This window comes from Vanellus vanellus (genome assembly GCF_965231255.1).
Source record: "Vanellus vanellus genome assembly, chromosome: Z".
Classification (NCBI taxonomy): domain Eukaryota; kingdom Metazoa; phylum Chordata; class Aves; order Charadriiformes; family Charadriidae; genus Vanellus; species Vanellus vanellus.
In genome coordinates, this window is record NC_138908.1 from 41,660,218 (window position 1) to 41,788,362 (window position 128,145).

General features: G+C 39.3%; 1 protein-coding gene across 3 annotated transcripts; it reads right to left on the reverse strand.

Annotated features, from left to right (window-relative positions):
- Positions 1 to 49,983: 49,983 nt before the first annotated feature.
- LRRC2 (leucine rich repeat containing 2) lies at positions 49,984 to 121,688 on the reverse strand. 3 transcript variants are annotated; one of them, XM_082497462.1, is made up of 11 exons: positions 121,576 to 121,636; positions 121,188 to 121,298; positions 114,738 to 114,808; positions 111,593 to 111,676; positions 100,660 to 100,870; positions 92,980 to 93,136; positions 81,235 to 81,371; positions 59,570 to 59,715; positions 57,272 to 57,427; positions 55,694 to 55,830; positions 49,984 to 54,228 (listed from the first exon to the last, which is right to left on the reverse strand). In XM_082497462.1, exons 2-11 carry the CDS (start codon positions 121,215 to 121,217, stop codon positions 54,179 to 54,181), a joined length of 1,179 nt encoding a protein of 392 aa, XP_082353588.1. In that variant the 5' UTR covers positions 121,218 to 121,298; positions 121,576 to 121,636; the 3' UTR covers positions 49,984 to 54,178. The 3 variants fall into 3 exon arrangements, with proteins under 3 accessions (XP_082353588.1, XP_082353589.1, XP_082353590.1); XM_082497463.1 differs by lacking the exon at positions 114,738 to 114,808 and having other exon boundaries at positions 111,593 to 111,738; XM_082497464.1 differs by lacking the exons at positions 114,738 to 114,808; positions 121,188 to 121,298 and having other exon boundaries at positions 111,593 to 111,738; positions 121,576 to 121,688.
- Positions 121,689 to 128,145: the final 6,457 nt, after the last annotated feature.

The window sequence follows — 128,145 nt, forward strand, 5'->3', positions numbered from 1 at the left end:
CTCCCATCTACACTCTTGTTTTTCTGCCTGCATGTAACCCCTGACCTGTTGTGATAAAAATCACTTCTGTCTCAAAAAATAACAGTCTTTCATTATTACTGTATTTTTAAACTTCATCTTAACACCTCTTCTCCTCTTCGCTTTCACTGTGGATATCTTTCCTATTCTGGCCTTGTGGGTGAAAGATTTCATTTATCCACTGAACAGTGTTTTTCTGCCATTTACTTGCAATTCATACCATGTTATCAACTCGATTGTTTCAGGTATTAAGAAGTATTAAGTAGTTTGTGATGATTTTTCTGCTACCAAAAAAAAAAAAAAACCCAACAACCACCACCAAAAAACCTTCTTTAATTTAGCTTCTGTCTCTCTTTTTTAAGTTACATTTGACAGATGACTGATATAAGTTCTGGGACAGTATTAAAACAAAGCAACTTTACCAAGTGGGTTCCCCAGCAGTTCAACGGTGTCAGCAAGCTGATGCAAGAGAAACTGGGAAATCACCATTAGTCTCTGAGTTACCGTTCATATGGACAGAAGTATCATAAATAGTACTTTTCTTAACCTGTCAGAAACAAGACCAAACTGTCTTTCACACGTGATTCCAGCTGTATCACAAAGCTCATGGAGGTGCCATATTATTACCAGAGACTCATACCCACACTGAAGGGAATGATGTAAACACAAGCTTTTAAAGAAACGTCTCTCAACCTTTCCCTTGGATCTTTTGCAATTATTAACAGATGTTAACACAAACAAGGGCAGGTCAACAAACTGTTAAGATTTCAGAAGGATCTCTGGTGCCAATTTCCACACAAGATGTATGAAAAACATACAGCCTCTTGATTGCAAGATGCAATATTTTGTTATCATGGATCAAACAAGAAGACAAAAGAAGCAAAACAAAATGTCAATTTTTTGAATGGTAGAAGGTTAACAGTGCACTGCCCTCATGGCTTATATGAAATCCTATGATTTTGGGGGGTCTGGAAACAGAGACACATGAGACTTCTTTGAAACTGCAGGTGAAAAAAAGAAATTTAGATTCATCACAAAGGGATGCCGTGGAAAACTTCAGGGACAACCTTACCCAATTTAGGTGAATGGGCAAAAGGATGACAATGGAAATTCACTATTGACATATACAAATTATGAAAACTAGAGGGGAAAAACAAAACTGTTCATATACCTTATCAACTCATAAAAAGCACCTCACCATCTCTGTGGGCAGCATAATGAAAACTTTTAAAAAAAAAAAAAAGGGCTAAATGCAATATTAGTCAACATGGAGTGACACTATGCTAAAGCATATTATGTTCTTATATTGAAATCAATGGCTCACAAAGCCAGTTAAAATAAACACTTTTAAAAAATGACCTGTAATTAACTGTTGAATGTTATTGACACAGCAGGTTGCAAAGGACAAGAATTTAAAAGCTAATGAAATGAATGAAAAGGGCTTAGATAGTCATTTGAACATCACAAATAATGAGTGCTCTAAATGTAGGCCTTCTGCCAAGCACTGACTGGCAGCAAGAAGGATTAGAGTCAGCTTTGAGGGGTCCTTATTAAATTATGTAAGTAACAGTGGGTAAAGCCAACACCACGGAAAATGGGATGTTTCTCAGTGTGCAAATTACACCACAGACAGTGTAATGTGGGGGGTAGCACTTCCCCACTCAATGACAGAGTTAAGGAGGCTCCCACATAAAAGGAAAAAAATAAGAATTTCAATTTTAAGAGGAAGAGAATGAATGCAATATATTGATTTGAACAAACCAATTTGTCCACAGAGGGAAAAACTCCCATCCCAGAACATATCTTCCAGTCCTACAAACATGCCTGACTATGGGTAGGCAAGACAAGGTTGCTTTTTTTGCCTGGTTGCCTAGCCACATCATTTCAACCCTTCTATCCTCCCTGCTCCAGATGTTGCGCCTCTACTGGGCCACCTTTCACAGAAACCCTATTAGTGTTTCCATTCAGGAGTGCAACAGCCTTGAGTACTCCCAAGCATTTTCTTTATCGCAAAAGAAGGAATCCTAATTTATGACTCTCTTTCCTAAAATATATACAGACATACACACTCAAGAGCATACATTAAAATAATCTCTCAAAACCTGCCTTTTCACACATTTTCTTTCTCCCAAGACTTCTGAGTTAAGGAGACTGGGTAGAAAAGACAGCTTTCCATAATAAAATTAAAAAAAAAAAAAAAAAAAACCCAAAACTTAATTGTTGCCACAAAACCCGCTTTTGCTATATTTAACAGCAAAATCCTCCCCAAGATCTCAAATGATAAGAGTAAATTATGCCTGCAAAGTTCACTGGTTTGTTCTGGTGCTGCCACTTGCTTGCCGTCAGGGGCCCTTTGTCTTAATGGGCCTTCATTTCTCTTCTCACAAAGCAACTGATATCTTCCTTTGGACTGGTTAACAACTAATCAGATTTTGGAAAGAATATTAATATCGTTTACTCTTTAAAACCTAAGCCATTCTCTAACCAAAGTGTATGTCTGGGTTTTGGCTGAGGCAGGTGCAGGAGCAATGTTTCGGAAGACGCACAGCAGCAGCCAGCCGCCTCTGTGCTAAGATGCAAAGAAATGACCATGACGCATCTAAAAAAATCTCAGTGCAGGGAAAGCAAAGCAGTTGCACCTACATGAAGCATTTAGAAACTGCAGCAAACAATAGCAAGAGGTTACAGCAACAAAATTTTTACCTTATGCTTATGCTCCACATAAGAAAGGAAATAACTTGTATTCCTGTTAAATATCATCGGGAGGAAATCTAGCATAACATCTCACTTGTGTCTGCATTCTTCCCGGCTCCTGACTTCTCAGCATGGCTGCTGGCACTCCAAGAATCAAGGCAGCACATCACATATACCTGCAAGGTGAGGGCTGTAAGGAGGGGATGACCTTTGCCACATGACGGACCACAAACTAATTTCTGTTTGCAGATGTTTCCAAAGCACAGCCCCACACACATCACCTTTGTAACAAAAGTCACAGAAGTGATCAAGCCTTTCCTGCAAGAGGTATTTGACAGGATCTCTGCATGAATACGCTTATCCAGCTAATTTCAAAAAATCTCTCGTATATCCATGCCTCTCCACATTTTTCAGGTAAGAGGATAGCTTACAGCAAAATTTACCTCGTATTGTATGTTTTCCACTGGGATACTATTTATTGCAAAACAGCTTCTACTTTGTTAGTCTTTAACAGAACAAAATTTACTCAAATTCAAATATTTCATTTATGATATAAAGAAAGTTTAAGCCCAACAGGTACAAAACAAAAGCAAACCTGTTTTTGTAAAATACTGACAATGCATTGAAATGCTAAAGTACAGGTCAGGCATTGGGTATAGATTATGCATTCCTAGCGTTCCTGAAAACATGTGAAATGCTTTTCTGTAAAATGATACACCCAGAGAAGCACAGGCATGAAAACTGGCTCCAGGCACAAGCATTGCAGCCACAAGTTGCAGAAAAAAAAAAAGCCAAGTGCAGCATGAACAGAAATGAGGATTCATGGGAAAACCAGATGCTGCAAGAAAAACAATCAGAAAATAAGAAAAATACAGAACTCAGAAAATACATGTCTATGTATAAACAGATAAAATTACACATATACATATGTATCTTTAATGTTGACATAAAAAGTAATACATAGTTCTCCCGTTTGTTTCAGTATTTATTTGACGATGGTTGTAAATTAGGGTATGAAATTTGCCTCCCTGTAATGCTTGCCAAGAGTTACATATAGCATGAAAACAGAAATTAACATATATCACAACTACTACAGTATTAAGTGGTTAGGTTTTCTATCACAACTGCAAATATTTATTGGTCAAAGTTCATGTTAGATATGTTTGGGAAAAAAATGGGAAGAAGTTGGACAGATGTTTCTGTTTCTTAAGGAGTGATACCTTAGTGGGAGTCAGCACTTGGGAGAGGGGGAGAGAGCGAGGGAGACAGAAACAGAGAAATTGATGAGTGAAAAAATTGATAAGAGGGAGGAAGAAAGAAACAAAAAAGATACTGAGGTCCTAATCCAGACAAACATGAATTCCTCTGCTGGCATCTCATTTAAAAGCTGTATTGGTTCAAGTGATTTTCTTGAATCAGTTTTCCTGAATCTTGAATCATACTACAGAATTTGGATAAAAGTTAAAAAAAAAACCAACAAACTTTTACAGTCTTGATTTACACCACCCTAACAAAATTACAACTAGTCTTGAGATGGTTAGAAAACCAGTTTTCACATTCAGAGTTACACTTGAACTGTAACAAACAAAAGTTTAGAAGATAAATATTAGACATAGATCCAAGCTTAGTACTTCATAATTGCAACTATTTTGTCTCTTACCAGAAGGCATCATTATTAGAAAAATCTGTTTGAATGTAATTACTCATGAAGAGCTCATATAACGTGCATATCGAAGTTTTGATAAGTAAGCATGCAACACAATTAAAACCGATTTTGCAAACAGATTGTCAGAGACTAATTGTGTCCACAGAGACAATAGTAATCAAAAAAATCACCAGTATTTCATGGAATAAATATTTAATTGTATATGAAATATTTCTGCTTTAATTTCCTAGTTAAAGTTTAAAAAAAAAGAAACAAACTTCTTTTTGTTATTTTACAGTGTGACTGTGTGACTTATCCTCATATAAACTTCAAAACATGGCTGAAAAAGCATCTGGTCTGACAAACTAACATAGTTTGCAGTCTTTAACAGGTACACACAGCTTTGAGCATCAAAAGAACACACAAAAAAATCATTGACAACATGTATGCAGGTTTGTATTTCTAAAGTCAACTCATAGCTTTCTCCTAATTTTACATTATTTTCTTAAATTCCAACATAAATACAGATCTAGAAATTTAATTGGGTTATTTCAATAGTCAGTTTTATCTCTTCAGCAGTTTCAGTAGTTTCAATGATCTCGGACTTCGTCAGGAAGGAAATAATCTTTCAGGTGGTTCATAAAGTCCCACTCAAGATTATTTTTTTTTTCCATCAGATATTTTACAATTAATAGATACTTGCCACTGCTTCTTTGAACAAATTTCAAGTTTTTCTTTATGCAACCATGTTAGATTAAAGCCTGAGACACAGAAATTAGGCCATGGCACTGGAAAGCAGACTTCACAGGTGGATTCCTTTGCTTGGATAATACAGGTCATGATAATAGTTTGATAATATATGATAACATTCCTAGCAATCCACACATTTTTTTGAAAACAGATATTAAGCATATTATTTAAACAAGCCCATTTGTTGAAGGCCAAAATATAGCAAGAGCATTCTGTTCTTGTATAACACCATTTTTGCCCCAAATCCATTCATTGTTTAGGGATGTCCAGCTTAAAACCAAAATTAATGCCATGAACTTTAATGAAATTATGTCCTAAAAAAAAAAATCAAGGTTGCAGTTAGACAGGGGTCTCTAATTCCATTTTTCCCAGATAGTGTAACAAACTTGCCAACAAGAGAAATGCGCAACCTTACAGCAAGCTAACAGAGAAAAACACAAAAATGTTCAAAAACAGGATAGGTTTAGGATCTGCATGTCAAAATGCACCCACTAACCCTTTTCACATGATGTTAAGGAGTTCAGAAAACATTTTTCAATCCATTTCTGCCTCTAAAAATTTGTTTTACTGAGTTTTGCACTACTAAAGTGACGGTGCCAACAAAAACCTCAACTGGTTTCAGTATTCTTTTCAAGTTTGCAACAATAATAGGTTCTTGTTCCCAGCAAACGAGGAAAAATGGGTTAGTACTCTGACATGAGAACAAGGCCAAATGCTATTCTAAGCATACCAACGGACTGCTCAGGAGTTGCTCATTCCCTTGATCAGCGAGTGACCTCCCAACCAGTTTAACTGTGTTAGATCATTTTAGCAGCACTTGTTACTCAAAAGGTTTGGTTGTCTCCAAGGTACATTTTTGTCCTTCTCCAAATGCTTAATAGCTTTATCAATTGGAGTGCTGCAACATCAAAATATTGGGGGGAGAATATTACTCAAGAGGGAAAAATAGCAGCAATCTCCACAGAAGAAACAGGTAAACAATTCAGAAGAGAACACGATTTTACCAAATATTTTAATAAAAGGTTAATTTTTCTTGAAAATGGCTGAGAACTTTTCCCATGGCTTTCAAACTGCTGTTTCTAACCATTTGTATTTAGAAATCTGTGTATGCACCCATTTGTCTCATTTGAAGACACATTGAAGTGTAACATTATGAGGCAAAGTCTCAGGAAACCATGCCTAGCATGCTCCCGTCTCTGCTGGAAGAGTTGCTTTTGAATTCTGCAGGTTTCCCCTACAGGGTCAGACAGGCATCTACACAGGTTTTGAGGATGTGAGGATGCTTCCTAACAAACCACGGTACAGTGTCATATGCCAACCGATCGATTAATTCTGATGCACAGAAAAGAAAAGATGATTTGCTGAGATGGGAGTACCATATCTTCTGATACCTCAAGTGCCTCTATAAACCATGGCACTGTTCCATAGGGATCAACCAGCGCATTCAGAGGCAGCTCAAATATCCCCAGCCTGTGCAGACTAGAATAACGCCACTCTTGTCAATGCCTTACCGTGCTACAAATGCAGTATCTGTAGTACTCACAAAATCTGTTTTCATTTAAATACATATATTTCCTTTCTTTCTTTCAAATACAAAGAAAAAGAACCACAGAAATTATCATTCGCCTCACACTGCTCTCAATGAAGACAGTGTTAGTTCTCCCGCTAACCTCAACAGTAACAGAGCTTTGCCAACATCAAGTACTCTTAAAAATCCCAGCCTTCATCTCTAGTGTCTTGAGAACACACACAAGAAGGACCAAGTTCTTACCTTATGTGTGTCATAACATTTTCCGCAAGAGGTGTTACTCTAATGGGCTGTGGCATCTGGTGGTGAAATCAAACTTGTTGCTCTAAAGGTTCCTACTATGCAAGCTCCAATGGAGCAAGTGTGAAGCAAAAGGAAAAAAAAAAAACAAACCTAAATGACATTCTCTTGTTTGCAAAGTTATGTTTACTGAAACAAAGCCTCTCACACCCTCGGCTTCCCTTAGTGTCTTACTCTCCTCAAACCTCAGGCGTATGCCAGAGAAATGTGCCAGCATTTTGAAACCCCACAAGGCATTTTTGCTGGGACAGGGGGCAGAGTATAAAGCGGGGCTTAAAATACTCCAGCTGATGCTTTCATCCACAGGTCTTTCCTTGCTCCTCCACCATGGTATGGCTATTAACCTCCCTTTCTGTGACTGGAGAGGTGGACAGCAGGCTTGGTGGATGGGTACATGGCTGGTTGCCCGTGCTGGGTCCCCCAGTTCAAACTCTCCGAGCAACCTGCTCTCTCCGCCCCCTCACTGTGCTTACATTCACTGAGCAAGGAAGAGGACTATTGTCACTAGGAGGTGGTTGTCCACAGCAGCCTTGGTGTTTCTTGAGCTTGATTTTGAGGGCAGAGGCTAGCTGGTATAAGTGGGAAGCAAGGGTGGAGGATAGGGAGGAGGCAGACTTCAAAAGCTTTGAGAAATATCAGTTCAGCTTAAAAATGACTCAGAAATCAAACCAGTCGGGAGAAAAATAGAAATCACCAAGGGCACAAAAAATAGGATTAGTTTAGCCTGTTAATCTATAATAAGTGTTATGGACAGAGTTATTCAGGGAAATTCTCAGTAGGAAGCCTTAAGAATTCATAATTGAAGCAAAAAGACAGCTGTGCCATTTGGAGTGTTTCCTAGCTCAAAAATGACAAAATCCAGAAAGCACTGACACTTGACAGTCAATGCAGAACTTCCTGAAGCATACAAAAAAAAAAAAAAAGAATCACAATTTCATATTGGCAATAAAATTTTTAATCTCTGCAGGAAGGGAAAAAAATTCTTTCACCAAAGTGTTAAAAAGACACTATGCACCTTCCTCCACCTCTTTACCACAAGTTTGTTAACTTGGTGAACTACAAATCAATAGTAACTACAATGTAACTCGCTCACATGCTTTGAATGAGAAGACACTAAGGGACCGCAGGTTGGCAGGGAAGGGTTTTCATCTCTGTCTGGTTTTGACTGGGAGAGAGTTAATTTTTTCCATAGTAGTTTGTATGGAGCTATGTTTTGGATTTGTGCTGGAAACAGTGTTGATAATACAGGGATGTTTCAGTTATTGCTCAGCAGTGCTTACACAGAGTCAAGGCCTTTTCTGCTCCTCATACCACCCCACCAGGGAGTAGGCTGGGGGGGGGCACAAAAAACTGGGAGGGGACACAGCCGGGACAGCTGATGCCAATTGACCAAAGGGATATTCCATACCATATGATGTCATGCTCAGCAATAAAAATCCGGGGAAGAAGAAGGGACGGAACATTCAGAGTTATGGCATTTGTTTTCCCAAGTAACTGTTACACGTGGCAGAGCCCTGCTTTCCTGGAGATGGCTGAACACCTGCCTGCCCATGGGAAATATTGAATGAAATCCTTGTTTTGCTCTGTTTGTGTGCAAGCTTTTCTGTACCTATTCATCTGTCTTATCTTAACCCGAGAGTTTTCTCGCTTTTACTTTTCTGATTCTCTCCCCCATCCCACCCAGGGAGGAGTGAGAGAGTGGCTGTGTGGTTCTTAGTTGCCAGCTGGAGTGCTTAATGTATTGACCGATGGGCTGAAGTCTTCAATCACAATGTGAAAACTAAAACCAAAGATAATACATTCTCCAAACCAATTTCTGTATCATTTCAAAACTTGTATTTCTGTATTGACATATACTCTTCCCAAGACTGATAATTTCTAGTGATGCTAGAAGCCAACAGTAACTTTCGGAGATCATTCTTTACAGTAAATTTTCTATGTTAGAAAGACAAAAAAGGAAAAATAAACAACAGCTAAAAAGGAAATCAGAGGTTTTCTTCTTTGTGTCTACAAAAATAACTCCAGCAACCTGCAGGAAGGCAGAGAAAGGGACAACATGAACTTAACTGGTTGCATGGTTTTACAAATTATACTTTAAGTACAAATAAGGCTTTCCCAGAGCAACATATAAATCGGATTCTTTCTAAATTTCCAGAGTGGCTCAGGGAAAAAGCGATCTGTATTATGCAACTCTCAGAGTTCAACCAACCTACATAATCCAGCAAAAAAGCTTTTAAAGAATTTACAATAAACTGGGAGGCATCCTACATTTATGGAGGGAAGAAAACATAATAAGCAGAAAAATGTTCGGTGTGAATACTGACCATTTCCAGGTGGTACATGCTCTCAACATGGACATTAGGCAACCTATTACCGGCATATGTTTTGTGTGTTGACGTACATATGACTGTATGTATCAACTGATAATTCAATATGGGGAATAAAGCTATTAATAGGCAATGACAACTTACAGAAGCAGACAAATGTGCAGACTAGATTCACAATTAAAAAAATAACATTTATGTATGAAGTGCCATACCGTGTAGTACTGGTGATTCCAGAAGAATATTAATTTGCAAAGGGGCTAAGCCTTTACCATAATTAGAGATAGAAGCAGACATAATTGGCTGAGGCATCACAGAAACAGAAGAAAAATCACTGTGAAGTGGAAACCACAGATATAAATGAAAAATTTATTCAAAAATAAGAGATCCAAACCAAATCTTCTTAAATAAGTCTTGCACGGAGGAGCTTTAAAGCATATTTTAGTAGGAGTTTTAGGAATGTTAATCAGAAAAAAATATTTTTGCTCAACAGCCAAAAAACCTCACTGCACCCACACATATTATAGGCCTTTTATTGTTTAAAATTACATGAAGTGTTTTTTTCACTTGTTTATAATCTACACAGAAAATATAGAAACTTCTTTTTTGAACTGAGCCAAAATACATGTAAGAATGTAAGAACACAAGAATCCTTTTTAAAATTCTATCAAAAAGTAGTTCTCTTTCTATCATCCTAACACTAAGACTCGTCACACTTTGCCCCCAGTTATGAAAGACAGACTTAAATATATCTATCACCACCACCCCATCCCCATCCCCCGAAAAAAAAAAAAAAAACACCCACTGGTAGTGTTGTTAATAGTTCCCACGCAGCTTTCTCCAGGGTGTGGCTCTAGGTTGAATTTCCCTTTAAAAAAGTTAAAAATAATTTCAAGGTCAGAGACATGAATCCCACCATTTATTGGATTACAACAATCATATAATTCATAAACTTATCACAAATATTCCTCAGCGAGACCATCACTTCTTAAGGTTCATTTATATCATAATACTCCTCTCAGAAAATAAGATCTCTTCAGATGACCGCCCCTCACTGAAAACAACAGGTTCAATTAAATAACTTGTCTGAGCAGCTAAAGACATTACCCAGAACACCACGCTTGCTGAAACCAGTTGTGACATTCCCATTTCCAAGACTGTGGATTAGAAGATTCTTGTATTACTTTTACACCTTCCCCCAGAAAGACAACTACTTATGCTGTCAGAACTTTTAAAATAATTTCTTCTAGATCTAAGAGCAGCTGCTGTCTTTAAAATCCTACAGATTTGGGTGTTTAAACAGTTTCTGAAGCAGACAATATACTGATGACTGCCTGCAGGCCAGCAAGGCTGCAGACAGTTTGAAACTGACCAGGAAGAATCAGACCTGGGATAGGTCACATGAGACTTATTAGGTAAAAGAACTTCAACAAATTCTAAGAACTTGAAAGAACTTGAAAGAATCGTAATTGTTCAAGTTATTTGAACAAATGAGATCTATACAGAGCAACATATCAAAAACTTTATCCAAACTGATGTTTTGGCTAAAGCGTAATACTTTCTAACTTGGGATACAGCCACTCACAGTGTTAGACACAGAAAAAATCAGAAAAAAAAAAAGCCTGTCGGCCTCACTGGTGACAGTCACAAACTCCTGAGGATAATTGTTTCAAAAATATTGCTCTGGAACATCAAATGAGAGATCCACAGAGGACCTTACACAAATTATGCTTCCCTTACATTCAGAAACACAAGCCTAAAAATTCTTGCCCAAGCTCATGAGTATTTCATTTTAGAAGACAGATTCCACAGACACCATAAGATCTGCTCAGATGCATTATTAGAATATCTTCTGTTTTGTTAGTGAGGAATAGATCCTCTGAGATTGACAGAACAGAACCTACCCATCAACAGCAGATATACTTAAAGCTGGCCAAACGCACATTTGCATTAACATAAGTCACAACAGGTGGTTTTGTGATTATACTTCAGGGTGAAGTGGCTTTTCTCCCTTTTACACAAAGTTTAACATTAGGAACGTCAATTTTAAATGTAAATCACAAAGCTTTCTACTCAACCACAAGCATTTGAGCCCACTGTTTCCAGAAGTATCATCCCACGCTCTAAAATCCAGGGAATGAAAAAATGAGGCCTTGATCATCCCATTGTTTTTATTTTTGTTCAAAAGAGTTTAAATGTCCTGTGGCGGGGTAATAAAGAGGTCTTTGTACGCTCCCAACATTGATTTCAATGCCAGTTAAAGTATTAAAAGAATGACACTTGTGACTGCGCTGCATTGAGCTATTTCAAGTGATATAACAGTGTAATTAATCCAACTTAATTTATAGTTTGCATTTGATTTACACCTAATACTTGTTACTGACAAAAACTCAATTTGTACTGCAAGTTCTTTAGGTTAGAGCCTATCTTTCCCACTACGTATTTTTAAAGGGCAGCACAAAAAGCTCAAGCTTCAGAACAGAAACAACTGTAACAGCAGCAGACAGAGCCCACTTGTGAATCAGCTTGACATTTGCTCTAGACAGCTATTTCAGAGCACTGCTGTTTAACTTTGGGCCACATGATTAGACTCATAATAAGTATTTACAGAGAGAACCTCTGGTAGCTTTACATCACGTCCAGAGCAGATAAATGACAGATATTTCTGCATTAAATTTACAATGAAATATTTTTGCAGTCTTTGGAATAATGGAGACAAGAAGAAAGAATTAAAATGCCGTTTTGTGACCAGTTTCTCCAGTCTTGCTTTCAATCATTTTTGAGAGTTCGACATTTCATTATCAAATGTGCCGGCTACGATTTTATTAGTCAGCAAAGGCTCAGTCAGCAAAGCTAGTCTTTTAAGTTCAGCATTATAAAGAGTTAGATAGTGCTTCACCTCATCGAGCTGTAAATATCAGTGTTACTCTTGCCAGTCTTTCCTAAAGTGAATATGACAGCTTTGATTTTTTTATATGAAGTATAATACAATGTCAGGTTGAATAGCTGGATAGGCTAGAGCTTTAACTGCTTACAAGATCCTCTGAAATAATACACCAGAAACTTATTTACAATATAGGTTACTTGTTTTCCAGCTGTACTGAAAAATGTCAAAACTTGAATAGATTTAATTTTTAAAAATAAATATATACTTGTGCAAGTGAAGGCTGTATGTATGTGTGTACACACATTTATAACATATATGGGGGAGGGGTTTTTTCATGTGTCCATATATATACATGTGTCTGTGTGTGTGTGTATACAGCCTCTCACACACACATGCACAGAAATAACTGAAATTAGGTGTTTGGGGTTGGGGTTTTTTTAAACTTCAATGAGGATTTGAGATGTCTGTCACCTTCCTGACTCAGCACCCCTCCACAACTTCCTATAAATTATTCTCAGGTTTCATCCTGTCTGAAATCAAACATAGAATGAATGGAATGGAATGGAACGGAATGGAACAGAACAGAACAGTTGAAAGTGACTTACAACAATCATCTAGTCCAACTGCCTGACCACCCCAGGGTTGACCAAAGGTTAAAGCATATTATGAAGGGTATTGTCCAAATGCCTCTTTTTAAGGCACTGACAGGCATGGGGCATTGACCACCTCTCTAGGGAGCCTGTTCCAGTCTTTGGCCACCCTCTCAGTAAAGAATTTTTTCCTAATGTCAACTCTGAACCTCTCCTGATGTAGCTTTGAACTATTTTCATGCATCTTGTCACTGGATCCCAGGGAGAAGGGATCAACATCTCCCTCTCCTCTTCCCCTCCTCAGGAAGCTGTAGAGAGCAAGGAGGTCACCCCTCAGTCTTCTCCTCTGCAGATAGACAAACCCAATGTCCTGAGCTGCTCCTCACAGGACATGCCTTCCAGCCCTTCCACCAGCTTTGTTGCCCTCCTCTGGATGCATTCAAGGACCTTCACATCTTTCTTAAATTGTGGGGCCCAAAACTGGGTGTGGTACTCAAGGTGATGCTGCACCAAGGCTAAATACAGTGGGATAATCACCTCTTTTGATCAGTTGGTTATGCTGTCTGTGATGCAGCCCAGGATGCTGTTTGCCCTCTTGGCTGCTGCCGCGATTGAGAGACGGGACGAAGCTTGATGCAAGCAGAAAGTCGTTTACTCTAAAACTTTCAGGGGTTATATAGAGATCGCATCACAATCTGGTTGGTTCTTTCAAACATGTACAACTAACCCTACTACTTCTAATTGGCTAAAGATAACATCAGAAGGCCGTTGTTAGGGGCTTTCCTGGCACTTCTCAGAGCCCATTGTTATCACCTCCGTAGGTGCGTGCCCCACTTAAGACCTATTCATCAGGTGGCGCCTTCCTGCAACCTCTCAACCTTTTAGCAAGGTCTATGGCCTACAAGCTCCAGCAGGTCTCTGATTATCAGATGTGTAGAGCTTGGGGTTTTGTTCTTTAACCCTTCTCTTTCCGAATCACCTCGCAATCCTTGTGCCACAGGCTGCCAGGGCACACTGCTGACTCACATTGAGCCTTCTGCCAACTAGCACCCCCAGATTCCTTTCTGCAGGGCTGAACTTCATGTGTACCGGTAAATGGCAAGTTAGAAACAGAAATGCTGTCAGAGATTGCTCTCTGGATAAGGCTGATTTACCTCTATAAATACCTGCAGTAGCAGTAGATGGAAACTTTTACAGAAAAACCCAGAACTGAAATACAGATCCTTCTTCCAACAGTACACTAACTCAATTTCCAATCTTCTTTTCCCTCTCAGTCTACATTAATACAGGACAGAATTTTTTATCTTCAGTTTTGAGCATTAGGAAACACTCGAGGGAAGGGATGTCATCTAGGGAGACCTTGGCAGACTTGAGGAGTGGGACCATGAGAACTTTATGAATTTCAGCAAGATCAAGTGCAAGGTCCTGCACCTGGGTTGGGGTAATCCCCAATATCAGTACAGACTGGGGATGAATGGATTGAGAGCAGCCCTGCATAGAAGGACTTAGGAATATTTGTAGATGAAAAAATAGATATGAGCTCGCAACATGCACTCGTGGCCCAGAAGGCCAACCATATCTTGGGCTACATCAAAAGGGATTTCATTCTTGCCTTCTACTCCGCTCTTATGAGACCCTCATCTGGAGTACTGCATCCAGCTCTGGTGTCTCCAGCACAACACAGACATGGACCTGTTAGAGTGGGACCAAAGGAGAGTCATGAAAATTATCAGAGGGCTGGAATCCCTCTCCAATGAAGAAAGACTGAGAGATTTAGGGTTGTTCAGCACAGAGAAGAGGAGGCTCTGTGAAGACCTTATTGCAGCCTTATAAAAAAGATGGAGAGGGACTTTTTACCAGGGCCAGTAGTGACAGGACAGGGGGCAAAGTTTTTAAACTGAAAGAGGATAGATTTAGTTTGGCTATGAGGAAGTTGGGTTTTTTTTACAATTAATGTGGTGAGACACTGGGACGGTTTGGCCAGAGAAGTTGTGGATGCCCCATCACCGAAAGTGTTCAAGGTCAAACTGGATGGGACTTTGGGCAATCTGATGTAGTGAAAGATGTCACTGCCTGTGGCAAGGGGTTTGGAATAGATGACCTTTGAAAGTTCCTTCCAACTCCAACCATTCTGTGATTCTGGAAAAGCAGACCCTTGAGAAAGAGATTTGAAGTTCAAAAACTCCAACATAAATAATTTGCCAGTGAGGGAACCTGCAAAATTCCACACTATTCCAAGTTCTCTGTTCCTTTTCCTCTTCTCTCCAATATGAAATTTTTCAGCTTAAAGAAAAATATTCAAAGTGTAACTCTGTCCCAAACAGGTCAAGGCTACTTATACGGCATATTCTGGCCAGTGCCCAAAGCATGAGCGCATTTTGCCTAGATCTCCTAAGCTTGCAAAACTCCTCCACATCTTTCAAGAAATATATTTCTTTTCATTCCTTCAGGGCTTGGAGGACCTGCTGCCTCAGCTGTGTAGGCACCACATGGCATTTGTGCCACTTGAAGGAGTGGCGGTTTCCCACTGAGCTGAGTTCTATACAGGCTACCCAAAAAATTCATCATGCTACAGGAAACAAACATAGGTGACTTGGTCAGCCTACTTTTAAGGACATTTTGGTTGAAGTGGTGAGGTTAAGGAAAAGAAAGGGACTGACTAAAGCTCTAGATGGCTTTGGCACATCTTTATCCCAATATTACATCATGGAAAGTCTGTATGTACCACAAGAGGCAAGCATTACATGATTCCACCTTCAATAAACATATAAAAGATGTCTGCAGGGAAATTAAAATCTGCAGTCCTCTAGTTTCATGAAAAATTTCACTGCTGATAGAAAATCTTACACAGAAGCAGAATCTTTTACTGAACATCTGCACCCCCTGCTAGCCTTGGCCACGTTTACCAAGGATGATCGTCATACTCGCCTCATAAATATTTACATGACCTATAAAAATGTTTATAGACTCACTCTCAATTCCAGTAGATCTTAGAATATGTTCCACAAAACATCTTAACCCATTTAGTGCCCTGTAGTTTAATGGCTAGCAGTACAAATACTTGCCAGATATAAAAAATACCGATAAAAGATAATTGAGCAGTACAGCTGTGCCTGTCATCAGAAGAGCATAAAGAGTTTTATCCAGATGATGTCTCTGGAGACATTTTGACAGGCATGTTCCCACTTACAAAATGCCCAGACTCCTATGCTACACTTTAGTTTCATCAGTGGAGAAACTGACCAGTTATAACATGAAAATCCTTAAAAAAAAGAACAGAAGTGAAACAATATTCATTTAAGTTTTCTAAATATACAGTTAACTGGTGCAACTCCTAGAGTGCCTGTGCAAAGCTGACCAACTTCCCTGGCTTCAGAGTTGCAGTCTGTTTGTTTGACCTGAAAATCGCTTTTCTAATGCTAGAATATCAATAAGTATGGGTCATCATACAGAGCATACTTGTTGCTATTCAAGTTAAACATAAGTAAACTGAAAGCTAATAGTTCATCTACCACCTACCTGTAATTTCTTTTTTTTAAAAAATTCATAGCCATAAATTACACCAAACTAAAAAGTATTGATTTTAATAGCCACAAAGTGCCTATTCATGCCTCATCAGTAGGATGGAAAGATTAAGGGTAGCCAGTCCTATAATTAACAAGCACAGCAATCACCCTGCTTTTCACATTTGTTAGAAGACATATTCCAGATGGGCTCAAAATTAATGAAACACTAGTTAATAAGTGTACATCAATGTGCTCTTCTCATCTAGTTTTTTCATAATATCTCAGCCTATTGCTATATTTCTGCATCTTTCACTGAGCTACTGGGATGCATTTTCACTTCTGTACAACCTGTCAATATCATCTTAAGACTTTTTACTTTCTGCTGTGAATATCATACCCAGCTTCAGTTCAGTACCATCTGCTATACACCTTAGGACTCCCAAACAAAAGCCTTTTCCTTCAAAACAACAATCATTCGGAGGCATAAAATCCCCTACTGTGTTGGTATAATTTGGAAAGCATGACACAATCACAAATTTCATTTAATGTTCCTCCACTGACTATTTTACTTACATTTTTTTCCTTCATTTTTATTAGCATTTTGAGGCAAAGCATGCTAGATAGAATTGTTCTCTTTTTTCCTGCTGATTAGAAAGTGATAAAACATGAAGAAGAGACAGCATAAGGAGGAGGGAATGTTAAATTTTCAGTGCTGCTCATACTGTCATTCAGATGTTTATGAAGAATGGCCGCCTTTCTGGAAACCTTTGTCCTCGGTTCTCCAGTTTTTAAGGACAAGGAAAAAGATTAGGGTAAATTCTGGTGCTGAACTGGCAACTAGTTTGAAGACAACTGAGTGAAGACAAGGATAGGTAAATTATTTTTTATGTCCATTGAAACAATGTCTAGAAATATACTCAGGTTCAATCTGAAAGGAAATTATCTGTTTCAAAAATTTCCCTCGAGTTTGAAAAAAAAACTTTCACAGCCCTCTAAAATATTCTAAATTGGAGAAATTAAGTATCATCACATTTTCAAAAATGCTTCCAAGGCAGCCTTATCATGGCCTGGACTAAGAAAACACTAAGCCTTGTGGAGCCAGAGGCTCAGCACCTAAGATGTGTGTATTTCAGATAGGAGTACAAGTATACAAATCTTATCTAAACAAGTGAGTTTGCACCAGAAACATCTAGCAGTTGTTGCACAGAGCTTCATATGGAAAGCAGAGTAAACCAGCCTACAAAGGTAAACCAGAGTGAGAAAGGACTGATTCCAGTATCCAAGGTGGCTCTGCTAGTTTTTGTTTTTTCTTCAGTCTGCACTGTAACCCATCCACAGACAAACTGAGGACTTGGGAGCTTTGTTTAGTTTTCGTTAGTACCCAAAGCATATCTTAGTGTTGTATTTGTGTGCATACAGTTTTCGCTTGTTCCACAGTTCAGCATCACAGAGCACAAATACTCACTAGACTAGACTGCACTGCTGCTAAATTAGCAGTGTTGCCAGCACATGGCACTTGAGTGTGGCCAAATGTCCAACGCACCCACGCAATTTCATTTTTTTTCATTTGCTTATTTATGCAGTGAAGTACTAAAGGAAAAATGGAATGAAAATTCACTCCAGCTCTGCTGAAAACATAACTGGATGCCTGATTGTCTTGTCAATTCATGACTAAAAGTACACTGTACTTTTTGTATATTATAAAAAGAGAACAGCATAACATGATTATGAATTAATGCATTGTTTGAGTAGATGTGACTGGCTAAGCTGACCTTGTCTACTTGAAAATAACCAGAACTGTGGTTATGGTCCAGCAAACATACTTCCAAAAGCTGTCATGGTGTAGAAATAGCAAAGACATTCCTCATTGGTTTTTTATTCTTTTTTGGTTGGTTGATTGGTTGGCTTTTTGTTAGACAACAACTCTGCCACAATACAGAACTAAGAGTTTTGTACTTGATCTTGATCTGTGCCATGCCACATACTGGTTGGTAAGTCTGAATAAGAATCATAGAATTATAGCATGGTTTAGGTTGGAAGGGACTTAAAGATCACCTAGTTCCAAACCCCCTGCCATGGGCAGGGACACCTCCCACCAGACCAGGTTGCTCAAAGCCCCATCCAACCTGGCCTTGAACACTTCAAGGGACGGGGCATCCACAACCTTTCTGGGCAACATGTTCCAGTGTCTTACCACCCTGACCGTAAAGAATTTCTTCCTAATATCTAATCTAAATCTACACTTTTTCAACTTAAAACCGTTACCCCTTGCCCTTATTACTAGAGTTGCTGACTAATAGTCCCTTCCTTGTTCACCCCCTTTAAGTACTGGAAGGCCGCTATAAGGTCTAAATGGAGCCTTCTCTTCCCTTCTAAATGCCATAAATTTAAACACAAAGTGGACCTTGCCTGGGTTAGACATGGACACACAGAAATATATTACACATCTAGCTTTAAAAACAAGAAGTCCTTTTATTTGCAGCTTTGGTTTGCAGCAAAACAAAGATCCCTTTTATCAGTTGTTCAGTTTGTATCAGGCAATTTTTAGGCCTATGAAAAGTAATTTTATAGCAAATTAATGAATTTGACAATTTAGTCTTCATGAGAAACACGGCAAAAGTTTCCCTCTATCCTTTCCAAAGGAAGCAGAAGTACAAACAAGGAATCATTTTGTTATCTGCCTTTCATCTGCCTCCCTTATCCAAAAGATGTAGGGCACCTCTAACATACTTAACAGGAAGGGGAAAGATTTCAATGACAATTGAAACTTGATTTCCCTGAAACTGCCACGGGAGTCTGAGTGCCATAGTCCAGCTTTGTTTCTGTAGTCGTGTTCTAAAGTTGTTCTAGGTACACACATTGGCACTACTGTATCTTTCTCTTTTTGCTAAAGAGCCTACTACGTATCGTTAAACTCTGTTTTGTAGAACTTTTACTCATTTTTTTCCAAAATTTTTTTTTTCTTGTTGCAGTATCAGTATATATTCTAGCTTAATTTTTCCCATTAGATGTTTCATCTTTCTTTGGAGCTTTCAGCCTATAAAACAGGAACACATTGAGCTACAGACTTGCTTCATTATTTACAAAGCACCCTACTTCCAGATAGTGTCTGGAAATAGATTGCACAGTTACTTCAGGCTTTCCAGTTTGGCGTTGTTCTTTTTGCTGGCTTGCTTTTTTCCAGGAGATTCTTCCAATCTGTTCTGAAATGAAACTTTGGATTAATGGCAGGGAAATGGAAATATAAACTAATGCTGAAGTTTAGCGCTACTGGGGACTGAAAGCTTGGGGAATCAGCAATAGGAGATAAAGCACTTAGCTCCTAGATCATTTTTTAGCTCACAATATCCAAGTCAGCAGCTAGCTGCAAGAAAGTAATGTTTATATTAAAAGCACATGGGTTGCACGGGTCTTTTTCTGACAATCCAGTCAGTGCCTACTACAGAATATCCCTATTGTACCCGTTGTGTGAAATGTGTACCCTTGCTGCAACTTGAGACAGATCGCTGGGAAAAGAGTTATTTCAGATTTCATGTAGCCTTCAATAGAAGAGGGGAAATCAAACACTGTTACATTATTATTAATTGCCTTTGAATTGAATTTGATAATTAAGTCAGTATTAATGAAATAAAATTTCCAGAAGTATATGTGTATTTCATATTTGCCAGAAGTGCTGATCAACTAAATAAGTGTTTAGATATCATAAAGATATCATGACTTTTCGAAACTAGGTTCTTTTCAGCAATGAGTTTTTTAAAAAGCTTCAGGACTTAACAGTTCACCATTTAATTTGAAGACTTTTGGGAAAGCAAGTTGATGCCTCATGCTCTTGAAATAAGTTGCAGCCTTGTGCTCTTGGGCAATTTCATAGACATCTGTGGCCCTTAACATCACTTGCTCTTTATCTTTCACTTCTTGTTCCAGGGCAGTAATGTGCATTCTGTGTTGATCCAGTAGTTCTTTCTTTTCATGTCATGAGTAAAATTTTTTCTCTGCAGAGAACTACTTCTTGTTTAACCTTCCTATATTCCTATTAAATGAAGACACAGCAGGAGATAGTAGAGAAATGGCAAAACTGCATGTTAGAATCAACAACAAAACAAATTTTCTTTGATGACTGCAGTTGAAAGCATTAAGAAAAGGAGCAGGGAGGGAACTAAAGAGAAAACATTTTGGTCTTCTCTATGTAAAGAATGGACCTTTTTAAGTTTCTGTGTTACACTATTACCTAACTTGAATTTTTTCATAACCCATTAACCTTTGTCTGGTTTGGTGGAAACTATAAAATTGCATCTTACTTTCAGCCACAGTGTTAGTGCCAGGGGATGCTTCAGCTCTATGACTGTAACTGCATGTAAACCATAAGTTTTTTGTTACATGTATTACACCTCCTAAGTAGAGCCTATACAGGGACTATACAAGGTGTCAGTTTAAAACAGTAAACAAATTTATTACCTGTAAAGCTTCCCTGAAACATGAGGTTCTCATATTTATCATCTGAAAACCACTGTTTAAAGCAAAGAATATGCTAAAGTCAGTTTTCATTTATCTGAAATTGAATATGTGTTTATGTTTTAAACTCTTTATAAATTGAAACAGTTACATTTTAGGTGGTAATTCTACCTGACCTTGGAAGCCACAAGCACCCTTGCACAAACGCAAAACTGGTACACACAGAATCCTGTACACAGTAAGGCAAATCATCATGCTAATAAAACACCAGTCTCATCATTGCGTTCATGGAGAACATCAGAGCTGGCTACACAACAGAGAAAATAGCATAAAAGAATTTGAAGAACATTTGGAAAACAAAAAAAAAGAAAACCTAACAAAACACAAACATAAAGACGCCTAAATTAACATGTGACTATAGTTAATGTTTGAAAACATCCATTTATTTGTTTGGTTTCTTTTTTACCAAGTCAAAAGTATGGAAATCTTTTCTAAAAAGATGGCCACCAACAGACTACTAACCAATTCATTTTGTGGAAGAATTCTGCTAAGAGAGTAGTAATAAAATCAGGAAACATTTCTTTTGTGTCAGCTTCAGAATAAATATAGACTCTTCTGTCATGTGCCTTTGCTTAGTCTGGCTTCTAGTACAAATAAGCGCTTGTTGAAAACGGGAAGAAGAAGGAGAAAAAAAATCCTCTTGTTAATTGCAAACAAGTCTCTCTCTCTGCTCAATTAAAATTTAAACTAAGTGGAATAATTGTACATATGGCATGCATAATAACGACAGCGATAACATCCCGTTCAATTCACTGTAATGGAAATCTACTACTGCTGCTAATGGTATATAATAGCACAAAATTAAAAGAATTGAATGAAATAACAGGTAAAAAATACAGTCCCTCAAGAAACCTCATGCAAGCAGAGAATCAGTATCTGACAGGACCTCAGAAAACAAGTTTGGAACTGTAAGGTGGGAGAAGGTGTAGCAACTAAGGAAAAACTTCATTGCACAGGCCTTAGTTTCCTAGTCTTTGCAATATACTTCTCCCAACATATAGGACCCAAGACCCAACTGCAACAGCGCCGGATTTCTAAGCTTCGTGCATTCATGACTCCAACACTGCAGGAAAGAACCACAAATTTTGAATCAGATCAGAGTATCTCATACATCATGAGCTCTACAATTAAAGGCATGGGCTGGTTATGAGAAGCTGACTCCAAACTTTACTGCAATTCTTGCTGACTGGCTAGCAAAAATAGCTGTAATTCTGCCACAGATAACATAAGTGGTTTTTTTTATTATTTGGAACATAAGTACCTATATCAAAATTTTCAGCCTATTTTGCTGTCCTGGTTTGAGGTAAAACAGAACCAATTTTGTTCAGTAACTTCACTTCTTAGCTGGGCCTCTTCTAACAGCTGAAATTAACTGCATATTGTGCAGACAGTGTTCACTCTCTCAGAGTGATAAGACCAATGTTTATAGCTGATGCCCAGGCATGGTATGCAGAGAGGCTCCTGCTTATACTTATTGCCATAACAGCCAAGGCCAACCAACTTTGTTATTTGCCACGTTGGAGGGTCGGAAGCGGAAAAGCATAGTGGGGTCCCACCTGCAGGGAGGAGCGGACAGGACAGGTGACCCAAAACTGACCAACAGGGTATTCCATCCCATCTGCCTCATGCTCAGTATAAAAGCTGAGGGATCAAAGGGTCACTGGCTCTTCCTTCAATGGCCGACGTCTGAGGAGGACTCTGTTCGTCTGCCTGTGATCCCGATCCTGAATCCAGATCCGGAATCCAGTTCCCGTCCGTCACTGAGTCCAGCCTGGGACTGCCCCAGTGCCAGCCGGTGACGTGATTGTCATCTTGGGAGCTTGATATGGTTTGGTATATATTTCATTATTTCTTTTTATTTTATTATTAATATTTCATAAAAGTAGTTTAGTTCCTTCTAAACTCATAAGTCCCTTTTTCCTCCTCTGCCTCTCTCTTTGAAGAGGGGTAGAGGGGAGCATCTATCGGTCCCGTCTGGGGTCCCTCGGGTCCCCAGTGGTGGATTTGGCCTAAACCATGACAGAAATGAACAGGCAGTTCATTTCCCAGCAAAAGACCTCAGTTCCTTGTCAGTTAGAATGCTCTCAAATAATATCCATGACAAAATTAATGGACACCATCACTGGACATCTCATTCCTCAGTATCTGATTAGCTGACTAGTGTGATCATATATCCTATACTATTAGACTCAGGCATCTCAATATTTTCTTCCTTGATGTCCATTCTTTCTAATTTATTTAAGCCTGGTAATACAGGTTTTAGAAAAAGTTGGTGATCTTCAAGTCTTAAAACAGGTTTCAACTGATTTAAACCCTACATAAATTTGTTTTTTTAATAGAAAAAAAAAAAGTGTTCTAAGCTACCAAGACACACTCCCATCCACATGACAATTGACAAGCAACAAGAAGTTCCTGAGGAGGAACTTCTTTACGGTGAGGGTGGTAGAGCACTGGAACAGGCTGCCCAGGGAGGTGGTGGAGTCTCCATCTCTGGAGATATTCAAAACGCACCTGGACACATTCCTGTGCAACCTGCTCTAAGGTGTCCCTGCTCTGGCATGGGGTTGGACTAGATGATCTCCAGAGGTCCCTTCCAACCCTATGATTCTATGATCATAATTTGTTTTTAATCAGTGTTAGATGGGCTGTGAAAAAATATGGGTTTAACCATATTTAGATGTGTTGTGAAAAAGAACAAACCATTTATACAGCATTTTTCATTAGATTTTCCCATCAGTTTTCACAATGTGACCAAAACCTTTTTATCTGTTTCATGGTTTCTAATATTCAGATTTCTAATCATATCATAATTGAAGATTTCAAATTCCATAAAAGGATTTTATTGCAACTCGTAGCCAGCTGGCATCTAACCTGTAATTCATTGGTTTCACAGAATCTTCTTTTTCGTATTGATTATTTAAATCTAATTCTATATATAAAAAACTTGTTGCCCTAACTTTGACTAGATAACAATTTCTTTTTATTCTTATTACCTCTTATATTTTGTTCTGGAAAGGGTTTTTTGTTTTATTCGAGACTTTAGTTTGCAAACCAGTTGCATCTCTTCAGATGCACAACATGATCCTCTAGACTGGGGGGTCAAAGGGAGGGAGAGAGCAAAGGAACAGAAGAGAGAGAAAGAAGCACCAAGATGTCAGCCAGTCAGTCTTAATTGATTAGGTTACTGTCAAGTCTTTATTTCTTCTTCCTTTTCTGAGGTAGTAATTTCTTCCCGAAGACAAGTTGCATTTAAATTCCTGAGGCAAAGAAAGACACAGTAAGCATGGAAACAAAAAGTTCTGGCATGCCTTCAGGAGAGAGTCTGATGGCTGTAGCCAGTTAATGTGGAAATATCTGATAGACACTTTATGGTTATTCAGAAATAACTATCTAATAATTATGCAAATGAAACCTTCCTCAGTCAGAGTGCAGGAATTTGCATAATTGAGAAGTAAACATACAATTATAGGTCAGTAGTGGCACAGCATCAAGGTACTTGAGAGAAAATGTTTCAGTATCAACTGTATTTAAACCGAAAATGTGAAGTAATTGAAGGGAATAGATGCAGCGTGCTAAGCCTAAGTCTACAGAAATATGAATCCTATGAAAAATTTCATTTTACACATTAGAATAAACTACCAGTCCTCAGCTGTTGAAGGCCTGCACAGCTTCACTGATTGAAACGGAGCTACACCAATTTCTATAGCTAGACATAGAGCACTGATAGAATAAGTCAATGTGCTGTGCAACCAAGAATATAATGACATGGAACCAAGGAAAAAATTCTTCGAGAATTGCAAGATTTTTTTTTTTTTTCAGCTTCCCTGCAGCATGAAATATGGTCTGGAATTGACATTACTTCTGATGTTATTGAGAGCTGGTCAATTCCCTACCAGTATCGAAGCTGCAAATGCTAACAACGCCCTGGGCTCCTCAGTTCTCTGTTTGTGCTACACATCAGCATTCACAGGACTTGTATGGTTTGGGCTTACTGGAAGATGCTTGGGCAAAATATTTTGCCTTCAGAAGATGGGATTACATAATTTAGTAGTGCCTTCTGGTATAATCTTTCTCCAGCTACAACAGGTAAGTGCTTGGCCCATTTAATTTGATTTTAAGTTTCACAAATGCGTAAAAAGAACATTTGAAAGATAAATATTGTTTTTACTTGCATCACGGTATCCTTTCGTTAAAAGAAAAGAAAGTGGAAAAAACACAATAGACCAGCCACACTTGTCCCAACACTATTTATTTTTTTTTTTAAGAAAACTAGAGCACCCCTTGGTACAGGGCCCACAGCACTGTATGAGCTAATTTTTAACTACTAAAGGTTTGTATGATCTTCTATATATCTCTTCAGACCCTGAAAACTTGGACCTCAATTCCGGTTCATGACATTCAGGTTTGTCTTTTCTTTCAGCGACATCTTCATTAAGGTTTTCCAGCTCAAATATCCTACTTTCTAAATTATTTAGTTTCTTGCCAAAGATTGTTTCCATCTCTCTTTTGCTGTTTGTGCTGGAATTGATGCTGCCCTTGAATGTCAAGCCGGAAAAGGCAATTAATAAAATCACATAAACATGTCAGATTTTACAAATGCTTCTTAAACCATCTATTAAAAAGAAAGGAAAGCATGCCAGACTAAAAATAGAAACAAGATCTTAAAAACCACACATATACTCTGCATTTGTTCACTGGGGCAGGGAGCTGGCAGGACAGGGAAAGATTTCCCTAAGTGAAAGATGACATTTGTCGGTACCTCATACATTATATCACAGAAAATACAGGGATTCCCAGCATGAGAAAAATGCCTTTGTCTTTACCATTAATGTTTTCTACTTTTCTGTTGAATTTTCTTGAGTGTACTTAGCCAATAAAAACGTCTGCCCTTTTGTTCGTTTGTTTGCTTTCTCGCTTGCTTGCTTGTCTGTTTGTTTTGCAAAAGCCTAAATAAACCCACAGAATAATGTCTGTTTATGTAGCTGAAATACATCTAAGGGCAACTGAAATAACATTATCATGTCAATTAACAACCTACTATCAGGTTAATCTTGTTTATTTACTCTATTAAGGCTGGTTCCTACTTGTTGGGTTACAAGAAGTCTTTTTGAAAGTCTTTCTTTCACAGAGCACAGTCTACTCTGTGCAGTTTCTCCTCCAATACACTGTTATTCCACTAGCAGCTAAAAACACACAACACAAAAGCATCACAGAAACTACATTTGTTAAACATTTCAATTGAAATGTGTAAGTTCTCTCATTTGTCATGAAACGTAGATTTCACATTTATAGACTATTGGTTATGACACAAATCTACTATATCAAAATATATCTCTAAGGCAGGTGTAGAAAATATAGCAAATATAAAACAAAAGAATGGTAGGAGGTGCCACATTAAAATAGAGAATGTGGACCATACACCATACAACTTATACTTTATATCAGCACTGATTTTGAAAGGAATATTTTTTTTTTTAATTGAAGCAGAAGGAATAATTTAGTTAAAAGAAATATATTTTGAGCCCTGTTATTCAGTTCCATCACAGTATCTTCTTTCTCCACTGACCTCATACTAACATTTTCCAACTCAAGTTTCCATTATACCAATTAATCCTCCTAAGTGGAAAGTTGCTGCAGTAAATTTAACAGAAGCACTAAATCTACTTTCATGCTCATTTGAAAGCTGGTATCAAACACTGGGCCTTGTTTTCCTTTCATTCAAGTTGGTTTTAAAAAACAAAATAAAATCAAGAACTGAATCAAAAAAATCCCCTTTCTTCGGAGTCCTATGACTTGCATGCATTGGCATAGGAACACTGCAATTGACACATCCACTTACACTAACAATGGCAACATAACAACATGACTTAGCTGCTACGCTAATTAAAAGCTGTAAACATTCTTCTCTTGCTTTTGATACTGCAACAGATTTTGCACACCTCCTTAGTAAGTACATGGCATCAATGGCAGTACCAGGCTGCTGGACAAAAGGAAGGAGAAAACCTCTACAGCTCCAACATTAGTAGCAATCCAGACCTCAATGGTGATGTATGGCAGAGGCAGCACAAGTGTTGGGAATCAACCCTAACGACAAGACTTTAAATTGCACCTTTAAGTTTTTAAATGAAAAGGGCAAGCTACTTTCGGACTTTGCAGTGGCTTCCTGGCTAAAGGTTTAAAGATGAGCAAGGTGTGTGAGTGATTGTGTTTTACTATGTTTAAACATGCTTACATGTTATTCAAAACAGGCAGTGTTATAAACTGAATTAAGAACCCACAGCATAGCAATAAAAGGTAAGAAGAGCACGTTATTAAATGCACTTATAGGTATTAAGACAATCTCTGGAGACAGAATGTCACATTAACAGGTAAGCACGGATATCTGTACAATCAGTGTCTGAAGTCTCACACTCCACCTCTCAGTTTCCCACCTGCAAATATTCTGCAGTAGTTACTGTTTGTACAAATTCAGGGCTGTTTGCACAAGCGGCCAGATTGTAAGTGTCTATTGTTATCAGTGCAAAACTTTTTCCAGAAAGCGTTCTACTGAGGTTAGGCAGGCCAGTACTAAGTACACTTCTGTAAAGCAATTGGTTCAAAATGGGCCTGGCTATATGAACAATATTGAACTATATGAACAATAAATACTAAGAAAAAACCTAGCTGAAGACCTCTGAACTATCATTTGGCACTTGCAGTGCATTGGCTTAAAGTATAATTTTAAGTACGAATTTGCAGGCATTACTTCAGTAATTAGGAATGTTTCTTAAGGTTTAGAAAATACTAGACCATGTACAAACGAAGGCAAGGCAAACTACACCAAACTTCATAGTGTAATGTCATGTAGAGAGCCAGAGCCAGTCTCACAAGTGCAGCGCACAGCTCCACATGGGTCTGTTAGGGATGATTTGTGGGTCTTCAGCCTACAAAGAGTGTTACAGTAGTGGTTGAAATGCTGTACTGAGCATTTTAGTGGCGGCTGAAATAGGAGAAGCTTTTCCTTTGGTGAAAGCAGAGAGATATAAGATCCCTCAGATCTTTCCTAACTTGAGCTATTTTTATCAACAGTTAACTCAAGATCATTAGCACGTTTATAAGAGCTCTTCCCGAACATCATAATCATGATGGTCACCAACCATTTATTGTACATCTAGGACAGAAGCTTCTGTTTATTAAATTAATATAAATAGGACACCTGGATAGAACACAAATTCATCTCACAACTGAGGAAGAAGAGTTATGTAAAACTCCAGTGGTGGTAAAATAAAAGTAAAAGCCTCAGCCTTTGAACTTAAAGGAAAAGTATCTTTGTACTTCATTAGACAAAGAAGAACATGTAGTTGCAATGTACTGTAAAGCATTCTCTATACAGGCACAGACACTGCAGATAAGCAAAAAATGACCGCCCCTTGCCAAAAGGGCAGGAAGGAAGGATTTGAGAAGAGGTGTGTTAGCATATGGAAATAGAGAGAAGAAGGAAATAAAATCAGGTTTTTAGCACAGCACTGGTACAAGGACAGAGCAAACAAATGCTGTAAACCTGAATTACAAGAAAATGCAAAGGACAGAGGAAGACAAATGTGAGATTACAATAACAGATTGGCCTACAATAACTGAGATCTCTATACTACATGACCAACATTTAGATGTTGCATCTTCAAAGACAGAATTCCATTTCCTTTTTGCTAACAACTCCCAGCAAAATAATGAAACTTATCTTAACTATGCACTTGATTATCTTGTTCCAAAGTGCATCGCTGTAACAAACTGATGAGTTTCTGAGAAGTAGAAAACTGCACGGGGTGTCCTTCCTATTTTTTAGTTGGAAAGGAAAACAAAAATCTAATATTCAACTGACAAACAAAATTCATAGAACCATAAATGGTTTAGGTAAAGTCCTTCCCCAGCCCTCCTGTAGGCCCCCTTTAGGTACTGGAAGGCCGCACTAAGATCTCCCCAGAGCCTTCTCTTCTCCAGGCTGATCAGCCCCAACTCTCTCAGCCTCTCCTCATAGGAGAGGTGCTCCAGCCCTCTGATCATCCTCATGGCTCTCTTCTGAACACGCTCCAACAGGTCCATGTCCTTCTTATGTTGGGAGCTCCAGAGCTGGATGCACTACTCCAGGCGGTGTCTCATCAGAGCAGAGTAGAGGGGTGGAATGACCTCCTTTGACCTGTCGGCCACACTTCTTCTGATGCAGCCCAGGATACGGTTGGCCTTCTGGGCTGTGATTGCACATTGCTGGCTCATGTTGAGCTTCTCGTCAATCAGCACACCAAGGTCCTTCTCCTCAGAGTTGCTCTCCAGCCATTGCCCGCCAAGCCTGTATTTGTGCTTGGGATCGCCCAGACCCAGATGTAGGACCTTGCACTTGGCCTTGTTGAACTGCACGAGGTTGGCTTGGGCCCACCTCTCCAGCCTGTCCAGGTCCCTCTGGATGGCATCCCTCCCCTCCAGCGTGTCTACCTCACCAAACAGCTTGGTATCTTCGGCAAACTTGCTGAGGGTGCACTCAACCCCACTGTCCACATCTCCAACAAAGATGTTGAACAGTACAGGTACCAGTACCGACCCCTGAGGAATGCCACTGGTCACTGGTCTCCACTTGGACATCGAGCCACTGACCGCAACTGTTTGAGTGTGACCGTCCAGCCAGTTCTTTATCCACCGAGTGGTCCATTTGTCAAATCCATGTCTCTCCAATTTAGAGACCAGGATATCACATTGGACGATTCTAAATGGTATTTGTATTTATCATTGTACTGGTCCTGGCCAGGAAGAAATTAATTTTCTACATAACAGTCCTTAGGATTCTGTGTTCTGCATTCATGGCTAGAACAATGCTGGTAACACACCTGTGTTTTTGCTATTGCTGAAGAGTCTGGGGTTGCATGACGTTAAGGCTTTCTCTCTTCTCCCTTCTACCGCTGTGAGTAGGCTGGAGGTGGGAAAGAGGCTACGAGGGCACATAGCCAGCTGACCCAAACTGGCCAAACCATTACCTCATACCATATGACGTCTTGCTTGGCAATAAAACTTCAGGGAGAGGAGGAAGGAGGGATCTTTGTGGTTCTGGCATTTGTCTTCCCAAGTAACCATTGTGCTTGCTGAGGTCCTGCTTCCCAGGGAGTGGCATCTGCCAGTGGTGCATGAAATTCTCATTTTGCTTTCCTTGCACACTCAGCTTTTGATTTTCTTATTAAATTGCCATTGTCTCTATTTGCAAGTCTTCTCACCTTCCTTCTATTTTCTCCCCATCCTGCAAGAGTGAGTGAGATGCTGGTTGGGGTCAACCCACCACATTCATTCTATGATTTAACATGATTTTTTACAATGTCCATTTACTTTAATATCTCCTCTCTATTGTTTACTTTCTCTGACTAAAATATTCTCTAGAAAATCTTGAAAATACTTTTTGCCCTTCCTTCCCCTTTTTATTTCCCTGGGGGAAAGTGTGTTTGAAAATTTTAAAAATACAGGATAATTCAGTGAGACAAATGAAACAACTATGAATATGTTTGACCACACACAAAATAAAGATTCTTAAATAGAATTATAAGAAGTTTTCTTTTGACATTTTTCTGTTTGGAGTGTGCAAGAAGACATATGTTTAAGGTTTGAGAAACATTTAAAAGCATCCACATAGGCTCTTTACAGTATTATAAACAAGCACAAGACTTACCTTTGACAATAATGCAAAACATCTTAGCAATATCATCTGGTTTCAAGGTAGAATATTTCATGAAGAGAACATATCAAACATGAACATTATTTTAAGAGTCATTGCAATAGTGAGTCAGGGGTATGTGATAGAGACAATAACACATTGTGTACTGATTGACTAGTAGTGATTCATAACCTAAAGGACAGGCCTGATAAAAATGGACGAAGCAAGAAGTCTTGAGATTGCCAAGGACAGCTCCTGATAAGGAATAAGAGTATGCCTTGAAAAGCGGCTGAAACTAACCCTGCAGTATGGACAAAGACCAAAGAAGAACTGAGTCTGCGCAAGGACAAAAAGTTACTTGCATTGATGAAGAGGAATCATCAGCCTTCATGGTCACGACCCTCAGCCACCACCACCAGGAGGCATTGAGCAAGCACAGTTGGGAGGAGTTTATGAAAATGACTTCTTAGAGCTAATTTTAATATGAAGAGGGGACAGGTTATGCATATGTATAGGCGTATTGGGAAATCTTATGATTATGTAATTAAGTACTATATATATTTGAGAAGGCCGCTGCATTGGGCGCGCACGATTGTGGTGGGGCGACCCCCCGTGCTGCCCAACGCTGAATAAACCTATCTACTTTACAACCTTCTCAGTTGTGGAGTCTCTGGAGTTTCATTTCCGCACGTCAATAGTATCCCATATTTTTTGTAAAACTTTTCCTAAAGCAAAAAGAGATCCTTCAAAATGAAGCATGATCATTTTGCTTCATTGCAAATGTATGGATGAAGTACTTGCAGAAAGCTGAAATCAAGAAGACAGAGACTAGCACAAGTGCTGCAAGGTAAGGAATTGGTTAAAATGGGAGTTGTGGCTTCTCTTCGATCATTTCCAACACGATGAGAAGAATCCAGATTTGTCAGTAAGCATCAGCATGATGATAAGTCACTAGTGCAGAACAGCCATAGAAAAACAGCACATTTTTCTGGGCACCTGGCAAAACATTAATGTTGCTGCACACAGCAATGCTGAAACATAGTCCTGAAACATGCGTTTCCACATGCCGTGTTATTCACCAGTAAAAAAAAAAACAAACACCCACACCAAAAAAAAAAAAAGGTTATTCAAACCAGTCATACAGAGTAAAGCTCCTAGGATCAGTGCAAATACCATGGAAAGCAACAGATCTTATCAGAGAAAACAAGAATGGTTTAAGAAGGAACAAGTTTGCTGCCAGTATACATTAGAGAATTACATACAAGGACAGCAAAAACTCTATTTAAAGCCAACCTTACTACAAGACCAAACAAATATTGACAACAAAAATAAGCAGGAAGAAGGAAGTTTTAAATTGTCAGAATACAATGCTTGACAACAGCATTTGAGAGCACTGATAACACATGAACTTGGGAAAAAGGTAAGGAAAAAGACCTCCTGCAATTTTCAGCTGGAATATGCCAGTTTCCAAGACAGACTGTTATGAGCATTAGTCAAAAATGAAGTAGGCCTGTACTTGAAGGATATGCCTTCCAGTCCCACTTGTCAAAACACCACACTGCCTGTAGCACAAAAGCTATAAAGGTCTTCTGGAAATAACAAACGCGACAAGATGAGACGCACTTCACTCAATCTTTAAAACAGTTTGCTGTTTCTTGGAGAAAAGGAAAACAAATATTTTACTTCTGAAATCTTCCTTGTATTTACGAATGAATACAAAAATGATGGATATTCTTCAACTGAAATATGTACTTCAAGTTATTGTCAAAGTTAAATTCCATGCACCTGGCATTCTATAGAACAGCACAGTCTCAGTTATTTTAGAAAGTTAACATGTGCAGTGAAAAAGAAACCTTCAGTAGGAAAATACATTACAGCGTGACCACGAGATGCTTTAAATCACATATTGGTTCCAGCTGAAAGAAAAAACATGTCATTTTAGCAATAAGTAGTATAGTGTGTAAACATTAAAAGAATAATCCTGAAAACATTTGTCAAAGACGGCAGAAGAAGAGAGAAGAACATTAAAAACATACATTTTGTGTCTATTGAATTGTGTCAATGTACCAAGATCTTATGGTATTTCGCATTCTGTTTGGCAAAGGAAAAGATTCATTCACTGATTATCAAAAAGGCTATACCCACCAGAAAACAGGCTGATGAAGCAATTTTTACAATAAGACATATCAGTCTTCCCACAACAACAACAGCAAAAGGTTATTAATACGTGTACTGATATGTTAGCATAACATAATTATATAATATAAAGAAAAATATAAGGCTGGGCAATTTTATCAGTATTTCAAGTACAACTTGTAAAATGTTAAAGATGCCATGAATGGCAAATCTTTCAAAATGTTCAATGAGCAGTCAACTTACTCAAGACTCAGTTAAGAACAAGCAATCAAGTTTAGAAACACAACAAAGAATGTGGACAACCAAGTTCAAACTTCATCAGTACATTCTCTTAATGACTTGTAAGTTTGGGATGAAATCTCAGAGGATTTTTTTAAAGAAAAAAAAAAAACAAAAATAATTTGGCATTTGGCATTATCACCTATGCTGGTTTACAAAAACACTGAAAAGAAAAAGACTTCTAACAACCAGCCAAAGTATAAAACAGCAACTGCTGACTTCAGCTACATAAGGCACATTTCTGCCATTATCCACCCATCTAATTCTCTAACTGCTTTCTTTTGATATCTACAGAACTCTTCACCAAATACACTAATATATAGATTATATATTAATACCAATGTATAGGTTTTTTATGAGGAAGAACAGCATTTTCAACATTATAAATGGCAAGAAAAAATAACAGATTTCTAAACCAGCTAAAAATACTCTGAAAATGTCTGTAAACTTCACAAAAAAAAAAAAAAAAAAAAAAAAAAGAAATCTGCTCTTAAAGGCATGGTTGAAACAGAAAATACTATTTTAAAAAATTTTAAACTGTCAAGAAAAGCAATATGATAACCTTGTGAAATTTATGCAGCCATGCAGGCTACGTCTTATATTACATTAAAGCTATTTTAAGTAATTAGCGCAGTGTAGTTCCCTGCCTTTTTGCCATCATGCTATAATTTCTGCAAAACTTTCCATGTCACTGAGGTGGGGGGGGAAAGGGGGAGCAAGGGGTTGCTCACATTTTTAAAAATAAGTCTCAGCTTTGAAGTTAAACCACCAAGCTTCAAAAACCTCATGAAAGAAAGGTCATCAAGACTGGTACTTCCAGTATTCTAACAAGAGGTGGCTTCAACAGTGTGAGACACTCCACAGAAGCAAGGAAACACAGAGGAGACCCATTTATGGGGCAGTGGAATCTGTAAGATAATTTGGCTAGAAATCAGTCACAAGGTACTTACATCAGGAGTCACAATCACTATGAACCCAGGAAGAACCTAAAGTCTGCAGGATATTAATGTCATGAATCTAAAGACATTGCCCTGTAGACCTGAAGGAGACAGTAGTAGTAAATGGGCAAGCTAGAAGGAAAGTGAAATATTTGTCCAGCTCCAGAACAGTTCAAAACCATCTAATCAGTTGTATGTAATGTAACCATGATACTGTGAATTTACACTTACTTTTTAATTTTGTCATTTTATATAAAAATTCTGGGGGAAAAGAAAAGCCCTACTTATCCACCCACACAGTGCATTTGACAGTCTGTTCCACAGTAATGGACGTTTCATCTAGATACCTTAAACTTATTTATGTTGCCAAATAATCCTTTTCAATCAATTTCATTGCTACAGTGTACTCACTGCTGTAGTCTTCTTCTTTCAGCAGTTCTACTACAAACACCTGATTAAAAAAAAAGATATGTGAACATAAAATTCATGCTATTTTCTTTAACTAAACTAATCTGGGCAGACATTAAAATGCAGGCAAGTGTCTCGCCTAAGGCTTGTAAATGTAAAAGAAATTAATGTATATGAGCGTATGTGACTTCCTAAAAATTTCTACTATAACTTCAGAAGTCAAAGTAGATCTTGGGAACCCTTATCCATTGGCAAATTGCCACTGATTTCCAAGGCATGAATTATATGAAATCAGAGTAATCACCCCAATGCTGGATAGCATGCCTTCTAATAAGCCTTTCTACATCTAGAGTATGAAAAGGCTTTAAAATAAGTGCTAGATATTACAGTAATCTTCATTAGCAGTAATACTGGGCAGCAAAATCTCTGTGTTCTGCAGTGTACTTATTAAACGTGATTCTTAATAATTTGATCAAAGCCTCTCTCAAGCAGTTGTGAAATAAGGAATAATGAAAGTATGCAACACATATTTGTATACCTATAGGCCATAACACAAATCCCAATGATAAGGCAGACGGCGATACACCTAGCGTTTGTGCTTCACAAGCCACTTTCAGCAGCTGCATACCAGTCCTGGTCATACATCTTTTCTCCAGCCAGGAAAGGAAAGGACATGAAATACCAACAAACTGAGGTGCTGGCAATCTGCACTCCCCAGCTGGCATTAATAGCAGTGCATGTTGCAAAGCCACAACAAACAGGGTAAAATAAGAGATTTTAGGATTACCAGGTGGGCTGGAGCTCTGTTTTGTGAATGTGAGGAGGCATCTAGGGACAGGTAGCCAGCCTCACATCTCATGGAAGGAGACAGGGTAAGGTATAGAGTAGGAGTGGGGAAAAGGGTCTGGAAGCTGCTACCTGGCTCCTACACGTGGCAGTAGCTGTCAGATCCAGTTCCTTGAGCCTCTTCTTTGTTCATGTTGCTTGTGGTGCCTAAATATGTCACATTTAGGAATCTCTGACCCAGATCAAAAAGCAAGTCTCCCTACACTTAGCTGTTGTTTCCTCAGTGCTCCGCTGTCAGGCAGAAGACAGGAGTGCATCTAGTTTTCTTGTCATCACAGAAGTCATCCAGATGCACCACTTCTCTCACTAACTACCCTTACAGTCAGCCTCTATGGTCCCTCTGTGTCTCCTATAAATCAGGATCACCTTGCATCCGGATGAGCTGGAAATGGTCCTGCGCTTGCTCTTAGCACTCCTCACTCTGTGCCTGTGTGTGTGACATGGCTACAGTGGCAAGTGTCCTAATCACATTACAAAAGACAGAAGAACTGTACTAAGCCATGGAAATGTCTATCAACAAGCACAGTTGCCACACTTGTTATGTACAAGTATAGCCTGCTGTAAAATTGAAATGGAAACCTCTGTCCCACAAAGATGGGACCACAGAGATTCAGGAGAAATTTCCTTCCTGCTGCCCAGACTGTACCATTTCTTGCATAAAGAACTGTTGAAAGATAGCTGGCTAATTTGTATCTTGAAGTGACACAAATGAGAAGTAGCAGCTAAGTCTTCTGGGCTAAAAACCTGTTTGAAACCTCAGAAAACAACGCTTATACAAGTTTGGAGGCATGCTGGTTTTTTATACACCACTGGTAAATGGGAAGTTAATAAAAGCCGTTTGTGTCGAATGTAGAGTTTAAGCTACCATGCCTATGGCACATGGCAGACAGTCTTTTTTGCAAGAAAGAGACAACATATGTGACAACATATGTAAAAAGGAGAAAGGACCAATAGCCCAGCTGAAGTGCTTATACACTAATGCACGTAGCATGGGCAACAAACAGGAGGAGCTGGAAGCCATTGTACACCAGGGTAATTACGATGTAGTTGCCATCACAGAAACATGGTGGGATGACTCGCATAGCTATAGTGCTGCCATGGATGGCTATAGACTCTTCAGGAAGGATAGGCAAGCGAGGAGAGGCGGGGGGGTGGCCCTGTATGTCAGGGAGTGTTATGAATGTCTTGAACTAATTGATGGTGATAATGGGATTGAGTGTTTATGGGTAAGGATCAGAGGGAGGGCTAACAAGGCAGATATTGTAGTAGGAGTCTGTTATAGACCGCCCAACCAGGATGAGGAGGCAGATGAAATATTCTATAAACGGCTGGGAGAAGTCTCAAGATCGCGAGCTCTAGTCCTCGTGGGAGACTTCAATTTGCCGGACATCTGCTGGGAATACAATACAGCAGGGAGGGAACAGTCTAGAAAGTTCCTGGAAGGTACTGGGGATAACTTCTTAACACAACTAGTGAAAGAACCAACTAGGGAAGGTGCCCTGCTGGATCTGTTGTTTGTAAACAGGGAAGGTCTTGTGGGGGATGTGATGGTCGGAGGCCGTCTTGGCAACAGTGACCATGAAATGATAGAGTTCTCAATTCTGGGAGAAGCAAGGAAGGGGGTCAGCAGAACTGCCACCTTGGACTTCCGGAAAGCGGACTTTGGGCTCTTCAGGAGCCTCGTTGACAAAGTCCCCTGGGAGGCAGTCCTCCAGGGCAAAGGAGCCCAGGAAGCCTGGATGTCTTTCAAGACGGAAGTCCTAAAGGCGCAGGAGCAGGCTGTCCCCGTGTGCCGTAAGACAAGCCGTCGGGGAAAAAGACCGGCCTGGCTAAGCAGGGAGCTAGTGTTGCAGCTTAGGGAAAAAAAGAGGATATACGGCCTTTGGAAGGAAGGGCAGGCCACCCAGGAGGATTACAAAGAGGTAGTAAAGTGATGTAGGGAAAAAATCAGAAGGGCCAAAGCTCAGCTAGAGCTAAACCTGGCTTCTGTTGTCAAGGACAACAAAAAAAGTTTCTATAAATATATTAGCGATAAAAAGAGGACCAAGGATAATATCTGTCCTCTAGTAGATGGGGCTGGTAACGTAGTAACCAAGGATGAGGAAAAGGCTGAGGTACTTAATGCCGTCTTTGCCTCAGTCTTCAGCAGTAGGACCAGTTGTTCCTTGAATTCCCCGACCCCTGACCTAGAATACAGGGATGGGGAGCAGAGTGAAGCCCCTGTAGTCCAAAGGGAAATGGTGAGGGACCTGCTTCAGCACCTGGAGGTGCACAAATCTATGGGGCCGGATGGGATCCATCCAAGAGTGCTGAGGGAGCTGGCGGAAGTGCTCACCGGCCCACTGTGCATCATTTATGAACAGTCCTGGATAACCGGGGAGGTCCCAGCTGACTGGAGGTTGGCAAATGTGACGCCCATCCATAAGAAGGGCCAGAAGGAGGATCCAGGGAACTACAGGCCAGTCAGTCTGACATCGGTGCCTGGGAAGGTCATGGAGCAGGTCATCCTCAGTGCCATCACACGGCACATGCAAGAGAACAGGGTGATCAGGCCCAGTCAGCATGGGTTTGTGAAAGGCAGGTCATGCCTGTCAAACCTGATCTCCTTCTATGACAAGGTGACCCACTTGGTGGACGAGGGAAAAGCTGTGGATGTTATCTACCTGGATTTTTGCAAGGCTTTTGACACCGTTTCCCATAGCATTCTCCTGGAGAAACTGGCTGCTCATGGCCTGGACAAGTATACTCTTCGTTGGGTAAAAAACTGGCTGGATGGCCGTGTCCAGAGAGTGGTGGTAAATGGAGTTAAATCCAGTTGGTGTCCAGTCACGAGTGGTGTCCCCCAGGGATCGGTGCTGGGGCCCGTTCTCTTTAATATCTTTATCAACGATCTGGATGAGGGGATTGAGTGCACCCTCAGTAAGTTCGCAGACGACACTAAACTGGGGGGGCATGTTGATCTGCTTGAGGGTAGATTGGCTCTGCAGAGGGATCTGGACAGGCTGGACAGATGGGCTGAGGCCAAAGGTATGAGGTTCAACAAGGCCAAGTGTCGGGTCCTGCACTTGGGTCACAACAACCCCATGCAGCGCTACAGACTGGGGGCGGAGTGGCTCGAAAGCTGCCTGGCAGAAAAGGACCTGGGGGTGTTGGTGGACAGCTGGCTGAATATGAGCCAGCAGTGTGCCCAGGCAGCCAAGAAGGCCAACACCATCCTGGCCTGCATCAGGAATAGTGTGGTGAGCCGGACTAGGGAGGTAATCATCCCCCTGTACTCGGCACTGGTGAGGCCTCACCTCGAGTACTGTGTTCAGTTTTGGGCCCCTCACTACAAGAAGGACATTGAGGTGTTGGAGCGTTCATTGAGGTGTTCTTCCAGAGAAGAGCTACAAAGCTGGTGAAGGGTCTGGAGGACAAACCTTATGAGGAACGACTGAGGGATCTGGGGTTGTTTAGCCTGGAGAAGAGGAGGCTGAGGGGAGACCTTATCACCCTCTACAACTACCTGAAAGGAGGTTTTAGAGAGATGGGAGCTGACCTCTTCTCCCTGGCGACAAGTGATAGGACAAGAGGAAACGGGTTCAAGTTATGTCAGGGCAGGTTTAGATTGGATATTAGGAAGCATTTTTTCACTGAAAGGGTTATTAAACATTGGAATAGGCTGCCCAGAGAGGTGGTGGATTCACCATCCCTGGAGGTGTTTAAGAAAAGGGTAGATAAGGTGTTTAGGGACATGGTTTAGGAGTGGTGGTGTTTTTATCAGGGTAGGTTAATGGTTGGACTTGATGATCTTAAAGGTCCCTTCCAACCTCACTGATTCTATGATTCTATGATTCTATGACTGTGAAACTCCATCCAGCATCCTGCTCAAAACCGCACAGGTCCTACAGATCCTACTGTCCTACATTACAGCTAACTAGCTGGTCCTTGTTATTTGCCAACAGATGCTGAAATTCTACCTACAGAAACAGTCAGATAAAACCAAATTCTAATTGGGTGGTTGAACATTACATTTTGCCACAGTTGTTGCTGCATCTGGACACAGGTTTCCAGGATGCTCCTTTTGGTCAGAATGAACACAAAACATTTCTCCAGGGAGTTTTTTAACAAATAGTTTTATTTCAGATTTTGGTTTTGAAATGTAGCTAATGTTGCAGGTTAGAGATTAAGAACATTAAGCAACTCAAAAAAAAAAAAAAAAAGATTCTTTTTCTTAAATTCAGGTGTATTTTAAAGATATATAATACAGAGGAATAAAATACTAAGGGTGCAATGTAGGGTGAGGCACGCTGAAAAGGTAAAACAAGGAAAAACCATATCTGATAAAGGTGTTTGATAAGGACATGATACGGGCATAAGCAATACAGGTGGTGCCTGGAATGCGTTGACGATAACTTCCTTCTACAAGTGACAGAGGAACCAATAAGGAGAGGGGCTATGCTGGACCTTGTTCTCACCAACAAGTAGCGGCTGGTGGGGAATGTCACGCTCAAGGGAAGCCTGGGCTGCAGTGACCATGAAATGGTGGAGTTTGAGTTCTGTAGGGTGGCAAGCAGAGCACACAGTAAACTTGTTACCCTGGACTTCTGGAGACCAGACTTTGGCCTCTTCAGGGATCTGCTTGGGGGAGTACAGTGGGATAAAGCCCTGGAAGGAAGAGGGGCCCAAGAAAGCTGGCTAATATGACATAGAGAAGGCTGAGATACTCAGTGACTTCTTTACCTCAGTCTTCACTGGGAAGGGGTCTAACCACACCACCCAAGTTGCAGAAAGCAAAGGCAGGGACTAGGAGAATGAGGGACCGCCCATTGTAGAAGTTCAAGACCAGCTGAGGAACCTGAAGGTGCACAAATCCATGGAACCTGATGGGATTCATGCATGGGTCCTGAGGGAACTGGCAGATGAAGTTGCCAAGCCACTATCCATCATACTTGTGAAGTCATGGCAGTCTGGTGAAGTTCCTACTGACTGGAAAAGGGGAAACATAGCCACCATTTTCAAAAAGGGTAAAAAAGAAGACCCAGGGAACTACAGGCTAATCAGTCTCACCTCTGCAGACAGCAAGGTCATGGAGCAGATCCTCCTGGAAACACTGCTAAGGCACATGGAAAATAAGGAGGTGATTGGTGGCAGCCAACATGGCTTCACTAAGGGCAAATCGTGCCTGAAAAAATAAGTGGCTGCCTACAACGGTGTTACAGCGTTGGAGGATAAGGGGAGAGCAATAGATGTCATCTGCCTGGACTTCTGCAAAGTGTTTGACACTGTCCCACACAATATCCTGGTCTCTAATTTGGAAAGACATGGATTTGACTGATGGACCACTTGGTGGATAAGGAACTGGATGGACAGTCACACTCAGAGTTGCAGTCCACAGCTCCACGTCCAAGTGGAGAGCAGTGACAAGTGGTGTTCCTCGGGGGTCAGTACTGGGACCGGTGTTGTTTAACATCTTTGTTGGCGACAGGGATGTTAGAATGGAGTGCACTGTCAGCAAGTTTGCCGACAACACCAAGCTGTGTGGAGCAGTCGACATGCTGGAGGGAAGGGATGCCATCCAGAGGGACCTGGACAGGCTGGAGAAGTGGGCCTGCGCAAACCTCATGAAGATCAACAGGGCCAAGTGCAAGGTCCTACATCTGAGTCGGCGCAATCCCGAGCACAAATACTGGCTTGGCGGAGAACAGATCAAGAGCATCCCTGAGGAGAAGGACCTGGGGGTGTTGGATGATGAGAAACTCAACATGAGCCAGCAATGTGCGCTTGCAGCCCAGAAGGCCAACTGTATCCTGGGCTGCATCAGAAGAAGTGTGGCCAACAGGTCAAAGGAGGTCATTCCACCCCTCTACTCTGCTCTGATGAGACCCCACCTGGAGTACTGCATCCAGCTCTGGAGTCCCCAACATAAGAAGGACATGGACCTGTTGGAGGGGGTCCAGAGGAGGGCCACAAAGATGATCAGAGGGCTGGAGCACCTCTCCCATGAAGACAGGCTGATAGAGTTGGGTTTGTTCAGTCTAGAGAAGAGAAGGCTCCAGGGAGACCTTACAGTGGCCTCCCAGTATCTGAAGGGCACCTACAAGAAAGCTGGAGAGGGACTTTTTACAAGTGCATGTAGTGATAGGATGAGGGGGAATGGCTTCAAACTAGAAGAAGGTAAATTTTTAACAGATATTTGGAAAAAAATATCACTCTGAGGGTGGTGAGGCACTGGAACAGGTTGCCCAGGGAAGTTGTGGATGCCCCATCCCTGGACGTGTTCAAGGCCAGGCTGGATGGGGTTTTGAGCAACCTGGTCTGGTGGGAGGTGTCCCTTCCCATGGCAGGGGGGTTGGAACTGGATGATCTTTAACGTTCCTTCCAACCTAAACAATTCTAGGATTCTGTGACTAACCTTGACAGAAATAGCCAAAACAGCTTCAAAATGCAGTAGATCATCTAGCCTTCATTAAGATGTTGCTTTGATTCCATTGTTGTTTGCTTTAGTTTTCATAAAAACTACCTGTGTTAGTAGGGTAGAAATATAAAAATCGTGCTCACATTTGGAAAGACCTACATAAGACATGAAACTGGAGAACTGGAAAAGTAATTCATTTCTAAGTAGAAATTTGACAACTTAGCCAGAGCAATTACAGGGAGGAAAGAAGTACACAACTCACACCAAAGTTCCAGTGCATCTTTTAAATTAAAAAGCTTTTTGAGGTATTGCAGTATGGGCTGAGAACCCTTTGGACTTGGAAGAACACGCCCGTTTATGTATTGCAACATTAATAAGAACAGCAGCTCATAGGTTCAACAGCCCTCCAGCATTTGTCAAGGAACAGATCCCAGCAAAAACTTCCACTCTTGTATCAGAATAAAGAGTGGACCATTTTTCCCACTTGTCCAAGGAAATTATATCCATAGACTGAAAAAGGAACAGTTCCAACTACGGTTGCTAGAAATAGCAATACACTTTGAAATTAAATGGTAGTCCTGGGTAAAGGTGTAAATTCCTGATACTTTCCAAAACTCCTCTTCTGTGTATCACGCAGCACTTATTCCTCTAAGGTTTAGAGCCACCTAAAAGAAGTGCTGTCCAAAAAATGAGTTAAAACTTTGAATCCTCAGACTGATGTAATGTACCAACATAAATTAAAACCTTTCCAAAATACTCAGGTGTATGCTCATACCTTCCAGACAATAGAAGGCTATTCATTTCTTTCAGAAACACCAAGAGAAACACCTCAGTTTTGCAACCTTTTGGACTTTCCCTCTCCCAATGCCTCAAGCTTCCCCCTCCAATCATATAATTTGTCCTGCAAATACCTCATATTGCCCCCTAGAGATTTAAAAAATAAAACAGGAGAAAAATGCCATAAAACTGGAAGTTATTAAAAAAGTAACCCTTGCACTTTGGATTGCATTAACACACTGAACTGTGATTCGAAAGCACATAAATATCAGTGTTTCCTTCCAATCAGCTGACCCCTTGAATGCTGTACTCAAAATTAAAGCCTTGAGCTTATCAAAAACAATGTTAAGGACACAAGAATATTCACCAGTTTTCCCCACGTATAATCTATAAAATCAGTTTTGATTAGACTAAAAGTTCTGATGTATATGTGCTCCAGAAATGTTTATCTCCCTCCAAAATCAGTGTAGGAATGATGAGTGAATTCTGTTCAGAGCTCTCATTGCTCAGGCAGTGGTTAGTCTGGCTTGGGTTTTCTTCGTTTCTCATATTTTTATGTCTATATGGGTTTTAAATAAGTCATAAAGAACTCATTGTGAGCTTTCGAGGAAAGGAAGTAAAACAATAACCAAATATGAAAGCCCTTGAAATTAAGAACTGTACAGAGCATGAGGGATGGAGTACAATTCCCAGAAGACTGCATGTAAAATACAATACTTAAGTATCACAGATATGGCTGACATTTTGTTTTCCAAAGTTCATTCCTGTTCCTATATTACAGAGGTGCCAATTACAATTGTTATTCTGATAGTGCACAGTGGCACTTCCCATGCGTATCTGTTACATTAATTTTAAATAGACCACAGAACGTCAGGAGCTGGGTCTAACTACATGACTTACAACCCCTTCAGAACCTGGTTGCTAATGCATCTATTTCAGAGGTAATGCTGCAGTTTCTTTTCCAAGGAAATGTTTTCCTAAGCCCCTTCGTGATAGTAGATACAGTCAAACAAACCGAGGAACTGATCTGAATTAAAAATAACCCACCAAAAACTTGACCCACATCAGTTCCCTGAGGGGACAGAAAGCAATACGAAGAACTAATTATGCCAACGCCCCCACAAAATGAAATGACTGTCAAACTCTGATCAGGAAATCTTATTAGAGCCTTCAGAGATTTCCTCTGAAATTGTTATCCCCTTCACTTAGTCTTTTATATTTAAAATGACTTCACTTATTGACCTGAGCCTGTCAGTGCTCCTCATATTTCAGATTGGTTTTTAAACACAGCCAAGAGGCCGCTTTTTAATTTTTTTTTAACACCAAAAGAACAAGCTCTAACAAAAGCTGTAGCATCCGAGAACACCAAACCAATTGTCCACTTAGACTTTTTTTTCACTTCCTTTACCGGAAAGCCCTGTAGTACTAATGAGAAAGAAGGGAGTACTGTAAAATAGAGGGCATTTGGCCATTTACTGTGCAGTTTCCACCAGTCTAGGTTAATAGCAAATAAGATGTAGCCCAGAGGTCATGCATTAACAGGAAATCCAGGACTATATAGTCCTTCTTACCATGTAGTACCACAGTACACAATAGAGGCCTGAAACATTCCCACAAGGGTGCAAAACGACAGCATCATTGCAAATTTCTGCTGAATTTCCTTACAATACTCACACATATTAATTCAAAGATCTGATGCACAGTACAGCAATACTGGTTTCAGCAGATATAGAGGGAAGCAGTTCCAGTACGGAGAAAATTGCTCTGTTTATTGAAGTAGCTTGTAATATCTGCAAATGATGATAAATGTCAGGCAGTATTCACTCATGACTTAAGATATTGCTTCAGTCTAGTTCTCCTGAACACCACTGCATTATGGAAATAGTCAGTAAGGATTTATATTCATGGTATCAGAGTTGACAACACAGCAGATAACACTTTTCCATTAAATCTGCTATCCTGAATCTGCACCCAAGCCATACAAACAAACATTCAGTAGTGCTGAAACATTACAGCTGGAATTAACCACATGAAGCGAATCAGCTTTCAGGACACCCATCCCGTCCCTGGCTCACAGAATGGCTGAAGATAGAAGGGACCTCTTGGCATTACCTGGTACATCACCCATGCTCAAGCAGGGTCATCTAGAGTAGGTGGCCCTGGACTATGTCCAGAAACATTTTGAATATCTCCCAAGGATGGAGACTCCATGGTCTCCCTGGGCAATCTTTGCCAGTGCTCAGTAACCCTCACAGTAAAAAAGTATTTCCTGATGTTCAGAAAGAACCTCCTGTGTTTCAGTTTGTGCCCACTGCCTCTTTTCCTGCCACTGGGCACCATTGAAAATAGCCTGGCTCCATCTTCTTTGCACCCTCCCTTCAGGTATTTATGCACACTTATAAGACCCCCTTGAGCTTTCTCTGCTCCAGGGTGAACAGTCTCAGCTCTCTCAGCCTTTTCTCATAGCAGAGATAGTCCAGTCACGTAATCATTTTAGTGGCCCTTCATTGGACTCTTTGCAGTATGTCCATGTAATGGGAAGTCCAGACCTGAATACAGTACTCCAGGTGTGACTTCATCAGTGCTGAGGAGAGGGTAAGGCTCACCTCCCTCTACCTGCTGACAAGACTCCTCTTAATGCAGCCCAGGATACAATTAGCCTTGCCTTCTTGTGGCAAGGGCACATTGCTGACTTGTGTTCAACTTGGTGTCTACCAGTAACTCCAGGGCAGTTGCTGCAAAACTGTTTTCCAGCTTGGCAGGCACCAGCCTGTATTGGTGTATGGGGTTGTTCCTCCCCAGGTGCAGAACTTTACACTTCTCCTCGTTGAACTTCATGAGGTTCCTGTCAGCCCATTTCTCCAGCCTATTTCTCCAGCCCATTGAGGTCCCTTTGGATGGCAGCACAATCCTCCAGTGTATCAGCCACTTCCCCACTGTTTTGTGTCATCAGCAAACTTGCTGAGGGAACATTCTGCCCCATCACCCAGATCATTCATGAAGATGTTAAACAGGATCAAATCCATTGATCCCTGGGGTACATTGCTTGTTACTGGCCTCTAATTAGATTTTGCACCACTGATCACCACCCTCTGGGCCTGGCCATTCAGTCAATTTTCAGTCCACCTCACTGTCTTTTCATCCAGCCCGTATGTTAACATCTTGTCTATGAGGATCTTATGGGAGACAGTGTCAAAGACCTTACTGAAGTTCAGATAGACAACATCCACTCCTTTCCCATCATCTATCAGGATAGTCATTTCAATGTAGAGGTTTATCAAGTTGGTCAAGCATGACTTCCTCTTAGTGAAGCCATGCTGATGGCTCCTGATGATTTTCTTTTCCTTAATGTGTCTAGAAATCGTTTCCAGGATGATATGCTCAATCACATTTCCAGGGCTCAAGGTGAGGCTGACTGACCTGTAGTTCCCTGGGTTCTCCCTCTTGTCCTTCTTGAAGATTAAAATTACATTTGCTTTCTGCCATTCTTCAGGCACTTCTCCCAGCCACCATGACTGATAAAAAAATTATTGACAGTGGCTTTGCAACAACATCAGCCAGCTCCCTCAACACTTGTGGGTGCATCCCATCAGTGCCCATGGAGCTAGGTGTGCCCAGTTTGCTGAATTATTCCCTGAATTGATCTTCATCCACCAACGGTGCATTTTTCTTACTCCAGCCTTTCCCCCTGGTCTCTGGTACCTGGGATACCAAGGGACCTGGGAAGGCCAATCTTGCTAGTAAAGACTGAGGCAAAGGCATTCAGTATCTCAGCTTTTTCCATGTCCTGTGTAAAGGTCCCCACCCCATTCAGCAGTGGGCCCACATATTCTCTAATCTTTTCTTTGCCATTTACATATTTATAGAAGCCATTCCAGATATCCTTGAAATTCTCCACCAATTTCAGCTCCAGGTGGGCTTTGGCTATGCTACCCATGTTTTCTTCTACGTCCTTGGACAGTGTCTCTTTATTCATCCCAGGTTAGCTGCCCCTGCTTCCACCTCCTGTATACTTTTTTCTCTTCAGGTTTTGCCAGTTCATTGTTCATCCACATAGGCCTCCTGACATTTTCACTTGAATTTTTGCTCAATGGCATGAACTACTCTTGAGCTTAGAGGAGGTGATCCTTGGAGATCAATCAGCTTTCTTGGCCCCTTATCTCTTCTAAGGCCTTATCCTATGGGACACTGAAGCACATTCGTGAAGAGACCAAAGTCTCATCTCCTGAATTCCAAAGCTGTGATCTCACTTTTTACTCTGCTCCCTTCCCTCTCAGGATACCAAACGCCACATTCTCATATTCACTGCAGCAAGGCTGCCTTCAACTTTCACATCCCCAGCAAGCTCTTGCTTGTTTTTGAATATGAGGTCCAGCAGAATACTTCTCCTAGCTGGCTTCTCTATCGTTTTCATCAGGAAATTTTCACTGATTTTCTCCAGGAAACTCCTGGATTTCTTATGCCCTGATGTCTTGTCCATCCAGCAGAAACTGGGGTGGCTGAAGTCCTCCACCAGGACCAGGGCCTGTTAATGTGAGGTTACTTTTAGCTGCCTGTAGAAGGCCTCATCGACCTGTTCTTCCTGATCAGGTGGCCTATAGCAGACACCCACTAGTGTCATCCGTACTGGTCTACTTCTTAAGCCTTACCCACAAACTGTCTCTTGGTTCTTCATCCATCCCCAAGGAGATCTTCATGCATTTCAGCAATTCTCACACATAAGGAGGCAACTCCACTTCCTCATTTTTCCAGGCTGCTATTCCTGAAGAGCCTGAATTCTTCCTTTGTAGCACTCCAGTCACACAAGCCATCCCACCACATCCCATTGATCCCAACCTGGTCACAGCCCTGCAAATGCACACCGATGTCTAATTCCTTATATTTATTCCCCATGATGTGTGCATTAGCGTGCAGGCATTTCAAAAAGGCACCCCAACATGCTGATTTCTCAGAAGCAGTCTGGGAGATTTCCCCATAAATGTGCCTTGTAGGCACTTCCTTGTTTATATGCAAACGCTTGAGACCTGTCTTGTGGATTTTGTTCCCTTTCACTCACATTGCCCCAGTCCTTTGTACATTAATGTTGTCCATCACTTTTTCACAGCACTGCTGGTACCTGTCTCCTCCTCTCATTCCCAGTTTAAAGCTCTTCTTCCCAGGCCAATCAACCTGCTGGCAAAGATACTGTTGCCTCACTTAGGTGGATTCCATCTCTCCCAAGCAGAGGTTGATTCTCAAACAGGGTCCCATGGTCATAGAAACCAAACCCAGTTGGCAATGCTAACTCTGCAACCAATTGTTATCACGTAGCCTACTCTTTCCCTTCACCAGCAGGATTGAAAAGAACACCACCTGGGTCCCATAATCCTGAATGTCACCCCCAGAACTCTGCAGTTACTTCTGATACTCGTGAGGACATTCCTGGTAGTATCGCTCATGCCCAGATGGCATAAGAGTAGAGGGTAATAGAGGGTGAGATAAGCTTTAGCAGTCTCTCCACAACATCCGGGATCCATGCCCCCAGGAAGCAGCAAAATTCTTTGGACAGCAGGTCAGGTTGACAGCTGACTGCCTCTATCCTCTGCTGCAGAGAGCTGCCCACCGTTATCACTCCCCACTTCCTCCAGGTAATCCTGCATGGTTCAGAGTTAGTTGTCCTGGTTGTGCCGCTTGAAAGCACAGCCATATCCTCCTCAGCTTGGAGAGCAGCAAACCTGTCCCACAGCTGCAAGGCTTCAGGTGGAGCAGGGGACTTCCCAATAGTTTGTGATGGGCCCTGGGATGAAACATGCAACGTGTTTTTAACAAACCAAGGAATGGTTAAATAGCAAATATAAGAGTGTTAATTTAGTATCATACCTACAGCATTAAGTGACAGACAGGCATGAGAGGAAAGGGATAGAAATTAATCCCCTCAGCCAGGATATAGTATTTCTCTGTTAAGGACTTCTAACCAGCATGTCAACACCTGTTATACACATAACACGCATCAAATGCTAATTACTGCAACTCATTCAGGGACAACCCAGTTTAGCAGTGATGGTTGGTACTAGGCAGTCAACAAGCTCTTGAAAATTACATGTTGATTTTTTTTTATTATTTTGTAGGATAGATTTCTAATATGGATTTCTGTTTTTTAAAATATTAGATAAAAAGTGAGTGAAAGAACAAAAAAGAATAGGAAAGGAAAATACAGGTAAATCGGAGTCCTGAATTCTTTCACCATTTACCCTAAGCCCAAAAAGCTGCAGGTAGTTTGGCTTAACATAGTATAACCTTGCACTCCTCCAAAGAGGAAAAGGAACTACAGGACATCTTCTGGGCAGAAGCTTTCATATAGCAAGACCTTCTAACATATGCAAAGCCTACTTATAGCCTAAAAGCAGATATATCCTAAACATTTTCAGCCATATCACAGTATTGTAAATGGTCACTTTACTGCAACTAAAATACTACAACTTTCTTTAAACGCCCATTTCTGAAATCACGTGCTACCTTGAAACACCAACACGTGCATTGATGTATAGCTCCCATAGCTGTAGAGAAAGGAACTCTGGTGATACAGACCTTTTTAAGATGTAAAAACAAAACCAGGGAAAAAAAGTTCTATCTCCAGCTACCTGGTTGTATTGAGTGTTGCCACTCGTGGTTCCTGCAGTTGCCAATGTCTAACCACTGAACTCACCTTCTCTGAATGCATTCTGCACAGACAGTTGAACTGCTCTACCTCCCTGGGGCCAGGGCAGCACCACAACAAACTTGGGATCAACTCATTTTCAAATATTTATCTTGACAGAAAGTTATACTGATACCACAGGTGACGTACCATTACAGTTTTTAAACCAGCAAACACGGAAAAAGAATGAAACACTGAGTAACCTTTCATGCCATTCATAAACCTGTAGGGAGTCTGAAAGAAATATGTTGTGGTGTTCCTCTGTGCAAAACACTGCAACTAGCGTACACATGAAAAATCTCACACGTCCCAGGCACAGACTGCAGCTTCAGTAGCTCAGAGAAATACCACATGTATATATCAGCTTAAGGTCCCACAGCATAACACATTATATCATTACATGATACACAGGGCCAAAGTCTGACTCAGCCTCAACTTGCCTGGACCTGTCTAATCATTGAAAAGAAAATGTAGTGTTGTATATGTAAATCAGGATTCAAACGTTGCTCTTGTATAGCTTAAAACTGATTTTTAGTTCTCTAAGCTGATATCCTTCCTTACAGATCTATTCACTATGTTTTGACAGCTAATTTAATTACTTTATAAATGTCAGTGTTGATTTTAGGAAAAGACTGGAAGCATTAGTGGAAAACGGAAGCTCTGAACATAGCAGAAGCGATATGTTTAAGATGTAATTGCTTTTTAGATATAGAATGCATCTTTACTAAGATTTTGCTGAACCTCAAATAGTTGTGTTGGAGTTGGCAATAAGAAAACAGAAAGTTCCAGGAAGAGGTAAGAGAGAGTAAGGACCCTTTCATATTAATGCCAGTCAGCATGTAAGGAAAACACCATGCAGATCCCCTATTTTCACTAAGCAACACCTATAGGTGTTAATGGACTAGTGAAGTGAAGAAAAGACTGAGCTGTGGGATAGAATATAGTCACAGCTGCAATCAGACCAAAGAGCAGACTCAGCTACTGAAAAGAGAGGAGAATTTCCCGAACTGCCTAACATATAGAAGGGTTACCCAAGAAGTACATAACCAGAGTTATGCTGAGTTACACTTCTTCAGTTTATTAGAACTAGTTCAAACGAGGCCTCAAAATCGGAAAAAAAAGAAAACCAACCTGCTTTCCAGTTTGCTCCCATCCTTTATGAAACAGGACCTAATCTGTATGGAAATCCTCCGCAGCCAGGCCCTAGCAGCTACTGCAATCAAGTCACATCGTCAAGAAAAGAGCATTCCCCGTTTATCGTTTTGGTCATTGCTTCCTTTGCAGAAAATAAACACAGTAAAACAGTTCTGATGCTGTGTAAATGTTCAAGGTGAAAAGAAAGAATATATTCTCCAGCTTTAACCGTAAATTTTAAACCAATATCTAATACAACACTATGTTATTCCTAGGTACTTATTAATTAAATTTCAGGTTATTTGCTTTCATTATAAGTTTATCTTCCTAGCTTATACTTTTCTATCCTTAAAAACAAGGCCAAAACAATGCAGAACAAGGAAAAGGAACACAATGAAAAGTAATTATCTGGTTTAATTTTGCACATTGAGCCAGAGAGTATTCTATAACACATAGTTCAATTGCTCCCAGTCTTGATGCTTTTGAAGAGTGGCTACTTGCAAAGTAGAAGGAAACTGTTGAGTTTTAGGAAGTGTAGTATTCGGCAGCTTGTCACAGCCAATACAAATTCTGTACACAACACATGCATGTTCATTTTGCAGCTCAGAAGAAAAAACGCATTACTTTAAGTATCTAAGTGCCTGACATCAGAAGCTTGAAAACAGCATAAATTGCCATTAGTACACAAAATTCTTTTCATTCATAAAATTATTCACTTTCAAAAATTGAACAAAACTTATGCAACAGACCAATGACAGAATTCTCTTCTCTGGAAGTGTTGTTTTTTAGTAAAAGACAATAGTTTAAAGTAAAACTACTAGTAAACCAAGTTGGGTAGAAAAATAATAAAATTACACCAAATTCAAAATGAGGTATCTTTTGGCACACAGATTTTGTATTGCAATGGATGACACTAACAAAATTATATTTAACCTTACGTGTTAAGTATGTTCTCACACAATTTTTGCTGTACAGGACATCGAATTAGAACTCAAATGCAGTTATGCTGAAACTAGGAATTTCAGTTATAGCTGACATTACCCACTGGATGTCTTAGTTACAATGGAGATTATTGTACATGTATGTCATCTTCCCCTTAAACTGAGGTCCTTGACAAATTCTGTGACTATAATAAACCTTTCTTTCTGTGGATAAAATTTTAGGAAGTAATGTTCTATGAGAGCTAGGAATAAAAGCTTTCAGCCCTGCAGGGAAGTACCTGGGGATACCAGTGGATGAAAAGCTGGACGTGAGCCAGCAATGTGCACTCGCAGCCCAGAAAGCCAATCATATACTGCATCAAACGGAGTGAGACCAGCAGGCCGAAAGAAGTGATTCTCCCCCTCTGCTGTGTCCTGGTGAGACCCCCACCTGGAGTCCTGCATCCAGATCTGGGGTCCCCAGTACAAAACATGGACCTGTTACAGCAGGTCCAGAGCAGGACCACAAAAATGGTCAGAGGGCTGGAATACCTCCCCTGTAAGGAAAGTCTGAGAGAGCTGAGGTTGTTCAGCCTGGAGAAGAGAAGGCTCTTGGGAGACTGTATTGCAGCTTTTAATATATAAAGGGGGCTTATGAAAAAGATGGAGAAAGATTTTTTACCGGGCTCTGTAGTGACAGGACAAGGAGTAAGAGTTTTAAACTGAAATAGGGTAGATTTAGATTGGATTTTACAAAGAAGTTGTTTACGATGAGGGCGTTGAGACACTGGAAGCTTTCCTAGAGAAGCTGTGGATGCCCCATCCTGAGAATATTCAAGGTCAGGTTGGACAGGGCTTTGAAAAAGCTGATCTAGCGAAAGATGTGCCTGCATGTGGCACAGGGTGGGACTAAATGATCTTTGAAGGTCCCTTGCAACCAAAGCCACTGTATGATTCTATGAAAATTAGATTCACAGAGGTCCAAAGTCAAATTGGGGAACACTAGTTTGATCCTCTGTATACCATTGATTTTGTATTTTCCATGGCTTAATTGTTACAGTAATTTTTTAATTAAAATGTTAACCTGGATTTAAAGATCGCTAGTGACCGAGAATTTATTAGTGTGTTGTGAGCTGTCCCATGGTTACTCTTGCTGAAAAACAGGCCTTTTGTTTCTAGTTCAAATCTGTGAATTTAAGTTTTGGTCTTCTGCCTTACGTTTGTCTGCTGCAGTAAAAAATCTTGTCTCTAGACTGATTTTTAATTGATAAACATTGACGAGAAAATGGACCTGTTCAATGTTCAACAAACTTAAAAATGCATGTTTTCTATTTATGCTATTGGTTTTCTTCTGAATGTTCCCCAGTTTATCTGCATCACTCTTATCTGTGAACAGCAGAAATCTTTCAAGTAAGACTAACAGCAATGCTAAATAAGTACTAATATAACTTCTCTTCAAGTTCTTTTCTCTGTTCAAGTACCTTCTGTTTATATATCCAACAATTCTGACATTAGAATTTGCACTGGGAACTTTTATTAAATTATGTTTGCATCCCTAGGTTTTCTTAAAGATGCAAGTCCCTTAATAGACACCTTCATTCTATAAACACAACAGTTGTGATTTCTATTCCTACGATTTTCAGTGGATCATATTAGACTACAAGACAACTCTAGAAACAGAATTTCAAGCAATGCTAAATCAGGGGTCTTACAGAATTTTATTACATCAATACCAACACATCATAAACCAAATTCATAATTTCACTAAAAGAAAGTTTGGTAGGGTAGTTTCAGATAGCCTGATTTCTATAACCCCACTTTGATTGCCATTATTTTATCATATGTCAATATCTTCATAATAAAAAATAAATCACATCTTTCATTATTCCGTTTCAGAACAATGTCAAGGTTTTTTGGAGTTTTTTGAAACTTTCTCTTTGTTCCAAGACTGGAATAAATAACACACCTAGTATTTACAAATTCTCTTCTTTCAAAAGAATGAATGCCAAAAAGTTAAAAAGGGAAAGAAAACATCAAAAGCAGTATTTTTTATATGGAAGTCTTGAGGAGCGCATCCTTTGTTGCTTTTCTTTTTAAATATGACTGACTCTAGTGCCACTCTGCTGCACAAAACTGGACATAGCTTGCCTATAACAGAAAAGAAAGATATAAAGATAATTTCCCCTAACTGCACTCATAAGTTTAGGACTATTTAAATTTTCTACTTTGAGTCTAATTTGAGTCTAAATTCTCAAAGTCTCAAGTCTTTTTAGATTAAAAAGTATTGATTTATTAAACAAAAATTATATGTAAGACTAGATTTCTGAAACTCTACATTATATACACTTACACAATTATATATAAACAGGTTATAAATAGCAAGCAACATAACTTTTTGTCCAACAAACTCATTCCTGTACAACTTGGAAAATTCCAATAGATGTCCACAAAATCCTGTCATCTGAAACCATTAGTAGAAGACCTTTATAATAATTTTGCTGATAGTATTTGTTTACGCTGCTTAGTCCTTAAAATCTTATTTAATACACTGCTATATTATAAGACTGCTTAGCACAGAGTTTTCAGTCGCGTTGTTACCTGAATTTGGGAACAGGTAAAAGCTTATACTATGCTTGAAAAAAAAGCATCAGAATTGCTATAATTTCTATATATAAAGTTGTTGAAAATTATCTAAACTGAAAATCCCAAGGACTACAATTTCTTTGAAGAACAGAAAGTAAATGCAAACAACTATGTATGTGTTCACACTTTAAATATTGTAAAGAACTAAATGTGTTATTTGGTCTTAAGAATACAACCGATGACATTCATTTTCTAAATTAATCCTTCCCCTCTTGTAAAATCAAATCTCTTTTTAAGATGATGATTTATGTTCCACTGTTTCAACTACAACATACAATGTGTTCACCCTGAGGGCGTCTATGTCCGTGTATACTTTATTACAGTGAATATTTACTTTCAGCAAGACTATATGTAAATTAGTGGCTGTTGCTGTGGACTTGAAAATAAATATGTTGATTTAGAAGGTGAAATGGCATCTTAGGAAGGCTCTTCTGCTCTTTGTTTTATGTTTAGTTACTGGGAGCAACTACAGTAACAAATAAAAAAAAAATCATGATGATTTTGAAGTGCTTCTGGCCATCTATGTTTTCCAGTGTTTTCTATTCAGGTGGATAAAAATAGAGTTATTCTGATATCCACTTGTGATTTAGAGATTTTTGATCTTCAGAGCTGAAGACTGAGTAATACTTTTGTAGTGTAGGAAGGGGCAGTATCTGTGAAAAGAGAAAAAAGAAATACATCTCAGACTTCAGCTATGTAATGCAGCAGAAATAAATAGAGCCCTTAGCTAGAGACAGCCAGGTTTGTTTTTATTTCAAAGGTACTCCACGAGTGATCTCTGTGCTGTCTTTCAGAAAATCTGCTGGCCCATATTATACAGAAATTATTCCTTCTCCAGTCAGCTTTTCAAAAGTGGGTAATGGCATAATCTATACCACAGGACTTCAGAAGCAGGAAATACAAGAGTGATTCGTGATCCAACCTCATCATAAAAAACATGGAGATATGTTTTGTCTAGGAAGGCAGAAAAATGTATCCCTGAGCTGCTTTGCCCCAAAGGAGTATAAAGCTTGCCTGTGGCTGACTGGCCAAATGCAACTTTCAGGCAGCCTGGTAGCCATCACCTTAGACTCCACATTTCACAAGTATGTAAATACAACTCTATCACATATTTTGTGAGTATCTCTAAAGCCAAATTATGATTCCAGTTTTTCCTCCATCCCTTCTCTCCATTTTAGCTGTTGCTACCGTTTATCAGAATCTGGCACTTTTACAGCGGACTTCATTTTAGATGTAGACGGCTTGAATACTCAAATGTGCAGCTTATGGACATTAAGGAACAAAAGTCCAGTATCAGAACATGAAAAGTGTTCTGCAGCCGCATCCTGTGGCTTTTCTTTACATTTCTTTTTCACCAGGTCTTGTAGGACCACTATACAGACCACTTACCTGAAATGCAAGGAATTAAGGTACCATAAGAGTCATTCCACAAAAATTCATTTCTACACACAAACTCTCAAAGAGATTTAAACAGCCCCTATAAGGGTATATTGGCCCACAGGAGATTTTTCCCTTTGTTTCCTAATATGTTTTACTAAACAGGACTCAAGAGGTTGACAGTTACTAAATTACGGTAAATATAAGTCAGCATAGCAAAATAAAGTATTATGTAAACTTTCAGGTGCTGTGCAATACAGACAAAAGTAGTGACTTTACTACAATAATTTTACAGTGGTTAAACAATTAGTACATTGATACAGATACACTGTTAAAGAATGTCCTATCAATGCAAAGAGCATTTCATATATACCCTGTTTCATTTTGAGGAGGAGAAGAATTTCTGCAGGAATTCAAAATCACTCATGCTAATACTAAGAGTAGTAAGTAAATCTGGAGAATCAGAATAATCATTGCATACATTATCACTCAATTAAGGGTAATGCATGTACAAACACACCATTAATTCTGTATACATTTTTTCAATATCAAGTTTTTTAGCTAGGGCCCAAACTTTTAACATAACACATTCAACATTTCCGCCTTTAGTCTTATTTAATACCATAACAGACAATTACTGTTTAGGGTTATATTGCTTGTACTCTTAAAAATTAACCTTCCCAGTGTATGTTTGCATTTATATCCAAGATAGCAGGAAGTTTGCTGCAAGTTAACACATACCCCTTTCCTTTAGGTCTTCTATATATGCTTTCATAAACTCTTTCTCAAACTGCTCCCGATCACGCTCACTTTCTATAATTTCTTCAGTGTCTTCACAAACAATAGTTTCAACTGGGCTGTCCTTGAGACTTATAAATCTAGAGAGAGATTAACACAAGAATACATGCAACTGGCTTCTGAACATCATTGGCCAATATGAATGACATTTTACAAGATGTTACTACAGCCAGAAGGGGAAACATAAAGAACATCTACTCAATTTTTGCATTATAGCATTGTTAGGATTAATTGCTATTATTAGAAATAAAGATTTCAAATGGTACCTTCTCTGTACTCCACTTTCCACATAAAAATGATCAGATTCATCTCTTTCTTTTCATCTGTCTACATAAATCATTCTTTACAATAGCAGGTATGTTTATTTATTATGGAACTGCTGACAGACTACACTGTAATTTCACATCTGTTAATGAACAGTTTGAATTCCAATCTAACAGTTTTGCCAGTATAACTTAGCTGACTGTATGTATCTCAATTTTTTGGTTGTTTTTATTTTACTTCTCTTTTACAGTGCATGACTGAACATGCATTATGTCATATTTGCAGATTTCCTAAAACCACACATTGCAGGTGAAAAACTAGATGGTTACATAAACAACTCATAGAATGTGCAAATTAAGTGCACAGCATTCTGAAAATCTCTGATATTATCACTCCAAGAAGGAAAAAAATCAATAAAATTGTTACTTGCAAAAGAACAAATGTTCCCACAAATCATATGGCTTTTTAAAATCTCATCAACTGTTGTGAGTGTGTGGTGGGTTGACCTTGGCTGACCAGGTGTCCACCAAGCAGCTCTCGCCCACCTCCTCAGTGGGACAGGGGAAGAATATAAGATGAAAAACTCATAGATTGAGATAAAAACATGTTAATGAAGAAAAGCAAAAGCCATGTGTAGAAACAAAGCAAACCAGAAAAAGTTATTCTCTACTTCTCATCAACAGGTGATGTCCAGCCACTTCCTGGGAAGCAGACAGTACATCTAGCAGTTGCTTTGGAAGACAAACACCTTAATAACAAATGGCCCACCTCCCTTCTCCTTTCTTTTAGCTTTTATTGCTGAGCAAACGTCATACGTTATGGAATATCCCTTTAGTCAGTTTGAGTCAGATGTCCCAGCTATGTCCCCTCCAAGCTCTTGCTCATCCTCAGCCTACTGGCCACTCCTAGCAGCATGCTTTTGACAGCACGGAGCTTATCAACAGCCAACTGCCAGACTACTGGTCCCACTCTGGGGATGGCTTTGCAACTCCGGAGTTAGAGCAACTACAAACAACTATACACAGGAATAGCGGTTTAGGCAACAGATGCACAATGTGGGGAACCAGCAGATGAAAATCAGCAAGCTGCAGCTCCTCTGCAATTTTCAGTCTCTCTAGTGCCTCCTTAAGGGCTCTCATTGGGTCAGAATCTGACCAGCAGGTATGGTAGAAACTGGTGCTTGTGAAAGTATTTCTCCTGGGGGGTTCTACCTTATCTTCTTAAGAACATATTTCTTTCTCTTTCATGTTTACTTACTTTAAACCTGTGGTTGACTCACAGATGGCTGTGGGTAACTCAACCAGGTCATCACCACTGACAACCAGCAAACTGAGCTTTGTCATATTGACCAGAGCTCGTGGAAGGTAAGTCAACTTGTTTTTCTGTAGGAGAAGCGTCTGCAGTTGTTCTAACCTGTGAAAATGTAAAAGATAAAGATAACTTGAAATATTTATGTCAGAGAGGAATATCTATCCAAAATAGCAATATAGATTTAATCTTGTGTAAAAGAAGAACAATTATATACACCATCTTTGGCTTCTCAAAAATTACTTATACCACACTTTCAGAAATTGTAATCAACTTTAATGGAAATTTCCAGTCATGGTTCAACTTTATAGATATTAATAGCATACCTCTGACAAGTACTCAGAAGCATGCCAAGATATAAAAGGTTACAAAAATTTCTGTTCTTTCATACAGAAGATATGGACATACTATGATGTAAAGCCTCACCATGTGTATCCCAGAACTAATGAAAAATATAGGTCACCAGCTCACACCCTTGCCCATATGCAGGTTTATATGAACTAGATACATCTGTGCTCGGCAGTATATTCACATCTATTGTTTTTCACTAGTAATTAGTACTGTGGGGAGCAAGAGAAAGACCACCTCCTGGTCATGTGGCTCTTGCAAGTTGTCCCACTGAAATCAATTTAATGACAATATTTTGTGGAAGAATGCGTTGGGCTTCTTTTGCTTTATTTCCCCTGGCTTTTCCTAATGCAGTACTAATTTGTGGCTGAGCATTTATTCCTTGGAGTAGATAGAAGATGAAAAGCATAGCAAACTGATGAAACAAGTTTGTCTCATTTGACCAGAAAGGTCCGTTCCTAAAACAGCGTTGCAGGCTATTGCTTGTCAGGACCATATGGTTTGTTTGAATTCAGGAAAAGATATTAAGTAAGGCTTCAGTTTACTGCCAACTCATCTTTTTTAATCACAGACTTCATGGTAGTTCATTGAGGTTCTTTGACACTGCAGACATTGAAATCATGAGTCTGAATAAAAGTATCAGTCTACTGGGGGGCAGTATCCTGAAATTTTTTAGTCTTCAGAAGGCACATGAGTCCAAGAGATCTCAAAATTCAAAACCCAAAGTCAAACAAAGAAAACCTTATTTTGTGGTGTCTAATTATGATGCTTTAGTATCAAGGCTGGCAACTCAGTACAAAACAGAAAAGATGAAATGTGGAAAAGGAATATTTTGAAGACAGAGAAACATATATAGATTATGGGGGGGGAAATGACCCTTACATTGAGTGGGTATCCTTCTATAAAGTAAAAATATCATTTTAGAAACTCTTTGAAGACAACCAAATCTCTTCTCTGCTTAGATCCCCTGGAAAAAAATGGCAGGTTTATGCTGTTGTGGCTAGGGCATGTGAAATACTAATATAAATTAAGACTTCAGTCCTGCTGTCAGACAAATCTGTGATTACACAATGTCCCAGAAAAGTCTTTTTGCCCAGCAACAAAGGTCTTGCAAACATTAGGGTTGAATGAGTTTTCTGTGATGTTTCTTGCGCCTCAGGGATCTCCATTCCCAGATCAATAAACAACCCATATTTTTTTAATAAACTTTACTTAATATGTGTTATGTTTTACTTAGGGCTATGTAAAGTTCTGTAAACCAAGCTACAACAGGACTCCAGAGTGAATAAATAGGATCCAGAGATAAGAAAAGTTCTTTCTCAGGCTAGTAAGTCCCATTAAAGGGATCAGCATGTTTTTTTTTAAAACTAGTTCTAGTCAGCCTCTAAATTGAGAGATTGAGTATATACATATATATAATATATATATACATACACACACGCATATATTCTTCAGAGTAGGAGAGGAGGATTGTCAGTGTTGTTTTTGATCTTAGCAATATTTTTCTACTTTACTTCCAAAGCTTATCATCTGCTTTCGGTAACTTAAATCTGCTTTAGTTCATCTTTCCCTCCACCCCATCTACCCTCCAGAGATACTGCTGCCGATTCCAAATGGTGAGTCCTCTTTGCTGGAACTGGGGAAGAGTATGCCCCATGAACTTCCCAGATAACAATGCCTGGATATAATGATAAATCATCATGAATGCATCAGAAAACTTAATTAGTTAATTGAACAGTAAAGGCATTGACTGTGCAATCTGCAATCAATGAGGTAGAAAACGTATTTTCTATGACTTGTTCATGTGATTTTTCATTAATGGTATCCCTTGGAAGCTTGGTACTTTCTAGATTTGCTTTATAGTTCACAAGCCTGTCAGTGAATTAAAACATGAACTACCTGTCTATGTCTTCTGGGAGATCTTTCAGGTTGTTGCTGCTAATATCCAACCACTGCAAGTTAGACATCCGGAGCACACAAATTGGAATAGAATGGAACTTGTTTGCTGACACATCCACAACTGTGACTTGTTTCAGGTTGCTTAGCTAGAAAGAAGTGGTGCTTTATTTTAGTTACATTTTGCAAATACAAGCAGACATTTCATTCATCAAACATTCTTATTTTTCTCAAAACGCTTAGAAAAATAAGAATTGCATGACTTCTTTACGCAACTTTTTTCCAGCCTTATCTCTTAATCATCATTTTATAGGAAGAAGGATTTCAGAAATTACTACCTCCCAAAGTGTTCATTGCCTTTGTAACACTGTCATGGTATTGAATGAAATTTTCATTCTAAAACAACGTATAGATTCAGATAACACCAAGGCTAGAACCAGACAATGACTTGGTTCCTTCCTAGGTTATATATGAAGTAAGCTCTGAAGCAACAAAATGTAGTTTTTATAATTAAAAAATGCCAGGTTACCATTCTCAAAATCAGAGATTTTATAACTTGCATCAAAAATGCATAGATTTCCTTTGCTATAACTCTGTTATGTGCTGAGAGTGTATTGCTAGGAGACCTTTAGAAAAAGAAACTGCCAATTTAAGCTAACAGAAAATTTGGTTCAATATTTTTCAAAGATCTTTAAAAATACGTCTTCCATACTGCAAACTAGATACATAATAAGGTGCACTATAGCTTTTTATTGGAATACTTTTCAAAGGAATTACATTTTTAAGTAATAAACCTTTAGCACAATGAAGGTTAACTATAAATTTAAAATATACCTGTTAAAGAAATAAATGTTTTAAATAAAGCTCTCAGTGTACTGAATCAATTATTCACACTACCAGTGTCCATAAAACCATGCAGCTAGCTAAAGTGAATGTCAAAGGAGTATAAATATTAACCAAAAAATGTACTTTAGAATGGTAATTATGTCTCTGAGCTTCTAATCATATGCCACCATCACAATCTAGCTCTATAGATCCTGATACAGAAGAGAAAGGAGCAAAAAAATTTCATTGGTCTTTGCCTAAGGGTTTCTTCGAATGTAGAAAATAATTAGTAACCAAAAAACCCAAACCAAATATATTTTCCACTTCCAGACTGAGCAAAATGCAAGCAACAGCATAAATTATGAAAAAATTAGAAAGTAATAAAATATATTCTGAATCCTTGAGAAGTATTGTTTCATTCTTATTTACTAAGAATCACGTACTTTTTCATTATATTTTATTGCCAAACTTCTTCTTAGTGCAAAACTGTCAGACTTTCATCTTAATTTGACTCTTGCCATTTAAAATGCTTACATTCACAGGTTGGTGCTTTGTCAGAGCCACTTTGGTTCGGCATTTTGGGGGGGGTGGGGGGGTGTTGTTTGTTTGCAGAGTGGGGGGGGGGGGGGGTTGTGGGGGTTTTGTTTCATTTTTTTCTGGATATAACACCATATTCCTGCCATACCTTAAAATTTGGGGGAACATTTTCAGGGAGATTTACTGAAGTTATCATGTTACAAATGACTACACAATTAAGTTTACCTTTCAAAACCATACTAGATGTTCAGAGCTTCTCAATTCAAAGATATAATTTCTAAATTTGCCCTCTAGTACATTAAAACAGCCTTGGTGAGGCATTACCACGATAATGTCTTACTCCTGATTCAGAACAGGCAAGTACACATTTTATTCTGACACTTCTCACTTCCAAACCATTTTGTCATTTTGAGGACTGACTACTAGCAATGAACACTCACTCCTATACTGTAAATTTTCCAAATACTGAATCGTTTTTTCCAAGAAAACAGAAACTCCATTCAAACCAGGAAAACAGAGTCACTCTTCTCAATGAGAGAACAGAGAAAATAATTGGCACCATCTTTACACTGCATTTACTTTGTATTTTCAAATGATTGTCACAATTCCAAATTCCAAGCAAATATTTCAAGTTTCTCTGCACTCAGAACAATTTGCTACAGCTGCTGATACATCTCTCTCAAAAACCCTCCCAAAAGGAATTTATCAGGCGCAGAATAAACAATGTCCCATAGGCTTAAATGACACTCAAAAACGTTCTCAGACCATCCCCAAAGAAGAAAAGCCACAGTCTCTAAACACCAAGCAGCAGATTATTTTAAAATAAACCAATATCGCTGTTCACCCAAGTTCCTAAACACTTTGCTTTCATATGCAGTCACCTGTCATGTTGAAGCAATTTGGTAACATTAACACTAGGTGGTAAAATGATATTTCTTCAACAGCAGTAACTAGTTTTATTTGTTTTCCTGAAGGTGCTTCATTGCATTAAATATTAAAAGTAACATTAATATAGCAGTATTATTTTTTTAATAAACAGAGCTGTTTCTGTCATTTTTCCTATAGTATTAAAAATAGATTGGTTTAATACTTGATTAGATGAGAACCTACATTTTTCAGGAGTTCGTACTCCAGTAAAAATGTACCAACAAAATTTAAGGCCATGGATTCTCTTGATATAAAGTTTGGTTCAGCATGCCACAGAATATATGGAGCCATGATTATATAGTGTAAGCTGTAAGCCCTCAGTGTTTGTTCTTTTAGGGTAATATTTAATAAAACTTGTCCATTTTCTATAGTATGTTGAAACCTAATGGAGTTTTTATTTCATCTGTCTCTGATATGTTACCAACAAACACCTGTGATATACGATGCATCAGAAATTATGGCAGCTATGTATTATATTTTCTAAAGAAAAACCTGTGTATTTTATTTCTTCTTGAAGGACTGATGGATTTTTGCACCTTTTATAACATTTCATTTTCAAACAAGCATGGCTACCTTATCATTTTTACGTTATAGTTTATTTTTGCTCGATGTTGATTTTTGCTATTTTCCTCTATTATGCGACTTTGAATCAATCATTATATAGGCTTTATGCAAGTTCCATTTTAAAAAATAGCTATGTTTGATAGTCTAGCTACCTGGACCCACTTGTTGTGGTCCTTATGTTTAATCACTCTTGTCATGTTTATTTGACAAACTGCCCCATTTTGCTTATCTTAATAATTTTGTTCATAGAAGTAATCCAGACAACATTGTAGAACTCCACTGCTTCTCTTTCCCTCTGACAGTTAAACTTTCAGTTGAAAGAAAAGGACACCATGTCCTGGGCTGAACAAGTTATTTGATTAATGGTTGTGTTTTTATTTCTGTTCTGCTTTTTGTCATGAAAGGGATTTACTGATAAGGTCGCATCTTTATCTTGGGTTGCCTACTACTAAGCACCAACAAACAAAATGGTGTAAAGTCACATGAAGCCTGACCACAAAAATACTGTATTTTTCAATTACATGCAAACATTCAGTGACAGAAACAGCATCCCATCAAAGTCAGCGTATGACAGGACATACAAAGGATTAACGCGGAAATGTATATCAATGCATTACAAACGTGCTTTTGCCCAGAGATTTCAGACTTAACGAATCCAAAGAAAATTTGAACCACTTCAGTAGGATCACATTATCGCATATGTTGCCTCCCAGAACACATGGATTGGCACTCAGCATCTCGTTAGTTTGCTGAAAGCAGTACAGTCTATATGACAAAGGAGCACCTTAGCTGCAAACTGCACAGTTGCCCACTTAGATCTCATACATTCAACCCAAATCCCCAGCTTTTCTTTCACAGAGTTGTAAGCGTAACCTCTTCTATAACCTCATTGACATTCCTGGGGAAAAGCACCGATTAAAGAAACAGAGCACAAGCATCTCTAGAGGCAGAAGATATCTTTCATGGAGATACACCTGTATATTTATAGCCCAGTCCACCACTTGACTTCCAAACTGGACTCTTAAACTTGAGGAGGCAAAGGCATTTAACAGTCAACCCCACCCCTTCATAACAGGGTACTCATTCATGTATTTTGTGATACAACCCTCTGAAGCATAAAAATGCATGACTTCAAACAGCACTTCATGTGGCAGTAACATGATAAGCTAAATCCAAGAAATATATGTGGAAGCAATTCTTCACCCAAATGGCATTATCCTGATTTTGCAATGCTAAAAGCCTAAATCTTCTGCAGAGTTAATGCAGAAACAGACACTGTTATTCTGATGCCAGACTGTTTACTTGGAAGTTTAACATTATCCCCTTTCATCTTTGGAGCATTACCCTCATTCAAACACCTAATGTTTGAAGTCTAATAGAGTAACTACAGATATGACAATCTAAGCATAAAAAGTTCATAGAAAGGGACTTTGCTTTTTATTACAGCAGGTTTTTTGTACACATAAACCTCTCATCCGGTCTGCAAAGAAAAAGAAAGCTGGCTGTCTATGCAATATTCACAAAAATATTCAATTCACAGGTACTGATCATTCACAGGTGATTGAAGAACCATACAGCAATAAAAGCAGGACTATCTTCATACAGTTAAAATCCCTAAGAATGTGGATCATGTGTTTAAATTTAAGTATAGGAATTGTTCCAAGCCAACAGATGAGTCATGTGCATGAAATTAAGCACCCGATTAATTAATTCTGGGCTGAAGCCAAAACAAGTCTGCTGTCTCAAAAAATAAATTCAAGTTGATTAGTTACATTAAATTTTCATAGAATTACTGCTGCAGATACACACAGTCTGCATATATTACTGCACTTCTCCATCATAAAGTCATCTCATCTTCAAATCTCCAAAACTTGTAAATTAAGGACACACATTAGAAAGGAAAACTAGGCTTTACCAAAAGTCAGTTACAGGTTTCCCATCAACTTAAATGGATCTAGTATCTCGCTTTGGGTGTATACTCCTCACACATTTTAATTAAAACCATTAGAAGAGGAAGAGCAGCAATGTCAGTAGCATACAGGCATTAATTGACATCTCCAGAATGTTTGGCTAGGAAGTCTCTTTTGAATATACCAAATCCTGTTCCTTCACCAAGGGATGATCAAAATTGCTCACTTTCACAACAGAATAGGGATAAAGCCAAAACTTTTTTTTCATTTCTGCTCCGAGATGCCACAGCAATTGAAGAGATACTATTCAAACAGTGCTATCGTAATTATGATTTAAACACATACAACAATTATGTTTTGCCATGACAATACACTGTAGCCTGTGAAGTTACTCTTCGGATTTAAAAACTGAGTACATTCATTTAAGCTCGTTCTGAAACTCAGAGCAAATCACTATTTGCCAAAGTGGGGCAAGGGAAAAACATGTTAAAAGAGAAGGAAATTTTATTCTGTAGCAATTCAAAAAAGATATTATAAATGAAGGTGACAGCAAAAATAATTATAACACACTGGTTGATGGTTTTGTTTTGCATTGATAAAATGGTGACCATTGACTTGAACGGAAAAAAAATATCAGGGATATTTGAAGAGGTATCAGCAGAAGAGACTCAGGTAATGGCATAATATTGACAGAAGTACAATAAATAATAAGAAAAATGGTGTGAGAAAAACATTCAAGTGAAAGTAAGAATTTGGTCCTATTGCTTTAACTTATTACAGTAGCACCATTTTGATGATTGATGATGAAATCATCTTATTTTGTGTATATTGGTGCTGGGCAATGACAACAGCTTTCTGCACCAGACTGAACAGATATAGCCTGATAAACTTGGAAACAAGGCTTGTGTGGAACATCAGCCAGAAATCAGCTTGCTTAAAAATGTATTTGGAAGATGGAATATTAAGATGAAAAAGACATTCTGACTTAAGCAGTGGAGGGCTTCCTATGATACCAGGAATAAACATCTCCACATTTTTTTGCTTTACTAACACAAATGGTGGAAGCTCTTTTTGCCTTGGCACAGGGTAACCACTGTTACCACAAGATTCTCGCCTACTGTGCTGCTGAGCACCAGAGCACTTTGACTAATACCACTAATTGGCTGCCAAGCAGGAGAACCCTGCAACTTGGAACTGGATTTATCTGTTCTTGAAGCAGGAGTTTCATAAATAAAATCCTCAAATTTGGGCAAGTCATAATGGAGATAAGTCTGTGACATATCTGGTTTGGAATTAGAATCAAAGAATCAAAGAATCACAGAATCATAGAATCATAGAATGGTGTAGGTTGGAAAGGACCTTGAAGATCATTGAGTTCCAATGCCGCCCCTGTCATAGGCAGGGACGCCTCCCACTAGACCAGGTTGCCCAAGGAACACCTCCAGGGATGGGGCCTCAACAACCTCTCTGGGCAACCTGTTCCAGTGCCTCACTGCCCTCAAAGTGAAAAACTTCTTCCTAATGTTCAGTCTGAACCTGCCCTCTTCTAGTTTAAAGCCATTTGCCCTCGTCCTATCACTACATGTAAAAAGTCCTTCCCCAGCTCTCCTGTAGGCCCCCTTTAGGTACTGGAAGGCCGCAATAAGATCTCCCCGGAGCCTTCTCTTCTCCAGGCTGAACAGCCCCAACTCTTTCAGTCTTTCCTCATAGGAGAGGTGCTCCAGCCCTCAGATCATCCTTGTGGCTCTTCTCTGGACACGCTCCAACAGGTTCATGTCCTTCTTATGTTGGAGGCTCCAGACCTGGATGCAATACTCCAGGTGGGGTCTCACAAGACTGGAGTAGAGGGGCAGAATGACCTCCTTTGACCTGCTGGCCACATTTCTTTTGATGCAGCCCAGGATATGGTTGGCCTTGTGGGCTGTGATCGCACATTGCTGGCTCATGTTGAGCTTCTCGTTAGACCTTGTCTAGCTGATAAAACTGTTGCAAAATGTCTATCATCAAAATGATTTTTCTTTTAATGACACAAACTACATGTGCATGACACTGATAGTACACAAACTTACAACTGAGAATACTGTCAACAATTGAACACAACAGTTCACAGCTTTGTGGCTTGTCGGGATTACCGCAAATTTTCTCTCCCTCTTCTTCACTTTCTCATAGTGCTGTTTGATACATGTAGAGGGCGGGGGGCTATATACTTTCTTTGAGGTGGCAACAAACCTAACAGGTAAAATTTTGAATTCATCTCTTTCCAAAGGATTCTTTTCTTTCTATATTACAGCAATATTTCTAGGAGGCTTTATCTCTTGCTTTGATACAAACATGTTAAATTTGGAAATGCAGCTAATGTTAGTAAAAGACTCAGATATTAGAGAGATCATTTTCTGACCTGGACAAGAAAGCTGAGGAATGGCACATATGCTGTGCACACAGTGGGTGGGCCTACAAACCTCATCTGCTTTTTACTGGAAAGTTTTTAAAGTTTCTTTTCTTTCTTCCCCCCCCCCCCCCCCCCCCCCACTTGTACACTAGTGAAGCATTGTTTGTTTTTAAAAAAAAAATAAAATTGCCTGCATAGAAATTATCTGGCCAGGTCTCCACTGTAGCCAAGAGGCGCCTATATTTCAGGCAAGCTTCTAGGTCTAAATTACATCCTCCAGAGCTCTTCCACCAACTCTGAGTACCTCAGGAAGAAGTAGGCACAAATACAATTGAAGGCTTGGTCCATAATGCTCCTTGGATTGCTAAATTTTGTCCTGTGTCTTTTAAACAACAAGGAAAAGATGTCTAATAAAATCAGACATCTTGCCAGTCCCAACATAGTTAGTCAGAAGATAAATTGTGTAGAATCAGGTTTCATGGTACTGAAACAGCATCAGCTCAGATACATTTTACACTTTTTCTTCTATGTCCTATATCAAAATAAGCTGCTTCCAAACAAGTGTTTTACTACCCAATCCCCTTCAGATTGTGTACAAGAAACTTATCTTTGCTTATCTACACATTGCTGCTGGAGACATATATTCCTGTAGTAATTTTTTAATAGTAAGCAACAAAAAAAATCTGCATATTTATGTATATCGTGTGCAATGCCAGATAATATTTTCTGTGAATATGACATTTTACAAGTACCTATGTAATGCTTTGAGAATATAAAAACATGAATAGAATAAAGAAAACTATGACTACTGAACTTAGAAGGAGTAACATTTATTATTAACAGCATGAATCTGAAACTGTCAAGATTTTCACAACTGCAAATAAAACCTAATATGGAGAAGTACAAGCTAATATAAGAACAGTGAGCTGCACACATTTCTTAAACTGGATGAAACCTGGGAAAACATGGAAAGATGAAAAAAGTAACTGTATACAACTCAGTGAAAGTCTTGTGTTCAATATACACTAGCAGTCAAAAAAGTAAATAAGTAGTTGGATATATATGTAATGTGATATACAATAATTAACCTCAAAATTACTTGTACACCTACATATGAAACACCATACTTTTCAGTTTTTCTCAAGGAAAAATACAACAGCAGATGGCATTCAGAGGTGAGCAACAGTCATTAACAGAATGGAAAGACTTTCTTATTTTTCTTAATTTATTGTTTTGCAGTCATTCTGAAAGACCTAAATCAAGACTAGGAAAGACTGTAAAGATTAGAAGAGTTGAGCAAGAAATGGTAAATTCATGGTGCATTCTTCCTTCACAACACAAAAGCAACGTAACCAAAAAGCATTGCACTTCCTGATAAAATTAAACTTATACACAATTAGGCTATAAGATATACAACAACATGTTTTTCAGTTCATAAACTTTGCAGAATTCAGAGGAAGCTAACATTTACACAAATAATGAAAACCTTTGTTTCTATGTCACAGTTCAAACAAGCACAGTTCAGATTTTTTTCAACCTCAGAATATGGCACAAACACACTCACTGATGTTCTGGTAGAATAAAACTGAACACTCTATTTTCAGCTTGCTTGTTGAGATTTCAAAGGTGAAACCTCCTAAAGGTGGAATTCTTTGAAAAGCAGATCTGCAACTTAGCAGTGTATTACAACAGTAGCGTTATTATTACCAGAGCATGTAGGACTGCAAATAAAGCTCTGTGATGCCGTGCTGTAAAAACACATGTTGAGAGATCTCTGCTGTGCAGTTTTAATATCATTAATAGCTATGACAAGTAAATGGGAGAAAGTGAACAGAAACGCAGTGGCAGGAAGTCACTTACGAAGGTCAAAAAATATATCAGAGAAAGCATAGCACAGCTTTCCTGATTTCTAGTCTTGAGATACTAAGGACCGTTCCAGGCATATACTATGAAAAGTCTCAGGTACCTATCAAGACTTTCTTTGACTGTGGTAATGAATGAGGATTTAAGATGGTCTGTATTTTTTATAACAGTCTCATTTCTTCCCTTTTTTTAAAAAATGTACTCCAGCATTCTACAATTCTGAAGCATCACATTAGGTCCTCAAGTCTAGTCAACCTTTTTATTGCCTCTAACCAGTATTTCAAAGAGCATTTTCTATTAGTAACCTGAAGACTTGGAGACAGCTTCTGAGAATGCAAAATATTTCAACTATATTAAAAGCATTTTGGGGTAGCCTGGCCTCTTCTTAACCATCTCCCTGCCCTGCAAGGGGTGTATTCAAAGAGAAACCAAAAACAAAAAAAAACCCCTACCAATACCAAAAACTAACAAACAAAAAATAAAACCAGCAACAAAGGCAGAAAAGAAGAGCAATGAATCATGAAATGGTGATGCCTGTGTGTGATCCTGACATATGCATCTTCTAATTCATTGCAGCCCTTCTGTCACCAGGATCACACGGGTCAGACATAACTTTTAACTGACCAGCTCTGTATTTCAAGATGAGACAAAATAAGAGTATCAAGACAGCTTGGCAGGCAGCATACACCACCTGACAGGATTGAAGCTAGAAGTCATAGCCCTTGGCAGCAGTCTAGTGGTGCATACTCTACCCAATCATATCACTATTTAATCATGTATCATATAACCAGACACAGTCAGGGGAAGTTCTGTTGCATAGTCCTATACATTCTTCACACGAACTCCACATAGAGGTGAGCATTGGCCACAAACATGCAGCATCTGCTCTGCCCATGTAAACAGACGCATGGAGACTCAAGTTTTGGGTCAACAAATTTGGCAGACCAGGATTATCATAGAATCATAGAATGGTTTAGGTTAGAACAGACATTGAAGATCATTGAGTTCCAATGCCCCTGCCATAGGCAGGGACACGTCCCGCTAGACCAGGTTGCCCAAGGCCATGTCCAGCCTGGCCTTGAACACCTCTAGGGATGGGGCCTCCACAGCTTCTCTGGGCAACCTGTTCCAGTGCCTTACCACCCTTAAAGTGAAAAATTTCCTCCTAATGTTTAATCTAAACCTGCCCTCTTCTAGTTTAAAGCCATTCCGCCTCGTCCTATCACTACATGCCCTAGTAAAAAGTCCTTCCCCAGCTCTCCTGTAGGCCCCCTTTAGGTACTGGAAGGCCGCAATAAGATCCCCCTGGAGCCTTCTCTTGTCCAGGCTGAAAAGCCCCAACTCTTTCAGCCTCTCCTCATAGGAGAGGTGCTCCAGCCCTTGGATCATCCTCGTGGCCTTCCTCTGGACTCACTCCAACAGGTCCATGTCCTTCTTACGTTGGAGGCTCCAGAGCTGGATGCAGTACTCCAGGTGGGGTCTCACAAGAGCGGAGTAGAAGGGCAGAATGACCTCCTTTCACCTGCTGGCCACACTTCTGATGATGATTAGTGGTTCTGAGGATTAGTGGTATCACCTCAGATTAGTCCAGAAAGCAATTGGTTGATGTGGCTAGAGTAACGCAGATGGTGGGGAAGCAAACAAAACATATGTCAATTAAAATTAGATAGGAAGAAAAAAATTACCAGGATCTATTTTGCAAGATAAAGGATAAGAGAGGTCTGGGAAATCTTATTTCTGCAAAGTTGTGTTTACATCATGAAGCTTGAAGTTATTTTAACTTTACCATAAACTTTGTAAATTGTTTTTATTGTTTATAAAATTACCCACCTCCTTCGAAACTCCATCAGTAGTTACCAGCTTGATGACAAGCCACAATAGTGAATTAGACAGATTGTCTAAACAGCAAGTGAAGATACACCTCCTTTTTTATATTTGTTCTGATTTTTCCAGCCTTTGATTTCTTAACCAGAAACTCATTGTACTTTGCGCTGCAGTTCAGAAGCATGACAGAAGCCCACGTTTGTGAGCTGGCATCTCTTCAATAAGAAAAACAGGAACCGCTGGGCCATATCCTCTATTGAACTCCCTTGCATCTTCAGCATCACTTCCACTTCACGTTGGTACACATCGCTTTCACTTCCACTACACTCTTTTTGCCCAGCACTAGTAGAGCAGAGATCTTACCTGACTGAATTCTATACGAGACAAAAACATGGGATGATATCTGCTTTCAACTGGTAGGGCTGGCTCTTGTCTTTATGCCTTTCCCACTGATCAATGATGATGAATAAAAATCAGTCAGCCTTACCAAGTGTTGTTTACAGCCGTAAAGAGTTGATCAATCATGTAACTACCTATAATTAGTTAACAACGATAGGAATGTATTCAGTAATAAATTAAAAGCATTAACTTCAGTTAGACTCTTCGACTTTATTCTTCTTCTTACAGAATAAATAATACCTCTCATTACCTGCACTATATGGAATAACAAATTCTCTCCCTTCACTTACAACTCCCTTCTGACTCTCATCAATCCATGTATGTGGGCACCAGCAACATTTTTCTTTAAGTTAAAATATGCAAATGTGATAGTGCTATGTATTTGTTCTCCTCTCTGCTTCTATTCAGTAGTTATATAAAATCTGCCTCAGATTATCTCACTGATGAATGGAGGATATATAACCAGGATTTTGAAAGCTTGTTTTGCTATTGCACTTAATGAGATTTTGAACTGTTTTCAGCAAAAGCAGAGCTAGAACAATACCAAATACTCTTTCATACCACTGAATTCTTTTACAATGAGATTCATGCTTTTCGTAACAACATAGCCATTGTAGTGTTTGTATTAAGCCTCTTTGCTCATTGTTAAGTCTTCCCTTACGCTGTAAAACCACTTCTCTGTGATTCCCTACTATAAAAAAAAATCAGACCGTGAAAGGTTATGTTACATTTCTTGAACTCGCGTGAAAGGTAAAGAAAAGGTCACTGGCACCACAGCACGGAGGTAGGCATGGGTCAGTTCTCCAATGAAGTGGGCTGTTATTATTAGCTGCTGACTTGCTCTGATAGCGGAGTGGTTTTGAAGTGATGCTATATTAATTAGTAGACTTTGGAAGCACAGTGTCAAGAACAGGATCAACTGACACTCTTTCCTGTGCCTAACTGCATAATCCTGTTTCCTAACATAGATCCATGCCCTTCTTTAGCCCCTTGTCTATTGAAACATTTATGAGAGCTCCTGCAACAGTAAGGCTTCCATGAATCTCCTCTGACACCTAACACCTTTGCACCTGCTCTTTTGAGTTTCACACCCCTCCTGTTAATGTTTGATGTTACATCTTATACCAGTTCCATAAAGCAGCTGTTGCGTTGCGTGGATTGACAACACTTTGGCCAACTGTATCAGAAAGCAACTCATTGTGATCGTTAAGCAAATTCGAAGAGAATACAAGCACTGAGCAAAGAAAGGCAAGATGAAATCCTGTCTAACAGAGATGCACCCAAGCCAAGCAATTGGAAAAACATTTCTGAGACTGCGAAATGTCTGTACAGAAGTGCTGGTCCGATTAAAGTCAACTTTTGCCAGTAATTTAAAATGAAGAATTGGGTTAATGTTGTTGGCTTCACAGGACCAAGTTAAGCCCTTCATTACACCGCTCCTCTCTGCTTTGTGACCCTGAAAAACGCCCACAAAAGAAAATTCAGTTTTTAATAAATCAAATACGTGACTCCTTTGTAACTTTCTAAAAATTCTACAAACGTGAAGATTTTACAGCTCTTTTATAATCCCATTGCACAAGAGAGGAAGGAGCTAAGGGTGAGTTCTTCCAGTGCCTGACTGGATAGTGAAACCCCTGGGAAATAAATGTCCTGTAATTGTTACACACAAAAAACACATGGCAGGGGAAAGAAACAGGTTTGGAAGTTTACAGCTTTGAAGAATAACGTGCTGGTAAAACAACCTGTCATTTTACATTTCTATTGAGACTGCTGGTGTTCTGCCTGCATAACCAGGGTATGGCTTTGGGACGTGTGAGTCACGGATCACAAAGACAACAAGTTACATGGAAATGCCCAGTGGGGATTTATTTGAAGTCTCCCCACGCTTGCATAGGGCTTGTGCCTGCTCTTCCTTCCAAATGTTTTCCTTTTCTAAATAGAACTGGTCAGAGAAACAGAACCAGACTAAAAGAGACTGAAAACTTTCCAGGTATTAAACCTCAGTTTTAAAATATATTTTGAAATTGTATTAGTGTATAAAAAGTTACTTATGTCTTCTGGATACTGCTGTGTTTAAAAATCTTAGGAGACTAACATTAGTGCTTAATGAATTTCTAATCACGTCAGCTTTTTTTTTTAAGGGTCACACATGTTAGCGCTGTTGAAAGATGCAAGAGACAACTAATTATAATTATATTTTTCAGGCAAACAAAACAGGGAAATGGCACCAAATATAACTCCTGTAACGCTAGACCGCCCTACCAGAGGGGATGCATTACTAGACCATTTGGTCACAAACATAAGTAAACTAATCGATGATGTAAAAATTGGAGGCAGCCTGGGCTGCAGTGATCATGCACTGGTGGAGTTCGCAGTCATGAGGTCAGGTGAAGAGTAAAGTCAGGACCCTGAATTTTAGGAAAGCAAACTTCCAGCTCTTCAAGGCGTTAGTCAATGGGACCCCCTGGGAAACTGCCCTCAGGGACAAGGGAGCAGAACAGAGCTGCCAGATCCTGAAGGACACCTCCCACACAGCGCAAGAGCTCTCGATCCCCAGGTGTAAAAAATCAGGAAAAGAAGGCAAGAGACTGGCATGGCTGAGTTGAGACCTGCCGGTCAAACAAAAGGGCAAGAAGGAAATGCACAGGCAGTGGAAGCAGGGACAGGTGTCCTGGGAAGAGTATAGGGACGCTGCCTGGTTGTGTAGGGATGGGGTTAGGAAGGCCAAGGCACAGGTGGACCTGAACTTGGCAAAGGGCACAGAGAATAATAAGAAGGGCTTCTACAGGTGTGTCAGCCAGAAAAGGAAGGTCAAAGAAAGCGTATGCCCCCTGATGAGCAAGACTGGCAAACTGGTAACAACCGACAGGGAGAAGGCTGAGGTACTCAACAACTTTTTTTACCTCAGTCTTCACTGGCAACCTCTCTTCCCATACCTTTTGAGTGGATGGACCACAAGGCAGGGACTGGGGGGGAGCAAAGTCCCTCCCACTGTAAGAGAAGATCAGGTTTGTGACCACCTGAGGAATCTGAACATACAGAAGTCTGTGGCACCTGACAAGATGCACCCCAGAGTCCTGAGGGAATTTGCTGATGTAGTTGCCAAGCCACTCTCCGTGATATTTGAAAAGTCCTGGCAGTCAGGTGAAGTCTCCGGTGACTGGAAAAAAGGGAAACATTGCACCCATTTTTAAAAAGGTAGAAAGGAGGACCCTGGGAGTTACCAACCTGTCAGCCTCACCTCTGTGCCTGGAAAGATCATGTGGAGAACAAGGAGGCGATTTGAGACAGCAAGGGCAAGTCCTGCCTGACCAACCTAGTGGCCTTCTACGGTGGACTGACTACATTAGTGGACAAGAGAAGAGCTATAGATGTCATCTATCAGGGCTTCCATAAGGCCTTTGACATGGTCACCCCACAACATCCTTCTCTCTAAACTGGACAGATATGGATTTAATGAATAGACAGTTTGATGTATAAGGAATTGGCTGGATGATCACATCTAGAGAGTAGTGATCAAGGGCTCAATGTCTGGATAGAGATCAGCAACATGTGCTGTCCTTCAATAGTCCGTATTGGAACCAATACTGTTTAATATCTACATCAATGACACAGAGAGTTGGATCAAGTGCAACCTCAGCAAGTTTGCAGATGACACCAAGTTGAGAGGTGCAGCTGAAGTGCCTGAGGGATGGGATGCCATCCAGGGGTACCAGGACAAACCCATGTGAACCTCATGAGGTTCAACAAGGCCAAATGCAAGGTCCTGCCCCTGGGCCAGGGCAACCCCGAGTATCAATACAGGCTAGGGGATGAAGGGATTGAGAGATGCTCTGCCAAGAAGGACTTGAGGGTACTGGTGGAAAAACTGGACATGAGCCAACAATATACGCTCGTAGACCAGAAAGCCAACTGTATCCTGGCATGGAGTACTGCATCCAGCTCTGGAGCCCGCAGCAGAGGAAAAACATGGACATGTTGGAGTGGTCCAGAGGAGGGCCACAAAGATGATCAGAGGGCTGGAGCACCTCTCCTATGAGAACAGGCTGACAGAGTTAAGGATGCTCAGCCCGGAGAAAAGAAGGCTTCAGGGAGACCTTATTTGGGCCTACTTAAAGGGACCTTATAAGGAAGATGGGGGCATACATTTTAGTAGGGTATGTATTGATGGGACAAGGGTCAATGGTCTTAAAGTAAAAAAGGGTAGATTCAAGCTAGATATAAAGGAGAAATGTTTTATCATGAGGGTGGTGAAACACTGGAACAGGTTGCCCGGAGAGGTTGTAGATGGAAACATTCAAGGTCGGGTTGGATGGGGGGTTTGAGCAAACTGATCCAGTTGAAGACGTCCCTGCTCATTGCAGGGGTGGTTGGACTAGATGATGTTTAAAGGTCCTTTCCAACCAAAACTATTCTATGATTTTGAAAGCTCCCCAAGTCTGTTGTTGCTTACATCAGGACTTAGCTGAAACCTTCTATGCATCAGAAATAAAAAACAAGATTTTATTTGATCTGTTGAAAACACAGTGTACTAAAACAGCCAGAAAGCATAACCTTGCCATTTCTCTGAACATCAAAGATCAGTTTATACAGGATTGACACGGAAATGCAGCCATACATACATATGCTCTTCCTTTGACAAAGCATTCCTATGCTGTAACAGTCTCTGTCTCATTCCTTCAGTTTACACTACCCAGACCTCACAAAGGATACAGAAAACATTTCAGATCGCTTGCTCAGACTGCTCAGATGTGGTATTGAACACTGTTCAAAGCAGAATAACTTTACAAAGCCCCATTTTAATTTATTTTCAATATCAGAACATCTATCTGTAAGTATTTCTGTCTTGCTGCTGGTAGTGTGGAGTGACTTGCCTGTCCTGTGACTGACAACATGTGTCACAGAATGGTAGAGGTGGAGGAAATAAGAATTGCTTCATCTTCACTCTCTTCTCATTAAATTTCCTTTAGGTCACATCTATAGATACTCTTGGCTGATGCAGCATTATTAGCAGAATTTTATAGTATGGAAGAAGAACGGCAAAGCTATCTCTGATATATCAGCACAAAGCAGGTATTCTGCCATGCACAGGAAACATTAACTGAGTGATTCAGTATCTAACAGTAAAAAGCAATACTTTCTGAAGGAAGCACACCTCAAAATAAGGTCAGAGCAGTCTTTCTACAAACTATATCAGAAAACACATTATTTATAATACCATTTTTATTCCTACAAAAACACATTAATTGCATAACGTGTATGAAAATAACAACAGGAATACTATTCAAGAGTTAAAATACAAATACCAGCATCATAAAATACATATATAAAATACAAATAAAATGTATTTTATACAAATGTATTTGTATAAATTACAAATACCAGCATCATACTAATTTCAGCATCATCACACACAGAAGGTACAAGAAATTTAGAAACTGATCCATCCATCTCTCCACTTCTCTCTGCAGCTACAGTGTATGGTACGTAGTATAAAACCGCTATGCTAGGAGAGGGACAGGATAACATACAGGGCATGCATCTCCTGAGCATCTTAGCCAGAGAAACAAATTCACCCCCACAGAGGAGTCTTATCAGCTATGTGTCATCTCAGGGAAGACTGTGCCCTAAACTTCATAGTGCACCTTCCCCTGTTGAGCCTGGTTACTGAGGTCTAGAAGTATCTGATACAAACTCGCTGCATAAATGTAATGCCACATAGGTTGCCTTTTCTAACATTTACATTTTATTTTAATTTATATTTTCACTCATTTCCAGAGAAAGGCATTCTTAATTTATAAATATGGCAAAAACAGATTTGAATTCAACTGCAGATCCATAAACATTTTCTGCCGAAGGGTCCTTTGCAACTAATACTAGTCTAATATTGAAGTTAAATGGAACTTTTTAAGATCTAAAAATGTTAGACATCCAACAGTAGAAGAGAGAAAAATAATTTGAAAAGTAGACATTAAACCAGATTGTTCTTCCTTAGACATAGTAGGGAATTATATGAAATCCTAAGCCTTGAGAAAGTAAAAGATGAGAGCACACACCCTCAGGTTTTTTTAATGGAGCATCAGATTACCCCATTTTAAGATTCAGTGAGATGACTTACAGAGTGCTGGAAGTGGCCTTTTCAGGGAAGAGCTTTCTAGAAGAAATGAAAAGACAAGTGAGCAGTGTGCTTGCCTCCTGACATTATGGCACAAGACATGACACTCAAGGCATGGCTCCAGAGCAGACCTAAATGGAAATATTGACAAAAGTCCCAGTACTGGACACACATATTCCTACTAGGCTGATATAGCCACTCCATGAAACAGTTTGCATTAGGCCAAGCAGAATGCTATGGTTTGGGGTGGGGATTTTTTTCCCCACACACTGAAAATGGTGTATGTATCACTATCAGATATTGAATCTATTCACAGAAAATGAAAATCCACAAGATTTCAATTTTCAACATTTTTAGCAATTTTCTACCTTATTTTGTGTATTGATTGCCAAGTTTTCTCTTTTTTCCTAATGTTGTAAAGGGAACCCCCTTCATCTACCAAAAGAGAGTTGCATGTACTTGTTCACTTACACTCTTCAGTTCCTAGTACTCAACACAGGAGAGAATGATGATCAACACTTATGAGCATTTTACTGGATTAATAGATGTTAACAACCATTGTATTAGGTAACAATTGATTTAATCTGTCTAACTTGGGTTCATAAACACTTGCATTGGGTGTCCATGGCAAGGTGCTAGCAGCATGGGGGCTGCAGGGCAGCCTCTGAGGGAAGAGATACGGGGCTGCCCCTTGCTGGACACAGTTCCAGCTGGGTCCAATGGACCCACCACAGGACACAGCTGAGCCCCTCAGCCAAGTGTGTGATGTCACTCTAAAGATTTATTTAAGAAAGGAAAAAAAATGCTAGAGGAAGGGGGAAAGAATAAAAAGAGTGTGGAAGAGCAGACAGAACACCAAGGTCCAAGCAGGAGGAGAGGAAGGTGCTCCATGGTGGAAAAGATCTCCACATGGCAGCTTGTGAAAGCCCAGGCTGCTACAGGCATATATTCCTGAAGAAAGTGCAGCCTACGGAGACCCCACACTATAGCAAAGGAAAAATGTGATGAGGAAGGAGAAGCAGCTAGAAACCACTGTGTACTGGCTGTAACTCCCCCTGCCTCCCTGCACCACTCAGGGCTGGGAGAGGAATCTGGAGTGAAGAAGTGAAGTTGACCTTGGGAGAAGGGGGAGAAAAGATGGCGTTTAAAAGTCTTTCTTTCTCACTACCCAAATATATATTGTCAAATATTAAATTAATCTTCCCCAAGTACAATCTGTTTTGCCCACAATAGTAAATGGTAAACAATCTCCCCATCTTTTATCTCAACCCATGAGCTTTCTTATCCTATTTTCTCCAGATGTTATGCTGAGGAGGGGGAGGAGCAGCTGGGTGGGCGTTTGGCTATTAGCCAAGTTTAGCCCACCACAACACTTGACAGTGTCTTTTCGTTTTCCCTGTTAAGACTGTTCAGACTGATTTAATATTTTAATTCATTAAATAGTTACCTGCCAGTGACTACCACCTTTTGCCCATCTGAGAATCAAACATCAGACACCCTATTACATTGGCAAGGATACTGATGCAATTGCTCTGAATAACATCAGCCATGTTGAGTACACCGAAGGCCAAACGCTTTGCAGTATTTTAAATCATTTGACAAAAGTGTTCCTTTAATTGTATGTTTGGCTTCTAAAGCTGCCCTTGAAATGTTGATTCTTGGAAACTGACTTTATAAACTAAATCAGAAGACTTTATGTAGCTTACCTCCCAGGTCATTGCAACTATAAATTAAGTGCCAGCCTCCAGAGAAACAATGAAACACAATAGACAATGCCAATTTTTTTCTTCTTGACCTTTTACACCATACTGACATGACGTTCCTTCCAGTTTTTGCTGTTATATAATGGTCATTTGCACGCCCCTGAATTTTTTCAATAAATTGTACGTGAACCATTACCCAGTAGCCTACACTGAGTTTTAGTGGCTTTTGATTCTGCTGAATAGGAGACTGCCAGAAGGGAACAACCTTTTTAAGCTTTCATAGAGAAAGTTGTCTCGGTGTTTCTCAGCCCTGCAAAGACTTATATGCACAGTTAGGTTTACATGCAAAGGCTACCCATAATGCACAGATACAGGTAAGACTTTGCACTACAAGTCATTTAGAAGCAACTGGGAAAATACTCATTGATTTTAACATACCAATGATTGGGGCTAAAGCCACCGCTCTAGTCGACAGGTTTGAATATACTCTACTTTTCGGAGATGCTTATATTTCATTCCTTTGCCTGTTCAGGATATATGTTTTTCTGATTCCATATGTTTCCTTTTTACCAGCTAAGTTTTAACTGGTTTATCCCCTTGTCCTGGTTTGAGGTAAAACAGAACCAATTTTGTTCAGTAACTTCACTTCTTAGCTGGGCCTCTTCTAACAACTGAAATTAACTGCATATTGTGCAGACAGTGTTCAACCTCTCAGAATGATAAGACCAATGTTTATAGCTGATGCCCAGGCATGGGATGCAGAGAGGCTCTTGCTTATACTTATCGCTGTAACACCCAAGGCCAACCAACTTTGTTATTTGCCACGTTGGAGGGTCGGAAGCGGAAAAGCATAGTGGGGTCCCACCTGCAGGGAGAAGCGGACAGGACAGGTGACCCAAAACTGACCAACAGGGTATTCCATCCCATCTGCCTCATGCTCAGTATAAAAGCTGAGGGATCAAAGGGTCACTGGCTCTTCCTTCAATGGCCGATGTCTGAGGAGGACTCTGTTCGTCTGCCTGTGATCCCAATCCGGAATCCAGATCCGGAATCCAGTTCCCATCCGTCACTGAGTCCAGCCTGGGACTGCCCCAGTGCCAGCCGGTGACGTGATTGTCATCTCGGGAGCTTGATATGGTTTGGTATATATTTCATTATTTCTTTTTATTTTATTATTAATATTTCATTAAAGTTCATTAGTTCCTTCTAAACTCATAAGTCTCTTTTTCCTCCTCTGCCTCTCTCTTTGAAGAGGAGTAGAGGGGAGCGTCTGTCGGTCCCGTCTGGGGTCCCTCAGGTCCCCAGTAGTGGATTTTGGCCTAAACCACGACAGATTAATTGGCGCCCAACATGGGGCCGAGCAGTGCTCCACCAGAGCTGTGATAAATTGCCCAAATAGTTTGAATTCCAGCTTGCTCAGAGATTAGAACAGACAGCTTGCATCATGTCGTTCTTAGACAAAATCGTGTATCATGCCTTTAAACAGCTTTGTTGGACCTTAATGCAGTCAACTTGGTCTAACCTGCCAAATGTGTTGCAAATTTCATTTATTCTTTGTCTTTTTATGCCTAAACCATGACACCCCTATCTTTGCTATCTGAAGGAGGAGGAGAGGAAGAAGGAAGGAGACCCGCAGTGTTCGTGCTGTTGCTAGCACGTCTACGCAGTGCCCATTTATGACATGAAGCTTATGTTCGCAATTTGTTTCTGCTTCCTTCACATCATTTTTTAACAATTTTTTTCAGATAAACTACCTTACAGTGAAAAGTCAGAGGGGAAAGTTAATTACTGTTTGCTTTTCCTCAGAACAGAACATAAGCATGGCCAAACCAGATCTCACATAAGTGTAATCCACTCCAACATTGCCTGTAAATCACCAGTAACAGATGTTTAGAGAAAAAGTAGGAATCAGTAAAGAAGAGCCTGACACATCTCTCTAAAGCTCCCCTGACTCATCCTCCAGGAATCAGGATATTAAGAACCTGAAAAATACAGACAACATCTGAAACTGTGGTTAGATACTGGCCAATGGTTTTATTTCTCCATGAACAATAAGTCTCAGAGCAGCTGTGGCAGAGAGCAGCTATGCATCCAACACAAGAAACAATGTTGGTTCCTGCCTGGGAGTCCTTTTCTCAGTCTTTATTATACATTCATACCATGCCTCACATGTTAATATCCCTTTCAGACAGATATTTACGCTCATAGCACATGCAGTGTTGTTTGTAGAACTCTCCATACTCTTTTTTAGGGAAAACAGACACTGGGAACAAATGAAGGTTAGTATGTGAATTTCACTGTCAAGATGCACTTCACTTTCACAGAAAATAGCTATTTGCAGCCTTGTCCTTATCACCACTGGCCAAATTCCCTTTGGGATCATGTCCTCCTTCATATATCAGAATAAATACAAGCAGAATTTGGTCACTTGGAAACCAAAACAAAGAAGCTTGGTCCAGTTTAACTGCTGCTAAGGCATTTCCAGTGATATTACGACTAAAACATTATTGCTAAAAACTGCAAAGAATGTGATTTAATCTGTTAAAAAAAGGTTTTAAGACTGTGATAAGAAACCTTATAAGCCAAACAAAAAATATAGTTTGTTATCTTACTTCAAATGGGAGCTCTGTTATTTCCATATTTCCAGACAAATCTAGTTTTTCCAGATTCTCACAATTTCCCAATTCTGGAGGGATTGACTTCAAATTATTGAAACTCACATTGAGCACTTTGAGGTTTTTTAAGCAGCCTGTGAGGGAAAGATAATTAAAATCAGTGCATAAAAAAAAAAAAAAAAAGGAGAAAGTAAAAATAAAAGGCATACTCAGTTTAGCAAAAAGAAAACTCCTAAATGTATTGATGAGTAAGAGACTAATATTTTCTAATATTTTCTGCAGTGGTCACTAACATTGTGTGGGTGCAATAGTGCTGTGTTGCACTCATATAGACTTCCCTTAATCATCAATGGTTTTGGTAAGAGTTTGAAAGAAGGCAGAAAAGACTGGCAAAGATCTTGATTCTACCAGGGATGAGATACATATTGACCTCAGCTGAAACTAGAGAAATTGGGTTTTGGTTTGGCCACTTCAGAAGACTTGCCTGCTAACTGAAAAGCATCTTATATTTTATACTAGAAACTGTTCATTGGGAACAATCACTCCTAGTAAACTCACTACATCAAGAATTCTGTCTTTGGTATCCAGCATTGCATACTTCTGATTATAAAAGGTAATGGACGTGTGCATTTGTTTCATTATTTTCTTTATTGCAATTTATCATGCTCGTCGGTTTAATTTTAAGGCCCTTATAATATTCCAGGCTATGTTTAGTCACATTCTGCGTTCATTTTCTTCAATTTGTATTACATAATCTTATCTTAAAAACAGGTTTAGAAACGTTATTAAAATGCAAAATGTCTTATACTGAAGAAACGCAAATCATACTGTGACCGAGTCAAAGGGGAAGGTAGTAAGGAATTTGAATGTATCAAGTAGCTGATGTGTTAGCAAAGGGATCCTTAAATATATAAATAACAAAATAAGAACATTCTATGGACATCTGTGCTGTTGTGTAACATGGATGATCACAGAATCACAGAATCACAAAATGGTTTCAGATGGAAGGGACCTTCAAAGATCATCGAATACTAACCCCCATCCAACCTGACTTTGAACACTTCCCATAATGAGGCATACACAACTTCTCTAGGAAACCTGTTCCAGTGTCTTACCACCCTCATTATAAAAAAAAAAAATTCCTTATGTCCAATCTAATTCTATCCTCTTTCAGTTTAAAACCACTGCCCCTTGTCCTATCACTACAGGCTCTGGTAAAACATCTTTATCTTTCTCATAAGCCCTCTTCATATATTGAAAAGCTGCAATAATGTCTCCCCAGAGCCTTCTCTTCTCCAGGCTGAACAACTCCAACTCTCTCAGCCTTTCCTTATAGGAGAGAAGTTCCAGCCCTCTGATCATTTTCAGTGGCCCTCCTCTGAACTCACTCTAACAGGTCCATGTCTTTCTTGTACTGGGGACCCCGGAGCTGGTTGCAGTATTCCAGTGGGAGTCTCACAAGCATGGAATATAAGGGGACAATCATTTCCTTCATCCTGCTGGACATGCTTCTTTTGATGCAGCCCAGGATACAGTTGGCTTTTTGGGCTGCAATTGCACGTTCCCAGCTCATACCAATTTTCTCATCCAGCAGTACACCCAAGGCCTTCCCTGTGGGGCTTCTCTCAATCCATTGATACCCTAGTCTGTATTGATATTGGAAATTGCCCCAACCCAGGTGCAGGGCCTTGCACTTGGCCTTTTTGACTTTCACGAGGTTCACATGGGCCCTCTCCTCAAGCCTGTCAAGGTCCCCCTGGATGGCATCCCTTCCCTCAACTGTATCAAACACACCACTCAGTTTGGTATCATCTACAATATTCCCCTCTAATCAGTGATATTCCTGTGATATTATTCTCTAAACAGTGACAGAATACAACATTCACAAGGAAGAGCTGCAGTACGAAACTTAAACACAATTCAGCAGTTGGATATCAGGAGAGAACAGCATCTTGTGTCAACAGGTTTTCATTGGCAAACCAAGACAAGACACACATGAGATTCACAACTTTATATTATATCAGACTTCTATTTATAATCAAAATTTTAAAATGAATCTGGTGTTTCATGGGATTTGGGTGACACTCGAGAGAATCTCTGTACAGTACATCTCAAGTGCTCCAAACAGTGTGATAATAGTGAGCTTATCCTTAAAGCACCAACACTTAGCTAAACTCCCTCCAAAGCAAAAGCTGCTTTAGAGCTGCTCACCTTTTGCAACGTGTGGAAATCCTTACCAGAGGCCACATGGTGCTTCCAGAGAAAAGGGCAGAGATGAAACATAGAGAATTGAAAGCCCCACATTTTTTCCCTGAGAAATTGCTGTTGTCAGAGACCAAGGCATGCAGTTTGATGACCAACACTAGCAGCCACCAAATCTCACAACTTTTTACATATACCCCAGAGTCTCTCTTGGACACAACATTGTCTTCAAAATGATGGCTGGACCACCCAAATCTTTCTCACAGGTGGCAGACAAGCCACATGTGGTAAGAACTCCATTATATTAATCTCTACACGTTGCAACAGAGAAAAATATACAAGTTTCCACTGAGCTTCCTCCCAGTTTTATCTCTGCTAGAAACAGAAACTCAGGTGGTATTTCAAAATTCATCTGTCCTTTTAAGAAGGTAACCTTGTCTTTCCTATTCACCGTGAAGGGTTGTTTTAGTTCAAATATCAGAAGCAAAATTTTCTGTAAGACTACAACAGGCATTGTTTTGGCAGTACATTACTGTCCCACAAGGGTCATTGGGGATGGTGCAAGAGAGTAATAGAAGCAGCTTAACAGGGTAAATGCGTGAATCACCTTATTTCTGGATTTTTAAGCACATAAAAGTAATAAAAATTTAGCCTATCCATGATGAAGCCTCACCAAGTTTAGTACCACAACGTACAAAAATGAAGGTATTACATCACATGCTAAGGTACATAAACATCAATTTACCACTTCACTGAAACAAAATAATCACTGAAACAGAAATGCCCTAAAATAAAATAGAGAATAAGAGAACCACAAATTAATTCCTCATGCAATTAATCCCTCAGTGGAGGACAGCAAATCCCATTGAAATGGAAAAAGGAGCTACTTACTCATTAGCACTGGAATGTATTGTCTTTTCTTTTAGCAATGGGATATTGTACTGGGTCTGTCTGGAACGGAGTTAATTTTCTTCACAGCAGCCTGTATGACGCTCTGTATTGGATTTGTGGCCAAACAGTGGTGGTAACACACCAGTGTTTTTGCTATTGCTGAACAGTGCTTACACAGCATGAAGGCCTTCTCTTGTTTCTTGCTCTGCCGCCCCAGTGAGTCAGCCAGGGGTCGGCAAAAGGCTGGGAGGGGACAGGGCTAAGACACTGGACCTGAATTGACCAAAGGCATATCCTATAGCATATAATGTCACATTCAGCAATAAAAGCTGGAGGTGGGGAGCAATTGGAGACGTCTCCAAGGTGACCATTGCTCAGGGACTGGCTGGGCACTGGTCAGCTGGTGGTGAGTGATTGCTTTTGCATCACTTGTTTGTTTGTTTGCTTGTTTGTTTTTCTTCACTTATTAAACTGTCTTCATGCTGATGCATGAGTTTTCTCACTTTTACCCTTCCAATTCTCTCCCCATCCTGCTGTGGGAGACTGAACAGGCAGCTGCGGGGTGCTGAGCAAGATCTGTGAGGTTTAGCTGCCTTTAAGTGTTAAGCCACAACAGATGCATTTGCTAACTTTTCAGCCACTGAATTTTCTACCTCTCAGTTCCATTAGTAGCTAAAGACAAGACACATAGTGTCATCAACATCCTAGTCACCCTCTTGTCTAATGCTGCTCAGATGGTGTATCTCTGGTGGATAACCAGGAGACACAGAGCAGAATTGCTTACAAAGAAAACATCATAAAAATTTAACAGCCTTTCTGGGCAGAGGGATGGAGACAAGCACAGCTTTCCTTTCTGAATTTCCTGTCTTCTGAAACCATGGCTTTTCAAACTTTTTTCCCCTTTCACAGTCGCTAACATGTAAGTCAATGTTCACAACGTGGTTTGTCCCAGCTTGCAGGTGTAAGAAAGCAAGCAAATAGAAGATGCACCACATTTTTTCTTGTCATGTATAATGTCTCTCTAATCTGACAGAAGTGCACTACAGAACCTACAGTCAATTGCCAGTAATTGCTGTGGCTAAGATTATGAAAATTACTGGAAAAAGCCATGAGTCTCACAACTGAATTTAATTCTGATAACAAACTCAGGACAACACAGATGAGTAGCATACAGTTCACTGAGATCTGCCTGCGGGGACCAATCCCTTGGAATTCTGTGTAATGGCTATTTTTTCACATCTGTGCTCTTCGGTGGATTGTTATACCACTGAACAGCTGAGCAGTAGTCAAGCATTAACCCTCCCTCTAGGACCATAAGACATACACAGAACTCACCAGGACCTCCTGGATAAAACCTTTACACCAACACTTCACATAATCCCTTTTTTTTTTATATATCACAATCCTCCTTAAAAGTAGCTTCTTTTTTTACATGTACGGCTCTTATGGAAAGACAAAGTTACAGAGTTTCATTCTTTCATGATCTGGAATAGTCTTCGAATTGCCAGTCTGAATTTGTTCATAGAAGTTTTATTACCTTTAATTTTTTTGCCAATATTACCTTTAAATAGCTCTTTTCCTTTCCTGGTGTTTACTTCTCTGATGTTTTCATAAATAGCAGGCATATCATAATTTACTTTATTGGCCTGAATAATCCATTTCTTCTACTTTTCTCCCACAAAATAAAAAATCCCCTTCCCGAATGGTCCTAATGGACTTTCTGTTTCCATCTGAAATAACTTTTCTTGAATCTGGGTGTCCACAACTTTATGTATGTATCATACTGGATTCCCCTTCCTTGACTGTTAGATTAGGAATTTCATTTCTTTAATTATTTGAGTTTAATGAGATCATGACTTGCTGCACAAATTACTCCTGAGTACATGACCTTGAACTTTGCAATGCTGAATTTAATCTCTCTGTTTTTTTAGAAGCCCACCACCTGCTCATGCAGCTTTTCATATTTCCTCGTTTGTGTTGTGACAATAACACCCAAATTGTGTGAGCACAAAATTTCAGTAGCCCAGCTCCTCAAAATAATTAAGAAATAAACTCAAGACTGATCCTTGAGAAGCTCCAGAAGTGATCTTCCTCCTGACCAATAGCTTCTCTTTCTAAATGAGTGCCTTGTTACCTGTTTTAACAAGTCCTTTGTTCATTTTTATCATTGCTGCATGGAAGTTCATTTTTTAGATTCAAACATTCATTTTCCATAGTTCACTGTATAAATACTTTCTGGAATGCCAGATAGACAAGATCTACTACTTGAAGCTCAATCATCTTCTCAAAAGAAAGACAGAAGTCTAATGAGTTGGGCACAACTTGGTTTTCCTTTATAAATTTTTAATTTCAACCTAGTTTCCATTCAGATCCACATCTCTATTTACTCCTTCCTCTAAAATATCCTTTAAAATTCTTACAAGCAACAATCAACAGAGGGATAGAATTAGGTTATGTGAGTTTCCTGAATGGCAATCCAGGTTACAGATGGAGATCTTTTCCTTTCTTAGACAAAAGGAGTAAGACCGTCACTCTCTTTCTCCCCTAAAGCTTTTAACAAGGCCGCTTAGGATGTTTTGCCAGAGAAAGACCACAAATATACAACCATAAGACAACATTCATAACAATTCAAGAGTTTCAAATCCAAGTATCTCGGCTGAATGAGTGCAAAATTGGTGAGCAATGAGTCCCAGCTGCCACCAGGCTTAATGTGCATGCAGTACTGCCATTGAGTCAGCCTTAGGATGGGACAGAGGAGGTGACAGCCCCTTCACAGCTGCACAAATGTAGAGCAGGATTTCACTGCCACACCTGCCACCTATACATTCAAATAATACTCAAGCACAACTTCTCAATTAAAAGTAGTAATAATAAAATCGTTGCTGTTACAACTCTGTTGTTAACTATGTTTAATGGCACTGAATTTTAACTTCTATAAAAAATGTAAATTAGGGAGTTAAACAGCTAAAATCTCTGTGTTTTCCAAGGAGAGGCAGTAAAAGCAATAATGAAATCCATGGCTTCCCTGGCAGTTTCACAATTAAGAATATTTTATTTTTAAGTGGGAGCTGTAACGCCTTAGTTGTTGCCTAAGATAGCGTTTATTCCTCGTTTAAATTTTTAATTCATTATTTTAAAAAAATTAAATCAGTAATTAAACTCTATCATTTCTGATGGGCAATGCAGCATAGTAATAATGGTAATGCAACTTCACCATTTAGACAAGACTACATTAGTGTTCCTAACAAGGTGTCAAAGACAAAATAGAAATGAGGTTACACAGAGCCTTTATTACCTAAGGATCCCATTCAATGCAAATGCAGATCCAATTGTACAAACCGGAGTAAAATGTAAAATGTAAAAAGAGAATTTTTGCATCAATCTGCAATGATCTGATAGCAGCTTCCTACAGGCCAAGACAAATAGTCTCCTGTTTCCAGTCTTCTATGCCGAATCAGTGACATTCCCTTTATCTGAAAGGAGATATTGATGTTCAAACTTACAGGTAACAGTGAAAACACCAATATTTATTATTTTTTTACTTCTCCTCAAAGCATTCACCCAAAGTAGGGATGAAGACTTCCCAAACTCCTTTTGCATAACAAAGTTGCAAAACCTTTTTTTGCCATTAGGGCTTATAAAAGCTGTAGCACAGTAAAAGATTGACCCTGGGCTTGTAAAATTTCATTCTTTAACCAGCTTTCATGTGTTAAATTAAAAAAAACTTAAACATGCTGAGAGAAATTGCAAGTGACTGCTACAAATAATAAATAAAAAAGATAAAGCTCGGGATCTTGGTCTGTGGTCAGAAGAATATTAGTACAATGTAAGGGAAAAAAAAAATTTCTTGTGGCAAAATAGAGGTAGAAAAACATGAAGAAGTTCCTGTGGGATGAATGGTAGAGAGAGAGACCTTTGGGGAAAAAAATGTAGGGTGGGGGTCTCCTGAAAGGGCTGAAAAGGAAATTAATAGAAAAAAAAAATGTAATGAGCTGATCTGAAGATATTTTGGTAGGTCAGAAATTCTGTAGAAAAGTATATGACTTCCTTTTTTCATGTGAGCAGATAAGCTGAAACGTGGACTCTGATCCCCAAAAAAGGGTATATCTCCCAAGGGCAAAGAAGAATATAAACTCAGTCCTCCAGCTGGAAAACACTTTCTGAGCATCAGAAACAAACACAGAGTAAACTGTTTGGGAAGGGAAGAACAATACGATTTGATCACCTTGGAAAGTGAAAAAGCTAATTCTTGGATGAAACTTTTCCATCATAACCAGAATACTGTGCACAGCCTCCAACATTCCCGCTCTGACCCAAGTGAAGACTGAGGAATAAACCGTAGTTTGCTAATACCAATTTGCTGCGTGTAGAAGGAGCATGTTCTAACATTGTTATATTTAATGTAGTTACATAAAGCAATATGACAAAGTCAATAGACAGGAATCTTTTGGCAAAAATAATTACTGTAAGGAGTAATTTCCACAGCAGTGTTTACAGCATGAGCTCAATACCCAATGACACTATTTAAAATCCCTCCAAGAAATTCAGCTTAATAAAGTGCTGCCCTTTGCAAGATCCAATAAGGTTGAAATTTGTTCAAGTAGTATGTTTGTAGTATGTTTTAGTACAATATTCCCATTTTTGATAGCTTAAGCAGATGAATAAAAAAATATTATTTCCTCTCTAGTTGGTTCAATAAAAAGTACAATTTTGTACTTCTGTGATGCACTAACCGAGGGTTAAATTTTGAGGAACTTACCAGCTGTTCTAATACAAGCAAGCCATCATTTGAGCAGCTAGCCTTGAAGCAACTGGCACCCTCCTAAAAACAGTCAACTTGCAACAGAGGTGTTTAATGCTTCCCCTTCAAGTGAGGAATATAAACAAAATTTTCCTCAGTTGTATACAAGACTGAGCTGTTGGGCAGATAATATTAAAAACTGAATAAATGGCAGGGGAAGAGATAAGTCTGCAACTCCTCAGAACTAGACTGCATTTAAACTGAGAATATGTATTTTCTTCTTGGAAACTCACACATCAGCACACTGGGAATCTTATTAATAGAAAAAGCTATTTTAGGTATCCAGAAGTCATTTAAAACTGTATTACTTATAGTTTTCCCCTCTGAGTTCTTGGAAATTGGATTAATGGTACCCACAAATGAAATTTTATACTGTGAGGTAGGGAGAAGACTAAAAAAAATCCCTGTGATTTCTTATTAAAATATGTCGCAAAAACATGGTTATTTTTCCTTTTAAATATTTGCATATCAAAAATGTGAGAGAACATAATGAGATACAAAGATTTTATTAACAGCTCTTTGAGATGTTTTATGAATAATTTGTGGGACAAGACCAAATCCTGATATCACTATCCTATCCCAGCACAAAAGCTTTGGGATCACATGAAAATGCAGTTCACTACTTCCTATGGGAATAAGGGAATACAGTCTATCAGATATTTTCAATTACAGCAATTACTAATGTACTAGCACTAACTGCTATGCAGCGACTCCACTGCAGCCATGCAGTCAGAGACTCATCCAGAAGCCAAAGAAAATCCCCTAGCTACACCCCTGCTCATGATTTTCTCTGTTAGTCCTGGGAAAACCAGACCTGACAACTTCGAGACAGAAAACAACTCCATTTTGCATTTTTTTTTCCATTTTTGTTTACTTGCTTTCTATGAAAGCATTTACCATTCCACAAAAAGAATTAAATCAAAAGTATTCTCATCTATCTTCTGATCCAAATTTGACTTGTCCAAGTGGATAGGTAATTATAGTTGAGTGTAATCTGAAATAGCTGAGAATGGATTCAAGTCTTCCTTCTCTCTGATTGAGAGTAGAGAATTCCCTCCTAAATCAGGTAAAACAGGAACATGAACTTGAATTCCTGCAGATATTTTAGTCCAGAGACTGCTACTACAGCAATACTTTTTTTCACTGTAATGTTCTTATCATCCCCTGTTCTCTCACACCTTTAAAGCCCCCTTGTGAGAATCAAAAGCAGTCCGAACATGGCTCACCAGTTTAGCTTCTGCCGGATGATTTGTTGGTCTAAACTTGGCTTCAATTCTGTCTGAAGATTAAAGACTCAACAGCACGCATGTCACTGCCAACTTCAACCATCTGTCATTACTCTCAAGTATGTTTTAGCTGTGATGTTTACCTACTTGCTGCTGGTTTATAAACAGAACACACAGTGATGAATACCTTAGTACTTAACCTTTCCAGAGACCTCACCTTCTGATATAGCACCCAGTCCTCACTCCTTGCTTAGACAGAGCTCCAAAACCAAACCCACATCGATTATTTTCCCTGTGACAATTTAGCAGCTATACAACTTCAAAATATCCAAGACCTTTCATAATAATGTCTTATTAAAATAATGAACATTTCCAATACATATTAGTGTCTATGTCTGTAGGCATATATACTACATGAGATAAAAGCATAGCCATTTGCAAGCATATCACCTTACATGTCAACGAAGAGAGCATTATACAAATTGAGACAAAAATGTCTCTGTAATTTATGCCATAACAACAGGGGCAGCTTCATCGCATTACTAATAGGTGGTCTATCAACACAGGACATTCACTAAGACTGAAAATCATTAGGCAGTTTTGGCAAAAAAAGTGCTCAATAGCTCAGTTGCACAGTCCCGGGGTGGCTCTTTTGTATTATTTCTTTTTAACTACATCGGTGAATCTGTATCTTTGGACAGGTCAGAATTACTGTTGTGATGTAGAATTATTGTATAAATAACATCTACAACTAATCAAACTTGTTAATTTTGTTATGGAGTGTCTCAAAGGAAAGGTTCAAATCCAGATTTCTCCAGATGAGTGTTTAGTACAGTCCTGTCTGCTCTCATTTAATGAATCTTGAAAAAAAAAAAAAAATTCTGAACAAGAGTTCACTGTTAAGAGGAGGATGGTGAGTGCTATAACACTGTGTCTGAGGCAGGACCTACAGCAAAGAGTTTTCTAATACTCACTAGTCCTCTCCATTTACATAAAAAAGCAGCAACAAAAACATTGAAAAGAAGAAAGCAAAGCCTTGGGTATATACTAGGGGGATGAGCATATTGGATGGAAAGTGAATAAATGAGAATAACATGAAAGATACTGATGAACAGAAATCACATCATTTAAATGCAATTGAAAGAACAGTGATTGCTACTAGAAGCGTTTGAATCTTTCTTCCTTGTTTCCCAAGAAAGATCTAATATGGCATCTACATTACCCTCTACAGAGAATTGGTTATGCTAAAATCATCTGGTTTTGTGCCTTTATTTGGAAAACAGACTTGATTAACATTCATAATCACTTTTTCTTGGTGACCATTTTTGTTAATGATGCACAGTACTACAAAAAGAAAGAAAAAAAAAAACTTCCTTAGCTTTTACCCGTCTGAATTCTTAAGCAGCAACCCCTTATAAATCTTACGTTTAATGATTTAGGGTAGCCTCTGGAAGGGAACTATGTCGTTTCCCTTTTCTTCCTCAGCACCTGGTAGAAGGTGTTTGTCCGTTAAACTCACTGACCCATCTGAGTTCCACGGTCAAGTTGCTGACAAAACAGTTAGTGTTTATTTTACATCCTTTATCTCCTACTAGTTTCTTGTTTATAATTTGTTCGTGTATTTAGCTGCCAGGTTGAAAATATAAAATTTATCTTGATGTCAGTGGGAAAGTTTCTAGTTGTCTCTCTCTCTTCTTATTTATACCTGGTTTTATTCTTCCAGGTTATACCTATGATAGCTATGGAGGTGGAGGTTTTAGTCTCTACCTTTCTTTGAAAGTTGTTAGCCCTTAGTGTACACAAGGAATACCACTCATGGGGAAAGCTTAGGGCTACTGTATTTAAAAACAAAGGGTGAGATATTAGTACACCTGAGTGCATGGATGCCACTATGGGTACCTCATCGCAGACCCAGTTTCTTCAAAGATGCCAGTGGTTACAGCAACACTCTTCCTTCTAAGAGTAGTAAATCCCTCTCAAACGATTACAGTCCTCCAAACAAGCTTTTTATATTGTAAGATCAGAAAACACAGGAGTGCCAAACACTAAAATTCTTATTATTATGTAGCTTAAAATAGCAAAGGCCAAAGTACATAACCATTAAGTATTTGTTTCTCTAAAAACCCTGATGTTGGATGTACCGCCGTATTAAATGGGGATCATTACTAAACTCATTATAAAATTCAAAAGATGGATTTTATGCAACATTCTATTTCTGATTCCTTTTTACCACAATCTTATGTTTCAATTCTTCTTGGTTTAGGTTTACAATCCTCTAATACTTCTATTTTTCTTAACTTGTAAGGAATATAAAACACCACCTGTTCTCAGAAAGAACTCTCCATCTACTTGAATACAAGCAATAACTGCCTTATAGTCAGATAACAAAAATGTGTCAGTTTTTTCCCATGTTTAAGCCACACCAGACACATGGTATTGCGTATAATTCAACAAGTACAATTACAGCCAGAGAGCTATAAAAATTTAGAGGGGACTGTTCACTGGAAACAAGAGAGAAGACAATTAGCAGCAGATGAATTATAATATCCGTGGATGTTCATTTCCCTGTAATATAGTTAAAAAGCGTAAGTATAAATAGCTGAGTATCTTGAACCAACCTACCAATTTCCACTGGGAGATGGTTGATTTGATTTTTTGACAACTCCAGTACTCTCAGATCTTGAAATAATGCAATGTAGGCTGGGATGGTTTGTATCAACGTATTGTACACGTGCCATTCTTTCAGATAGATCTGTTCTTTCAGAGAATCTGGGAATTCCTATAAATGAAATAAGAACATGTAAATAGAAAGCATCGAGTTAGAATTTTATCCTACCATGTTTCTAAATACAGGGGGGGAAATTTCCACAGCCAAACCTCAACACTTTGCCTTGATTATCTTGATGTAGAACAGCAGTTTGCCAAAGCCTCATAGGAGCTGTTTGCATTTGAAGAGCATCACAGCTGTCTGTCACCACATATTCATTTTTTAACTGTTAATGCAATCATTTTCCTCTAAAACTGAAACCTATCTGAAGCACTCAACCTGTTTGGTGTCTCCCATATCATCTCCTTTTTCCACCTGGAGGATTTTTTTAAAACACCTTTCAGTGCTTTAATTCACACATCAAGATGTGCAACATGGAACAGAAGAGTGGGTGTATGGACAATATCTAAATAGGGTTTCAAAAAAAAAAAAAAAGTGTGACTACATTCTTAATACCTGCCAATGTTTCAAAATTTTTTGCCAAGATGGAACACAGTCCAAGGAACAGAAACATTTCAGATGCACACATATCACCTTTTCAAAGTCTTTTTTCAAATAAGTGACTTAACTTCCTAAGTCATTTCAGCAATGTTTGAAGATTTTTACGAAATTTCTTTAGGAAGAATAAAAATACCTAGTTTTTAAATCAGTCCACAGTTGCAATTAATTCTTTCTTTAGCCATGCAGAATCTTTTTCTTTAACAAGTCCAGTATTGTTCCAAATATACATCAAATAAATTTTCTTCTGAGTAATTTTCAGACTGTTCTATTTGTCCACAGTCTCCAATGTATAACAGTTACTGAAACTAAAAGTTATTGAAGCCTTTAATTCTTACAAAATTACTTTAGTTAACTAGTATTCTGTTCAGATGCACACATCTTTGTTTGAATTATGTCTCCAAATTCCCTGAACTTGAAACAGATAAAAATCAATTCATAAAATTCAGGGTCAGGTCCTTTAAATTCCACTTTCTACAGCATCACGTAATTTACCAGTTTGTCCTGTGCATTGTTAACATCTGGAAAAAATAATCTGGATGATGTGCTATCACGAACTTTGCTTCATAAAAAGAGATGTAATAATTTCAGCCTTTGATTCCTTTATAACTTCCAAATTTGTTTCCTGTACATGAAGAATATAACACTGTAGGAATTACTGTTTTTTATACAGAGGACATTGTACACCTTTTTTTTCCTTCTAGATTTCATAAATCCCCCAAGACATTAACAAGAGTGACACATTTTAATTGTCTTCTATTAATTCTGAACCTCTGAACGAGGAAAAGTGCTATTTAACTCTAGCTAAATTAAAACATCTAATCCAATAGTAACTAAAGATATACTGGACTTTTGATCATAAGCTGTTCTTTGGTTATTGCTGCCTCTAATTTAAATTCTTTTCAAATTTACACAGGCAGATTTTTAGCTTATATATGTAGTTCTGACTTGCTACCTGCCCTTCCGTATTTGGTATGGATCGTTTCATTTCTTGCTTTGTTTTCCCACTAGGTGTATATTGCATTGTGATCAATTTTCTATATTTGTCAGTTTATGGCAGTTAAAAAATAAAATGCCTGAAATGCCTCAAGGCTGGAAATGAGAAATCTCTGCAACTCTCTGGGCTACGTTTCCACTCCTCCACCTTCAGTGCTGCACATTTTTCTGCAGGAAAATAAAAGAATAAATACCAACTGAAAATTCAATTAGTATTGTCTTTCCCACCTGTACAGAATCGAAAATTCAGCACACAGGGAATAGCATTTAGCTGGAGTGTCATAGAAGCCTATGTGTCAAGGAAGAGCCCTGATTCACAGAGAAAGCAGATGCAGAATAATCATAGTGGAGAGAAAAATATGTCTGGATAACAGATACCATTTGCCATTCTATTTCTCCACAGCCCGGGTCTGTCTTTGTCTTTCCACTGATGTGCTGGTTTTCTGCACCATGTTGTCACAACAGACCATCTCCAGCTCCTTACTGGCAGATAAAACAGGGAACAAAGGGGAACGCTCGCCCCTCTGACACCAACAGCCTTGCTCTTCTCCCAGGCTGAAGGGAGTGTCCCACAAACTTCTTCTTGATACACTGAAAACAGTGCAGCACACAAAGCCCTCTGTAAGATTAAGATCAAACTCCTTCAGAATTTCAGAAAAAAATAAGAAAATATTTTTTAAATTATTATTTATTATTAATGTGAAAAAGATTTTTTTTAAATCTTTACTTCTTTATTAACGGTAGTTTAAAGCACCAAGATATTCTTGTACAGCAACTGAAATAAATTCAGACATTACTTCAAAAGAATGGAAGGAGATTCCATTCTTCTACCAATTGCCCTGACTTGCTTTTCTTTCTTGAGATTATTTCTTCATATCGTATAAATCGTATTTACAATTTGCAAATGTAAATTTACAAATACTTTGCTATAATGTGTTTTTTTTAGCACGCTCCATCTTACAATACATTTATTTGTGTTGCTGAAACTTAAATTGATGTGATATTTTACTTCATTTACAAACTAGATAGGGGTGGGAACTGGAATTTACACAAGCTTTACTTTTGCTTTACTCTCCAATTCCCTTGTGTTCTTTTGTAATCTTCTGCTGCCTCACTAAAGCCGGCAGCCTGCTGATAAATTGCTCCACGAAGACTGACACTTGGAGGATAGCCAGTCTTTTGCCTTTAACAGCAAAACAATACCTCAAACTCCTTTGATTTTGGGAGGGGGGTAGAAAAAGTATTGAAAGGAAATAAATATCAAACCTACAACCATTGCTGATTGTACTATTTCTAATTAGGAGAGAATTTACCTGCTAGACATGAGCCTGAACTGAAAGTGTGATCAAAGCTCTGAGAAGTTTCATTTCTGTTTCTTTTCCAGCTCTGTATTTTTATCTGTCATGAGCCAACCCAAAACCTTGGATCCAAATCTCCCTCATCTTTAAGAAAGTTTGGAGCTAGTTCCAAAACAAGTATGTCTCAGGGCCACGTGTGTTACCTGATTGAGTAAGGAATTTTATACTTTTTGGGGGGAAAAAAAAATCTCTGGAAGTTAACAAGCACAAGAGAGATTTACTCTGTCCATTCAATGCAGCAAGTCTACTTGACCCTTTGTGGCAAATAAATACCTCACTGTCACTAACAGCTGAGAAAAACAAATGGAAACTCTTTGTTCTCTGTGAAAATACACAGCATGTTAGATGATAAAACTGAGAGAATAAATACAAATGCAGTAATTAATTTGCTGCCTTTTTCTGTGACGAAATAACATGCAAGAAGGCCATGGTTTACGAGCAAGGAAATTGACCATTGGTCTTCCATTTACTTGTGCACATTTGACATTATAATTGTTTAAATCAGGTATGTATCCACATCCTTTGTTTAGGTAAAGCAGCACTGCTGAGAACAGCCCTGATCTGTATTTGAGTGAACATCATCACCTTTCATTTACCAATATTGATACTACAAATTCAAAAATTTGCTTTTCCTGAATATTTTCTGAAAACCATTTAAAATTCACTGATCCACTAGAGAATAAACATTCATTAGTTAGGAGCAGAAAGTAAACACTCAGAGGGGAAAAACAGAGTTAAAGTGAATTCATTGAAAAATTTGTATGAATATTCATGGCATTATTTTGCCACAGTTTTCATTCTGCTCTAATAGCAGTGCTATTTCTCTGAAGAACTAATTTAATTCAGTAGATACATGTTTACACGTACAAAGGATCTCAATTAAGTGTTTCATCAACTCTCCATCATTCTCTCCTAGGCAACTGATTCTAACACACAATTCAAGAGTCCAAAGTCCTTATACAGCTTCTTTTAATGGTGGGTTTGCCTGGAAAACTCTCAGATAAATAATTTTTTTTCTCAAACATACATTAAAAACATCAAGTTACTTCTGGCACAGTACATGATTCTCATGCTGTCAAGTCCCAAGGGTTTTGCAAACACAAGAGGATTTAGGACACTCACTGCTAGGGCAATACAATTGTGTTCTGCCCATTTTTTATAAAAAGAAGAAAAAAATATCTCTGATTTCATTCACAACATCGGATTATGAGACTAATCCAATTTTATTATAAAACCTTCTCTTTCCGAAATACAAATTTCTGGCAGAAATGCATCTCTCAGGGATGTAAACATTTGACTCATAAATATTTGGTTAGTATGTAAAAGAGGAAGCAGGGACCATTGAACCTTAAGGGTGTTGTCACACAGCCTCTTCCAGGTGGGGCTCTGTAAAACCATCTCATCACTGCAGTTATCAACCACTGTCCATAGCCAGAAGCTGTTTGTCCACCCTGGACAGGCATGGACAAACCAGTACCCAAGTTACAGGAGGACTTTTACATGCAGAGGGACTCATTGAGTATATGTTCTTTGAGCATAAAAGCTTGATACTAATCCTACTTACAGCACTGCAGTTCAGATTTCCATTAAGGCAGTGTGACCAAACTGTTAGAAAATCATTGTGACTTGAGCTGTGTAGAGGCTCAAACCGCAAGTCTCAAAATATTAGCTTAAAAATGAACAATAACTATGGATCTGCATAAACAGAATACAATTCCTCAGAATTCATATAGTGTAAAATCAAGCCCTATTCTCTCTAGCTAGTATGCTGTGCCTATTTGTCTAACCTAATATTCATTATATGAGCTTTATCTTTTCTCAGTTGTGTTAAAATAATTACAAGTACAAGGAACAGTGGGTCTCCGCCTAATGAAAATACACTATCATTTCAGTGACATTTAAGAGGTGGGAAAAAGTGGCACAGAGGTCCTGAAGGAAGGAATTCCTATCAGGAATGCAAAACGTGTGATCTGCTCTGATTTTCTCCATTACAAGTCTTCTCAGAAGGAGATACAAGTTGATTTTCAAAAGAGCACTATCCATGTGCTTTTCAAAATAATCATCTGAACTATCCCAGTATACGACACAGTGTTTTACACAAAACATTTTTAACCTCATACTTAACAATGCAGAATCTGTGGGCCAGATTCACTGTTATGCTATACGTATATGGAGCATGAGGCCATAGACAGCCTGGGCACTAATTAGCACCCAACACAAGCTACCATTCTAATTGCCTGCGACATTGCAAATAACACCGTTAGTTGACTTGTGGACTCAGCTTATTTGCTGCTAAAGTCTCCAATGAGAGCCCTTAAATTGAGATCTGTGGGAAGAACGGGGTAAAACCACTTGCTTTGATCTTGAAAGATCCTTATGCTGGGGATTACTTCTCTGTGAGACTTAACTTCACAGCTTCCAGAAAGAGAACTGATACAGCCCAGAATCAAGCCCAGTTCTCAAAATTAAATCTGTAAGTCATACCAGCAACCTACTTGGATTTAGCTATCAACTGTCTGGAGGATATATTACTGCTTCATTGATGAGAGGGAAGGGGAAACATAATGAAAATACTTATCAGCTCAAAGCCAGTGAGACAGAGGACTCAGCAGCTGGTTCCCAAATGGACACTTTACAGGGTTGTGCTGTTTGCTGCTGCCAACGGTAAGTGGCCAGCCAACAGCAAACCAAGCTGGTTATGTGCCTGTAAAACAGCACAGGCAATCACAGCTCTGACTTCTCCTGGCGTCTGAGCACTTAATCATTCAAGCTCTCTACTCATAGATGTGTTTGTGTGCAAAACACATTACAAAAACTAAACCGCAATTGATACCACAGCTCCCAGCTACATACCATGCAGGCTGCCCTGAGAAAACTGTCACATATTCACAGATCTTTTCACATGCAAATTGCCAGTCTGGGCAGCTTTGGTTGTATAGTCTGCAAATTCATTTTGCCTAAGTGCACCTTTTTGTGAGAGAGTAACAGGGCAAAGACTGTCATGTCTGATTCTGTCTTTGGTTTAGATGGAGAAGTTGAGAGAAAAAAAAAAGCAAAATAAGTGGTAATATTTGTATAACATATAATTTTTACAACATTTCTGCAGTAAGGGGAAATACAATTCTTTCATTACTTTGTCAAGTAATGACATTTTTTGTCACATTTTTTTATATAATTTTCAGCTGTTAGAGACTGACAATGTTCTACGGTTTTGAAGGAGCATTGGTCCTCTCTAAATTAAACAGCTTTGGTTATATCTTTGTCTGCAGAGTCCTGAACTATGTCACAGTATCTGGTTGAAACAGGAAGCCCACTTTAACCAGAATAAAGCTGGACAATGAGGCAGAGTGGCTGGGTGATATGGCCACCGTGAGCATATGATAGGGAGACAGAATCAAAGCACGTGGTGGTTAGGAGTGTACTGCTCAAGGTGTCATAATGTACGTAACAGTACACCAATATCTCTTAAACGTCAAGTTGAAAGGAAATACTGTGGAAAACAGAACAGATAATGTATGTTTGATTTTGCCTCCTAAAGTAAAGCCATGTTTATGGTGACAAAGCAAAAATGTTAACAGTTTGGCAAAAGATAATAAGCAACAGAACAGTTTTGTTAAGCAGCTCTCTGCTCCCTGATGCACTGAAAATATTTGCAGTTGCTACTTTATCAGTGTCTAAGGAGCTGTAATATCTCTTTTTCTTTTTCTCCTAACATACCTCCAAAATTTACAACACAGGAAAGTGTGCAGTATAATACTACACAGCTTTAACATCATTTTCAATATCCAAGGTTCTCAAAAGATGAGACATGATAGCTCTCCAGCAACCAATCCTACCACTTGAATGATTGGCATCAGTTGAAGAAATAGTCTCCTTACTAGAGCTCGATGGGAACCAGGGATTTCTATTTCCTAGAAATTTCATCTGTTTTATGTTTATTCAGAAAAGAACGAAAGCCAGGGGGAAAAAAAAAAAGAAAGCTGAAAAAGAAAACAGCTTCATATTCAAGATCAAGTCTGGGACAAAGTTACGTTTCAGGTCAATCAAAGCTATTGCTTTAGGGAAATGTAGCTACTTTATCAATTGACTTTTTAACCTGCATTTTTTGTAATGAAAATCTCAAAAATATTCATCAAAATTATAAACTACACAGAAGTAAAAATTTTAATTTTACTTTCTAATTAATAAAGTAGTGCATATCTAAAATAAATTTAAGTCAAAGTTTTGACATCTCTGGAAAACTTCAGACCACATCTAATCCACTTTTTGCTGAATTTCAAAATAGCATTAATTCAGAGCTTACTTCCAAAGTGATATTTCACATCAAACACAACTGCAACTAAAATGTGCTTTTTTTCAGCAAGACCATTGTGGATTGATGCTAATATTAGTTTTGATTTGAACAGAGCTTGAAAAAAATGTCATCACACCATTAGAGCAAGAAGACAGATCTCTGAGTAGTAGAAGACATCAACAAGCCAAAAAAGCTGAATAATATTTTCATCTCTTTCTATCCATTCGGGAATTTTAGAGAAAGATAGCATATTGCAATATGATTGCTTATACCAAAATATTTGAGAGGGCTAAATTACATCTATCAGTAGAGAATTTAAAATAAGCATATTTGAAAACTAAACCACAATTTCAGGGTAACAATAGAAACATATTCTCCATTATATTTACCGTCCACTTCTCTCCAGAAAGCTGAAAAATAAACTTGTTTTTTTCCTTATTTGTTTCATCTGGCAAGGTGTGCCTCTTCTGGACCTGAGGAGTCTTTCCATAAGTGTCCAAGATCTTCTTATCAGTGTCTACAAAGCCATTCTTGAGGTATTTTGATTGAGGAATGCCTTTCTTCCGGCACTCTAGTATGAAATTCCATTCCTGTTTTATCCTGAAATAGTGCCAAAAATGGTTTATGTGAATCAGCTGAAACTGTATGGCTGATAAGTCTTAAAGTTTGATCTTTGTCTGCACAACTACTTAAAGAAATATAATTATGCACCTAATATATTGATTATTTTCAAAAAAAGAAAAAAGAAAAAAATAAAAAGGAAAAAAGAAAAAAGAGAAAAGAAAAAGAAAAAAGAAAAAAGAAAAAAGAAAAAAGAAAATATGTTCCTGGAGTCACATTTAGATTTTCTATACTTACATACAGATTTCAGATAAGCAGGATTTCATTTAGTGACTATAAAACAGTGACACCCACGGAATAACAGAAAAGTGGAGACTGAGCACACTGTCACAGAAAACAGCATGAATGATGCCCTTTATTTCAATAGGGCGGGAAATACATTCACATAGAATAAGTTATATGTATAAACAAAAACAAGGGCCAGGTGAAATATGCAACATTTTTCAGCTGGAAAAACATCATTTTAAAAAGTAAGAAGTTAGAAATATTCCTTTTTCCCTGCCTATTCTTGTTCAAGTATACTGATCTGTTTTCGTTTTTTACATATTATCTTCCAATATTGTCTTAGAAAGTGGAGGTAAAGGCCAAAGCTACCACACGCCAACTAATTTCAGATTCAATTTCAGTGTAACCTTAGGCTCACCTCCAGGGCAAAATTTTACCCATACAACTTCGGGCACAAATTCAATTTGATATAATTAAGCATTGCCAAAACACATGCTTTAATTTAAGAGAGAAGTATTTCAGCTTAGTCAATTAAGGAACAGGTTGATTAACTGAAGCAAGCATTCCGTATACCAAAATAAGTCTCTGCAGAGCCCCCTGCATCATAAATCTGATCTCACACTTTGAATGCTAGATTTTTGTGGTACACGAGATTCATTTATGTGATCTCCACCCTCTGGCAGAAATTTTCAGCTAAAGACTTGAAGAAAACTGACAGGTGAAGAAGGGCACAAAGTTCAGGATAATATGCCCCCTAGAGAAAGTCAAAAATGGCATGTCCTAGAAAGAGAATCAGATGCAAGTTTGTAAAGTTCAAGTAGGAAGTAACAAAACCTGTACTCCTGTATTCCTGTATTCCCAGCTTAGCCTGGAATTTTCTCTAAAATACCAAGACGTTAAAACGATGACACATAAAACAGAATGTCTGCTTTTAAGTCACATACAAGAAAACAGTTGCAAACTTAGGTACAAGAAGTACCTTCCAAACTTGGTGTCAAAAAAAGTAGGTTTTGGACACTCATAGCAAGGTATGAGATAGAAACTGCAGGACAGAGTATATTTATGGGAACACGATACCGTAGATTAAAAGTCATATTTGACTCAATGCTATTAAAATAAATCATTAGGCATCAAAACTGCATGCCTAAATAGAAAAGGTATTACTGAGACAGCTGTAAAAGTGCCCAGCACAGATTGTGGCACTTACTGAAACCTTAGGGGACGTTAGAGACTTGAAAGCAGAGAGCACAGCAACAGCAGGAGACTTCATCTATCAGCGTACATGCAGCACATTGACAATACACACGTTTGGAAACTACGTATGACTGTTTATCAGAGCAGCTAGGCTGAGAGATCACAAGAGGACCTGATTTAGTTTCAAGGAGCAGCACACTACACATGGGTCATCAGAGAATTACAGAAAGCCCCTTCTGTCATAATGACCACAGCGTATCCTCATGCAACATCTTTATAAAGAGAAAATAAGGAAAAACAGCTTTTACAAATATTTCAGAAGATGAGCTACGTATAACCATAAAGTTGGTTAAAAGTACAGCTCACTGGGTAAAGTGCTGGCAGTCTGCATGAAGACAGCACAGCCTCAGAGTAAGTACATTCTAACAAAGCCAGCGTAAGGATCTCTCTCCCCTCGTTTCCAGAGACAGAAAAATAAAAGAAGATAAAATGGCATTTAGAAATGAAAGGGCAGTATAAGCTCTGATAAATTAAATGTAAAAAAAAAAAAAAACAAACAAACCACAAAAAAGCACACGTCCACTTACTGCAGGTATACAAATGAATAGGAAAAGGATTTCTAGCACATCAGAAACAGAAAGCCTTTGACAGAGACAGTGGGAGCAATAACTTATCACTGTATGAAAGGAGCAGTGAAAGAATAGTCAAAAAAGATATTGAAAGCTGCAGAAAAGTTACTTATCCTTGGCTTCAGTTTTCATTAGAGAAACCGGTATGGTCTTTACAAGTAGGCATCTGGAAGACTTTCTAATATTTAAAGTGTCAATAGAGGAGGCTTGAGAATAAAAAAAATATATATTTGCAGTAAATGTCCTCGTTTCTCTCAGTGTCTAATTACGAACTGCTTTATACCACAGTGAGCTGTGATAAGTAAATGAGTTAGGAAGAAAAAGACTGGACAGACAGAAAACAAGTCCAGCAACATGTTCAGCTCAGGCAGTCCCAAGAGGGGTACTAAAACTGCTCGTACAGCCAAGGAAGAGTCCACCACCAACCCAAAACATCTCAAAATCTTTTCTGAAGCTATTTGATAGAACAAAGACAAGAAAATGTGTGAGAGCAGACACAGCTCCTTAGCCCATTTTGTGATCCTTCAACATTCTGCACCTGATACTTCTGGTTACAGGGGGAGAGACACCTGAATACCTGATTGCTCTCCGTACCAAAGGGTATCCCCTCCAGCCTGAACATGCTCAGATGACAGAATTTTCCATACCAGCAGATGTGAAACACCTTTTTCAGAGGCTTTGACACATGAGCCAATTTTTTGTGTTCATCTTCCCTATTCAATCTGTCATTTAAACCCCAAAGACCAACAGCACAACAGAAGGCAGACAATGCAATATCAAGAGATCACCAGGAAAAGCCAGAAAATAACACTTTCATATACTATGAGAAAAATAAACAGGCCCAAACCACCTACTCATCTTTTTTTTTTTTTTTTTTTTCCCCAAAACTCATCTACCAGTGAGCATAGCTAATTAGATATAAAAGCTCTGTATTACTGTGGGTGGGAGGCAAAGTGGGCAGGGTGGGAGTGAATTGAATCCCCAAGGAAGAGAACAACAAAAGGATCTGAAACATTAAAAGGCAGGAACTGAAAAGGACCACAACCCTGGCATTCTTTTTTCTAAAATCTGCTAAATAATCCTAGCTTTACTTACCACTGCTGTACTGCAGTTCCTCACATCCTCCTCCAGTCCTCCACATACAGCTTTTCTGTCCCTCCACGAAGCTTAACTCTGCATTACTGCCCTCTCATTTCAATGGAATGCCTTAATTTTCTACCAAAGCAATAAACATTTTATTTCAGAACATACTTTAATGCACTGAAAAAGCTTGCCCCCAAGATGCTTTTTTTGTATTCCTTGCTCTTTGCTTATGCACAAAAAATGACTCATTCTTTGCCGTACAAATCCTAAGAATATTAGAAAATTAAAAAATAGAAAGAAGAGGTCAAAAAGTCTAACTCTCAATAAAAAGTAAGGCAGTGAGCTGCTCCACTACACCCCAGTGCTGGCTTTGTCAGGTGTACCCCAGGAACACAAGGGCAGGGGGCTCAGATCTAAAATTTTACTCTCTTGCAACAAGGAATATAAAAATTACAATAAGGCTTCTACATTGAAGATGAAAGAATAAACTGTCCTCTGACACTTTACCGATAACATGCACAAAACACAAATCTCAGGAGGTCATGACACATTGTTAGCTAAATAAAACAAAATACATATAACAAAACCCGCTGTTAACAAAACCAGAGTGAAATATTGGCCTCAGAAGACAGACAAGCGTTAAAAATTAAACCCGGTTAGGGATTCAACGTGTATACCATGCACTGATGCAGAAATCCCATGTCAAATTTCTTCTTTATTCATACATTAAGTGATGGTAACATGCTCATAAAGTTTTTAAAGAATGCCTGCTTATGATCACCGGGCTAAGTACTATTTTGAACAGATGGAAAGTGAATTAATAATGGAGCAACAAACATGCATAATTTTGTATGTACATCTCAGAACAAAAAACATGATATATATCAAGGGCAGAAGGTCTAACAACCCCCGCTTGTACCTTTGGGGTACACACTAACCAAATGAATCAATATGAGCCTTCCTGGCCTGGAGGTGTGACTTACATCAAGCCAGTATGTATCATTAAGCAAAGATTACAAAGCTGTAATTTGCAGGTTGCATTTGAGATCAAACCAAAGGGATCTATTCAGCTACGTGACTGTCACTCAGTTCTGTCATTGACAAATACTTGAGATGATGGTGCTTCTTAAAGGATCTTCATGAAAATAGACAGACCATTCTAAGTCTTCCTTTGGTGACAATCCTCAAATAAAATTACCAGCACATTCGTCAGAGCTGGAGGCTATTGCATGAGTCTTCAGGAAAGACAGAAAAGGCATCTAAACCAGTGTGGAAAACAGAAAAAAAAATACCTACACAAATAAAAACTCAGCCTTTAAATAAGCTAATACACTTTTAGAGAAGTTAAATTTCTGGTCTTGGCACTTTAAAGGCTCCTGATATTTCAGGAACACTTTTTTACATATGACAAATAAATTAGTTGGTTACAAAGTCACAATCCTCACGAAGTTTATGTCTTTCTATTATTATTCAGCAATATTTTGATCTTCCTCTAGAGCTTGATCAAACAGCAGCAGTCAGGTTAAAGAAATAAGTATCATTTTCAGTATTCAAAAAGTGGGTTTTATTCAAGTCAAGCCTAATTTAGGTGGGAATATGAGCACACAAATATATTTTTTCTGGACGTAGGACCCAGATGAGATGTAAGGTTCTAACTCCAGTATTTCCACTTCAATCGTGCAAACAGTCCAACTAATTTTAAAAAAGACTGATTCCATGCTGCTTATATTTGTCAAAAAAATAAAAAAAAGTTATGTGTCATACCTTTATACCTGTAACACAAAAGCACACCGGTCACTAAAGCAGACCATAAATGGTATAGAGGAAAGGTTAATTCTGGCAATCTATTTCCCGAACTTTGCTGTATTTCAATAAGCTTTCAGGACAATACATTATAGATGTGAAACAGGGTCAGCAGGGAAATGGAATATTCAAATATTTCCATTTTGGTTAGTGCTGAACTTGTCTTCAAGTAATCATTCCCCAAACATCACTTCATTATTAGAGTATATCTGCAGCAAAGAAGTTTAACAACATATAATTAATTTTTTTATTATAAACATTTCCTTTTGATGATATGGGAGTTCCTTGCTTGGCATTTTAGAATCTCCAACAAAATCAAGAATCTAATCAACCTGATGTAAAGAATTAGTGTAGCTTAAATTCAATGGTTGGACCCCTCAAAGGAGCAACCAGCTTGGAATAAAAGTTTGCATTAGTAAGGATTTCAGAGCCAACCCGGTAAATGAGCAGTAGCTGGGTTCCTTTGAACAGCTCTTCCGTCTGCAGTTACTGACAGCTCCATGTCTGATTAAGAGGTCTTGAGGAAAAGGTATGCTTCTTAGGTAAAGAAAGGAAGTTTCTTTAGATGGCACTGTTTCCTCTAAATCAGGATGGAAGAAATAGCCAGGACACTACCTGGTGACACCAGTTTAGTACTCCTGGGTGATGTCTAAATCAGAATCACTAGCCACACAGGATCATTAAATAATCCTATGGAATTTTCATAAGAGCAGTACAGTTAAACTGGAGCTCAGCCCAGACTAATATTCCTGATGGACGAGTAACATTTGCTTCAAATTCAATTGGATTGATTTAATTTCAGTCCCTCTGCCAGGCTTTTCCACGGGTTGTAAAGGGTTGTGGCTGAACAGCAGCTTTTATCTTTCAACCCATTTGCATGCATTATATTAGATGGAAAGTTTGTATGCACAAGTACCTATGAACAAAGGCAAATAACTTAAGTGGTTATTAGTGCTGCAGATCTACTCCCAGCTTGTTGCTTATAGTTTGCGTTCGGAACAAAGGACTCCCAGCCTGAGTTTTAGTCTTGCTTAGAAAAATTTCTGTATTGGGTAATGAGTGGGACAATAAAGATAAAATCACAAATAAAATCTTAGTTCAGGTACAAATAGAGTTATGACACTGAAGTTTGGCAGACAGATAGAGATGAATTTTACTAAACCAACACACAACTTCTCAAGGAAAAAAGTGACTGTTTGCCCAAAGAGTGAAGGTTTTCTTTCGACTTTTAACATTCAGGAAGTGCATAGCTCAGAAAAGTAACACATGCACATTTAGCTAGCCAGACCTTGAGAGGAAATTTTTGGAGAAGAGACACACTGGAAGAGGTGGCTGAACAAACAGTTATCTTTGCTGCACGTTTGATTGGTGGACAGGGGAGGCTGTGCCATTTCACAGCAAAAATTTAGGTAGCTAATCTGGGCAAACAGCTCTGGCATTTCCTCATTTGAATGCTTAATTTGTCGGCCTTCAATTTTTACCTTACCTGCTCTTCACACAGACGACAAACATGTTACAATCTTTCAAAAAAGAAAATCTAACTGTAAATGCTCACTCCTATTGAGAGACTTAGATTGGATCATTGGGCCAACATCAATGGTATGAGTTTCAACAAGGGCAAGTGCCAGGTTCTGCACTTGGGCCACAATAACTCCATGCAGCGCTACAGGCTTGGGGAGGTGTGGCTGGAAAGCTGCCTGGCAGAAAGAGACCTGGGGGTTCTAATTGACAAGCGGCTGAATTTGAGCCGGCATTGTGCCCAGGTGGCCAAGAAAGCCAACAGCATCCTGGCTTGTATTAGAAATAGCGTGGCCAGCAGAAGTAGGGAGGTGATTGTGCCCCTGTACTCAGCACTGGTGAGGCCACACCTCGAGTATTTTGTCCAGTTTTGGGCACCTCAATACAAGAGAGATGTCGAGGTGCTGGAGCGAGTGCAGAGGAGGGCAACGAAGCTGGTGAAGGGCGTAGCAGACAAATCATATGAAGAGCGGTTGAAGGAGCTGGGACTGTTTAGTTGGAGGAGGAGGAGGAGGCTGAGAGGAGACCTCATCACTCTCTACAACTATTTGAAAGGACACTGTAGAGAGGTTGGTGCTGGCGCTGGTCTCTTCTCACAGGTAATTAATGACAGAACAAGAGGGAATCGCTTCAAGCTCCAACAGGGTAGGTTTAGACTGAACATTAGGAAAGAATTTTTCACAGACAGAGTGGTCGGGCATTGGAATAGACTGCCCAGGGTGGTGGTTGAGTCACCATCCCTGGATGTGTTTAAGAGACATTTAGATGTGGTGTTGGGGGATATGGTGTAGGGGAGAACTTTATAGAGTAGGGTAGATGGTTGAACTCGATGATACCAAGGGTCTCTTCCAACCTAGACAATTCTATGATTCTATGATTAATGACATGAAGTAAAATGAAATTACTCCTGCACAACACTGTACTCTCTCTTTTTCTTTTATATTCAGCTGCTGGTTTATATGCACCCCCCAAAAGTAGGGGTTCCTTAAACTGCCGTATTTCCACAGTCTCACAAAACCAAAGGGGAAACAGGCGACTGAATTAACTCCGCCCAAAGCGATCTGTTACCAGTGTCTCAGAAAGCCAGATATAAGCCTCTAACAATATTCTTGGTAAACTATTCTCCAGAATCACCTTTCACTGGCCAGCTGCTTAAACATCTGTTCCAGGCCTATAAATTCCCAAAATCTTTAGAAGACCTCACCATTAACGCAAACACAGTTCAAGCTTTGCATTTATTTGTGAGGTTTTCTTCTTAGAAAATCTTCAATCAAAAAAGAGAAATATATTACATGTGACTGCTTACTGACCCTGCATGAACTAAATTACCTTGCCCCAAGGCAAGCAAAGTTCCCTAGGGGTTAATTGGGAGGTTTTCCTCAAATGCTACATTTCACTAAATATTATCAGGTCATTTTACATAGCAACACGGCTGATAAGGAACTGCACTATCTCAAGGGCATTACTGAATTTTAACTGCCTTGAGAAAAACTGGATTTTGTTTAAAAAAAAAAATAATAAAGGCTAAGCAGCTCAGCAGGCCAGATTTCAAATTCATCCGCTACACAAGTATATTTGCAGAGAAACTATTAATTTTAGCCCGACTTGGGAATTCACTGTGGCTGCTGGCAAAAGTAACTATCTAGAATCTTAAATGCTAGAATGCAGTCCTCAATTCGGGAAACTGCCTTCTTTGAATGTCTTTTTGGAATTACCATTTTGGGTTAAAATCCTTTCTAAAATACTTTCTTACAGTGACTTGACAGTAAGTACTCTCATTGATTTCAGTGGACCTACCTGACAGTGGTAAAATTTTAATCTCTGAATAGAATACCAAAATTTGGTCACATAAGGAACTCCATAAACTAATGAAATGTATTTCTACAGGGAAACATTACTGCTATTAAGTGTTTAATTATAAGTATAATTTTATGTATACTTTCAAGCTAACAAGAGAAATCATGTCCTATTTTTGGCCCAACCTTTGGAAGCACTGAAAAGCATCTAAGAAGTAACTTGAAATCTGACCTTTAGGACCTAAAGGCCAGTGGTCACTGCACACCTCATAAAATAAAGAGGATTATTCTTTTAACTGAATTTTGCATTTTTTTACCAATATTTTTACAACTTTGACCATTATTCTACCAGCTTTATCCATTCCACGAGGCCTACATCATAAGAACAGACATGAACTTCATGCCATTCATTTCGGTGGATGAAATACTGGTCACTCATGCTCAGAAAACAAAGATGATGTATTTCCTTCTCTTTCCCAGGAGGCCTAAAAGAAGTAGGACTAACTGGAAAGCAACGTGATTCCATAAAGACATACAACAAGACAAAGTACCTTATGCAAATTGCAAGCTAAAGAAAGAAAACAAAAATCCTTTGTGAATGCTGAAAGTGCACTTGGAACCTTCTACTTCTCTGCATCAGATCCCAAATTCCCCATCTCCAGTTGGTGCAGGAAGATAACAGAGTGACTTTGGACATCATTAGTGGAAAAGAGCAGAACAGGCAGTCAAGCTCCACACTTTCAGCTGGAGGGGTGGTTACAGACAAATAACCACAGGCAGAAACAGCAGGGAGAATGTATTGTTTTTATGGAAAACACAAGCCACAGTAAGAAATGAGGCTTAACATATGCTACCGGCAAAAAACATGGGAGCTGAAATTAGCTACCTCAGAACACATAAGGTTACCCTCTTTCCTTCTTCCATACAGAAGTTCCCTATGCCTGGTGCTTTTGCTTTGCTTTTGTACTAGCAAACTCAGAAGTTATCTTCTGCACAACAGAAAGCTAAAACCCAAATAAAACGTGGCAGGGGGATGTTGACGTTTAGGTCCACATTGGGACTGACATTTTCTCAGTTCTGAAGATGACTGCACACACCGTTAGAAGCGACAGATGTGGATTCCTAGTCATAATACACTTTTTACGAAAAAGGCTGCGGTGGCACCCTAAGAGCCACCAGCTGACATAGACATCAGTAGAGTAGAGAGTCGTGTGCTTTATCTGCATTAGAATTGCACAAAGCCACTTCTAAATGTAGCATCCAGCACAGGAAGAAGATTTGATCCAGTTTCTTACCAAATCCTTTCACTTCTCTTTTCCACCATAAGGGTAACAGCCACACCAGTAAAATTTTTCTATCCTTCAGTTCATATCAAACAAAACATCTTATCTTTGCTAGAGATTTTAATGCGAAGGACGAGCTTCATTTTTCTTTTTTTTTTTTTTTCGTTAGGATTATGGTTTTTAACGCAGACTTTGGGTAGAGATGGGAGAACCAAGGCTGTGATTATGGATGTTTTGAGGAGAAAGGTCTTGCAGAAAGAGCAGTCAGACTTTGTATTACCTTTTGTCTCCTCTTAGCCCAGCTGCTCTGTTGTCAGTGTAGCTGTACTGGCAGTGAGAATCTGTGAGTAGGGGTCTCATGAGATGGTCAAAACACCACATGAAGGGTCAATGAAATGATGGTCTTAAACAAGGGCACTCTTTAATCCTGTACATTTTATTTTTAAAGCAGATAATTATTTTTATTGCTTCGGTTTTTTTCTCAGAGGGGAAAAATGACAAGTCATATGTTTCCAACATAGCCAGCACGGTATAATATTTCACTGTTTCTAATGGGAATGAACATAAAGAAACCAAAATATTGCTTAAAGAAACCATAAATTAAACATAATAAAAACAATAACATGATTAGTGGGTGTAAGCATTATAATCAAGACTCTCTTTAATATTTGAACAAGAAAAAATCCTCAGATAATTCTTTCATTCTACCCTCTCTCTGCTATTCAGGAGCAATTGTATGTGTACATTTATTTAATTCCTTTAGTTTCTTCTGTCAAGTCAACAAAGAGACTTAAAGTATTTCTTAGTACTGAATTTTATGAACATGTTTTCATGAATTCCACAATAAAAAGCTACACTTTTATATAGCATATAAAAAATAGAAAGGTACAAAATGTGCTTTTTCTCTTCAAATTAAATCTACACAGTAGACAATAAAATACAGCATTAGTAAATCACAATCTACAAAGGAAAGAGCAGGGACTAATGAAATACAATCACAGTTTGTGCTGCATTTCTCTTACAATCATCTGAGGAAAGGAGGTGAGAAATCATTGAAATCAAACCCAAAAAAATAAAATTTGAATCATGTGATAGTGCTTAGTATATGGCAATGTTAGTGAATAATAATAATGGATTTAGTTAAAATGAACAGCAGAAAAGTTGTCTTACTTCTCCAATGAGCTTTTCTCTAATCTTTCTTTCTCTTTCCTCTGACGTTCTTTGTTCTTCTTAACTCGAGTTTCCCACAGTCCTCTTATGAGAGAAAAGTCAAATATTATCACCTGATGCCCCATACTGTCAACATTAAGCTTCTCCTGCAAGAACAAGACATCACGAACACTTCAGGAAAGAAATAATGAGAAAAATGAGGAACTAAATGATCACGTTTCATTAAAAATATCCAGGAAAAAAAGCTGAAGTCATAAGAAATATTAACATTGTATGCTTTCCATCTCACTTAATTTGTCTAGGGTTTTGTGCTGGCAGTAATAATGTAGCATACAGTTTACTTCTATATGAAATCTACAGCAACAACTAAATGTTTTGTATTCCTTTCACTCTTCCCTTTCCAAGATAAAGACACAGTTGCAAAGAAATACTAATTTGATTAAGTAACACTGATGAAAATAACTTTCAAGACTTTTTTATTTTTAACAATTTATGTAACTAGTATTAAAATGAGAAGTTATATAGAACTTTTTCAGCGTAAATCATGCAAAAGCCTTTCATCTTGGGTTCTCATGTATTGATCTTTTTGCACCCAAGCTATCCTGTTCCAGTGGAATATGGGAATTTCCAGTATTTGCATAAGTAGGTGCTTAACTATGAAAGGCATCAATAGACCAGCCCTGTAACATACAATGAAAACTTACCGAAGCCAGAGATAAGGTGAAGGGTTTGTGAACATATGGTCCCCGTTTATTAGTGTATGTACAATTAACTTCCAACAAGCAAAGGCTTGGTACCAATGTATTAGGTCCTCTGCAGTTAAGAACTGAGCTGAACTAGACCCTAACTCACCAAGCTTTCCATATTCAGTTAAAAGCACAGAAACGTCTTGAGTGAACCTTGCCCCTACTGAATTCTGTGACAAAGTCCTCACTCCCTTTAGCAGGCACGATACTTGAGCTTGACTCAATATGAACGCTATCTTCTTTTCACTCAAGGAAAAGACCACAGCTTAGTATCTTTAACAACCATAAGAGATGAAGACCTCGGATTTAGATCTTGTGAAACATGGCATGACTGGCACCATAGTTTTCCTTACTAAACTGTAGCAATAGTCCTGTGCCAACAAAGGAAACAAACCACCTACTAAATCAGCAACACAAGTACAGACACAAATCTTGATAAAATAGGTAAAATTGTACTCTCTTGCTTGGAGTCACTGGTGAGGGTACAATCACTGCAACACACTGGTTTTCATGAAATGCAGCTAGATTGTCAACAGAGAACTTCTGCCAAGCTTACTACTTCATAAAATGGTTTGCTGAACCACTGCAAACAAGTTTTGTAAAACAGAAGTTTGAAGCCTTTTAAAAATAATTGCTTCTATCATGATAAAAGCAGGGAAAGGAAAGTCAGTTATTTAAACTTTGCTTGAGGTGTCATTAGATACCACGTTTATTATAACATTCATAAGCTTAAAAAGAAAATAAAGAAATGAAAGAAGAATACCCCACTGAACCTTCTACTGATGATTTAAAAAACAATCTGCCCTGTCCTTTTTTTTTTTTTCAAGCTTGTATCTATTACTATTTTTTTCCAAGCTCTACGTCCTTCAACTGGGGCTATTTATTGTCCGTCTTCCTGTTATAATACTGAGGAGGAAGGGGAAATTATTCTCCCCTCTGCATTTTTCTGCTTGTAATTTCATAACTGCCCCTTTTCTCTTTCACCCCTTTTCACCTACATATCTCTCTGTAATCTGTAACACATAAAGGAATAATTTCTTCTGAGCCAGCAAAACACCCTCATGTCCTCTGGAAAATGCACACCATGGACTAAAAAGGATTAGCATAGATACAGCAAAAGGAAAAGTTCCTACCTGTCCACCTTATTTGTCATCTCAGTAAGAAACACCCTTACAAATACCTCCAAGTACTGCCAAAGAGACTGGTCAGAGACCAATATTTTTCTATGACAGTCTTCTGTATCTTCAGATGTTTATAGGAACTGCTATCTTTGCTGTTCATAAAGCTGCTCTCATTGCTGGTTTATCTTTACGAGCACCAACAATGAGGCAAAAATAGTTCCCAGTCTATCTGGAACCAACTGCTGACAACAGCCAAGTCAAAAACCTGTTAATAGCGGTGTCATGAGAATGGTGAACTTAGTCTCAGTGGAAAGGTTTATCTATAATCAGCTGTACCCCTCTAAAATGTATTCACTAATAATTTACAGTAAACTCTTTACCACATAAAATAAAACATTCTCCTCTGTTGCCCAAATCAAGAAACCCAGTTACAAGGACTTCCCTCTCACAGTAGCTGCAGACAAGCAGTCACTCTGTAGGATCTAATTCATTTTAATAGACCAATTCATAGCAGTATGTTTTGGTGGAAGGGCTATTGCAGGAGCTGAATTGCTGAGAAACAGTGAAGTGGCACCTGGACACTTGACCTCTGTTGGAACTAGATGGCCTTAATCAACACAAAGTCTGAATAAACTATGAAAGTACTCTATTTCCTTGACTTGTTCCCCACCTTCCTGTCTCCCAGGTTAAGTCATCTGTTCTTTATTGAGAGACTGATTTATTAGACACTCAGGTTGGAAAAGTTCATACAGCTTTTACCCACGTATTGGATTAGGTTGCAATGTATTGGGTTTTTTCTTCAATGGTAAAACCAAGCAGAGGAGGAATGTGGGCAGGAGGCAAGAGGTGTCCATCATAACTCCTCAGGACTAATCTCTTCAAAGGAGCAGAGCCACAAATCCTGATCAGAACACAGGATGGCTAAGGATTTAGAAATATTCATCAGGACAAACATGAAACTTTGTTGCTATCTACAACTCCAAAAAAGTCCAACAATCTTCACAGGGCTGTTGTTTCACCCCATATCCTAGTCCAAAAAATGGGCACAGCGTATCAAGTGTGATGGCAGAATGTATATTTCCTGAAGTTCAGATGCCACCATTTTCCTGAAGATGATATGCTTCCCAGAAAGAGAGCCTGGCAAGCTGGCAGAAACTAGACTAAACTGATCCTAAAAGTAGGTTCTGCAGGATGCTTATTCACGCATGGCAAGAATTTGCAACAGAAGAAGCAACCACCAATAATAATTTTCATTTCTAGAAATACATAGCACTGTACCTGTTCAAGTTCCCACATAGCAGTTGCTTTCTTCCAATCATCAGGTTAGACCTGCACAAGAAACCCCAAAGCTATCACCTGTTAGTCGCAGGTGGGAAGTTACGTTTGGGTAAAGAAATGACTCATTATAGTCATTTTTTAACATATTCCCTTCAACTGGCATTCCACACCGTGTTCCCTCTCATACTTAGGCTCTTCACAGATGATCGCTATTAGCATTTCACTCCTGTTCAAAAATCACAGAACCAGTGAGGCCTGAAAGGGCCTCTGGAGGTCACTCATCCAACTGCCCTGCTCAAAGCAGTCGCATGATTGTTCACCCAAATATACACATACTTCAGCTCCCTTCCACTTCCAATTTCCCCATCCTTTTGTAATTCAACATTGCTCCTTTCACACCCCTTAACTTACATGTGCTCATTAAGGACAAATTTAGGTGATGCTTGTGAGGATTACCCAACCCACCAGTACAGCAGTAAGAGAAAAACAAAAAACTGTACTTAAGTTATTTCTTTACCCAAGAAACAGGCAACTTTGCTTTCATTAAGGACAAGTCCTGACCACAAAAGCAACCATCACTTTCATCTGCAAGGTCCTACCTCATAACTACACTGAGTTTGCAGTTTAATGCCACCTTTCTTGGGTGACATCTACATCTAAATTAGACTGTAGGTCATCAGCACACCTTTCTTAGATAATGCATGGTTATAACGTTCATTCAGTCTTACAAGTTATTAGTGAGATAGATCACAGAAACAAGGCTCTTCAGTAACGTATGTTAAGGAAAGCACAGTGCTTTCCAGGGGCAAAGGGATTCAGGACCATAAAGAGAAGGCAAAGATGCCATTTACAAAAGAATCATTTGTGGATAAAATAGTTTTCTCTGTGTGTGTGTCTATGGAAGCAAATAGTCTTATCCCTAGCCAATTACACCTCCCAAGAAGTAATCTACAAGGACTTAATCAATATCCTTAAAAGGCAATGTACTAGGAAGACAGTCTGATTTCTTATCTTTCTCGAAATATCTCAGAAACAAAGCTGGTCATTTGGGATGCATTTCTTTTTTTAATGATTGCGAGATTTTCCCTACATAAGCAGCTACACATTACATCTAAGGCAATATTTTTAAGTATTATATATTTTAAATAATTAATTTTAAAATAAAAAAGAGCTTTTTTGATAATAATATTTTGCATTATTTGGCAAATAGATACTAAAATTTCTAACCAGAGAAACTTGTACTAATGGCAGAGGAAAGAAGTTTCCCTTTGCTTCACTCCTTCCCTCCCTTTATATTTTTCTTAAGGAGAGTAAGAAGAAAAAAATAATAACTTTGGGGAGGGGGGGAGGGGGGGGAAATCCCTTTGAACACCATAGCCTTTGTAACATCTTGTCTTCCTCACCAAGCAGGTGAAATCATCTGCAAACTTATCCCAGTTTTCATCAATGAGGGTCTCACAAGAATCCTTATGATTAGCATTTCCCCTTTCTGTATTCTATACCACAAATTCATATTTTTCCCCTCAGGGCTGTACTTTCCATTCCAGATACTGACACACAACTTATCTCAACTTCACCATTCCAGCGCCCGATACCTTCACTAGAGCACGTTACCAAGTCCCTATCCTCAGCAACTCCCTCAGCTTTGCCCTACTGCAAGCCCCGTCTCAACACTGAAACCCATCTTTGCTTCTTTCCAGGCAAATTTAATAATCCACCACCTTTCTGGGACAGCTAACATGAGAAGAAGCACTTGCTCGTGTAAAGCACTCTTTTGCTATTAATATTTGGGTTTAGGTCTCTGATTGCCATGAGCTATCCCTGCATGCATGGAACAGAACAAACGCCCTTACAGATACTTCTGTGAGATTTCTGGTCTTAAAAAGAAGGCAACACTGTTCTTTTACAATCTTGCAAAAATTTTATTCATTTAGCTGTATATATAAATAGGCCTATTAAAATCAAACACAGTTCTTATGTGTATAAGGGTATTGACACTCTTAAGCATTTGGAGAATTAGGTTGCAAAAAAGCAAAATCTTAGTGATGATACTCATCATATATTTTCATTTAAATGATATAACATTAATGCCAAATGTTATTGCTAGTAAAAGCATCTGTTTATGTATCTGCATGGATTATTTTTATTTTATCATTTATATTATCATTTATTTTATTGTATTGCATAAATTAACCTAAAGGTACACATATAGCTCTCTAGCATCTACTTCAGACTTTCTTCTTGAAATAGTAGGAGTACTCAGAGCTCTAGACCAGAGTCTATTCAGTAAGGTGTTGAAAAGTACAGAATGTAAAAAGATATCTGCTTCGTAATGTCTATAATCTTTATTATTTTCTACTTATTGTTATTCACGTTGTTGCTATAAAGATATGTATACTTCAGACCATGTCTCTAGTAAAACTGCAGGGATTTAGCATGCTACTTTTTAAATGCCCTTGCTCCCTTCAGCTACTGATATCTCCACCCCTTGTTTACAGCTCTGCCACAGACCAGCCAGATGTTGCCACAGCCATCTTTGACAGCAGACAGTGATCTCATAGCCACTTACTTGAATTTGTACCCACTTGGCCTCTGAACCCAGAGCAGGCATTTGACTGTTACCTGTACTTGCATCACAAAATGCCATGGTCTGCCTGACCTTCAAGAAGCAGACTGTTTAAGGATACATAAGCTAAAAGTAACACTGAATTCCAGACAGAAGGCCTTTCACAGAGGAGTGTTCCTCAAATCAGCAGCTTCATTGAATGAACAGTTTGCAGCCTTCCTGCGCTCATATTAGCATCTGAGATATATTGATGTATAGATGCACTGAGGACCATACTACAAAAGATTAAGGTCAAGGCAAGGTCATCTTTGGAAAGGAAGGTAGTGGAGCACAGGGAAAAAGTGGTTTTAGAGATGTTGACTGTGCGGCCTTCCAGGACTAACTGTACCAACTCTTTTATGGCTCCTCCCTGTGTACCAACATTATCTCTACCTTGTCAAGACTGGGTTGAATACAGCCAGTCATAAGCCAAAATTATATTGGCTTTATTATACTACAGTCTAGCCTCCTCTGAACATAGCTGGCACCAGTGTTAATGCTGGACAACTTGCCTGTGTACAGTGTATTCTGTAGAACAAGGTCTGTGTCTTCTCTTGAGGCTGGAAGCTGTCCAACATAGTTTTGATATTACAGATACAGCCAATATTAGTCTCTATTACAGCCCTCTTGAGTTCATATGGGGTCTGGTTGCCCTCAATAACAGCACCATGTATATTTCCCTTCGCTGCTTTACATGAGTTACCAAATTATTAATGTTTTGGTTTCTTCAATTTATTTAACAGGCTTGTTCACTTGGGTCCTTTTTCTTTCAGATAATCACTGTGGGAGATCTGCTGCAATCTTATGAATATTACTGGCAGGATTGCATAGGGGAATATGCGTGTGAACATATTTCCTACCAATCCTGCAAATAATTTCTTAGGAAATAAGCTTGCTCACACTGCGCTTCAGAATGATCAAGTCGTTTATCTCAGGAGTCTTTAAATATTTCAAAGGAAACCTGACATTTGGATAGCAACTGAACACATTTTTTGTGTTATCAAGGAAAGATTAAATTACAGAAACATGCTGTGACTGAAAGAGTAATAGAAATGGTGGCAATGTTCATAATATACAACTATATTGTGCTAACTGTGCACAGCTTGTAAGTGGGGTAGTGCTTCCCTGTGCCACTTGGGGAGTGGGAGAGGACTGCAAAGTGGGAAGCTGCTCTTCCCTACCTAGTCTTGCTGCCAGTAACAATCTCTTGTTGTTCTACACCAGTAGGGAATTATTCTCCCCGATGGTTTGGCTGGTTTATCTGTCGCTAGACTTGCCTAATGTGCGGATTTGACAGTCGGAGTTTCGGGTCGGGGATCCAAGGTAGATTGTGCTTCAGATCATGTATGCATGCATGTGATGGCTGGGTCCTGGGGAGCAGGTGGGCAGGGCAATGCTATGGATCACAGTGGGTGCCCCCCTGAAGGCCTGGGCTTGCAGGGATCCAGCAAATGCAGCTGCGCTGCGGAATAAATAGAAGAGGATAGGGACAAGCTGCTCCAGGGCTGGAGAAAGCAGTCCTGACACCTGGACGCGAGCCCAGATGTTTGGGGAGTTTGAAATGTTCCCTCCTGCTCTCTCAAGAGCACAGTCTCAGCCAGCCGGCTCCTGGATAAACAAACACAGACAGACAGTGACACTTTCAAGCTATTAATTAGTCCAGCTTTCACTGAAGTTAATTTCAGAAATTAGTGTCTTTGCATATCATGGGGCTTAGTCCTGAATGCTCTGACAAATCAAGTTCTTTTTGAGTTTTCCGCTTTAGCTGTTTCATAAAAGAGGCATTTAAGAACAGAATCTGACGTTAGCCTCTTTCCCACACAAATAAATAACGTTTGTGTTGTTTACATACCACAGCTAAGAAAGCAAATACGTCTTTTCTAAACCCACTCCTTATACTTCAGGTAGAAATAACTATGAACATCATAACATTAAAAAGCTACGTGAATATAGATATGCAAAGGCTGAGGTTGGTTTCCACACGTTTTTTTGTGTGTATTTCTCTTTGTCCAGTGCTGCAGCACAATGTTTTACTGACAGTTTTCATTAATCAGTTCCTATTCTAGATGTAAATTAACCGGTCTCACAAACAAGATTCCTCTTTATCACTGCAGTCTTCACATCTTGATTTTTAGACAATTTTTCACAGAGTTATTCATTAATTAGGTCTTTAATTATAGATTAATTAGCAGCTGAATTACAATATTCCTTATACTTCCTCAACTCTTGTAGCACTAATATGTTTGCCATCAAGCATGATAGATGTTACATATGCAAGGGGATTTATTACAGATGTATTCCCCTAGCACTTCAGTGAGCTGACTAATTATTCAAAGTGATTCTTCCACTGACAATGAAGCTAATGAAACACTGGACTGACATCTGTGACATAAATCCATTCTTTTTTTTTTTTTCACTGGGCGTTGCTGAAGAGAGGCATAATTCTCATAAGATCAAGAGAGGGATGATGTATTCCATTTTAAAGTTGTTTCTTGTCAAAGGAAAAACAGTAAGCCCAAAAATGTATTACATATTTTTAGAAGTGGTTGAATCTATGAATGTCGCTGTAGTCAGCAGGTGAAAACAATTGTCTTGGGTAGTAGACAACCAAGTCCTGGGAAAGGTAGAGCATGTGCTAAGAATTGTTTAGAGACCCTGCTTAATTACTCATACCGAGACCCACGGCAAACAAAATTGCACTCGCTGCCACTGAACAAAACATGGAGGCTTTCATATACAATTAGATGATCTTAATTAAGCATAAAATTACAGTCTCGGGTTTCTCAGACCTGTTTTATGCTATCCATTTTTTTAGCATGTTTGGTTGACTTATCGTCATTTGTCTTAAGGTTAATGGATCTGGACTGTCCTCAGGAAGTGAGGCTACTACTGTTACCTTTCGTGTACAGGGTCCAGCCTCTGAAGTTATCTGTGTGGATGACAGCATTGTAAATGTTATTTTAGGCTCCCTGTCCTAAATAAGACTAGCCAAAGACCCTCAAATTTTGATAATTTCCTTTTGCTCCCAGGGGTCCATTAGCCATGTATTGATCTAAGAATCCAATCCTATGATCTCCGTCTTCCTCTTCTGCAGAAGGAGAGCAAGAACCTACATCTGACCTACAGCATCAAGCTTCTTAGTCCTATTTCTGTGTTAGATAGAAGATATAATGTGAGTAAAATGTTCATAGCCACTTCCTAAGCAGTCAAATTCTGTGATTCAAGAAGATATGGCAGACAATTTAGATAAGCAAGAGAAGATGCTGCTTTCAACTACTCACGTAGCCAAGTTACCTTAGGTCAAATGGTCCAAACCCCACCACACAGTTATGAGGTGGCAGGTGTATTTTACCAGCTCTCTTCCCTCACCACAGCTCTGTCTTTAGCTTTTCCCACAAAAACCTTCCTGTGCCTGTGGGTAGGAAACACAGGTGGCATGGAGAGCTGGACATCCTCTTTGGAATAATTCTCTACCATCACCTTCTGTCTGAGAAGAGCAAAGTGTTAGGACGTATCTCTTTGGCTAATGGGCAATATCATCCACAACTGATCCTTGAAATGGTGCTCTACTATCAACTAGTATTGAGAGGAAGAGAGGTGGTCAGTACCTTTTAGCTTACAGAAAGTAATATGTCAGTGATAGCACATAAATACTTATGGTAGCAACAACAACAATAATGACAATATTTGACTTCAAATGATAGGCTTTGTTCACAAAAGATTTAGCAGGCTAGATTTCCTATACCAGTTAGATTAGCTGTAAGTGGCCTTCAGAAGATGAAGTTCTATAACTCTTTTTAAATTCCACTCTAAATTTTGACAGACAACAAAGATAAATGACCAACCTTTCCAACCATTCTTTTATTGAAAATCATTCTCACACTGGCATATGTCCTTGAGATGAAACAGCAAGGGTTTATTACCGCTGAGTCACGGAGTGAGTCTTGAAAGCTTTCCTAAATTATAAAGTTTGGATTTGTCACAGGTGTAAATCTACTTAGAGGAACTATATAAGGAGTGAATCTTACTATCTCTAAAGGTACCTAGCAAACACACCACTTTGGACTAACGGTCTGTGTTTCAGCTGTTTTTCCCATATACGTTAGCACTTAAAAATCCATAGCACACTAACAGCAATGAAGACCTGATAACGATTTCTCACTTTCCCTGCCATTTCCCACCTTGACCCCACACATCTGAAGAAACACAATAATCAGCAAAACTGTCACTTACCTACTACCACAGAACACGAGTGTCCAGAGCTTCTGAGTGTGCTCTGCGGTTATTCAATTTGGGACACTGAGGCTGTTTATAGCAGCAGAATAGCTCTTGGCCAGCCAGACCTGTTTGAACCCCACAGCGTGACTAGCCTTCCAGATGTACTAATATGCTATATTTGTAAAGTGATAACATGATCTGTGGTCTTACAGCAGAGACACGGGCAGGATAAAGTATCTACATTGCATGACACAACGCAGGACGAGAAACAACAGTGCTAGGGCAGCATCTCATTTGCACCGCAGAAAGTGTGACAGAGCTAATGTTACTCATGTTTATGTATTTTCCTTTGAAAATGGCAAGGAGAATAAAAAAAAATAAAATAAACAAATCTGCATTCCTCTGGTACAGGCTATCTCTTCCTCCCCACATGCGTGCAAGTGCAAGAGATAAACAGACACATGTGCATGCACTCACCGCGCAGTTGCCACGAGCGATTGATTTACAGCAAATTCTGCTTTTACTTGCTGAGGGTGGCTTACTTTTTTAATGCCCACAGCTTGGCACTGACGGCAGTATTCCTGCTTACTGTCAGTGTTGCCCCATGGCCCAGCAGGGCGAGGCTGTGGGGAACTGGAGACTGTCCCTGCTGCGGCATTGGCATCGCTGATGGCCCCAGGGGACTGACATGGGCTCCAAGGCTGTGGGCAGACAGGGAACTCCCTGGGGTCAGGGCTGGGGGTCGGGGGGAGGAGATGCAGGCAGGGACAGGGAGGCCTGTCAGGGCCCTGACAATTCAGCATGAATGGTTGAAATTTTCTGATTGTACCTTTGACGAAATAAGCCCCTTCATTTCCAATTAGAAGATCTTTCTTAGTCAAAAAGTAACTGATTTACACCTAAGAAAGAAAGAAAGCACTTTTAGCACAAAGGTTTGGGTCTGATGTTTTAAAAAAGTAAGGTTTTTCACCAGATTTGTTTCCAAAAACTGCTTTTGATTTAATTTCCTTTTAAATTCAGCTTTTCAATTAAAATCTTATTTAATTTTTTGATAAAAAAAGAATTGGCATTTTTCAACCATCTCTGTTTATTATTCATCACTGCCAGTAATAATAAGCATTAATTACAGCAGCTGGGCTTGGCTGAAACTTCAGATACTAGTTTTGCACTGCTGTGTTTTCAGTGCCCTCACTGAAATCACATCACATTGGTTCCAATGGAAGTGAAAAATCAGGGAAAACCATGAACTGCAGATTCAAACATTCAGTTTTGTCTTCAAGCCTGAAGGACATAATATCAGGATTCACTTTGATCTTTTTCAATGCAGCATGTTTCAAAGTATGGTGACATGACTGAAGGATCTGCATCACAAGTCCTTACTCTTTGGTCATCATATCACAAACATCGGTGATAAAAACTGTATTGATCGCCACTATCACCTTTGAGTTGCCGAAGATATTTCTGTCTCCTAATACATCTGCCCACCAACATGCACTTTTTTGCCAATAGCCATCTGTGTTTCCTGTAGCTGTGACGCATATCAGACTTCAGCTGCAAGAGCTGACAAAGCAATCAGTGAGGGACACAATACTTTGGAACGGAGAAAGTGCATTCCTTGTGTGATCAAAAGCATGCTCCATATTTCTGCTTTCTTGTACACTGCCTAGGAAAACAAGATCCTATATTTTTGTTCAGAAGACAATAACATGAAATAATTCTTAATTAACAACTGAATTAGATCAGACCAGGGACACCAAGACAAACAAAAAAATCCTTCTATAAGTATGTCAGTAAGAAAAGAAAGACTAGGGAAGATGTGGGCCCTCTCTGGAAGGAAACGGAAGACCTGATCACCCAGGACAAAGACAAAGCTGAGGTACTCAAGAAATTTTTTGCCTCATTCTTCACTGAAAAAGGCTGCACCCACTCTACCCATGATGCAGAAGGCAAAGGCAAGGACTGGGAAAATAAAGAACTGCCCACTGTAGGTGAAGATCAAGTACGAGACTACCTGAGGAACCTGAAGGTACACAAATCCATGGGATTTGATGAGATACATCCATGGGTCCTAAGGGAACTAGAAAAAGAAGTTGCTAAGCCACTATCCATCATATCTGAGAAGTCATGGCAGTCTGGTGAGGTTCCTTTCGGCTGGAAAAGGGGAAACGTAACCCCCATTTTCAAAATGAGAAAAAAGGAAGACCTGGGGAACTACAGGCCAGTCAGTCTCACCTCTGTACCAGGCAAGATCATGGAGCAGATCCTCCTGGAAACTCTGCTAAGGCACATGGAAAAAGCGGAGGTGATTGGTAGCAGCCAACATAGCTTCACTAAGGGCAAGTCAGGCCTGACAAATCTGTTGGCCTTCTACAAGGGGATTACAACAGTAGTGGACAAGGGAAGAGCAACTGATGTCATCTACTTGGTCTTGTGCGAAGTGTTTGACACTGTCCCACATCCTTGTCTCTAAATTGGAGACACATGGATTTGACAGATGGGACACTCAGTAGATAAGTAACTGGATGGACGGTCGCACTCAAATAGCTGTGTACAACAGCCCAATGTCCAAGTGGAGACCAACGTCAAGTGGCATTCCTCAGAGGTCAGTACTGGGACCAATACTGTTCAAGATCTTTGTCGGTGACATGGACAGGTGGGTCAAGTGTTCCCTCAGCAAGTTTGCTGATGATACCAAGCTGTGTGGCAAGGTGGACACGCTGGAGCAGAGGGATGCCATCCAGAGGGACCTGGACAGGCTGGAAAGGTGGGCCTGTGTGAACCTCATGGAGATCAACAAGGCCAAGTGCAAGGTTCTACTTCTGGGTTGGGGCAATCCCAAACGCAAATACAGGCTCAGCGGAGAACAGATCAAGAGCAGCCCTGAGGAGAAGGACCTGGGGGCGCTGATTGATGAGAAGCTCAACATGAGCCATCAACGTACAATTGCAGCCCAGAAAGCCAGCCGCCCCCTGGGCTGCATCAGAAGCATTGCAAACAGGTCTAGGGAGGTGATTCTGCCCTTCCACTCTGCTCTGGTGAGACCCCACCTGGAGTACTGTGTCCAGCTCTGGAGCCCTCAACATAAGAAGGACATAGACCTGCTGGAGCGAGTCCAGAGGAGGCCACAAAGATGATCAGAGGGCTGAAGCATGTATCCTATGAAGGTACGGTGAGAGAGTTGGGCTTGTTCAGTCTGGAGAAGGGAAGGCTCCGGGGAGACCTTAAAGCATCCTTCCAATATCTGAAGGGCACCTACAAGAAAGCTGGAGAGGGACTTTTTACAGGGCATGTAGTGAAAGGACGAGGATGAATGGCTTTAAACTGGAAGAGAGTAGATTTATATTAGATATTAGGATTAAATTTTTCACCCTGAGGGCGGTAAGGCACTGGAACAAGTTTCCCAGGGAAGTTGTGGAAGTTCCATCCCTGGAGGCGTTTAAGGCCAGTCTGGATGGGGCTTTGAGCAACCTGGTCTAGTGGGAGGGGTCCTTGCGTATGGCAGAGTGGTTGGAATTAGATGATCTTTAAGGTCCCTTCCAACCTAAATCACTCTAGGATTCTCTGATTCTATGAATTATATCCAAAAACATGTGATCTCCATCTCACTTTTTCAGGATCCAACAGTTACTGTATGGGTGTTGATTTTAGCTAAGAAAGGTAAGAGATCTTGTGCTTTTTAAATTTTGAATACTGAGATGTGTCCCTGCAACAAACAGCTGACCTTGCAGTTACTTCCCTGGCCCTAGCCAAGGAGTCGTAGATCAGCCATTCTTCAAATTACAACCTATCCATGAGAAGAAGAGACTTGGGATGTGTGCTGGAAAGGGAATGAGAAAAAAAGATCAGCTGGTGAAACAGACATCACCTAATTTAAAAAAAAAAAAAAAAAAAAAGGCTGTCCTGTGAAGGAGAAGACACATATGGGAAGAACAACTGAGGAAGTGCATGGGAGATTTAGAGGAGGTATAAAAAGCGACTGAAGAGATGGAAAGAGAGAGAGACAGAATACACAATATTGTTTAGTGGTAAATCTCAGTGTATTTTACAAAAAAAAAAAAAAAGGATCAAGGAAAAAGGAAATTGTAAATTAAGTCAATACCTAAATGTGTCTCCAAAACCAGTTTAATTCGAAGAGTATCTTGCACACAAGGTTGCACAAATCCAGTCAAAGCATAGTCCATTCTTGGAGCTAACAGGGGAGCTGCTATACCAGCAAATAGTAGGAAAAGCTTGGATAGTATGGATAAAACCACAAACAAGGGAGTGCTAGACAGCACAGACCAGTAAACAGACAGAAGGCTTGTTTGCACCCAACCAAACCTATTGGCAGGCTTGAACCAATTTAAGGCATGCTTGGTTGACAGAGGCTAGTTCCCTGAAAGGTATTCTCTGCATACTGCACCCCAGTGCGGCAGCAGCAGTGTTAGCCTGCCAGAACCAAACTGGCCTCAGCAGAGTTCTCAAACACAGCACTGCACGCCTGCCACAGTGCTCCCCTGGGAAGTGGTCCTCACCCAGCTGATCCAGTAGACTGACCAGGGTCTATGTATTCATGTGACACTCCAGTCTACTGAATCACCTTCCTGGGTCAGAAGCACTGCCTGGGAAGCAGTACCGAAGCAGTCATTTCATAAAGAGGCAGGTCCACTTTGGCTGCTGGAGCTCGTCAGCCTCACCCAACTGCAGCTATTGCTAAATGGAGAAGGAGCCTGCACTGAAATCCCTGGCATCCCGGTCTTGGGAACAACATGCAAAAATGTCCAAACTGTCGCAGTGTGAAGCCAGCTGCTCCATGAGACAGCAGCTATACGCTTTCAGTGATGAGCTCACCCTGAAAGCAATACAGCCTTGATCATGAATCACTGTACTAGTCTAACCCTGCTACTATCCTAAGACAGTAGTAGATCCTCTACCCATGACACTGATAAATCTACAACTCAGATAATCCAACCGGGGTAACCGAGTTGACTATTAACAAACAAACCAAGGGGTATTTCTTTTTTCCATTTCTGCTCTAGCTGCAGCACAGTTCCTTTACTTAAACAATCTCTTCTGGTGTGCCACCTTATAGAAAACTCACAAAGTAAATGCAACAAAAACACTAGCAACGCAATCTGCTATATAAATTATTGCTATAGGTAATCAATTGCAATAGATATGCTTATTTTTCTGGTCTCTCTTCATTGTTTGTTCTACTATGGATAATAATACATGATTAAATGAAGATCAGTAGAAGACTTTGGACATTCAGGTGAGTATCTGGGTAACACAGGCTCCAGCCAAAACCCAGCACGGGTAGAAGTGGGAAAAGCATTTAATGTAGACAAGACACCTTCACACTAACACTTCAGACAAAAAAGACTGACAACAGAAGTGCTTGTAGCATAGCTGTCATCAAAAACCCTACTAGAAGGAAACACAGGACAATTAACAGTTTTTTAGGGACACATTTCCCATAAACATACAACAAAGCAAAATCTATGAGAAGACTTACACAAAGTCAGGCTGAAGAGGGGATAGAACTTGCTATACTAATTTATCATGTGCTGAGCAGAACTGTTCAGCAAAAAAAAATATTTTTGCTTGTTGCTTTGTTTTCACGTTATCCATGTGGCCTTCAGTCTAGAGATGTCAAAGCTGTAGAATAGCTGTAATAATACTGCAGAATCCATAAGTCACATTACAAGTCACTTCAGCAGGGCAGATTCTTACATCTGTGACCTTTCAGTCTTGAGGGGTCAAACCTTTCTGATACAACCTCAGTATGCACCAAGCAAAAGATCCAATTTATAACTGTTCTGAAATGGCTGTTCTGATGGCTGTTCTGAAATGTGCTCAGAGCATTAGTATGATGGGAAAAGTCTCAGGCAATGTTTGTAATTCAGGGCTTGAGTCACACCATCTTGCTGCCCTACCTGTGCTATGAAGCCTTTTGCACGGACTTACCTCTGTTATCACACAAGGGCTTAAGCAGGCTTGGCTTATGGCTCAGCTTATGTTTTTTTGGTTGCATAGCTCTGCTAAAAACAAACCCTATCTCCGCTGCTGTTTACGGTCTTCATGGGGAATGCTGTTCACATAGTAGATAAGCCCTCAAGAGTCACAGCTCCCAAGTGATCTGGGAATAAGCAGCTCTCAAAGAACCACAAGACACCTTTAGAGTTGTTCTCTATATTTCATAAATGTCTTAAAAATAATTTCAGCTCATTGTAGTTGTTTGTCCAGAGGTAAATCACCCTCCAGTAAATGTGTAAGGATCTTAAAATCTTGACAGAACAAATGCCTAAGTTCCTGAAGGATTTTGCAGGCACTGTGAGGAAGAAATATAGCACTTAAAATCAAGAGTTCTGTAAGACACCACAAACTTTGCCAGTCTCTCTGAGTAGACAAGGCTGTGACGGTTGAGTTCTTCCCAGGAGGTTGTTAACAAGGTTATAAGGGATCCCAAGATGAAATCATGTCAGCACTAATATTAGCATTAACATTTGATGATCAGACCTCCATGTGAAAGATGCACAAAGATGTAAGTGGAAGAAAAGCTTTACTCAACATCAAGCTTCTTTTAGAGCTACTTACACTTGCACC

Excerpts from the sequence above, each read along its gene's own strand:
- LRRC2 (XM_082497462.1), bottom strand. The coding sequence starts at position 121,217 with ATGATTTTCAATAAAAGAATGGTTGGAAAG. Across the intron at positions 111,677-114,737 it reads CTATGTGGGAACTTGAACAG|AGGACTGTGGGAAACTCGAG; the intron begins GTACAGTGCTAT and ends TTCTCTCATAAG. Across the intron at positions 93,137-100,659 it reads TTTCTGGAGAGAAGTGGACG|GAATTCCCAGATTCTCTGAA; the intron begins GTAAATATAATG and ends TTTCATTTATAG.